The sequence below is a fragment of the Dromiciops gliroides genome, chromosome 6, assembly GCF_019393635.1.
Source record: "Dromiciops gliroides isolate mDroGli1 chromosome 6, mDroGli1.pri, whole genome shotgun sequence".
Lineage (NCBI taxonomy): Eukaryota > Metazoa > Chordata > Mammalia > Microbiotheria > Microbiotheriidae > Dromiciops > Dromiciops gliroides.
In genome coordinates, this window is record NC_057866.1 from 78681109 (window position 1) to 78825287 (window position 144179).

Genomic DNA, 144179 nt, shown 5'->3' on the forward strand with positions numbered 1-144179 from the left:
TAATCCCAGTGCCGTAAACATTAAGGGCCATTTCCAGTCTTCCTGATGTGTATTTTACCACAGGACCCAGATGGCTCTGGAGAAGAGAGTCACCTTGCACAGCCCTTCCTCACTTAAATCCAATTCAGTGCAAGTCATGACATCACCCTGATCCTCTTTAAGAATGAAGAACAAACAACAACCATTTTGGACAGAAATTACTCTAAACTATTGCACACCTGTTTTCCTACTAAAAGACTACAATAGGCATTATTTAATCTGTAATTGATTAACTTATCATTACAACTGTTTGTTTCTATATTGTGCTACATATGCAGTGAGGCCTAATAAGATATTGAGGGCTATTTGCCCCTGCTATAAATAGCCCCAGAATACTGTAATTTTTGTCTCCTTTCTAAACTATTTCTAACATTCTTCAATTTTACTTATGAGTTATAGAATCTAATTTTTACCATCCTTCATTTGTTTGTATCCTTGTTGTTCTTTATATGTTGGTTAAAATACAACTTATTATTGATGTATAGGCCTGCAGCCAGTACAGTACTTCCAAAGTCTTGTGCCTTAAGAAACTATACCACATTTCCAATCCCTATCCTATCCTGGTAAATGGTGATTCTAACAAGGTGACGTTGTGACTGTGCTCTGTCAACCTACTCAAAAAGTTAGACAGCATAGATAGGACAACCAAAATGGTTGTAGATGAGAAGACTTCCTGCCAGCTTGTGCACTTTACCATGACTTGCCCTTGGATGAGGGCACTGAACTACAGCAAATAATCCATCAACAAACCAATTGTGGCACAGAGTAAAGTACTTATGCCTTGAATTAGAAAACTCCAGACTAAGACCTTAGCATTGTCACTATAACCTTGAGCAAGTCCCTTCTTTTCTCTAGGCTTATGTTCTCATATAAAATGAAAAGGCTTGTAATTCCAGCTATAACATCGTGATCCAAAAGCCTAAGTCCATTCCTGACTTCAAGAAGCTGACTTTATATTATTATTGTATTATCTATTATCATATATAATATACTATATTAGAAACATAGCTGCATAACTAAATGCAAGGCAGGAACCCAGGGCAGATATTTTAAAGTGATCTGGGTAGGTTAAGATTCCAAACTTTTCTGTGGTATGGGATTGGGTCTTACCATGTGTTTTTAAAATGCAGTGTGCTATCCTTTAATAGCTAAATTCATATAGTGCTTTCTATGTGCCAAGCACTGTACTAAGCGTGACCCCGGGAGGTGGGTGCCATCACCACCCCGTTTTGCAGATGAGAACACTGAGGCAGAGGTTATATGACTTGCCCAGGGTCTGGTCCTGAGGTCACATCTGAAGTCGGGTCTTCCGAGGGTCAGGTCCTGTTCTCTGACCCGCCTAGCTGCCCAGGCATTAGAATGGGGCAGTAGAAAGACCACCGTGTAATATCCCGAGGAGGTTAGCTCCTCCCTGATAGCGTTCTAGCGTTTAAAATGCCCAGCCTTGAATCCAGCAAATGCTGCCTCCTGGTCGGCTGGCCTTTAGATAAAGTCGCTTCACCTCTTGGGAAATGTCTTATCTGTAAAACGGGCTCCCGGGGGGCAGGGACTGTTTTGTGTTTGTGCCCTGGAGTGCCCTGCCAGGCCTATTTCGTAAGTGTGTTTGTTGAGTGACTGACCGACGGGTGATCTCTAAGGCACCTTTCCAACTCTAAAGGGACGCACATCCACAGGGCCCCGGGGGCGGGGACCATGGGGGAGGGGGTCTGAGAGGGGCACGAGCCACGATCAAGAGGCTTCCCCCGAACGCCCGGCCCGGCGTGTGCTGGTTCGGATCTTTCGGCTCGCTTCGGCAGGAAGCGGCTCCTCTCCTGCCCCAGGGTGCCCCCTCAGGGGTCACCGACCCTGACGAGTCAGAAGAAAGCCCGAGCTCCTTCCTTGACCCCAACCCCACGAACCTCACATCTTCTTCCTAATCCTCCAAGGAGGCTTTCGGAAGAAGAGAAGAAGGCCGGCGGGGAGAGGACGCGACAGAAAGAGCGTCGCTCCCGGAACAAAATGGCGGCGGCGGCCGGGGCTTCTTACGCGCCGGCGTCGGGTCGCGCGGCAGTTGACGCCAAAGGCTCGCGCCCGCGGCGCCCGAAAGCGAAGGCTCCTCGGGTGAGGGCGGGGGGACTCGGGCTGGAGTGAAGGGCGGGGGGAGGAGGAGGAGGAGGAGGAGGGCAGGAGAGGGAGGGGGAGGAGGAGAAGGAGGAGGAGGTGTCGAGGACAGTTTGTTGTGTTCAGGCGGCGAACATGGCGGGTGTCGGAGACACGGCCGCCGGCGCCGCAGCCATCCCGGGCGGTGGCAGGGACAGCAAGGACCGGGACCATCGCGGCGAGGCGGAGCAGCCGCCGGCCGGAGGCGGCCCCGGCCCCGGCCCCGGCGGCGGCGGCGGCAGCAGCCACCGCTTTTCCTCGGGCCCCGGCGGCGGCGGCGGCGGCGGCAGCGGCGGCGTCAACGGGCCCCCGCCGCCCCAGCTCACGGAGACCCTGGGCTTCTACGAGAGTGACCGGCACCGGGAGAAGCGCAGGAGCCGCTCAGGTGAGGGGCGACAGCCGCGGGCCTCGCGAGGCAGGGCGGGCGGGCGGCTCGGGCCAGCGGCTCCTTCGGCTTGTCCTCCCTGCGCCGAGCCGCGGGCCGAGGGACACCGTCCACGAGCGGCCCCAGCCCGCCGGCAGCGGACCGACTCGTCCCTTCCCCGGCCGGAGCCGCCGCAGCTGCCGCCGCCCGGGGCCGGACCGGGGACTGGGGCAGAGGTCACGCACGGCCCGGGACCGGAGCGGGGCAGTGGGGACACAGCTTGGCCGGGCCGGGGGCTCCGGGCGCCCCCGAAGCCCCGCAGGGCATCGCTGCTGCTCCTGTTGTTATCCTGGCGACTCTAATTGTCACAGTTAAGTGACCTCCGAGCCCCTTTCCCTGGTCCTGCCCTCTGAGTGGCTACTGTGTTGCAGCTGCAGGTTCCTTTCCATGCCCTGCATTTGACGCTTGACAGCTACACTTTGTTAGAAGTAACTAAGCCCCAGGAGTTAGTTCACCTCTGCGATCAGGATGAGGGCTGAAAACGGAAGAATTTGGGTGCGTTTTGTAGACTCTTGTTTGCTGTTTTAAAGAAGTGTTTAAAATTCTAGGAAGTTGTCATCTAGGTTAACATTGGGCAAGTCGTGAGTGCCTCAACCAGATAGAGATTAGTCATTTCGAGGGTAAATGGGAGCATATTAGATCGTTAAACCTTGAAGTTCTCCAGAATTGAGAATTATCGTTGTTATCCAATAATTAGCCTAGCTAATTTTGGAGAGGGTCATCACCAGACGTTTAGTCATCAGGTAATGACTTTTTTTTTTTAACCCGACACTACTCAGGGAAACTATCCACTAAACCGTGGTTCCATTGGTAGGGGGTGGAGGGAGATTTGGAGCGAACTCCTATATTTTTGAATTACTGAGGTGATATGATTTTTGTTATATTGATGTTTGAGGGAGAATCGGAACGGGGGATAATGGAGCAGACAGGCAGGTATTGGCACAGACTTGGGGAAAAGCAATAGAGCCCAGTTTTTCTCCACATTCTCAGAAATGTTAATGTAGAATTTAGTCTTCCTCAGATTTTCACTAAACCATAACTTAAGCTTCGGCGTAGGAAAGCAGCGGAGAAGTATAATATAAGGAAATGTACATTTGGTTTGGCATTGCTATTTTCAAGTGGTCTTATAATAATAAACTCTAGTTATATGAATTTTGTTTATTTTTATAAAGGGTTTTACATATATTATTGCATTTCAACCTCATGATAACCCCATTAGAGAGACAGTGCAAATATTATATCCATTTTACAACTAGCTAGATGGAGTCTTACAGAAGTTGTCATTTGCCCAGATTGATCCAGCAGGGAGTAGCAGGGAAAATTCGAACCGAGATCTTTTGAATTCCAGTCCAGTGATTTTGTTTGTTTGTTTGAATTAAACTAAGTTGCTGCCCTTAAAACAGTTCTTTTCAGTTATGGAATTTCAGAATCATAAAACTTCAGATTTGGAAGGAGTGTTAACTATAATGGAGCTCCGCTTATTCCATGCTTTAAGAAACAAGCCGTTTTACATCTTCAGCAAGTTTAAGTGACTTATCCAAAGTTGTTTCATACAAAGTGACTGAACTAGAAACAGTATCCAGGTTTCTAGAATCTTTGACCAATGCTTTTAATACACTGGCTGCCATTTGTGTGTTCTGAATCTGATTGAATTGTTGCCTTCAGAAACTGGAACTGGACCTGGTCTTGTGATTTCATTAGTCTGAAGACCAAATTCCTGACACCAATACAAATCAACAGTTTCTACACATATGTAGTAAAGAAGGATTAAGTGACTTGTCCAGCACCCATAGGTGTCAGAGACTAGACTTGATCCCAAATTTTCTATCCACTAATCTCACTTCCCCCAAGAGTAAGAGGGATAAATGTTGTGCTAATAATACTGTTATTGTATATGACATCTGAGAGAACTGACATTTTTAGTCTGCTTGTTCACTGAATATGGACTGGTTGTACCTTTATTCTTTGCACATCAGTTCATACGTAGACACATGAGTTCTTTTTTCTCTTATTATTGAAAAGTTGCTTAACAGTCCTATCACCCTTAAATCTGCTGCAATTCATGCCCCTATGTTAATTCATAAAATTGGCCATAATTTAGCATTGAAATTGAACTAGTAGTAGTATTTGAATTACCATGACTTTAATGATTTGAGAGCCTGGTGAATAGAGGACGGTGTGTAGTATATAATAATTGATATGTTAAGTTCTAAAGAAATCTACAGCCTCAGCATTTTTGCTTTGAGTGTGCAGGAAGTTTGAGTACTTTAAATTGTTCATGTCCCCCCCCCCCCATCCCCCCCCAACTCTGTTATGTTCTTATTTTGTTGTCAGATTCCTGCTTGAAAGGAGTATTTACTCTCTGAATTGGCAGGAGCTAAGTAAGACAAAGGTATTAAATGTTCCTTTTGGCTGACTATTTTATTTGCCTGGACTTAAAGATTAAAAGCACTCAGATTGACACGCTGCCAATCTTTACTCTTTTAAAATTATATGTGAATTTTAGGAAAATCAACATTTCAAAAGTTGCTACTGTTCCTTTGCCACTTGTCAAGTCAAATAATGTAAGTCTTTAGAACCTTAAACATAGTAAACCACTGTTTTCACTTGGTGAGCTCTGTTCTTAGGTACCCCACATTTCTCCTTAGTTCGATCTTTGCCTCCCCGAATCAAGATGTTTTATTTACCACAGCCTTAAGCACATACACCATATTCAACTTCATCAGCATTATTCAACCATCAAACTATGAAATTGTAACATTTGGTCTTGTATTTAAGGTACGGTTTACAGAAAGAAATATTACAACAGGCACCCATTTGGCAGGAAAGGAGAATGTTTGCCTCTTAGATATCAGCTATGTGGGGAGAGGTGGCTAGTAGTGACAGTCAAAGAAATGGTGTTAAACCAAAGATTGTTATTTCAGCCAGTACAAATTTTTGGGGGGGTTTTGTATTTTTTAATTATACCTGTGTTCATCTGTATAGTTGCATTTCATCCCAGTAGATGGGTTTGTGGAGGAAGGCAGGAAGAAAGGAGAAGGATAATAGGGCACTGATTCCTAAACTCTTTTTTCCAATATGACTGAAGAGACAATCTTCCTTTTAAAGTTTTTCTTTATACAAAAACTATTCATTTTTTGATCTTCTGTGAATCTTTCCAGAGGTACTTGTGACTACTACCAAGTATCTTTGAAAATGGGTACCATACTGGTTCTGTTGTGGTATCTGTGCCTGTTGCTTTTATTATTTTGCAGATAGCACCCTTGATCATATCAGAAACCTTGTGGCTCTATTTCTCTCCTTAAGTGACAAGAAACTTAAGGACACAGTGCCAAAGGCAGACTGTTAATCAATAGGGGCTTGTAACTCAGGAGAGTTGATCAACAGGTTACTTGAACTTTATATCTCTAGGTATTGTCATTTTTCTTTCCTCCTTATACCAATAACTACCAATCTTTTCATTTCTCTTTACTAGGATGGAGGATTATAAGCATAAGAGGAGAGTGGATTATAAGAGGAGAGGATTATAAGAATACAAGGATGATAATACAGCCCCCAACCCAATGATTGTATCCCATTTGCTCTCATCTCCCTGCACATAGTAGGCATTTAATTAATATTTCATTGAATTAGGCAACTTAGGTTCTCATCTTTGTTCAGTTACTGACTTCACTTAAAAAATCTTTACATTGTTTGCTTAATATTTCCAACTTTTGAGGCTCAGCACATAAACTATGGTGGAAAACAAAAAAGAATTATCTATAAATAGAAAATGTGGAAAGGAGAAATTTTAAAGTTGAATAGATAATTAATTTATAAGGAGCTTTTATAGTAAGGTTTGATTGTTATATCTGCTAAGAGTGCTATGGACATTTGGACTCAATAAAATTTTAATGACTATTCATATTATAAAAATATTCTAGATAGCATTTATTGAATCAATTGTCAGTCTTGCTATTTTCCCCCACACTGACCATTTAATTTAATTATTATTGAGAGGGTGAGGAAGGAGATGAGCAATTATTTGTTTAAAATTCAGGCTAATTGCTACTTGTCAGCAATTCCTCCAAAAGATTTAGTTAGAAATAACTGAAACAGAGTTTGGAATATTTTGTGGATTTTGATTACTCATATATCCTGTTACATATTAAATTATATAAGCAAAAGATAAATGTAGTACTAGACTTGAATTTAGGCCATTCAAACCCTGGTTTGAATCTTGCCATGAGCATGAAATATAAACTTACTGACTCAGTTTTCTCAACTGTTAAATTGGGATCGTAATTGTAGTACCTATCACACTGTTGTTGAGGGACTTAAAGATCGTGTATGTAAAATGCTTTACAAGCTTAACAATGCTATCTAAATGCCAGTTGATTCTTTATCCAAGGATATTTTTCACACCTGTACATTCTTTCAATTTTTGCTTTGGCAGTAAAATTTAAGTAATTTTTTTTTCAAAAGAAACAGACATAAAGAAGAGACATTCAGAGGAGAGAAGGAGCATTCACTGTTGAGGAATGGATTCCACTACTATTAGATTCGGAGTCAGGAAGACCTGTCCTTTTTCAGATGCTTAGCGGTGTGTCATATGCTTTTGGAGTTTCAGATTTCTTATATATCAAATTAGCATAATATTTTCTAATAACATAATTGTTATTAGGCAGGATGGTATAGTGATTAGAGGGCCTACCCAATAGTAGGGAATTTCAGGATTCAATACTTGTCCCTTGACACACACTGGCCATGTGACCATGGGCATGTTATTTAATTTCTCAGTGTCCAAGTCACATCTCTAAGACTGATCTGCATTGGTAAGAGAAGTTTTCTCCATGAGAGTACCCTGAACCAATAAAATCAACAGGTCTGGTCATGCATACATACACATACATACACCATAGATTGTTAGATATAAGACTCTAAACTCCTGAACTCATGGATTGCTGAAGGCTAACCTTGATTCTGAAACAAAGATTTAATCTCTGATATTTACTACTTGTGTAATCTTGGACAAGTCACTTATCCTTTAGGTTCCCCCCCCCACACACACACACACTTCTTAATCTACAAAATGGTGGGATTTGATTAGATGGCTTGTGAGATTTATTCCACCTCTAGATCTGTGATCCTAGAACTTGTTAGTAGGGTTATATCCCTTGGACTACTTTGTAGATCAATTGCAAAGGAAGGTGAGCCCATTTATAACACTAGATAATAAATACAGTATCCTTTTACCTGATAACCTGGAATAACCACAATTCTAATCCAGACAAGTGAAATGGATTTACTACTACACTGACAAGCTAATCTGCATTTTAAATTCTCAAATTCTTTAGTCAACAAGTAAATTTAAACTGAATTTGCAAATGTAAAATATTATTCAGCTGTCTTTGACATGGTATAGCATTTAACGTCCCAAACAGTTGGAAATATTTGATTTTTAAGAATATTTTTATACAAGCTCCCTCTTTTCTTTGTGTCATATGTCTTTCTCCTTCCCACTTCCTCCTTCAGTACTGCCAGTGACATGCCTGCCCTGAGCTACATCGTAAAGCCTAAAATAGTCAAGAAAAGAGCCCAAAAGTTCATCTGACAGCAGTCAGACTCAAGATCAAGTGAAATTATTGAAAACCAAAAGACATTGTGCAAAGACTATCTGAGTGATATATCTCAATCCCCAATATTGTTTATAGAAGTGATAAGAAAACCAAATACATGCTACTTAGTAGATTCAAAAACTTTGTGGTACATAATGTCAGAGTTAGAAGCAGTCCTGATATGCAACAAATTTTATTACACAGATATCGCTAACAATGCTTTTTTCTAAAAATCAGAAAACGGAGATAGTAGCTCATCTGGCCATCACCATTTTACCTCCCAAGTACTTAATATCTATCTTTTCCCACTACCAGTACTCAATATAGGCTTAGCCACCCACTCAGACCATTATAGTAGCCTCCTAGCAGGTCTTTCCACCTCTGGATTCTACTAATTCATTTTCTAGCTCACTGTCAGACTCGTCTTTGTTATATGTAGATTTGGTCAGATCACACCTCTGCTAAAAAAAAATCTTGGATGACTTTTTTTTTTCCTTTTGTTTACCAAGGAAAACTCAAATTCCTGGAACTCAAGGACCGTTATGGTCTGATGCTCTTTTATTTTTCTATGCTTATCTTTTACTGCTCCTCTCCAAACTGTCCGTTATTATCCCCTGGATACACATTCTGCATTTTCCCATCTAAGTTGATAAGAGAGAAAACAGTTCAAGATGCAAAACAGCTATCTTAGCTTTTATAGTTAATGTGACTATATCTTGAGTAAAATTGTCACACTTGGGAAGGCATGGTGTTTACAAAATCTGGAAGCATTTGTTTTTCTAGTAATTACAAACGAAAAAGACAGCATAGTTGGTAGTATCTTTAGTTTTTGGTGAGAGATATATCAATGATCATACATTCTATTAACTTAAAGTGAAAATCGTAAAAGGTGACTCTAAATAATTTAGACACAGTCTAAATAATGAAAAAAAGAAGCAACTGACAAGAAAAATTATTGAAATAAATTACTCCCCCTTGTAAACAACATTGAGCTATAAAAATAACTAGCTGGATTACTCTATTAAAAATTATTGTACACGGGGGCAGCTAGGTGGCGCAGTGGATAAAGTAATAGCCCTGGATTCAGGAGGACCTGAGTTCAAATTTGGCCTCAGACACTGGATACTTACTAGCTGTGTGACCCTGGGCAAGTCACTTAACCCCCATTGCCCCACCCCCCAAAAAATTATAGTACAGAATCACTTCAGAGAGGTTAGATATCTGCATAAGAATGTTTACAGTAATAGTTTGTAAAAAAAAATTAAGCATATATTCTTAGGAGGGAATCAATTTAACATGTATTAAGCACTTGGCATGTGCCAGGCACTTGGAATACAAAGATAAAAATTAAACAACTTCAAGCCATAAATAGCTTCTAAGTTCTGTAGGAGACACCATGTACACATTTAAGTATATACAAAATATATACAAGAGAATTTTAAGTGGAGGTACTGGCCCTTGGGGGAGGGGGAGGGGGAAGAGTAAGTAGACTAGGTCTCCTCTGGAAATAATCTTTAAGTGTCAAAGAAAACTTTGGATTCTAAGAGGTAGGTATGAGGAGTAAGTGTATTTTAGATATGGGGGAAGATTGTGCAAAGGCATGAAGATGCATGAGGATAGTGTGTCATGACTGAAGCACAGTGTAACTGGATTTAAGAGTATCTGAAGGGGACTAAAGTATAATATGACTGGAAAGATATATTGCAACCAGGCTGTAAAAGACTTTAAAATACCTAATTAAATTGTATATTTGATCTTAGACATAATAGGGAACCACTGGATTTCACTGAGCAGGATAATGAAATGGTCAACCCTATGTATAATTTAGAAATAATACTTCAGCGATGAGGAGAGAAATATAAGGCAGGAAGAAGAATTAGAACCTGTGGTTGGAGGGCTTGATCTTGCAAAGGATCCAGCAAAGGAGACTGAGAAGGAAGGGTTGGATAGGGGGGAGGAAAACCAGGAGAAAATGGTGTCCTGACAACCTAAAGAAAAGAGGATATTTAAGGAGCATTCTCCAACAAGCCTTCCCTTAATGCCCACTCATCTCCTTGGTGAGTTTGATGTATTTCTACACCAAACTGGTTGTGTGTTCAACAGTCCTTTGCTTATTTCAGATAAGCTCATCTTATAGCACTCCCCCTACCCCTTCCCCTCTTCTTGTATATTCTACTTCCGATGCCAACAATTATAAGATAGTACAAGTTCAAGCCACTTATTTTTTTTTCTATACTAGTGTATCCTTCTCCCCTCCTTTCTCCTTCTTCTTTTTCTCTTTTCCCTCTTAAAACTCTCAAAACAGAATTAGTCTACCCCTAGGGCTTCTCTTTTTCTTACTAAACTCTTCCCACAGTATTCTTTGAGTACATTAAGGTTCAGAAGGGATACTTGTTTCTTCTCCTCATTAAAATTTTAGCACTACATCATCTTACAGTTGGTTCTAGCTAAATTTACCTTTCTAGGTTTCTTTGAACTCTTGTGTTTGTATTTAATAGCTCCTGGCTCAGCTCTGGTCTTTTCATCAGAAATGTTTGAAAGTCCTCTATACCATTAAAGGTTCATTTTTTTCTCTCCTGTAGGATGATATTCAGCTTTGCAAGTTATTGGTTGTAAAGTTATCTCTTTTGTCTTTCAGAGAGTAGTATTCCAGGATCTCCTTTCATTTTAGTAAGAGTTAACAGTTCTTGAATAATCCTGACTGTAGTTCCTTGATACTTAAACTGCTTTGTTCTGGATGCTTAAAGTATTTTATTTTATGTTTTGGTATAGGTGTTCTGGATTTTGGTTCTGACATTTGTGGAACTTTTCCTTTTAGGACTTCTTCCAGGTGGTGGTTAATGGAGGTTTTTTTAGGTTTACTTTGCCCTCTGGTTCTAATAGATCTGAACATTTTCCTTTTTAAAAAAGTTAAATCATGGTTTTCAGAGAGTCTAATGATTTTTAAATTATCTCTCCTTGACCTCTTTTCTTGGTCACTTGTTATAGTTACACTTTCTTCTATTTTCTTGAAACTTTTGGTTTTGTTCTGATATTTCTCTGGTTTCTGGTCTATTCTAGTTATTAGAGTTTCTATTTCTTGGGTAAAGTTTGTCATTTTCTCTTCTGAACTACCTATTCTCTACTTTCCTCAAGTTTTTATTTCATTTTTTATCTCTTTCCTTTTTTTCTAAATTCTGCTTGCAGACATTATGGAGTTACTTGTTTCTTCTTTTGGAAACCTCTAGATCTACAATAATTTTTATGCTGTTGGTGATTATTTAGTCACTTCTCCAGCATTAGTTCTTACATTGTGTCTTTGTTCCAGTGCCAGGCTCTGCCCCCAGTGCCATTTTGGGTGGGATATTTTTTCCTGCTCTGTCTCCTTGCATTGACCATCTCCCAAGTTTTAGGCTTAAAGCCTAAAATTGCTAGATCTTCAGGACCCTTCCTGGCTTGTTCAGAAAGAGTTTTCTAGCCCTGTCAGCCTCTAGTCTTGGGGTGTCTTTGAGCTCTGCAGCACCCTCTCCATTGAGCACTGTCCACTGATGTTCCCCATGGCTTCAGGCACACAGAGCCTTGTAGGCTGCACATTTCCATTGCTAGTTTCTGGTCTTCCCACAGGGCTACCCAGTATTAGAGCTGATAAACTCCCTTTCCTGTTGCCCTCAGGATTCTACCTGACTTTTTCTTCAGTTCTGGGTTGGAGCGAGGCACTTATTTTAGTTTCCCATTGGAAAGTTTAGAAGAACTGAGTTCAGAGTAAAAAATAATGAGTTCATGTTTTGAAATGTTCATTTTGAGGTATCCAGGGGACATCCAGTTGGAAATGCTTAGGAGGCAGTTGGTGATTAGGGCCTGGAGAAAATAGGAGAAAGATTAGGCCTAGGTATGTAGATGTGGAAGGCACCTGCATAGAGATGCTAGTTGAACCCATGGGAGTAGATGAGATCACCAATTAGGGGTGTGCTGGCAAATGTTTAATAACTGATTCTCCAGGAAATCAAACAAAACAAAACACAAGTGGGAGTTGTACTATGACCATTAAATTTAATCTGCATTATTAACATTTTCTCCAGTCAGTCAGTAAACATTTATTAAGTGCCTATTGTGTGCCAGACACCATGCTAAGCACCAGTAATACAGAGAAAGGCAAGAGATAGTTCCTATCCTTGAGGAGCTCACAATCTAAAAGGGGATGTGACATGCAGACAACCATATACAGGGTAAATAGGAAATAATCAATATGGGGAAGATACTAGGATTAAAAAGAATTTTGAAAAGCTTCATTCAGAAGGGATTTTCGCTGGCATTTGAAAGAAGTCAGGGAAGCCCAGAGATGCAGATGTGAAGGGAGAGCATTGCATGCATGAAGGACAGCCATTGAAAATGCCTAGAGTCCTGAGATTGAGATGGAGTATCTTATTCAAAGAATAGCAAGGAGGACCATATCACTGGATAGAAACTTAAGTGGGGGAGGGTAAGGTGTAAACAGACTGAAAAGGAAAAGGGGCATATGCAGCTAGGTTCTGAAGAGCTTTGAACACCAGAGCATTTTATATTTGATCCCGCAGGTGATGAGTCGCTAGAATTTATTGAATGGGGGGGGGGGGTGAGTGGGGTTAAAGGTTGGACCTTCATTTCTTTTTTTTTTTTTTAAGTGAGGCAATTGGGGTTAAGTGACTTGCCCAGGGTCACACAGCCAGTAAGTATTAAGTGTCCGAGGCCAGATTTGAACTCAGGTACTCCTGACTCCAGGGCCGGTGTTCTATCCACTGCGCCACCTAGCTGCCCCCGACCTTCATTTCTTAAGTCTAGACAATCAACCAAATAATAAGTCCTGATTTGTAAGTGTTTACCAATTTCTGAGGTATAAATGCTTACACTGAAAATTAACAGTCAACTCTCTCAAGCTTGTTCAAACTAGCTCCAGCACACCCTTGTGTCCAAGTGAGAAAATGTGTAGTGAAAAAGGAGATTCTTGATAAAGTCACAATTGAGGCATAACACAATCCAGCAATGAAGATTGAGAAAGAGCAGTTAGGTAGGAGAAAATGCAGAAGAGAACAGTGCCACAAAAATCTAGAGAGGAGAGAGCATACGGAGGAAGAAGGTAGTCAACTGTGTCAAATGCTGCAGAACAGTAAAGAAGGATGAATATTGACAAAAGGCCATTGGAGCTGATGAGATCATTGATAAATTGGCAAAGAGCAGTTTCAGTTGAATGATCAGGGGGGAAGCCTGATTACAGTAGGTTTAGAAGAGAGTGGAGGGAAGGTTGGAGGCAACCAGTGTAAACAGCTTTTTCAAGGAGTTTGGATGAGAAAGAGATATAAAATGGCAGCTAGTGGGGAATAGAAGGACTTAGTAAGATTTTGTTTTCTTTTTAGGATGAGAAAAATAGATTTGTAGGTGTCAGAGAAGCAACCAATGGATAAGAGACGGAAGAAATGATGGTGGAAACCAGACAGCCTTCTCTTCATCAGACAAAATAAAGGAGGGACTAGTGGGGCTTTCCCCACTATGAAGTGGTTAACAGTAAGGATAAGAGGAGGATCACAATTAATGGCCTCAATTTTCTTGGTCAAATATGCAGTATGATCCTCAGCTGGGAGGCTTTGGGGAAATGAGTGCTTTGAGAGTCTTGAGGAGATATGAGAAGTTTTGGAACTGCCACTATGGTGAATGAGACAATGAATCAATTATGGAGGAATAAAAGGATTGTGTCATTGTAGAAAGATGAAATGAAATAGCATGGATTTCTAGGATACCCAGCCTTCCTCGCTGAGTGGCTTTTTCTAGCTATTCCAGCAGCATCTAGGATTGGAGGAAGATGGGAATAATGGACTTTATAGAGACTATTACCCTGTCTTGATAGATACTGACAAGGAAAAGTCACAAGGAAATAAAATAGGATCCAGTAGGCAAAATGAGAAAGGAAACCCGATTTACTCTGATCCCTGTAGTAAAAGGAACATGAATTGGAATGTTTACCTCAGGGTACAGGGCAAATAAAGGGGAAAACTGCATTCCTCTCCTTTCTCAGGGAAAAGGGCAATGTCCACTGTGTGTCTGGCCTTGGATTATTGGATTGATTTTGAAATAGACACAGAGAATCAGGTTTGCCTAAAGCCAAATTCAGATACATTATTGATTTTGAAAACCTTTTGACTCCTAAACTGACCCAGGGGATAATCAGATGGCCAGGGTGTACTTGTAAATGTTTAACAAGGGGCTCTCTGAAAAGCATCTCAGTTCTTAGCAGTTTCTTCATCACCTGCTTGAGTCTAAATAGCAACAAAACAATCAATCAAGCCAAGATGAAAATGCTCATATTGAAAATTTAACAGTCTGATAGGTTATAAGCTAGCTCCACCATACTCCCAGTATTGGGTCACAGAATCTTTGTATTGGAAGGACCCTTAGAGGCCTTCTAGTGGGACTATACCTAAACAAAATTCCATGCTTTAGCATACTCAACAAATGATCATTCAGCCTTTGGTTCTAAATGATATGCATTATGTCGATTTGCGCCATTATTTTTCCTAATTTTCAGGATTTAGTCTGTTTTAGGTGTGGATCGTAGTGAGGTGAAGTATATTGTTTTATTTAGAATATATTTTAAGTCCTGAAGTTGGTAAATCATACTCAATTTTATTATTTTATTATACAAATTTAGTATTTCATTTTGACAGTGAATACAGATTGTTATGAATGAGTATACCCATATTTTTATCATTAGAAAACTAAAGTATCATAATAAAGCTGTAGACAGTCCTCAAATGAAATATTAGGCAGTACAGTAGAGCTCTGTTAAGATGTGCCTTGTTATTATAATAGTCATCAATTCAGAAACTTTGGGGTACAGTTTTTATGGTCAAGCTTTAAATGTTAATTGGGTATTATTTGTAGAGAACAGCTTCTACAATAAAATCACTTTCCTGACTTCTCAAAGTATTGAGGTCCAAGTGATTGTTTACCACCCACCCTCTCTGGTTTTTTTTGTTGCTCACCCTATTCTCTACTATCAGACTATTACCTACTGCTCTAATGTCACAATAATTTACTTCTATAGCATATGATATTCAACTAAGGATTTTATTTACACTTTCCTTCTTTGGGTTTTAGTTTCCTCATCTGCAAAATGAGGGTATAGACTGGAGGATGTCTAAAGGCCCTTCCAATTCTAAAATCCGATTGATAATATGAGTGAATTTTCTTAGAAGAAACAGAGGAGACAAGAAAGGAAGTAGAATAATGCAAAGGAAGGGAGATGTCATATAGAATGGGACACAAAAATTTGGTCCTGATCCTTAACAAAGGAAGAATCCTTAAAAGCGTACATTATGATAAGGCAAGCAGTATGTGAAGAATTTTGTCAGCAACTTTGTGAACCTTTTAGGAAGGAAGAATTTGTACATCAGGTGAGTATTGCTCAGGACCTAGATTTAAAGAGAGTTACATGGAATTATCTCTCCATAGACTTAGCATACTTCCTTGCTGTTTTAAATATTCATAATACACACTCTTTCCCTCTCCATGATTCTGTCATCAAAGTCCTGCACTACCTTCAAGGTTAAGCTAATTGCACATTTTTCACAAAGCCTTTTCTGACTTCCCCTAGCCCATGGTGATTAGCTACTAAATAATCTTCTAATATATAATAATGTCCTAACCCTGACCAAGGTAAACCCTCATGGTTCTGTCCCGTGTCCTCTTCATCAACTTTCATGGCTTCAGTTGCTATCTCTCTCTCTCCCCAGATAACTCCCAAATCTATATATCCAGCTGTTATCCCTTTTGTGAGCTTTAGACCTCCACTACTGACAGACATTGCCACCCAGACCTTTCATAGGCACCTCAGATTCTGCATGTCTAAAATACAATTTATTGTCTTGCTCCTGAAATATGCCCCTCCCCCAGACTTCACCGTTTCTGTTGTGGCCATAGTCACCCAGGTTCCCAGCCCTCAGTCATCCTTGATTCTTCCTTTTTTCCCCTATCTACTCAGTTACTTTATAGCATTTCTCACAATTGTCCCCTTGTCACTGCATTTGTTTCCAAGATCCTAATTCAGGCTCTCAACCCTTCTTGTTTGGCCTATTTTAGTAATTTACTAATTGGTCTGTTTACTTTTAGTCTCTCCCCTTTCCAATCTATCATTGACAGGACTGCCAAAGTCACCTTTCTAAAGCTTTAGTGTTACCATGTTATTCTTCTGCTTAGAATGTTTCTGGGGTTTCCTGTTGCCTCCAGATAAAATGCAAACGCTTCACCTTGGCATTTAAAACCCTTCACAGTATTACTCTAGTCTTCCTTTCCAGAATTATTCATATGATTCCATTCACACATTCTACATTCTACCCATTGCTACTCCCAGGGCTGGGCATAGTATTTTCCACTTAACTGCACGAGCAGGCTGTCCCTATCACTGAAATGCATTCATCTCACCTCTGCTTCTTACAAGCCTTAAATTCTTTGAAAGCACAGCTCAGATGCTAACTCCTGTGGAAATCTCTGATCTCCAAGTTTTTAGTGCTTTCTCCCTCCTCAGATTATCTTGTTTGTGCATTTCTGTTTACGTGTTATATTCACTCAGTGCCTTGCACATAGTAGGTGTTTTCATAAATACCTGCAGAATTGAGTCTAGCAATTCATCATGTATCCAGGAAAGTTCGATTTTGTGCCTAATAATACTGTGCTAGATGCTGAATGACATATTGCCTTATATTGTTCTCTAGTTGCTTCATCTGTGTACTACATTTCTTCCCTAATTAAATTGTAAGTTACTCTATAAGAGTTTGTTGACTGTTCTTTCTGTTTTGTCACTTTATTTTTCTATAGAGCTTTCATTGTTGAGGTTCCTCAGTGCTGAACTAACAAGAGGGTATTTCCTTGAACATAATGAGGCAAAATATACAGAAAGAAGAGAGAGAGTATACACATGTATGCGAATACCAAGAGAACTGGAAAAGGTATTGTATTTTTTTTTCATTAAAGATGACTTATTTTTGAAATGTTAGCCATATCAAAATGTTGGTCGTGTAAAAGTCCTTCAGAACAAACTTGACTTGTGTTGAAGATACTGGACATAATGATATCTCAAAAGTCAGAGGAACAGGAATCATGGAATAAAAAGAGGATATTAAAATTATATTTTAGTATAATCAGAGTTCTAGTGATATACTAATATATTTAATGAAAAATTGTCCTTAAATTTTTTAAAAAATGATCCCGTTTGACCTTACCTACCAATAAGTTTTCAAAGATATTCATGCCTTTTTATGTTTTCTTTTTAGCTCTCCATTTTGGTTTGCTAAAAGAGACATTTTGTTAAGTAGCTCCGTTTTTCACCTTCAGAATTTGTAGTTTTTAACCTAGAAGGCAGTAATTACAGAGCATAAATTCTATATTTTGAGATAATCAGTACAGATTTATTAAGAACCTACTCTGTCCTAGGTACTGTGCTAAGTGCTGAGGATACAAAGCAAAGCAAAAAACAGTCCCTGCCATCAAAGGAGCTTACAGTCTACTGGGGAGACAACACATAAAAAGAAGCTAAAATTGGTGGGATGGGGGGGGAGTATGGAAGAGAGGAAGAGTGACTGGCCCTTGGGCATGATGAAGTTTTGTAGCCAGGTGGAAAATTACAGGCTGTCTGCCCTGGGCCTTCTTAAGTAAACAATCTGGGTGAAGATCTCTGATATCTACCCTTTGAGACCTTCTCTAATCAGGTAAGGAAATATTTTATTTACAGCCCCAACTTTTAAAAAATCTATATATTGAGGCAGCTAGGTGGCGCTGTGGATAAAGTACCGGCCCTGGATTACGGAGGACCTGAATTCAAATCCAGCCTCAGACACTTGACGTTTACTAACTGTGTGACCCTGGGCAAGTCACACTTAACCCTCATTGCCCCCCCCCCCCACACACACACACAAATCTATATATTGAAAAAAAAAATTCTGTGTGTTCATCTGGAGCGATGGTGTCTACTAGAAAACACCAGCCTCAAATTTGGAGGGAAAGCTAATCCTCTATGCTCTGCTGCCTCTATCTCTAGCAGGCTCAGCATCCTTTAATACTTCACTCCTTTTCACTTATTTTATTCTTCTGATATTCTTTGGGTGTAGCCGAGTAGAACCTGATCAGATCTGATAGGAAAGGAGTTGTCATTTCTCTGTGGTACCAAGCTTTAGGTACTATAAGAATTCCTGCAGGGGGGCCTTATCTTCTTGGATCTTGTTGGAATGAAGAGATAAAGAAGTAACTTAAATTTAACTTTTGATTTGAAGTTAGTGGCCTGGAAAGTTTCAAATTAAAAGTTGCGAGATTGAAAAGTTACCCTTCAACATTTTTGTTTTGATGATGAACTTCAACATGTTTAAGCTTTCACTTTAGTTATTTAAAGTATAAAAATATTGTTTTAACAAGCTAGGAATCATAAAGTAATTTTATTTTACTCTCCAGAAGTTTTATATTGAAAAAGCCATGATTCAAAAGGCTGCATTACCTTATTTCTTATCCCTATTCTTCATCTGTGATAATGATCCTACATTTCTGACAGAAAGTAGTTTTGGGGAAATGGAGATCAAAACTTACTAGTGTTCTGTACTGTGTCATAATGACAGTCTTTTTGTAAGATCGTTCAGAAATATGCTTACAAATGGCCTGAGGAAGTGGCTATCAAAGAATAGAGCCTTTCAGATAGTACTGAGGGCTTGAAGAAATTTAATTTGGATGAGATTTTTTTTAGGAGCTAGCAAACAAGTGAGGCAGCCAAATGGTTCAGTGGATAAAGTGTTGTATCTGGAGTCAGAAAGACCTGAGTTCAAATCCAGCTACAGACACTTGATAGCTGTGTAACCCTGAGCAAGTCACTTAACCTGTTTGCCTTAATATACTGGAGAAGGAAATGGCAAACCACTCTAATCTTTGCCAAAAAAAACTCTATATGAGGTCACGAAGAGTGAGATACAGCTGAGACAAATGAATAACCAAAAGCAAATAAGCAAGTAGTTGTTGAGTGAAGAGTAACATGAAAGAGTATGTGATGTAACAAGATTTTTTATCAAGGTCACAGAGAGCTAATTCAATCTTTTTTTTTTTTTTTGGTAGCTAAAGAGCATTTATTGACAAAATTTGAAAGAGGACAACAAATAGGAATGAAATTGATCGACCTACCAAGATGTCTACATTGACTAAGGTCTTTCACAACCTGGCTGTGACTTATCTTCCCATCCTTATACTTACTTCCTCCACCCCCACCATGATCTGGCCAAACTGGCCTTCTTATTGTTTTGTTTAGGGTGGTGGGTTTTTTTTAAACATTTTTATTTAAAGTTTTGAATTCCAAATTCTATTCCTCCCTCTCACCTTCCCCTACTCCCTCCCTGAGACAGGAAGCAATCAGATATAGGTTATACATATTCAATTATGTAAAACATTTCCATGTTAGTCATGTTCTACAAGAAGACTCAAAAGAAAAAAATGAAAGAAAGTGAAAAAATAGCATGCTTCCTTCTATATTCAGTCAATATCAGTTTTTTCTCTGGAGGCAGATAGTTTGTTTCGTCATTAGTACTTTGGGATTGTCTTGATCATTATATTGCTGAGAATAGCTAAGTCATTCACAGTTCTTCATTGAACAATATTGTTGTTACTATGTACAACCTTCTCCTGGTTCTGTTCACTTCATAATGCATCAGTTCATTTAAGTCTTTCCAGGTTTTTCTGAAATTCTGCTTGTCATTTCTTATAGCACAATAATATTCAGCCTCATAGGCTATTGTGTCCACTGTTTAAAAGTCAGATACATACTACAAATCACATTTGTTTAAGATATATAAAAAGAATGACTTCTTTCATCCTGCAGTACAACATTTCCTTTTGGGGGTTCATTAAAAATTAAGAGTAGTTAATAAATTTAATCTTGTACTCCAAGAAAAGCAGAAGTTAAAGATCAAATGGCACAGCATTGTGAATTTATTTAAGGCTTTTGTTTGATAGTAGTATAGTTTTGGTTTCAGAAACTTTGATACAGTAAACTAGAAAACAGTATAACATATAGTTTTTTAGGATTTTTTTCCCACTATTGCACATTTAAATTTACAACTTATGGGGCAGCTAGATGGCGCAGTGGATAAAGCACCGGCCCTGGATTCAGGAGGACCTGAGTTCAAATCCAGCCTCAGACACTTGACACTTACTAGCTGCGTGACCCTGGGCAAGTCACTTAACCCTCATTGCCCCACAAAAAAACAAAAACAAACAAAAAAATTTACAACTTTAATATGATAATAGAATTTTTTGCATGTTACCAAATGCTAACCATGATCTTTTTAAAGAAAATATGGGGACTGCTAGGTGGTACAGTGGATAAAGCACCAGCCCTGGATTCAGGAGGACCTGGGTTCAAATCCGACCTGACACTTGATACTAGCTATGTGACCCTAGGCAAGTCACTTAACCCTCATTGCCCTGCGAAAAGAAAGAAAGAAAGAAAGAACAACTTTATATAAAAACTTAAAGCAAAGGGAAAAACTTTGCTGTTGTAGACCTTACACTTTACAGTGCTAGCATGTTTATAACCCTGTATAATAAACCCTAAAAAAAGAGTAGTTGATTGTTCTTACCAATCCAGATTATTAATGGTCATATTTTTTAAACTTTCTTCCAGTGAAATCATTGTATAATGCCTAATACCAACATAACATTTAGCAAAATTAACTGAAAATAGTATTTTTGAATATTGTACTTATTTTTATTTTAGTCTCCCTAGCACTTTACTCTCATATTTTAATTTTCCATACTAATTTGATGATAGTCTCCCCCACCCCTACTACCACCAGAATTAATGAGGTATGGAGGCAGCATGGGAAAAATGTATGGGATCAAGGTTCTGGAGATCTGATTCCTAGTTTTGGTCCTACCACTGAGTAGTTGTATGACGTAAGGATTTCATCATTTGTGAAAATGAGGGAATTGGATTTTATGACCTCCAAGATTCCTTTTAGCTGATTGGTCAGTTGTTTTTCAGTTGTGCCCAACTCTTGCTGACCCCGTTTGTGGTTTTCTAGGCAAAGACACTAGAGAGGTTTGCCATTTCCTCCTTCAGCTCATTTTACGGAGGAGGAAACAGACAAACAGGGTTAAGTGACTCATCCAGGTTCACCCAGCTTGTAAGTGTCTGAAGCCAGATTTGAACTCAGGAAGAGGAGTCTTCCTGACTCCACCATAATCCTCTAATGGCAGTTAGAGGAGAGAATAGTTGCTCTAAAGAGAGTATGGACATTTTTAAATGCTGGGATTTGAGACATGTTTCACAATTGCTCCGTGTTCTGCACCTGGGTGTTCTGGACAACATTCCTCACTACCCTCCACCCCCTGAAGCAAAGAAAAAAAAGGAATAGAATGTACAAAGAATTAATACCTTCTAACCTGGCATTACCAAAATGATTTTTTTGTTATTTCTTGAAGAACATTTTGTACAAAACTTGTACTTGATTTCTTTTTTCATTTGTAACCCTAAGGTCTGACTTGGGTCAGCTCTATGTATTGTTTTCTATATATATTTACCTCAGAAGCCATTCCTTTCTTTCTTTCAGTAAACTCGGCCCAGTCTTCTTTGACATCCCTTTCCCAAAAGTATCTTGTGGGGCAGCTAAGTGGCGCAGTGGATAAAGCACTGGCCCTGGATTCAGGAGGACCCGAGTTCAAAGCCTGCCTCAGACACTTGACACTTACTAGATATATCACTAGCTGTGACATATCACTAGCTGTGATCCTGGGCAAGTCACTTAACCTTCATTGCCCCGCAAGAAAAAAAAAAGTATCTTGTGCCCAAGTGACATGTTTGCCCTGACTTTTAATATGTGACTGTTATTCTACTTCCCATACCATTTCCTCTATACCAAATCCCTTATGCCTGATGTTTCAGGTTTCAATCTTTGCCCATTGATTCAATCTAAATCTTAGGACCAGTTTCCCCTTCCCATCTCATCTCACCAGTTTTCTCCATACCTCAAAGTGCCAACTGTTTCCTCCAGTTAGTCCTATTCCATGCAGCCTGGAGCTGCATTCTTAGGACCACTAGACTCTTCCATCTGCCCTGTATCTGAATGCTCCTAGACGTGGTATCTTTCTAAATTAGAATGTGAGCCCCTTTGAGTATGGGGAGCATCTCCCTCTTCAGTTTGTATCCATAGCACAGTACATGGCATATAGTAAGCACTAATAAATGCTTCTTTTGTTTGTTCATTCATTCATTCTCTCATTTATTCATTCATGGCCAAACTTTTCCCATATATCTGTTGAGTGGGTATCCTCCTTAAATGGAGGTTCTGAGAGGAGAGGTCTCTCCCCTCCAGAGAGGGGAAGGGAGGGGACCCAAGGGCAGAGAATACTGACAAGGTGTGAGTTAGAAGGCTAATGTGATCTTAAAGGATAAAGAGCATGATGCAGAAATCCAGAGGAGGACAGACATCTGGGAAATGACAATAAAGGGACACCCACCCTGTGCTTGAGTGCCTCTAGTGAAGAGAAACTCACTCTCTATGGAGAGTGTATTTTTGTTAGCCATAAATATTAGTGTAAGGGGCTAAAATTCTAGCTATACCATCTAAAATCTATTGAGTGGTCGCCAAAAAATTATAAGCTTTAGCAAGAGTATTTAAGTGTTTAAGTATTTATTAAAGAGCATTAGGATCAGAGAGAAAGGTGAAAATCTAACTATTTCTAAGAGACCCTATCATCCGACCCACCATGGCAAGGTCAGGAACCAAAATAGAGACATAACCCCTCCGCCAGCATAGGCTTCCTACTTTGTGTCATCCTCCCAGAAAAGGGAGGCTCCTCAAGTTGATTGGCTGGTAGCCTTGATAGACAGTACCCACGAGCAAACGTCACTTCCTCACGCTAAGGACCTTGACTGCATGGCTTGCCCTCAGAGGCCTTCTCCTCATGGCAGAGCTTTTCTACAGTAAGTCTCCAGCAGGTGGCGTCATTCTAGTCGTTACATTAGGAATGTTTTTTCTTATATTGAGCTGAAATCCTCTATACAATTTTCCCTGCTCTGGGGCCTGGCAGAAAAAGTCTAGTTTATCTTCCATGTGGCAATTCTTCAGAGAGATGACATATTCCCCACTAAGTTTTCTCTTCACCACTTCCTTCACTTGATTCTCATATGGCGTGTTCTCAGGGCCCATCACCATCTTGGTCACCTTCATGGTGTTTTTCAGCTTCTTTGTTTTATTGATAAAATGTAGTACCCAGAACTGAAAACAGCATTCCATATATTGTTTGTTAACAACAGCCCACAGCAGGACTCTCACCTCCCTCACTGTGGAAATTATGCCTCCTAATAAGTTTTAAGAGCACAGCCATTTTTTAGCTACCACATTACAGACCCCTACCAAAAAAATCAGGCCACCCCTGTCTTGTATCTATAAAGTTGACATTTTGAGTGGCCTTCACATTCATGCCTATTAAGTTTAATCTTAATACATTTGACCGAATGTTCATAACACAGTATTTTTTGTTGTAAGGGGCTGTTGAATAATCAACATTTAAATTGGCAACAATCCAGAAGAGTCAGAAGACATATGTATAGCTGCCTATGAATAAAAGCGGCTCTTTTGTGAAGTCCTTTGCAAGTTCAGCGTTTGATGTATTTTGAGGTTAATGTGGAAATGATAAGATAACACAGGATCAGATTGGTAGGATAGGATAGGAAAGGACTTAGTGCTCAGTACATTACAGGCACTGCTAAATGTTAGGCATACAAACACAAGCAACAAGACACGCTTGAGTTTATGTTCTAATGGAAGAAGACAACACATAGTAAGGGAGAGTGGAGGAGTTCATGGTGAGGATGGGTTCCAGGCAAGATGAGATGAGCATTGCCCTTTCAGAGCCCAAGGTTCTTGTGGGAGTTAGTTAGGAAGCTACTACTTGGCAGATTTGGGGAATACTATACTACATATGCTGGGTAAGTAAAATTGATATTAAGTGATTCCTACATTGTATTTTAACTGCAGTAACGTTCAGAATTTGCTGGTACTCATAGTGAACCTGAGGCTCACCATTTGAGAGCCACTGTTCTAGCCTATTAAGGTCCTTTTGGATCCTGACTAATTCAGTGTATTCATTATCCCTCCCAGCTGTGATATCTGCAGTTAATAATCCTCGTTGATGGAGATTCTCACCAGTGGGGATTCTTTCACCTTCATAAAGTAGTCCTTTAACTGGTAGCTTCCCCTTATTGATGATATCTGAAGGGTTTTTCTTCAGCCTGGATTTTCTTATGTGCATGGAAGTTTTGCTCTGCCTAATAGTTTTCTACATTCATTAAATTCATGTACTTCTCTAACACTAATTCTCATGTTCTTTAATGATTACATACTCTGTTTGAAAACTTGATCACCTGATAGTCAATAAACTATCTTTTTAGGCTGAAAGTTCTTCCCCTGCTCTTGGTGTTTCATTCCTTTCTAATTCATACCCCCCCCCCCAACTAGCAAAATCATTTTCCTAAAGCACATGTCTGATTGCATCACTCTCCTCCTCAAGAAGATTCTCTGACTCTGTAGGGTAAAGTACTAATTCCACACCTTGGCACTTAAAGCCCTTCACAGACTGACTCCAGCCTACCTTTCTAGACTGATTTCACATTTCTGCTGTGTATTTTATATTTCAGGCAAAACGGCCTACTTACTGTTGCCAGAATTATTATCCTATTCTCTGCCTTGGTTACTTTGCACAAGGTTGTTCCTTGAGCCTGGCAGGTACTCCCTTCTTGGATTTCTGTCCTTTAGAATCCTTAGCTTCCTCCTAGCCTTAGATCAGGTGGTATCTTCAAAAGGAAGCATTTTCCTTTATGTTGTCTCCCTCCTTGAATTTTCTTGAACTTGGTTTATTATCTTCCCACTGTCTCGACCCTTGAGGGCAGGGTCTTGGGGTATGGCTAGGGCTAGGAGAACTTAAGCATGAAACCATGAGGCCTGAGTTTTTCTCATGTTTTTTCACTTTTAAAGTTTCCCCTCTGGCTGAAAGCTTTGCCTTGTTTCTTATGCTAGAACAATACATACAGGAGTTTCTCTTTATCATATATTTTCTTATGTTTAGTAAGGTTTCTGCTGTCTCCAAAAGTCTCCCCACATTCAACTTGTTCGCAGAACTTCTTTCCACACTAAGAATTATAAATAAAGGATGGTTTGAAGTCTGTATGCATTTTGATAGTTGGTGACTTCAGTACAAAGGTAAGTAGGAAGGAGGATGATAAAAAAATTAAGTTAGAAAATATGGGTCAGGTTTGTGAAAGGAATGGCTCAAGGCTCATAACTATTCAGAAGCCTCACATCTGTATTTCTCTAATACTTTCCTTTTTTAAAAAATGGTTTATTGATCCTTTTTATCTTTACATCATAGTCGTACCACCCTACCTTTCCTTCCCCTTCTTCCTTGTGCAAAGAGAAAGTTAAACAAAAACATCTGATCAGTGTCCGACATTGTATGTATTACTTTGTCCAACAAATCCTCTGTAATCTCTTCCATGGAGGAAGCAGAATATCTTTCTTTATGTTGTCTCCAAGACCTTCACCATTTTTTTCATTATTCAGAATTAAACTTTCTTTTAGTGATCTATTCATTTACATTGTTGTCATCATATATCTTGTTCTCTTGCCCCCCCCCCCCCCCCGCCCCCCCTTGTTGAACTACTTCAATGCTTTCTTTTTTTTTTTGGTGAGGCAATTGGGGTTAAGTGACTTGCCCAGAATCACACACCTGGTAAGTGTCAATCATCTGAGGCCAGATTTGAACTGAGGTACTCCTGATGCCAGGACCGATGCTCTGTCCACTGCATGACTTAGCTGCCCCCGAATGCTTTCTTTGAAAAAGAGAATTGAAAATGCTAGACATCAGTTAACATCATTTTTTAAAAATGAAACTGACTATATCTTAACAGTCCTAGAATGACTACTTACTGATGTAAGAGTCACATCTGAATATGTAGAGTCAGATAAATATTTGATTAGAACAAAGGTCAAAATATTAAATTGGGATAAAGAATAAAGATGAAAAAATGACACTGCATATTATAGCCACTTTAAGCTGACCTATTCTGCAAAAATCTATTCAATAAGAAGTTGTTTCAACAATAGCCCATAAACTCCCCTGGCTAGGAAGAGAGACTTTGTGAACAAGGCAAAAATCAGTTTAGCATACAGACTCATTTGTAAAATACTACTGAGAATGATGGTGGAAAAATTTTTTAAATGAAAAACAGTGGAAGTAAAGTCTACAGAAAGCTTGGCATTGAGAGCCAGATGAGCCACATCATCCCAAGAGGACTCAGAAGAAACTATCAAGAAGACAAGTAAACAGAAAATAAGGATGGATTTGTTAATGTTTCTTTAACTATTATTTGTTTTCATCAGTGTCCTTGGCGTGAGCATATTTAGATACTTAGCATCTAACTACCCACTGTATTATGTGAGGAAATAGAAATGGGACATAAGATGAAATCTGATAGTGACTGAACATAAACTGATATATGGAAGAAAAAAATCTATGCTGGGGGCAACACAGTTCTAAAAGTCTTTAGGAATTTATTTTCAAGATATCTCAAAGAGAAGAATGAAAAAGAACAGCGGCCTTGTCAGGCCACTTCCTGACAAGAGGTGGCCAACTAGAATTGAGCCACATGGACTTCATTTTTTTCCTTTGGAGCAGGCTATTGGGGAAGACACTTGAAAGGATAATGCTTCATTCTCCCCTTCAGCCTTGAGAAGTTTCTGGTATTAGGGAGATGTACAAATGTGCCTACTGCACCCCCGTTATTTTGCTGAGTACTGGCTAGGGCTGCTGCATCAGTTTAAAGTTTCCATTCCTACCCTGACAGTAAGGCTACTGCTTGCACATGATAAATAGAGCACATGTACTGACCTAGAAGAGTCTCTGGCTTTGTTGCTTTTTTGTTGTTGCTTTTTCCACCCACTTTTTGTCTTTTCCTGAATATAACTGATTGATCCTGAGCTGGACATTCCTAGTCTTAGTGACAGTCTTAGGAGTCAAAATGTCAGTAGTTCCAGTTTCCTGAATTGGAAAGGATTGCCACTAACAGGAAAGAGAATCCAAGTCTTGCTATGATCAGCTAGAATCCTTTGGAGTTGCTTTAGCCATCCTATGTGATATTTCCTGACCTCATCAGCTGTGGTAGAACAGCCAGGTACAGTGACATTGAGACATGTAGCCCCTGGTTTGGGCATAGAAGGACAAAGTCAGGCCCCAGCAGTGGCACTGTAATAGCTACTGCTTCAGTACTGCAGGGAGGTAGCAGTTATCTCTGGTAGAGCACACGGTGAACAGAGCTGCCAGGCACCATCGGTTCAGGCAGATTTGTAGATTATGCTTTTCAAGACAACTATGATCTGTGCTGATCCTGACCCCACAACCTTCCCTTGTCTGAGGACTGTTTTTTTGAAGTCATGGAGAATAGATCAGTGCCATCCTCCACAGTTTACATAAATATTAAAGAAATTCACATGGCAGATGAGCACTAGTATTTTCTAAAATTCCATGAGAGACATAAAAGTCCAATTAACCATTTGGTAAGTAACTACTCCTTTGTAAAAGTAAGTCTGTGGTAAATCAAACATTTAGATAAGACAGTCCCTGCATACATAGAATTTATAGTCTAGTAAAGAATCAACAGAAGCTCCTATTTATATGCAACATGAAGGTCTGTAAAGTGCTTTCCTGCCAACAAGCCTGTGAAGTAGGTAGTATAATTATTATTATTATTATTTTAGAGAAAGTGAAATGGAGACCCAATGAAGGGAAGGAATTTGCCCAAGTGACATAACTGGTAAGTGTCAGATCGGAGGATGTGGTCCCGGTCTTCTGATGTCAAACCATGGCTATAGTCCTTTGTCCTTATTCAGTTGTTTTTCAGTCATGTCTGACTTTTTGTAACCCCATCTAGGGCTTTCTGGGCAGAGATACCCGAGTGGTTTGCCAGCTCATTTTAGAGCTAGGAACTGAGGCAAACAGGATTGAGTGACTTGCCCAGGCTCCACCCAGCTGCTCAGTCCTTTACTTTGACCAGATGATCTAACAGCCCTTTAAGTTTTGATAGCAAGCTTCCTTACAAAAATAAAAATTCACTTTCTATTTTAGACATACAACTGTAGGACTATTTTCAATAGCCTTTTATTTTTAATGTACACTTGGGTTATGACTAATGTGTAATTGCACAAAAGCAATTTCCTTATTGGTGGTGACATTTTACCATGTGGGGAGAAATGAACTATATTTGTGTGTTGTTCTTAGTGCTACCCAATAATTCTGTGACTTTTGCTGAAACTTTTCAACAATTTCAGTTCAACAAATATTTTGCTAAGTGTATATCTGCTATGTACAAGTACCAAGCTGGGGATAGAAAAATAAAACAATCCCTACCCTTGAAAAAAATTTTATTCTTTTGTTAAGATATTTAGTATAACAAGATAATTTGTGCAAAGAGAGAACAGAGCACATTAGTAAATAAGGAGATCAGGGAAGGCTTCATAGTGGTTAAATTTTAAAAGAAAGTAAGAATTCTGAAAGGCAGAGGTAACAAAGAAAGTATATCTATGCCTGGAATAATGCCAGGGCATGGGATTGTGGTATATCAAGGCAGGCAGCACCTAGTAGTCCCATTTGACTGCAATACAGAGTGCATGAAAAGGAGTAATAATATAATAAGACCGAAAAGGTAAATAGGAGCAAAATTATGGAGAGTCACTGGAGGTTTTGAATAAGAAAATTATAGGGTCATAATATTTGGCAGTATTTTGGAGGGGGGGGGGTGAGAAGAGACAAGATGAGACACAGGAAAACAAATTAGGGGCCTGAATGAAATGAGTGAGAGGCAATGAGACCTGAACAAGTATGGTGTTCATGTAATTGCAGAGATGAGATTTCTGAGAGAGACTGTGCAAGTAGAATCAATGTGACTTAGCAATGATAACTTGAAGGTTAGGAACATAGATGACTGAAAAGATGGCATGAGACCCAAATGAGCCACATCATCTCAAAAGCACTCAGAAGAAACATTAGTATTCCATCACAAACATATGCCACAACTTGTTCAGCCATTCCTCAAATGGGCATCTCCTCAATTTCCAATTCTTTGCTGTCACAAAAAAGTGCTATTTTTTTGTACACATAGATTCTTTTCCCTTTTCTTTGATTTTTTTGGGATATGGACCTAGTAGTGGTATTGTTGGGTCAAAGAACATACATAGTTTTATAACCCTTTGGACACAGTTTCAAATTGTTCTCCAGAAAGGTAGAACTAATTCACAATTATAGCAACAGTGCATTAGTGTCCCTATTTTCCCACATCCCCTCCAGTATTTATCATTTTCCTTTTCTGTCATACTAGCAAATTTGATAGGTGTAAGGTGGTACATCAAAGTTGATTTAATTTTATTTCCCTAACTAATAGTGACTTAGAACTTTTTCCCTTATGACTACATATAGTGTTGATTTCTTCTAAAAACTGCCTCTTCATATCTTTTGACCATTTATCAGTTAGTGAGTGGCTCAGCTCCATGTAAGTTTGAGAAATTAGGCTTTTATTGCTATTAATATTTTTTCTAATTTGGGCTGCATTGGTATTGTTTGCACAAAACCTTTTTAATTTCATATAATCAAAGTTATCCATTTTATCTACTGTGATGCTTTCTAGCTCTTGTTTAGTCATAAATTTTTCTTATATCCATAGATCTGATTGGTAAAAAATTTCCATGCTTTCTTAATCTGCTAATTGATATCACCATTTATGTCTAAATCATGTACCCATTTTTACTGTATCTTAGTATACAGTGTGAGATTTTGGCCCTTGCCTAGTTTTTCCAAACTGCTTTCCAGTCTTCTTAGCAATTTTTGTCAAGTGATATATTCTTGTCCTAAAAGCTTGGGTCTTTTGGTTTATCAAACACTAGATTGCTATGGTCAATTGCTACTATGTATCATGTACTTTATCTATTTCACTGATTCACCTCTCTATTTCTTAGCCTGTACCAGATTATTTTAATGATTACTACTTTGTAATATAGTTTAAGATCCGGTACTGCTAGGCGCCACCTTCCTTCTCATTTTTTTTATTCTCTTGATATTCTTGACCTTTTATTCTTCCAGATGAATTTTTTGGTCATTTTTTCTAACTCTTTCTAATTCTTTGGTAGTTTGGCATGGTACTGAAAAAGTAAATTAACTTAGGTAGAATTGTCATTTTTTATATTGATTCAGCCTGCCCATGAGCAATTAACATTTCTCTAATTGTTTAGGTGTCTTATTTCTATGAAAAGTGTTTTGTAATTGTGTTTATGTGGTCCCTAGGTTTGTCTTGGCAGGTAAACTGCCAAGTATTTTATAATGTTCACAGTTACTTTTAATGGAATTTTTCTTTCTCTTCCTTTTGGGTTCTGTTGGTAATATATAGAGAGTGTTCATGATTTATGTGGGTTTATTTTATATCCTGAAACTGCTAAAGTTGTTAATTGTTTCATCTAGTTTCTTAGTTAATTCTCTCAGGTTCTCTGAGTGTATGCCATATGCAAAGAGTGATAATTTTGTTTCCTCTTTTTATTCCTTTAATTTCTTTTTCTTGTCTTATTGTTATAGCTAATAATAGTGGTGATAATGGGCATCTTTGCTTTACCTTTGATTTTACTGGGAAGATTTCTTGCTTATCCAGATTACAGATAATACTTGCTCTTGGTTTTAGATAGCTACTACTTAGCATTTTAAGAAAATCTCCATTTATTCCTGTTACTCCTGAAACTGAAATAAAAGTTGTTCAAATCCATGTGTTCCTTGCCATATAATTTCTTTTTCATCTGACACTCCTTCCAATTTTATGAAAATTATTTATGAAAAAGCAGTCAGCCTCATGAGTTATACACCTATCATTGACATACAGGAAAGCTTTGTAGTGAAAGGGGATCAGAAAATTCTAGGCCTAAAAAGTAGCCACAGAATATCAGCAACTGGGGTAAAGACAGTTGTTTCCCATATCTGTCTATTAGTCTCTATATTCTCTTAACTCTGCCAGTCAACACAGTGGCTAGTGCTCAACCTAGAGTCAGGAAGACAGCCTCAGATACTTCCTAGCTATGTTACCATGGTGTGATAAAATAATGGGGTTTATTTGGCAGCTGCCCAGGCCCCCCCCCCAAGATTGATTTAGAATTATTTGAATTGGGTGAGACTGAGAAACTGACTGAGTACCTACTTAAGAATGATTAAATCAAGACCATGCCTGGCTGGCCCTGAGTCAGGTGTTGTTCTCAGAGGCTGTGGTCTACTGACATCAGCAGGAGACGACCCTCAACCAATCAGCTTGAAGGACCTCCCCTTTTGGGGAGGGAGACAGGAAGTAGGAAAGGGAGGCTGTCTTGCTGGATCTTCCTCTTTTCATTTGAGACATCGGCTTGGCGGCCGAACTTCACGTGGGCTGCTAGGAAAGGAGGGTCCCTCTTTTCGTTTGGGACTTTGGCTTGGTGGGAGACAGAAAAGGTGGACAGAAAAAGAGTAGATAGAAAGTAGATAGACTTTTCTAGCGTTATAGGATCCCATGTGTTGTCTTTACTCTTTAATAAATCCTTAAAAGCCTAAACTCTTGCTGAATTTATCAGTAAATCTTAGCCAGTTTCCCCCAAAAAACTGGGGGGGAGCAGGTTAGGACCCACATTTAGATTTTAAATATCACACTGGTCAAGTCCCTTAACCTCTGCTTGCCTCAGTTTTCTCATGTGTCAAATGGGGGTTATAATACAACTTAACTCATTGTTGTTGTGAGAATCAAATGAGATATTTATAAAGCAGTTAGCTTGATGCCTGATACATGACAGGTTCTTAAAGATGATTTGTTTCCATCCTTCTTCTGAGTGTGACAGTTTTAGCAGTTTGCTTGGCAGTTTATGATTCCCTTTTTCTTGGCTGGAGCCATTTTGAAAGTAGTAGCAACAGTACCCAAGGCCATGGGAGACAGATTTGGGGAGTGAAAAAACAAAATCTTTGAATCAGTCATTGTTTGGTCTTTTGCTACATTGTGTGACAATTGGAGTGACGCCACCTGTTGGAGAATTACTATAGGAAAGCTCCGCCATGAGGAGAAGGCGTCTGAAGGCAAGCCATGTGGCTTGGAAGGTCAGTTCCTTGGCGTCAGGAAGTGATGTTTGATGTTTCCGGTTCAGACAAGAGGCTTCTGGGAGGAAGAAGGAAGCATTGGGTCCTTTTTTGTTCCTGACCTCGCCATGGCAGGTTGGATGATGGGGTCTCTTAGAAATAGTTAGATTTGGGGCAGCTAGGTGGCGCAGTGGATAGAGCACCGGCCCTGGAGTCAGGAGTACCTGAGTTCAAATCCGGCCTCAGACACTTAACACTTACTAGCTGTGTGACCCTGGGCAAGTCACTTAACCCCAATTGCCTCACTTAAAAAAAAGGGGGGGGGAATAGATTTTTACCTTTCTGATCATTAAATTCTAATGCTCTTTAATAAATGCTTAAAAGTCTAAACTCTTGCTAAAGTTTCTAATTTATTGGTGACTACTCATTAGATTTTTAGACAGTATAGCTAGATAGCAACTTTACAGTTGAATTGAGAAAAGTCATACATTACAGAACCTGCAAGATACAGTACACTGCAGCAAGCAGAATGGGAGGACTTCTGGGGCCGCTATATCATTGTCTATCCCTCTCAGATATTTTAGTAATAGATAGTAAGTACTGTGAGGGGAAATCATTGGTCTAGGTCACTTTTTTTTTTTTTGAAATTCATATATTCAAAAGACTGCTGTGCATTAGCTATTATGAAAGGCACTGGATAGACATTTTCAAGAAAGATTTCAGCTTTACTTTCTGATTTGAACATTGATAGCAATATATCCTTTTCCAGAGCCTTCTTTGATGAACTATACATTTTCTTTTTTTTATGTTTTACTGTATTTTTATTTATTTTGTTAAACATTTCCCAATTACATTTTTATTAATAAGGTATTTTATTTTTTTCCCATTACATGTAAAGATAGTTCTCAACTTTTGTTTATACAAGCTTTCCAATTTTAGATTTTTCTCCCTCCCTCCCCCCTCCCCTAGACAGCAGGTAATCTGATATAGGTACACACACACAACATTAAACATATTTCTGCATTAGTCATGTTATAAGAGAAAAATCAGAGCAATGACGAAAAACTTCAAAATAGAAAAACAAGAGCACCAAAAGGAAAATAAATAATATGGTTCATTCAGCATCTATACTCCGCAGTTCTTTTTTTTTTTTTCCTGAATTTGGAGATCCTCTTCTATCATGAGTTCCCTGGAACTCTTCTGTACCATTGCATTGGTGAGAAGAATATAGTCCATTACAGTAGATCAACACTCAATATTGATGATACTATGTACAATGTTCTTCTGGTTCTGCTCATCTCACTCATCATCAGCCTTAGGTCACTTTTTTAACAAAAATTTTTTAAAAGGAATATAATAGTATAAAACAATATGGGGAAATAAGTACTGGAAGTTATTTTAAAGATATGTAATATTTTGTATATGTAGGTATTAAAATTCAGTGGGATCGGGCGGCTAGGTGACGCAGTGGATAAAGCACTGGCCTTGGATTCAGGAGGACCTGAGTTCAAATCCAGCCTCAGACACTTGACACTTACTAGCTGTGTGACCTTGGGCAAGTCACTTAACCCTCATTGCCCTACCAAAAAAAAAATTCAGTGGGATCATGTGTTGGGCTCTTTATATTATCCATTCATCAGTGCAGATCACCTTATCATATAATGTCTATTCATATCTTTCCATGTATCTGTGAGGCTGGATTTTAACTCAGGTCCTCTTGACTCCTGGGTCAGTGCTTTATCCACTGCTCCACATAACTGCCTCCCTCTAGTTCTTTTGATATTTTTGATATTTGATATCATCACAACACTCAGACTATTCATCTCTTATTCCTTATTCTCATTTCATAATTGGTTTACCTCATTTGCTGGTCACCTGTGTGCCCTTGATGATGTATTTTATACCACTTCTTCTTTTTTTGTTTTTTGCAGGGCAATGAGGGTTAAGTGACTTGCCCAGGGTCACACAGCTAGTTAAGTGTCAAGTGTCTGAGGCTGGATTTGAACTCAGGTCCTCCTGAATCCAAGGCCAGTGCTTTATCCACTGCACCATCTAGCTGCCCCATACCACTTCTATCATTCAAGTGTTACCTTGACCCAGGAGACACTCCCCAACCCCAATCTCCCTTCCCAAAAGGAGTTCTTTCTCTATACTTATATGTAAGGATGGAATTTATCCTGTAGGCAGCCTCAACAAGGAGAGTCAAGTTTTTCTCTATCTAATTCATTATATCCACATCCAGGAGTTGCATGGAAACTCTCTACAACAAAGCTTAGGTGTGGCTCATGTCAAGTGTTTTCCCAGAAGGGTCTTGCAGAGTCTCTTCTAAAAAAAGTTATATATTGTACAAATTAGATATCAAATATGCAGCAGCTATTTATTCCCTCTGCCTCAAAAGCAACGCTTGAAACACAAAAGATTCATAAGCATGCAGCATCCTCTTGGCAGTGGTCGTCTCTTTGGAAAAGCAGTGTTTTTGCCCTTTAGGAGTAATGGATCATCTCTACACTCTAGAACTTTCCTAATCAAGATATTGCTGAGGATTTGCTTTTTCATAAGTTTTCCTGCACTCATACCTGCTTCAATGTTGGGGCTCCATTTCCAGTACCTGTAGCTTCTGTCTGTGTTTTTGTTTTTGTTTTTGTTGTAGTTACAGCTTTATTCAGTCTGGTTCTATTTTTAGATCTTTGCTGGAGTAAAACTGGAAGAGTTGGGCTTCAACGTCTGTCTGACCCAAGACAGGGCCATTTAATCTGAATGTCTGCTTGGCTTCTGTGTCACACTGTTGATTCATTGACATCAACATCCCCTATTTTTTTTCACATTGTCTCCTTCCACCTAATGTTAGTAAAGTAAATGGGGGGTTTTTTGGCCCCAAATTATGACTTTACATTTATCTCTATTTAGTTTTACCTTATTACTTTTCACTTAATATGTTAACCAGGTGGGATCTTTTAATCTGTCACTTGTGTTAGTTATCCCATACATAATTGTGGCATTTCTTCCTTTAATAATAAAATGATCTCTTTCTTCATCCAAGTTGTTAATAAAAATGTTGGAAAGTGGAGGGTTAAGAATAGATTGCTAGGGTAGGTCAATAGAGCCCTACCTTTAAGTTGACAAGGGCCCAGCACTGCCCACTCTCTGTGTCCAATCTAGTGGTTCAAACAGTTTTAAAACCACCCAACTATACTGCCTTGTACTTGCTATTTTCCATGTTGCCCATAATGGAAGTATTGGAAATTTTGCCAGTTTCTTGGCTAAAATTTAGCTAAACTACATTTACTTCTTTCCCCATGTCAAAAAATCTAGGATTATGGATTCATAGATGTAGAGCTGGAATGGATGCCATCCCGGCCTGTGCCCTCATTTTGGAGTCAAGGAAACTGAGTCTCAGATGATTTAATTACCTTGCCCAATTCCCCACCAGTAGTGCATGTTATTGAAATTTCATCATAGATCCTGTAATTCTAGAACTAGTGCTTCCAGAACTATTGCTGAAGGAAATTAAATTAGTTTGGCATGACTTCTTATTGATGCAGGCATGCTGGTTCTTTTTGATTGCTGATTCCTTTTCTAGATGTTCACTTACCTTCCCTGAAGTAACACATTATAATTTTTTTTTATCAGAGTTGAGCTCACCAGTCTTATTTTTCAGTTTTCACACTCTTTCTTTTATAAAAATTCCAGACATTTTTACCTTCTCTATTCTGTCTACACTTGCTCCTATATAGGTTTTATCCAGTACCTTTCAGAGATCAATGACAGTGATTCTGCAATCATATCCATAAATTATTACATTTAGATGTAGTTCATATGGAGCTAATAAGTTGAGCTCAACAAAGAAAGCAAAATGGTCTCTTTTCTTCTTGCATGTCTTGGATTTCAACTCCTTATTCACCGTTTTCTTCTGCATTTTTTATTTTGCTCTACCTTTCTGTGTCCTAACTAGTTATCATCTTATGTATGTGAGGAAGAAATATAGTTAGCATAATTGGAGCTTGATTTTAAAAATTGCTGTATCCTATTTCCATCCTTACTGCTGGCTTTTTTTTGTCATTATGATTTATTCTAGAAAAAGAATTAGTAATTACCCAGAATTCAGTGGAGGTTATACTATGTATCCAGAAATCTGAATATGAGAGAGGTTATTATATATTTCATAAAAATTCCCCTTCCATTAGATTTTTTTTTTTGGCATGGGGCAATGAGGGTTAAGTGACTTGCCCAGGGTCACACAGCTAATAAGTGTCAAGTGTCTGAGGCTGAATTTGAACTCAGGTCCTCCTGAATCCAAGGCCAGTGCTTTATCTACTGCACCACCTATCTGCCCCTTCCATTAGATTTTGAGCCCTTCAAGAGAAGCCATTTTTTGTATCCCTAGTGCTTTACACATAATAGGTACTTAATGTTTATTGATTGACTGTTAAATTTCTCCTGTTTCTGTATCCTAAGCCCCAAACACCAAATCATCTGGTAAAAATAATGTAGTAAACACAGGTTATTTGTCTTAGCTTTCCTACGGAAAAGATACTTGCTCAGTTTTTTTTAAAAAAAACATTTCAAAGAGAAGCACTCTCAAGTATTTATCTTAACAGAATGGAGCAAGCACTTGCGTATTTTATCTTTAATTTTCCTTTATTGTTCCCTCTTGCAAAGTATTCAAAAATATTTTTGAAATTTATTGGATAGTACATATAAAACAGTAATACAGCTTTTGAATCATGTTTCAAGATTCATAAATCCTCAGTAAATAAACATTTATTAAGTGCCTAGCATGTTCTAGGCATTATGCTAAATGCTGGGGATACAAATACAAAAAAGCAGAAAGTGTCTGTTCTCAAAGAGTTTATAATCTAATGGAGGAAGACAACACTCAAGAGGAAGCTGAAAAGTTGAGGAGGAGAAGGAAGGAATGGAAGTTACTCAGAACAGAGGGTATGATGGACCCCGGGCCAAACAAATGCAGCTGGTGGAAAATAAATAGATGGTTGCCCTGGGAGACACCTTAAATGGAGGCTTTGGGAGAAGTTCTTTGCTCTACTCTTCAACTCTCCAATCAGAGGAGTAGCAGTTACTGAGGGTATCAGTGAGCCGTGAGTACAAAGGCTAATATGGTCTCACAGGATGATGAATTGTCCTGATGACGATGTTCCCTGGGATCAAGATGGAATGCAATCCAAAGGAGTATAGCTGTTAGGAAAAATGGTGGAAAAACTCTGATATATGGGAGTGAGGTGGGGGGTTTGCACAGTTTGTAGGTCTGCATATATGTTTCAGAAATGCTTAATTTCTCAATTGTGTTTATTAATTTAAATTTTTAGTCAGTTCTGCTCTAGGCTAAAGGATATTCCAGAAATATATTAATTTATAGTATTGGCAAGATTCTCAGGTCTTGATTTATGCGATTATATATATGTAGTTGAAAGCCTATTAGTTTTGTCAAGTCAGAAAGCATTTATTGATGCTTGCTTTGTATCAGGCACTGTGCTAAGCACTGGAAATACAACTATAAGCAAAAAGAAAGACAGTTGGGGGCAGAGCCAAGATAGTAGACTAGAAGGAAGCAATGAAGCTGAGCTCCCATCCACAACCTCTCCAAAGAGATCTATAAAATTCACCAAACCAGATAGAATCTTGATGGAGAAGTCCAAAAAAGATAGTGAGTTCTTTGTCTGGTCCATGTCACCACAGGAAGACAGAGAAGTCTCTAGTCACTGGGGAAGGGATTGGGGCTGACGCACACAGCTAGTAGAACATTCCATCACCCAAGGAGAGGCTACACATCACCAGAAACTGAAGTTCCAAACCTGGGACATCCCAACCCATACCAAGGCCGCTTTGAGGATAGGTCCCAGTTAACAGCTTTGTCAATCCTAGGTGGAGTGAGAGGGGATCTGTGCTACAGAGGTGGTATTGCCCTTCCCAGATAAGGAGTCTGAGAAAGGATAAAATTCAGAAGCCAGTAGCAGTAGTCGTTTGACTCAAACCCCACACTCAGAGCAGGATCTCACTTCCCAGCATCTAGCCCAGCCTGGAGGGGAATAACGAAGGCAGGAAATCCAGACCAAAGGTGAGATTACAATTCTTCCACTTTGAACCAACAGAGCCTTGCAGCTACAAGATAAGGGCTGGAGCTAGCAGCAGTCTACTCTTAGGTAGCACCAAATCCAGGTCAGGTAATCTGCAGAGCTCAGACCAGAGGTGCAGCAATCAGCCTTTGACTTGGATCAGACACCTTTGGAAGCACTGAGAGCTTGCAGGTACCCAACCTGTTGCTGAGATCCTAGAACAACACAACATTCAATATTCCCCAAGAAGCAACAAGAGGACCAGGCCAGACCTTCCTTCTAGAAGTGTGGCAAAACCCAGACCTAATATCAAGTCTGAAGTCTGGAAGTAGGTTGGAAGAGTGGGCAAATGAAAAAGAAAGAACTATAGTATCATGAGCTATTGCAGTAATAGGGATCCTCAAAGAATGCATCAAATCAAACTTGGTGCAAACTCAACCAGAATTCTTACAAGAGATAATAATACTTGAGGAAAAAATGAAAACAAATTATAACTATAGAAAAGAATTGGTATGGGGTAACTTCTTATTTATCCTGCATATTTTGCTTTGTATATATTTGTTTGCTCATTAGATCATAAACTCCTTGAGGGCTGGGGACTGTCTTTTGCTTCTTTTTATATCCATAACATTTAGCACAGTAGCTAGTGTAAATGTTGGTTTATTGCTCTACCATAGGTTGATAGATTTAAAGTGGGAAGGAACTTTAGAAAGAAAGTAAATTCCTTTTAATTCAATAAAAATGAGTATTTTATTTTCAGAAATAGTTTTTTTATAATGACTTACTACAGAGAGAGACTAGGATTTGCAGAACACTTTATAATCTTTTATTGGCCTCCCAGCTATGAATTTGTAAAATTAGGTTCAGAGAGGTTGTGATTTGCTCATAGTCACATAGCTACTAAGTGTCATAGGGAAAATTCAACTTGATGTCTCATCGTACTCAAGTTCATTGCTCTTTCTACTCCATCTCAGACCCAAAGAAAGACTTAACTCAAAGACTGAAAGTTGTCAAAAGCTATCCAGGAACAATATGATAAAAAAATTTAGTGATGAATTGTAGAGTGAGTAGTTCTGTCCAAGTTTGATGCAAGTTTAGAATGTGTCAGAAATGTAACTTGTCAGTGTATGAGAAGTCAGCACAAGGGGAAGTTCTTTAACTTCTCTGGGCTCCCAATTCCTACCACCTAAAAGAGTTTAGATTCAGTGATCCCTGAAATCTCTTGCAAGTCTAAAATTCTGATACTTAGATGTTCCTAGCTTCTAAAGAGCTTTGACATCGTGGAGAAAATGGTATCCATTTCACTGAATAGAATGGTCATGGAGTGACAGAATATAGTTAATAAACAACCATTTAGCGACTCAGTCAAGGAGAACAAAGCAGAAAAATATGTGAATATTATAACAGATAGGGAGCTCGCCTTACTCTAGATCCAGTTTTATATCCTCACTTAGACAATTGTGTGTATATTATGATGGCATATTAGAACGATGGAAAATACAAAGCAGAGATAAGTGGTGGCTCACTGCAGGGAGAGGAGACGAAATGATTGAAAAGTGCATAGAACGACAGACCATTTAGTGTAGGAGCAAAAGAACAACGTGGTTCAGTATAACCCTTGTATTAAAGCACAGTTTAATAATAACCATTACTCTAAATCATCAAAAAAAGTTAACCTTTCTCTATTCTATTTAAGTATCCATGATTACAGCATTGCCTATATTTAAGAATATGTAACTTAGCTTGTGACAAGGTCTAACCTCCAAAATGCTTCACCTGAGTTTATGAAATACGGTGCTACATTTGTTTGAGACAAATTTATGTTAAGGTAAAAACTATACAAAAAAGAGAAATGTAGTCGAATATTAAATCAAGAAAATTCTCTTCTGAATAGAGCAAATTCACTGGACTGTATTTTAGAGACATTTTTAAATTAGTGAACAGAAAAAGAAATTTGTGAATTTTCTTTGACATTAAGAATCATTTCATTAATTATGTTGTGTTTTATCCAAATAATAGAACCTTGTATTTTTGTCCCTGACCTGTGATTTCACTGATATGTAAACTCCTTTTACTGATACAGATACTGATTCTGGGTAATTTATGCCTAGAGAGTTATCTGGAGTTACTGAGAGATTAAATGATTTGCCCCATGGTTACACAACCAATAAAAGTCAGAGACAGGACTTGAAGGGAGTCTCCTGATTCCAGTGCTGATCCTTAATCCAGTTCACCTTTCTCTCTCTCTCATACTAAAAAGGAAACAGCAAACAGCCTAGAAAAACAAATCTAGGAATAAATCTTTATAATGTTTTTATGAAACCGTTTAAAGAATGAGGAAAGGCTTGGTAAACCATATTCAACATTTCATCCATCATTTGTTCAAAGGCTAATCTTCTGAGTTATTGGTTAAAGTGGATGACATACAGTGGGGGAAAATTGCAGATAGTCCTTTGCATCAAAATCTCCACAAAGTAATTTTTATCAGCAAAGCAAGTAGAATTTAATATTTAGTGATGAGAAGTAAAATGCCTGATGTTCTTAAAACTTATTGTTAAAAATTTGGCTTCTGAAATGACTTAAAAATAATGTACTCTTTTCTTTCTCTTAAAAAAATCTAGCTTATGATTTTTGGAATCTTTCTGTGCCTGGATGCATTTCTCTATGTGTTCACCCTACTTCCTTTGAGAGTTTTTCTGGCATTATTCCGATTCTTCACTTTGCCTTGTTATGGCTTAAGGTAGGTTTTTTAAAAATATATTATTACTTTAAAAATATGTATACTATTTCATTGTTTGTCAGAACTGATTGTTTTCACTATGCTAAATATACCGTGCAAATAAATATTAGGGGCAAGTTAACATAAGATAAAATTCACACTTATTTCCTTGTGATCTAACACAATGCAAGTAGTAATCATTAAATGTTTATCCTCCAGATTTTGGATTCCAAATGAATGATTTACTAGGCAAGAATCTGGCAAGAAAGTCACTAGGCTATGAGTTGGGAAGCCCATGTTCTAGTCTTGGTTCTCCTAGGAACTAGCTTTGTGACTTTTCACAAATCACTTAACATCAAGCTCAGTTTCCGCATCTGTAAAATGGGGATATTGATCTATAAAATCCCTTCCAGTTCTAAGAATGTGTGACCCTGTGTTCCCTAATAAATTTTTTCTTTTCTCGAAAAGATGAGACTGGCAACTATAGATTAACCCAATTTAAATCATTTCTACTAGCTCATAGGAAACTCTTAAAATATTTTTATAGCTACTAGCATGCCTTGCTCTTAAATGCTCATAAATAATTATTTGATTAAATGCAATTTCACTGGGACCTCAAATGTGTCCCACATGACTTACTACTATGTTCTGTGAGTAGTTCTTCACCATGATGCAGTCACTAGTTTCACCTCCCTACCCCCCATATTTAAATCTCCCTATAGGGCCTGACCCTTCAGTTTCATCAGCATGGCAAACTCCTGGGCAAGGCGACACCCTCAGCTGAGGGAAGGTTGATACCTGCGCTGGAACTCAAACTTGTAGAGTTGTGTAGACCACTGAGCATTGTTCACATATGCAACATACAAACACACATTTCTTTCTCTTAATGAAATTCTACTGCAGTAAATGACTTTATAGAACTCAAGTCAGACTTAAATTCATTTCCCCAAAATTATAAAAATGATACAGTCAGTAATTTCCAACATCATGTTCAATATTATATCATCTATCATAGTATCACACAGAAAGTGAGGGTGGGCAGATACTTTCCACTAAACGTATGTCAGTAAATAAATATTTATTAAAAATTAGTATGTGCACTTGGCTAAGCTCTGGGAATGCAAAGAAAGATAAAAGCCAGTCCCTGCTGTCAAAGAGCTTGCAAGGAGGGAAGGTACATCCTATGGGGAAATGACAGAGAAGTCTAGGGGAGTGGAGTCTAGAGGAAATGAAGAGCCAGGTGGTCTGGGCACCCTCCTTCAAGAGAGGTTCTGGAAGGAATTATGTCCTAGTAAAACTCAAAAAGAATCTGTTACCTGAACATTAGTCTTTTATTTCTTTTCAACATAGAATTTTAACCTTAATTATAATTTTCCCATTCTAAGTGTTTTCAGTGTCTTTCTTCTTAGTGTCTACTTCATACTTAGCAGGAAAGTTTGTCATAGATATGTCTGAATTCACAAAATTAGTTACTCTAAATGGAAAATAATTTGGACAGTTTCTGCTGTCCTTGAACTAGAAAATTGGCAAATATCCTATAATAACATAAAATAGATATGTTCATACATAATTAATGTAAATAACCAATACAAATGCCATGCCAGAAATGCCCCATTAGGAAATTACTATGCATTCAGTATGTAGAATATAATTCTATTTAATAAAAAGGCTAGTCATATATCATCTTTATATATATATTAAAATATAATAATATGCCAATTCAAAGACCTATATATTTTCCCATTTAAAATTACTTTTTTTTTTTTTTTTGGCAGAGCAATGAGGGTCAAGTGACTTGCCCAGGGTCACACAGCTAGTGTCAAGTGTCTGAGGTCAGATTTGAACTCAGGTCCTTCTGAATCTAGGGCCAGTGCTTTATCCACAGTGCCACCTAGCTACCCCTAAAATTACTATTTTTGATGAGGAAGAAACCTATTTTCTATTTCTGCTGTAAAATGTTAGAAATTATTAAATTTTGGTAAGAATAAGAATTCAGTCTTATAATACAATAACATACAATTCTATGAAGAAGCATCTCTTTATCATGATTTTTATTTCATACAGCCTTACACACCCACCAGAATGTGAGAAAATTAAGTCTATAGTAAAAATTAATTGGGAAATTCATTTTAGGATTCTTTAGGTTCATGATGAATAGTGTGAATCTTTCATACTCGAATAAAGAAAAATATCTTACTTTCCAATATTATTAGAATCTAGATTTCATTTTTTAAAAAAGGTTTTACATAAAGGAAGACAATGTAACTTAGTGTGGATAGAAAGCTAGCTTTGAAGTCAGGAAGACCTGGATTCACGTCCTGTTTCTGTTACAGATGAGCTGTGTGACAATGGGCTTTTAAAAAATTACTATAGAATAAATGTATCTTCTGTATAGGCAATATGTAGAGATATGGATTTATCGATATCTTTCTGGCTATTCATACACAGAGAGAATAAGATTCATTTATTTGTTACATTATGGCTGCCTTACAAGATTAGATCATTTCCAGTATCTTCACAGAGAATCAGGATAAAATACAAGTTCCAAAGTGGGAACTGTGTGGGAATCTGATAGAGCTCTGCACCACCCTCTCCCTACTTCCAGAGAAAAAAGCGAGAGAAAAGGATTATCATAGCCTTTGATTTGTACAAAGAAGGCAAATTGAAGCTTGGGAAGAACCTAAAACACACTTTATTGAAAGCAATGAGATTATTAAGATTTATATTCATTTATCAACTATGAAGTGAGGTACTGCTCAAGAGATTATTGAGTGACTATCTTTGGTAGTTTCCAGAGTAATGGGGTAAACAAATTAAAAGCTTAAATACCCTTTAATTTCTGGAGATGAATAATGAAAAATACTAAGGAGTATTTTTTTTTTCTTGGGTTTTTGCAGGCAATGGGGGTTAAGTGACTTGCTCAGGGTCACACAGCTAGTAAGTGTCAAGTGTCTGAGCCAGATTTGAACTCAGGTACTCCTGAATTCAGGGCCGGTGTTTTAACCACTGCGCCATCTAGCTGCCCCCCCCCCCCCCCGGAGTATTTTTTTTTTAAACCTAGGCATATACTATGGATAAGTAAGAGTGCTGTTGTACCTATGTCCCAAGATACTTTTTTTTTTTTAATCCTCTCATTTATTTGAGGTACCATCTCATCTCCATATAGACATCTAGTACAGCCTTAGGTACATTTTATGTAATCTCTACCTCTTCAGATTACATATAGTTTAAGTTCTGACTGAAAGCAGAGCGGTTGAGTAAAGGGTCAGAGAATCCCGGATTTCCCTGATATACCAGGGGAATGCCACTACTACCTGTTTCTTTCATTTCCCTTACTGGCCCAGAGCTACCGAAGTTTTGAATTTATTTGTAGCCCATTAGTAGTCTTCTTAATTTATCCTTCTTAAAATGCTTTGAAATGTAACTTAATTTTTAGGAAGTTTTTAAATGATTTACAGTCAAGTTTCTTTCCTTTTTTCACTTCCTTTTTTTTTAAGGGCTTGTAGTCAAAAGTTGACACTAGAGGGCACCTGTCCCCTTACCTTTCATAATACTTGTGAAAACTTCTCTTACTCTTCAACTTGCTTAAAGAAATCTTAATTATTAAATTCATGTAGTTGCTAATGTTCATATACAGTAAGAAACAAGGGTTGGTTTTTGTTTGTTTTTAATCTGTTGCTCTGTTAAGATGAATATCCACTTTAACTAGCATTTCAACAAATATTTATGGTGGGATGTCTGATATACACAATTTCGATGATGATGACCAAAGTGTTTTATTCACTAGAGTTTCTGAGTGTCTTAATTATGGTAAATACTGTGGTAAACAAATAATTCGTGTTGTGGTCTAGTCTGTATTGCTTTCATTGAGCCATTTTATAATTTTGATACTTTGTATACCATTGAAAACTATTATATTCTTGAAATGGTTTTTTATATAATCTTTACATTAATTTTTTTTCAAAAATAGATTCTTCAGAACTTTGGCATATGTTGCTAAAAGGCTACTAAATATACTTTAGGGTTAAGTAGTTTACTTTTGCAAATCCAATTTTTATTATTCAGGTGATAGCTAAACATTTCCTTCTTCCTTCAAGCAGCTTTACTCCCGTGTTTTCTCCACTTTCATCTGACTTGTCTTGCCTGAGCCATATCATAATATTTCATCTTTTGTACTACATCTCTTTCAGCAAATAAAAACTCCTCCTTCCATCTATCAGACTTCTTTTTGTATTTTTAAGAGGAGAAGCAGCAAGAAGAGCTTTTGAGATCAGTAAATAAGTTGAATAATGTTTGCTCTACATTGTTTTCCTTTGGTTCTATTTTCTATAACTTGGCCTTCTCTCTCCTCCCCCATAAGACAGAGTATTTTACCAGTTTTTTATTCCTTTGAAAAATTTTAAAATAAAAGATGATTTAGTCATGTGACACCTAGTTCATGGCACAGTGAGGAAAATATAAATGCTAAGAGTTCCTTCGTGTGATCTTTTTACATGGGGGAAGGGAGTGAGAAAGAGAAAGAATTTTAGAGAATTTAGAGATATAGACATTTTTGGTTCTTGGAATTAGCTGACTATTTTCATTTACTTGGATGCTTTCTGGTAACCCCTGGGTCAGCATCTGCTTTAGAATTTAATCTTTGAGTCATTTTCTCCATCTTCTATAAATTTACCTTGTATTTGCCCTGATATTGATCACCATACATACAAGCATTCTTTATTTCAATGGCGTGAAAATGCATGTTTTGATTATGTAGCATCCTACTTTAGGTCCCTTAAGTAAATACCACTTTCATCATGATTATTCAGAATCACTGTACATTTTGTCAGTGTTATCAGAATCTGGTAAAGATGAACCATTTTGTAAGCAAGCCATTAGTAGTGTCTGCTCTGTGCCAGGGACTATGCTAAGCACTGGGTATGCAAAAAAAGGGCAAAAAGAGCAGTCCTTGCTCTCGGGCAGTTCACAGGCACTGTAGAATCATCTGTGTGAGTGAGGGTCTATCACAATTGCTCTCTTTCAATCAACAAATTATGCTAATTGCTGAAATAAACTCTTGATTCAAAAATGTTTACAATAAAGTACCAAATCTGGGGGGAAATTGGTGTCTTTGACATTTCCTTATTGTGTGATACCAAGTTTTACTTCTCCTTAAACTTGGGTTCAAAAAATTAACTTCATTAGCATGAAATGGGTAACAAATTTTGGAGAACAGTTTGAAAAAAGACTTGGGTTTTCAAGTGGAAAATGAGCTCAATAAGAGCCCCCAGTGTAATATGAAGACTACGGAAGCCAGTGTGATCTTGGGCTAAATTAAGAAAAACTTAACTTTCAGGAATATAGAGGTGAGAGTTCCTTTGTACTGGGTGCTGGTTAGACCATTTTCATAGTATTGTATTCATTTCTGAGTGCCACAGTGTAAGCATTGGTGAATTGTAGAACATCAAGAGAAGAGCAACTAGAAAGGTGAAGGGCCCCATAACTATATCTGAATTTGTTGAAGGAGTTAGGAATATTTTGCTTGGAGAAGAGAATATGCTGGAGGAAGCTGTATTTGAAGGGCTTGTGGAAGCAGAATTAGACTCGTTCTTTGGGGCCCTAGAAGGCATAAGAAGGAGCAGTGAATGGAAGCTATAAAAAGACATATTTAGAATTGGTGTGAGGAAAATTTTTTTAATCATCAGAATTGTCATGCCTCAGGAGGTAGAGTAGATTTTCCCTTCACAGATCTTAAAGCATAGGCCAAATGATCACTTGCCTGGTATCTCATAGTAGCAGACTTTTCTTTGATATGGGTTGGATTAGCTGAGTACTCTTTCAGTTCTGAAATTCTATAATGTATTGTATTCCAGACTAAAAGAAAGTTTCCGTATTTGGAAAAATATAGTCATTGCACAGTTTTATCTACTTTTTCTTAGCGATAGCTTCTAGAAGCTTACTAAAATAAAATTTTACACATTCCAAAATCTTTATAAGTAGAATTGATCTATAAGTCTTTGTTTGGAAAACTTGTTTGTGCTCAGTTGTCAACTAAGGAAATCCTCATTTCTTTTTTGTTTTTTCCTTTTTTTTTTTTTTTTAAAGTGAGGCAGTTGGGGCTAAGTGACTTGCCCAGGGTCACACAGCTAGTAAGTGTTAAGTGTCTGAGGCCGGATTTAAACTCAGGTCCTCCTGACTCCAGGGCCGGTGCTCTATCCACTGCACCACCTAGCCGCCCCTAATCCTCATTTCTTGAAAAGGAAAGGTATGGTTTTCAAAGGATAAAATTTTCTAGTGTCAGCCGAAGAGGTTGCCAAGTCATTCTTTTCTTATAGATTCAATCACATATTATTCATTTCTATATGTTTTTTAATTGCACTGATATTGTAGTCAATCTACTTTACCCTTAAAGATTGTGCCTTTTGATTTGTTATTACAATTGAATGAAAGAATTATAGAGCAAAATGTCACCAATTGTTAAATATGAAATTTTTAAATGTCTCCCAAAAAATTTCTCTATGCAGGGTTGAAGTGATTTGATTTTGGCTTCTCCTTCATTTAATGTAAAGTATAAGTTTCTTTTGAAAATATTGAAGCTAGTAGGAATTTTTTTTTAATAATAGAAGAAAAGGCTGAAGTTTTTGTTTATTTTTTTCCCTGGTTATTCATCTTAATTCTTGTTAGCTCTTATTTTCTTGAGGCATTTTGGGGAACCAATAGGTTCTTATCAGACAAACTGCTTCCATTGAAGAATTCTAGTTCATCTTCATATTCTAAAACTATAAATTCCAAGTATTTAAGAATCTCTATACTTACTGGATTTCCTTTCATGTTCTATATTCTTAAAGATTTTGTTTTTCCCCATATAGCTTCCCTTTAAAAATTCTCTTTTTAAAATGCAATTTATTATGCAGGTTCAGTGGGGTGCACCTATGGTACACCTCTGCCCCTTTCTGCTATAGTATCTCAGGCTGCAGGTTTGCTTGAGTTTGGAAGTTCTGAGCCTTGGTAGAGCTGAAGCTGGGGTGTCTGTTCTAAGTCCAGTATTGGTATGATGAGCCCCTGGGAACAAAGCCCCACTAGGCTGCCCAGAAGGACAAACTGACCCAGTCTAGGTCAGAAAAATAGAACAAGTTAAAGCTTCTAGAGTGATTGGTATTGCTATCAACCTGTTAGTAGCCAATGTACTTCTAGCCTGAACAAGATAGGGAGACCCAGCTTCAAAATTTTTTAAAAATAATATTAATAAAATAAAATTCAATGTAGTTTTTTACACATAAGCCTTATTTTTGGTGTGTCTTGTTATTGCTACCACTATAATTCACCTAGAAAAAGCTCTTTGTAAAATTCAGTGAGGAAACCAAATGTTTCCTTTTAACATGACCTAAACATCTTTCTTTTTTTTTTTAAGATAGCCTATGTAGTCAGGTACATATTTACGATTTTAGCTTTCATAACATCAGAATTTGTTGTCCACCTTTTCCTCACGATGACCCTCTTGCGTAGGGTAGCAACATTACAACCTTCTCTCTCTCTTTCTCTCTTGTAAATCAGACCCAAGGGAGGAGCACTTTCACTTCCTTTATAGGATGGAATGTGGTGTCACAGGGACTCCTTGTGGTGAGTAAACCCTGATTTTTCCTTCTATGCTCTTGGCCAAATTGGCATAAGTTAAAATTAGTATCTATCACAATGCAAAAATAAACACCTTAGGCAGAATTAATAATTTTGGGGTGGAAATATGCTTTTCATACATAAGAATGCAATTTAGTTCCCTTCACTATTTTATCTCACAATAATAGCTTATATATACATATATATTTTTAAATGTATATTTGCTTTATATATATCACTTATCCTAACATTAAGAAGTTATCAGAATGTTCCACCCAGAGAAATTAATTTTTAAAAGTTCTCTTTCTAGAATAGCTTGAAACAAATTTAAGTTCTGAGAAAAACTTAAAATTTTCAATTTAATGATAAACTATTAATTTGAAGTTAATACTTTATACTAGAATTTAGCAAATAATTTCAGTCTTTGGATCCAAGAACATTTGCATATTTTCTTCAACCTATGTCTTATAAATAAATCTTCCTTATATATGTGCATATGTGTATGTATATGTGCATATATATTGTAAATCTTCATATGCAAATATGCACCTATATACATATATATATCTATACACATGTAAACAAAAATAAAACCAAGCCCAGTTTTTTAAAATATAATTCATAGACATTTAAGTTTTTAAGCCTTTGATTGAAATCCTTAAATATCTTTAAATTCCTTCAGTGGTCTCACAGGTAGCCAAAAATCAGTCTTTACCAAGAAAAAAATGGAATTCAGTAGAAGGGCCCCAGGTTTTATTACAAAATGACACTTGCAGTAGTGGCCCATTGACATTTGACTTCCACCTTTATTTTTATCTTGTGTTTTGATAGCTTTTGCCTCCATATTCCCGATTAAAATATGAGAATGATTCCATTTTCTCTCTTGTGTTGCTCTCTTCTCTCTCGCCTGCTGTCTTTATTCTCCTCATATTATTTCCCAATCTTAGTTCATATGTATTCTTTCCGTCTTAATTGTGGGTGTGGCATGAGAGGACCAAAGAGGAAAAATAGGCAAACAAGTAGAAAGAAGTAGTAAAAGGAGATGGGAGGCCAGTTTTGGAGAGTTCGCTCCAAAACTCTCCATTTCCTGTCTTAGTTGGTTGGTGCATCTATAGATGGTTTTACTCTTTGCATTTGTATCCCCAGCACCTACTAAAGTGGACAGTACATAGCAATAAATAATAGTTGGTTGATTTATTGATTATTGACAATAGAAGCCTTATATAACCAACTATGGAAGATGTTGTGGGAAAAGAATGGAGCACTTTGTATAAGCTACAGTTTTAGTTAATTTGGAAGATTGCATTTTTTTTTCAGATTGGATTCCTTGTACAAATTTACTGAATTTATGAGAAATTATTTGCAATGTTAACATTACTTAAAAATCTCTTTTTATATTGCTTTGTGACAAGAGGTAGCATAATGTAGTAGTTAGAAAGGTGGATGGGAAGGTAGACTTCAGATCCTACTCGAACATGTGTATCCATTGGTCAGTTGGCATCCCAGTGCCCCCAGGCAGCTCCCTAAACTAGAAGTTACTGAAGAGTCCCTAATCAGTGCATACCCTGCACTGATAAAATCAAGGGTCCAGACACCTCCCACTCTCAGGTTATCCCACCTTGTGCTACCCTTGTCAAAAAATATGAAATAAAATTGAGACAGTTTGTGTTCTGGGCTAAAAATCAGGTTGGTAAATTTCTGCTTTGTTTTGTAGCCTGATCTTTTTCCCCGTTTCTGTGCATATGTAATGTAATTTTTACGTTCTTAAGTGGTGGTTTATTTTATGTCATGTATAACTAACATTTGTGATGAAAAATTAATGTGTGGTAATTGGAAAAAATAAAATTCAGTTTAAAAATTAAAAATTAATACCTGAAGTGGGTTGTTGGCAAAGTATTTCAAAATTACTCATCTTTTTAAACACTAGAGAAGGAAACACTAGTTATTTTTACATAATTTCAAAAGCGCAGAGGAGAAATAATTATTACAATTACAAAGACGTAATATCATTGACCCAAGTTGCTTGGTATATACTGTATGGGTAACACGAGGTCTTTTTTAATTTTTAGAGGCTGTACCCAAACAAAATTTTGCAAAAGCCTAGCCTTTTTTTTTTTTTTTTTTAGTGAGGCAATTGGGGTTAAGTGACTTGCCCAGGGTCACACAGCTAGTAAGTGTTAAGTGTCTGAGGTTGGATTTGAACTCAGGTACTCCTGACTCCAGGGCCAGTGCTCTATCCACTGCACCACCTAGCTGCCCCCAAAGCCTAGCCTTTTAAAAACAATTCTGGTTACAAACCTAAACTCTTTTCTCTTTATTTATCAAGGATACTTATATGAAAACAAGATTTTTGTTTCTCAAGGATCCACCTGCTGCTTCTAACTTTTCAATTGAAGTCATGATCCTCAATCTTAATATTATAGTTATCTTTATGACAACCAATTCTGAGATATAACTTTGTGAGAGTGTGAGTTTCTGTAACCAAATAAGCAATCTACCTGTCTGGAGATTTGCAATAATTTTATTGGGTCCAGAAATTGAAGTGAGGTTGAAATTCTGGATCAGACATTAACTATATATGTATTCTTATTCCAGTTGTATGCTAAATAAGGAGCTAAAGGGGAAAACTTGATTACAATAGTTCTTTTTTTAAAGTGTTCTAAAAGAATTTTCTGATATTCTTATAGATTTAAGATTGGGAGGGACCTTAGAGACCATCTAATTCAATCCCCTAATTTTATAGATGAGGAAACTATAGTTAAGAAATATACCCCTACCTAATCAGAATCACATCCTGTCTAATGCTGATAATTGGTTCTGAAAAAAGATAATGGACAAAATAATGTTACAGAAATAGTTCCATAAAAACAGCACTATAATTGACATGTCGTGGATAGAAATGGAAAGATGTGAGCTCAATACTCATAGAATAGGAGCACAGATGTAGAGTTGTAAGTTCATCTCATCCAATTCTCCATCATTCTTCAGATAAGAAGAATGAGGTTCAGAGAGGTTAAATGGCCTACCCTTGAGCCGTAGGAAATTTCAGAGCCAGGATTTTGAACCTAGTTTCTATATCTCTAAATGCAGTGCTCATTTTAGGTAAGGTAGGTTTGGAACAATTGAATAACTGAACCCCAAGGGGAGCCACTACTGTCTCAGTAGCTCTAGTCGAGTACACCCAGAGACCTGTCCTTGATTCTGATAATTTTAACATTTTTATATGTGACTTGATAAATGCATAGATGGCATAGATTATCAGATTTGCAGATAAAGTTGCAAATTTGACACAAAATTGAAAGGGTCATGACACAAGATTCAAAAATCTCAATAGTTTAGAACATTGGGCTAAATAAAATATATAAAATATAAAGTCCAAATTGCATCAAACCCCAGAACTTAACAAGACCTCCTCAGTGAGAACCCTAATTACTTAAAAAGGATCAGTCTAACAGTTCCTATAGGAAAAAACTAAATGGGTGAAAAATACCTTGTGTCCAGAGTATGAAATGCAGTTGGATGCCCCATACATTGAGCTAAATTTGTGTACATCAGTATACTGTATATATCTCAGACATTGATCTGTACCCAGAATGGAATAGGAAAGGGGAAATGTGTCAAAATAATACTACCCATGAGAAACTTTACAGAGCTTTTAATGGTCCTAAGTTGCTCCTCCCTTAAAAGAAATTAATCCATTTTAAAGATAAATTTCTCTTGATGAAACACCCTGATCTCTAAAGAATCCAAGTTAAGGGTGACTCAGACATCACTGAAAAGACACTTGATGAATTTAAGTAAACTATATCTTATATCATTGATAACCTATTCACAAGAAGTGATGTATGACTGAGATGTCCAACTGGAGGCCTGCAAAACTGCCAAGTGCTAACTGAAACAGATTACATTATCGTTGGAAAATGTTTAACGAAATAAATAAAAATTTATAATTAATATTAATATGTGGTTTTCTAATTTCTATTTGACTTTGGTATAAGGAGTATCATATGGGGAATGTATGATTGCAAAAGGAAGTGAGTTGGTTAATAACATGACTTTGTGAGGGATAACAGAGTACTGATAAAATGTAAAAAGATTTAAGGAAGGTCCATACCATACTGATAGCTAGCTATCTGTGAAGTCTGAGACACATATATAAGAATCACACAGGGTGATGGCATTGAAGGGGTATAATCTGTACTAATGTAAGCAGTATTCATATTAATCAGTTTATGAATCTGTTGAGGTAAATGCAAAGTGTTATTTTGGGTTTTAAAATATCCATTTCATGAGTCTAAAATGGGAGATATATATATATATATATATATATGAGTTCAGGGTGTTTTGTGACAGGTTAAAAAACTAATGCTATCTTAAGCAGAACTGAGTGGTGTAGGGTCTAGAGCAGAGATGCCAAACTCAAATTGGGAAATGTTTAACAAAATAAATAAAAATACAACATGGGTAGTAGTTAATTTGTGATTTTCTAAGTCAATAGATGGCATTAAGGGATCTGTTTCTGTTTCCATTTGACACACCACTGATCTAGAACAGGGTATGTAATAATCTTATTCTCTGTCCTAGTCAGACTTCAGGTAAACTATTGTATTTAGTATTGGTTGTCCTATAGGTATTTATCTCAAAAGCCAACATACCTAAAACAAAATTCCTCTTTTCCCCAAAACCCACCCCTCCTTTGAACTTCCTGTTTCTGTTGAGGGTACCTTCATCTTCCAGGCACCCATATTGATAGTCTTGGAATCATTCTCAGCTCCTTCAGCCCATATAGCCAATCAGTTGCCAAGTATTAGCAATTGTATTTCTATAGTTACCTCTTACATCTGTCTTATTCTCTTTACTCATACAAACAAAACATTGATTCACATCCCCTTGACCTCTTGTCTGAACTATTATAATTGCCTCCTAATTGGTTTCCCTACTGCAGCCCTCTCCCTTCTTCAATACATCGTCTACACGATGGTAAAAGCGAGTTTCCTAAAGAACAGATGTGACAATGGAATCCCCCAGCTCAGTAAACTCTAATCGTTCCCTCTTACCCCAAGGATGAAATACAAACTCTTACATTTAACATTTAGATTCTTCACAACCTGGTTCTCACCCACGCTTTCAGCCTTATTACCTTCCACAAACTCTTTGGTCTACCCCCAAATGGCCTTCTTATTCTTCACACTTATGCTCACCACTCTCTCTGGTCTTGGTGTCTTTGCATAAGTTGTCCCCCATACCTAGAATCTATTCATTCCTTCAGTCTTTCTCTTAGTATCCCTGATTTACTTCAGTGCTTACCTTCCTTGCATCAAGGTTTTATAGTTAAGGTAGGTTTGAGTTATTATTGTGAAATGAAAGCTAATAGGAGTTTATCAAGCCCTTGCCAAGTACTAATGAACAAAAACTAAGGGATTGGATGCGAGGAACCTTCTTGTTTTGAACACTAGAACTTTGAATACTAGTACATGTCCTCCATCAGCTTGGAAAAAATGTCATCTGAAGAAAATTACTACTATTAGACATAAACTAAAATTTTCAAGGTAAATCACAAAGTTGATGAAAATTCAAAACCATTATTTGTGGGTTTTAACATTTTTCTGATGGGATTAGATTAGTTTTGTTTTTATGGCATTTTCCCCCATAATATTAGACAACTTTGCATCTGCTAACATATCTCAAAATAGAAATATGAAATAGTGGGAGTTTTTAAAGGTTTATATCAATGACTACATGTTATTAGTGAACCTCACTAAGACTGTCTAAATCTGGATAAATTTTTTCCAAGTTCCCATTATTATTTGTTTTGTTTTGTTTTTGTTTTTGGAGACTGAGTCTCTATCTCATCCAAACTGGAAATGCAGCCCTTTCATGGGACTGGTGCCTTCTTTCTACAGGGCAGGGTCATCATGTTGCTGCCAGACTTAGTTTGGATACCCAATAATCAGCTCAGTCCATAGGTGAGAACTGTAGCTAAGGACTCCTGAGTTCAAGTGATCAACCAGCAGCATCAGTAACAAATGTATCACCACATCTGGTTAGTTCATATATTTTGTGTACCAACAAATCAAACTCTTTTTTTTCTGACCTGTTATTTATATATCTTAAATGACTGATACATCTAGAAATATGCATAAATAAGATAAAAAAATGAATAAAATATCTGTACATATCATGTATATGTGTATATATATGTCAGTTTGGAGAAATCATTTTTTTCTATTTAGAAAAGTAATTTCATTTGGTTTAAAATTTCAGTGTGTTTTTTGATGGTTTTAAATTTTGTCATCTAATTTCTGTTATTTCACATAAATGTAAATATAATTTTATGAAATGGCTACGAGGGCTATACCATTTTGCCACAAAATGTAAATAATATGTTGTTTATTGTGACTTATTTTCCATTCTTTAAGATCTCATTCTGGGGGGCAGCTAGGTCGCTCAGTAGATAAAGCACTGGCCCTAGGAGGACCTGAGTTCAAATCTGGTCTCAAACATTGACACTTACTAGCTGTGTGACCCTGGGCAAGTCACTTAATCCTCATTGCCCCAGAAAAAAAAAAAAAAGATCTCATTCTATTTTCCTGTGTCGTGTCCCCCAGTATAATAACCATTTTCTATTTGTTTTGTTTAAAAACCAGCAGAGATTTTGTGTTTTAAAAGTATCAATTATGTTGCCCTTTTCCTATCAATTTCAAGGATGATGTTTCCTATTTTACTGATTACCAATTATGATAATTATAGGAATTCGTTCCCCAAAAAATTAAATATAAGATATTTTTACTTATAAATTAGAATACTACCTTTTCATTGGAAAACTCAACAGGACAGTTTCTTATCAAGCATCTCTGATATTTTCTTATTCAATATAGATGCATGTTATAGGAGGGAGGGAATATGATACAATTTTAAAATCATTAGATTGAAAATCAGATTTGTTTTCTAATGCCTTATATGTTATTAACTACCTGTTCAATCTTGAAAGTCATTTTTCTTATCTATTAAATGAGGATATTGGAGTGAATAATCTTTAAGTCTCTTTTTACTCTAAAATTGTGTGAATCTATAATGATTTGATAAAAAATAATTGGAAACTCTCAGGTGCCTTTATGGAATATGTTTAAGGAAAAAAGAATAACATCTAGATTGACTTAAGTCAAACTTTAATTTATTTTCCTTTTTGGTAATTAAATTGCTTTTAGTTCACTTCACAATTTCAATCTTTTTTCCAAAATTGAAACATAAAACTATGGGTTATAGAACCTTAGAGTATTTCATAATGCTTTAGCTTATGTCATGATTCATAGCATTTTTTTAAAAATTTAGTACAGAAAATTTGATACACAGACTTGCAGTACTGGAATTTGAGCTGGTATGGCCAGCTGGTCAAGCTCCCTGGATTTAAACAAAGTTGACTCAAATATCTCAGACATATGACAGCCATAGCCAGTTTTTAAAAGACTCGATAGGATTTTACAATTTCCTTTTTTAAATTTATTGCAGTCTATAATTCAGCAGACATTTATTAAGCACCCTACTACTTATAAGGCAGTGTACTAGGTACAGGGTTAAAGAGGGAGATAAATAGCACTTTTAGTTTATGGAATCAAAGAAAGCTTCTTGGGGAAGTGGTCTGGAATTTGGGTCTTGAAAGATAGAACAAATAACAAATAAAACAAACATTAATTGCCTCCTATGTATAGTGTATTCTGCTAGCAGTGGAGGAGACTCAAAGCTGAGGTCAGACGGAGTCCCTGTATTCCAAGAGCCTGGTGGGGCTTAACTCCCCATACACAAGTCATTTTAGTCTAATGCATGTGTATACACACACACACGTATATATGAAGTGTCTCCATAGTGGGTAGTTTAAATAGTGCTTTAAGGCTTTCAAAGTACAATTTAGCATCTTCTCAGATCCTGACCATGTTACTTTGATGTGTCACTATTCTAATTATATAAATCAAGAAACTGACACTCAGAGTTGTTAAATGATTTCTAAAAAATGTTTCATCGAGGCTCTGTTCTTTTTTTTAAAAAAAATTACTGTCATTTCCCTCTGACTCCACACCCACTTCTTTCAATAGAATCTTCCACTGTGAAATCAAGTTAAATAAATCACTGTGTTGACTGTGCCTAAAAACGTATGTTTCATCCCCCATCTTTGCTAATAGATTTGCTTCACTGTCAAGTCCTCCAACATCTCAGTTGGCCGCTGCATTGATTAAAGCCCTCAAGTCTTTCAGTATTAATTTCTTTACATTTTTGTGATTGCCATCTAAATTGTTGTGGTTTTACTTGACTGCATTCTATTAGTTCGAATGGATATTTTCCACATTTTTCCAAATGCTTCATGTTCATAATTTTTGGCTCAATGACATGCCTAGAACACTGCGGAATTAAGTAACTTGCCCAAGATCCCACAGCCAGCATGTATCAGAACTAGAACTTGAACCCAGATCTTCCTGACTTTGAGGCTGTCTCTTTGTGCACTAAACTGCACTGTTTCTCAGGTGCTAAGGCTATTATTAAGGGAAGGGAATCCATACCAAGACCTAAGAACTAACTAGGAATTTTCTCACCTTGGGAGAAGAGTCTGAGGCATGGGAGCGGGAAGGGGAGAGGACAGTCCAGCCATCGGTGTAATTATAGAGGCAAAGAGGGCAGCTCATCCCCAGGCAGTCAGTGGAAGGGAATTATCAGGGACAAGACATAAGGATGGCAACCACAAAGCTTCTGCCCTGTGCTCATCTCTGTACCATGGTGCAAATCTCTATTTACCCTGCACTAATTGTGTTCTGAGCAGCACAAATAGCTATAGTACACAATATTACATGGTAAATACAGTCGAGATAAAAAAAGAAAGTGAGGTCTGCAGGTGTAGAGAATGGACAGTAATTATAGAAGAAGTGTATTTTATATGGCATAAATAGAACTTGCTTTACCTCCTTTGAGACCTGGTTGTTCTTTTGGCTGCCTCAGAGTCAACTACAAATTTTGGTTTTGCTAATCAAGTGGTAGATACAGTAAATCTGGGAATTCATTGATGTAAATCCATTTTCCATCACATCAGCTTTGATAGTAACAGTGAGTTGTGTTTGTCGAGACTTATTGTCTAATATGTAATAATTGTTTTAGTGCTTACCATCTTTGTGCTGGAGAAGCAGCATAGTGTGATGGGAACAGTCAGGAGACCTGGGTCCTCATTTACTCTCTATGTGTCCCTGGGGAAACCACTTAACCTGTGTGACTATAACTTTTCTTTATCTGTCAGATGGGCTTAATAATACTCTACCTCCAGGACTGTTGTGAAGAAATTGATTTGTAAATATTTAAATGCCATCAAAATGTAAATTATTAATATCACAACGTGGTAGAAGAATAATACCTTCATAGTAGTACCAAGTGATTCAGTTTGACTTTTCTTGTATTTTAGATTTATATGCATTTTTTAAAAATGTAATTATTCCATGTGCTTCCACTCTTGGTCCAAGTGAGGCTTTATTTTGAAACTACATAAAATAGAACTAATATTTTCATTACATTTATATGTTTCAGGGACAGACGTTTGCTTCAGCCTGCTCAGATTTGTGATATTTTGAAGGGCGTCATCTTGGTAATTTGCTTCTTCATGATGCACTACGTTGATTATTCTATGATGTATCACCTCATAAGAGGGCAGTCTGTCATTAAACTTTATATCATCTACAACATGCTTGAGGTAAAGACATAACATCTTCCTGCCAAGACAACATTGAGTTTATCTGTTTGGATCAGTTATCGTATCTTGCATGTGAATAATTTTATGTTAAGTTTAATGTATGCAGGGGGCAGCTAGGTGGCACAGTGGATAAAGCACCGGGCCTGGATTCAGGAAGACCTGAGTTCAAATCTGGCCTCAGACACTTGACCCTTAGTAGCTGTGTGACCCTGGGCAAGTCACTTAACCCTCAGTGCCCACAAAAAAAAAAAGTTTAATGTATGCGGTATAGAAGAGCATGTACTAGGCACCATAGGGAGAATAAAGATTGCTTTTTTTTAGTCCTCAGATCAACTGGTAATAAAATTTCATCTTTAATCTCCATAATTTATAAACTGAGAATATCTGTTTCTTAGTCATATTAGTATATAAGTGCTTCTTGATAATGTAACTGTTAGTGAAAAACACTCTTTAAATATATGTTGGAAACTTATATTGCAACCTTTGCTAGAATTTCACAATTTAAAAATTACATCTAAAGAAAACATGAAATATGGATAACAAATGCTTTTGCTTTCACTGTAACAAGTTTTTAGATTTTTAAAAAAGTTTTCATAGCTTTTTCCTATTGTGATTAAATCTATATTTGATGCAGTCTTTCCGAACACTATGATTTAGCTACAGGACAACTACCTTTCCCATCCCCATGCCTTTGCATTAGCTCTCCTCCAAGATGGGACTGTTCTGTACTCATGGAACTTCTTAGTTTCCCTGATTTCCTTTAAGACACAGCTCAAACCCCACTCTGAGCAGGAAGCCTTTCTCAGGTCCCTCCTCTCCTATCTCAGGCCTACCCTTCCCTCCCCTGCCCCACCACCAATTCTCAGTTACTGATGCCTTCCCCTTTCAGATTGCTTTCATGTTCGCTCGCTTGCTCTCCCTCTCTCCCTCCCTCTCTCCCTCCCTCCCTCCCTCTCTCTCCCCCCCGCCCACGTGTGTGTGTGTGTGTGTGTGTGTGTGTGTGTGTGTGATAAGTACTTAGTCATGTGGCGACTTTTATTAGCATGTATGATCCTTGAAGGTAGGGGCTGTTTCTTGCTTTTATGTCTCCTCCCCAGCACTTACATAGTGCCAGACACATAAGTGCTTAACAAACACTTGTCCATCGACTATTTCTTCCAGTAGAATGGAAGCTTCTTGAAGGCAGATTGTTTTCATTTCTGTCTCTGTGTCCCCATGGCTAGCACAGTGTCTGGCTCACAGTAGGTGCTTAATAAATGCTTTTTCAATTGAAGAAGTGAGGAGAGAAGGGAACATGGGTGGTGCAGTGGATGGAGCGCTAGACCTAGAGTCAGAAAGATTTATCTTCCTGAGTTCAAATCCAGCCTCAGACACTTACTAGCTGTGCGATCCTGGGCAAGACACTTAACCTGGTTTGCCTCAGTTTCCTCATCTTTAAAGTGAGCTGGAGAAGGAAATGGCAAACCACTCCAGGATCTTTGAGAATAAAAACCCAAATGGGGTCAGGAAGAGTTGGACACCACTGAAAGATGACTGAGCAAACAAAAAGTAAGGAGAGACTTGTTTTAGAGTGGGGATTATTAAATTTTGAATTATGTGCCACTTTAGCAGTCTGGCAAAGCCTATGGTGAACCCTTCTCAATGTAATGTTTTTAAATATGTAAAATAAAATACATATTATTATAAAAGAAACCAATTATCTTGAAATACATTTGTCAAAATTTATTTTAAAATTTCATGGACCCGGGGGCAGCTAGGTGGTGCAGTGGATAAAGCACTGGCCTTGGATTCAGGAGGACCTGAGTTCAAATCCAGCCTCGGACACTTGACACTTAACTAGCTGTGTGACCCTGGGCAAGTCACTTAACCCTCATTGCCCTGCCCAAAATAAAAATTTTAATTTAAAAAAAAATTTCATGGACCCCAGGTTAAGAAGCCCAACTTTAGATGCCCAGGTGAATCCAGTAACTATGGTGAAGGATAGTTAAGAAGGATGGTGGTATGTTATCAGGTTAAAGTTCATCTAAAGAGGAAATCAGCTCTTTGAGAATGGTTTCAGTGACTCAGAGGCTGGGACAGTCATTCATCTGAACAATTCATTCAAGTCATGTTCTGATGTCAAGGAATGTTGTATTGAAGGCTAGTAAGTTGATCAATTTAGTGTTTATAGCTGCATTGCCCCTGTGCTTGCTGTGCTCAGATACATGCAGTAGAAAGGAATCTTGCTGTAGTTTAGTCATGAAAAGTCTATTTTGTATGAGGAACACCAAAAAGAATGCCCCATCTATCTAAAATGGGAACAACTTCATCCCTGTTTGCAACAAGTCACTTGTGTTTATTCAACTCCTTTAACTCTCCTCTTATTTTTTATAACCTGTTTGGGAGTGAATTCCTTTGGCCTGCATCTTTGACTCTTTTTGGGGGGAGGGGGGAATGAGGCTAGGATCTGTCTGCCTGCCTTTAAAACTGGTTTAAATAATCAAGCATTTGGTGATTTAGTGTTCTAGCTCTATTTAGCTGAGATATTTATTTACTAAATAGTTTATTGTGTCACTTAATATGAACAATCATGGTTAAGTCTAATTTGGAAAGACTGTAGAGTGGAAAAAGTAAAGTGCTGAATTTGGTCAGAGGGGACAGAAGTATCATTTAACTTCCTCCTCTCTATCATGGCCATGACAATATTTCTGCTGCTTACTTTAGAGAGCTGTTGTGCAGATAGCACCATGCAACCCTTCAAGTCCTGAATCAACATGACCTACACATGAAGGGAGAGACCTGAAAATATCTAACAATTATTTGACTGTATGAGATAGTCAGCCGTATTCAAATAATGACAGTTGGTCAGAGTGCAAATGGCCACTGCCTTAGCTTATTAGTACAAGTGATCTCCCATTCTTGGAATGCCCTCCATCTTCTTTTATATCGTTCAGTATCCTTAACTTCCTTCAAAATTTAGTTCAGGCAATAACATCCTATGGGAAGCCTTTCATTATTTTCCCACTTGTTTTAATGTTATCTCCTTCCTCAAATTATTTTACCTTTATTCATGTATTTATTTATATGTTGTGCATCTTGGTAGAATATACACTTCTCCTTCTTTTTTTTTTTTTTTTAGTGAGGCAATTGAGGTTAAGTGACTTGCCCAGGGTCACACAGCTAGGAAGTGTTAAGTGTCTGAGGCCGGATTTGAACTCAGGTACTCCTGACTCCAGGGCCGGTGTTCTATCCACTGCACCACCTAGCTGCCCCGAATATATGCTTCTTAATGGCAGAGATTGTTTTGTATCTCCAGAGTCTAACACAATGCTTTGCACATAATTGCTTAATAAATGAATTTTAATTGGATTAAATTGATGGTTTGCCCTTATCTGAAGGATTTATGTTTTAATCATTTAAATTGCTGAAACATGTTTTGGGTATTCCCTTGTACTTGGATATATTCTCACTAGTTAATAGATACAGGTGATGGGATATCTAAGATGAAAAATTGTTTCTGAAGTTTGACTCTGGCCATTTTTGCAGTATACTTTAGCAGTGTATTATACATAAATATCAATGATGACTACTAACTGAAGCACTTTTTTTTTTCAATGTCACTCCTCAGGTTGCCGATCGCCTGTTTTCATCATTTGGCCAAGATATTTTAGATGCTCTTTACTGGACAGCAACAGAACCTAAAGAAAGAAAAAGAGCCCATATTGGTTTGATTCCTCATTTTTTCATGGCTGTGCTTTATGTCTGTATCCTTTTAGAATTTCTGGAAACACCAACTGCTTGACAAATTCTTTCACTTAGCATGTGCAGTTGTAAATAATTACAAACATTAAGTTGTAGCTTTATTTATTTACAACTAAAAATTGCTATTTCCTTGTCAGAAGCTAGATGCTTTTGAATTTTAAAAGAATAATTTTTAATCAACATAAAGTACATTATAGTTACATTTCTTTGAAATGCTTTGTAAGAATAATAAAACAAGAGATTTTGTTAGGAAAATACTGTGAATGGAATCAGACTCCAGGACAGAAAACATCCACTGTAATTTTTTTTGCAATTATGGTGAAATAATTGAACTAAGCTATAAACATTAGCATGAGAAACAATATATTTATGAGATTGAAACACTAGTTAGGTTTTGGGGGTCTTTTGGTTTGTTTTTCAGAGAATATCTAAGAATATGAAAAGAAAACAGTGCCATTCCTAAATAAATTATTTTAAATATATTTGCCTGAGAGTAATAATTAACCCTATTTTTATTAAGTTTACCCTCTTTTTTTCCCTTTTGGATTAAATTGCCCAAGATAAGTCTGAGTTTGAAACTTGAAAGATATAGTGAGAAATTTTTGAGAATTTCTTAGTCTCAAACTTTATTATATGTCTTGTTGGATTTTTTTTTTTGGTCTGAACTTTTGATTCATCAGTATGAAGAAGCTCCCAACATAAAAAGTCTTTTCCCTGATCCAGATCTACAACTTTTCTACAACCTAGAGATAACCAGTGTTTCAGAGATGGGATTTGAATTCAAGTCTTTCTGACTCCATGACCAACCCTTTGTCTTCTATGTCATGTTGTATCTTATAATGGGGTAATAAAGTGATTTGTTTTTTCTTTCTGTTCCTGAACTGTTCTAGTTTTTGGTGAAACTTTATGTTGATGAAGGTCAATTTAGAACAAACTGTAAAAGTGGAAATGTAATGTTTTCATATCCAATCCCATCTGGGAAATAGAGTCATCAAAGTTCTTGGGAGACTACAGAAACAATACAAACAATAGCACACTTTTTACCTTTGATTTCTAGAAGGGTCATCTTTAAAAGTGAAATTTTGTTCTTTTACTCCAAGAGTGAATTCATAGGTTTGGGGACAGAAAAGTTAAATATTAAATATTTAATTGATGATAGAAAAAAATTATCCAAAGCTAGTTGCTATGCCAGGATTAACGTTCAGTTGCGAGTAGGGATTGTGTCAGTCTAGATGAAACAGGTATTTTGGAAGTATTTGTGCAGTCTTTGACATGTGTGCTTCTAAAATAGAACATGGGGAAGGATGCCAACTAATTTTGCAGACTTTTTTTTTTAAATCAATTATCCTGCTTTCACAAAAGACTAGGGAAAATTAAGTATTATTTAGGAGAAACACTGAATGATATCTGGGTTAACTTTTTCTCATTAATTCCTTTTAGTAAGAAAAAATATGAATTAGGAGTATTAGCATGTGATTTAATATTGAACTTCCGAGCTTCTATTAGCACAGTAATTAGAATTTTCATTCAAGCATAATTAAATGGACAAGCATTAAAGTTTGGGTTTGTTTTTGTTTTTTTTAATCAAAGTTCTGTAAATGTTACTGTTTATCAACCATCCAGTAGGGAAGTTATGAAGAAAAGTCAATTAAATGTGGCTAGGAGTTAGATAATAAATCTTCTCTTTTTTCCTCAATGAATGTCTTAAATATTTTGTACTATGACCATATTAAGATGATATGGAAAAAAATATTTTTTCCTTAACATTAGTATTGACAGTTCTGCATGCAATTCTTATTATGGTTCAAGCGACAACTCTCAATGTAGCTTTTAATTCACACAACAAATCATTGCTTACTATCATGATGTCTAATAATGTAAGTGGAAAGGGGATTTTTTCTACAACCTAAAGTAATATTAAGATATATGTTAAGTTAAAATTCTAAATTTGTGAAGCTATAATTCTAAGTGCAGTTAAATTAGATTTAATAAGAGATTCATTATTTTTTAAAATTCTCTGTTAAAATTATGGTTTAGTGACACCTATATTTAAAATTTCAGTTAAAATTGTTGATATGATTGTAAATACAGTTATTTTGTTTAAAATTACAGTTTGTTGAAATTAAAGGAAGTGTTTTCAAGAAGTTTGAGAAGAACAATCTCTTTCAAATGTCCAATAGTGGTATGTATAATGCCCGGGTCCTAAATAGCTATCTTAAGTCTCATTAATATTATTGTGCATGTTTTTTAATGAATTTGTTACTGTTCAGTTGTTTTCAGTCTTGTCCAACTCTTCATCACCCACTTGGGGTTTTGGCAGAGAGACTGGAGTGTTTTACCATTTCCTTCTCCAGCTCATTTTACATATGAGGAAATTGTGGGAAACAGGATGAAGTGACTTGCCCATGGTCATACAGCTTACTAAGTGCCTGAGGCCAGATTTGAACTCATGAAGATGAGTCTTCCTGACTCCAGACCCAGCACTGTTCCACCTAGCTGCCTTTTAAATGAATACTGAAAGTCTAATCAAACATGTTGGAGAGGAGATTTTTATTCAGGTATAGCTTAAGAGATGCGGGATGTAAAGTCCCTTCCAACTCTGTGAATCTTTGCCTTTTCTTTGAACTAATCATCTTTGTCCTTTTCCTTGGACTTCCCCATATCTAATCCAGGCCTCCTGGCTAAACATATTTCACAGAGTCAGAAGGGTACTCAGAGGCCAGATAGTATAGGTTGTATAGAAATACTAATCCTCTTTACAAACCCCACCTCTCCCTGTCCAAATCGCCATCCTCAATCTGCGGAAAGATCTCCAGTGATGGGTAGCCTACTACATCCTGAGGCAACGTATTCTGTCTCTGATTAGCCCATTACATTTTAAGAGATTTTTCATCATATTAAGGGAAATCTGCCTTTCCACCACTTTCACCCATTGTTCCTAGCATTGTGCTCCATTGCCAAACAAAACTCTAATCCTTCTTACATGAAATAACTTTCTTGAAGATACACACACACACACACACACACACACACACACACGCAGTTGTGCACCCACGTACATTTCATCTTCCCTCAAATTAGCATGCCAGCTTCTTCATCTAATTCTAAGATGGCAATTCCCCCACAATCCTTGGTTGCCTTCCTCTTAATGACTAATTTCTGGTTTTGCTGTTTGATACCTGTGTGATAGTGAGCAAATTACTGCATCTCTCTACATCTTAGTTTCTTTGTCAGTAAAACGGAGCTGTGACTAGATCCCTGAGACCCCTTTCAGCTCTGCACACTACATTTCTATAGCCTTCACATTTGTAAGCAATAAGGAATTACTTGTACTTGTACTTGTATTTGCGCTTCCCTTTTGTTCTCTACTTCTAGTGTCCTTTTCTTAGTTTCTTTTTTTTTTTTTAACTAGCTTTTTCTTAGCCAAATGAGAAGGAAAAAATATCATTTAAAAGCAATTATAAGTGAATGCCTATTGATTCATTTTATCCATTGATCCATGTAAGGGGGTAAAATTCTAGCTCGTCTGTCTAAAATATCTAATGAGTGGTCACCAATCAATTATAAGCTTTAGCAAGAGTTTAGACGTTTAAGCATTTATTAAGGAGAATACGAATTTGGTGAAGAGAGAGAGAAAGGCCTAGATTCATCTATCTTGGGAGCTACAGTTCTCCTGCCCCACTCTCCACGAGAGTCCTGGTGAAAGAGCAAGAGTGCCAGCCTCACCCCTCCTTCCTCCCACAAGCAAACGTCACTTCCTGACACCAAAGAAAAGCCACGTGGCTTGCCCTCAGACACCTTCTCCTGACGGCCGAGCTTTCCTACAGTAGCTCTCCAGCAGGTGGCATCATTCTAATCGTTACAGCCATGAGGCAAAAATACATCATTAAACTCTGCATGATCACAGATAAGTGTAGACATGGGTTATGTGCAAGACTGACCATACAAGATAATTTATTCCCTTTTCTGTTTCAGCAGTTAAGTATGATGTTTTTCAAGTATACAGATTTAAATAAAAATTGAACATATTAAGCACAGTCAGAACTTCAATACGTGGATATAATGGCATTTAGAAATACCTGCAAAATGTTATTGTTTCCTATGTAAAATAATTTCTATTGCTATATCACCTGTCATCATCTGTTCAGGGATGTTGATGAGAAAATTACTGCATTATGTGGAAGTTTGGTCTGGTTGACCCCTAAGGTCCCTTTTTTTAATTTTTTTTTAAGTGAGGCAATTGGGGTTAAGTGACTTGCCCAGGGTCACACAGCTAGTAAGTGTTAAGTGTCTGAGGCTGGATTTGAACCCAGGTACTCCTGACTCCAGGGCCAGTGCTCTATTCACTGCGCCACCTAGCTGCCCCCCTAAGGTCCCTTTTAATGCTAAAATTTGTGTGTATGGTTTTGTTTTTGGTTTTTTGTGGGGCAATGAAGGTTAAATGACTTGCCCTGGGTCACACAGCTAGTAAGTGTTAAGTGTCTGAGGCTGGACTTGAACTCAGGTCCTCTTGAATCCAGGGCCGGTGCTTTATCGCTACACCACCTAGCTGCCCCATTCATGCTAAAATTCTATGATTGTCTACATGAACCAAAGGTATGCCTGGTACATGAAGGCATTTTTTTAGAGTAACCATTTGGAGTCATTTGGGCCTTTACCACCAACCCCAAATGCTCTAAAAAGCCAATATTGTCCCCATCCTAGCCTTTCCCTTTACATAATACTTAGAATGCCTGTTTTCCTGGAGAAATTTTTCATTCAAAATTAATAATATTATGGATTAATAGTAATTTCCTTATTCTTTAAAAGGCAAAAAAAAAATTTAAACTGTAGCTATCCTTTACAAAAGCACTTGAGTATGTTGTCAAGAAGCCAAGCTTTAACATTTCAGTAAGGCCCCATCTGTTCTGAATGAAGGTTCATTCATTTATTCATTCATTCTATATGTATGTACATGTATATATGTATATATACATATATGTGTTTAGCTTGGTTCCTTCTACATTACTGATATAAAAATGCATGACAGGAATATAGATTTTTTTTTCTTTCCCCCCCTACCCCCATGGCAATGGGGGTTAAGTGACTTGTCCAGGGTCACACAGCTAGTAAGTGTCAAGTGTCTGGGGCTGGATTTGAACTCAGGTCCTCCTGAATCCAGGGCTGGTGCTTTATCTACTGCACCACCTAGCTGCCCCCAGGAATATAGATTGAACTGAACTAAAAACCTCATTTCATTCTGTTAGAAGTCTCCATCCAATTCTATATCCTTTAACCTATGAAAAAATTAAAAGAATGAAAATTTCCTTCCCAGAGTCTGAGTTGGAAGAGACCTAGCAGGTCATTTAGTCAAAAAAACACCCTTAAGAGCATATGTAGCAAGTGGTTCTCTGCTTTGCATAAAAGATCTCTAATGAGGTAAAACCATCTTCTGAGTCAGCCGTTCCCACTTTTGAATAGTTCTAATTATTAGAAAGTCTTGCAAATTCTATATATGAAGTGGGAACTTTCACATTTTTGTAGTAGATGGGGATTTGGAGAGGGGTTATATAGGCTGATGCTTATCTACATCACATGAAAGGGAGGGCATAAAGGTTCCTGTAGGGCCTCTGAGAAGTTACGGATGGGTTATAAGTTATAAGTGAAAGACTTTCCCTTCTCCTATGACTAAACCAATTCACATGCACTCATAAAAATTAGGAACATAGAATTATATCTCACTGTGTAATCCTATAGTCACTAATATGCTAGCATGTGTAGGGATTTAGGATTGGAAGATAAGAGTGTACACCATCTAGTCATTCCCTTCACATGAGTTCAGTGTGGGGTATGTGCAGTTTAAGATGTTTATGGTACATCCTTTTAACATGTCTAATAGTTGGAGGTGGAAGACTGAAGGTTACAGAGGTGGTTAGGGGTAGATGAATAGATCTGAGAATCGTTATCATAAAGATAGGGGAGCTAAGATCACCAGGCAAAATGTGCGTTGGAAACGAGTCTTTCATCTGTTTTCAATGCCATTTACCTTGGAATGTATCAGTTGAACTATAAGAATCTTGTTTTTATAGACCACAAAGTATGTTTGTATGTACAGATTTTTCCCCCCTTTTACAGTACACTTTTCATATTTTCATAGTACTTTTATGTTCTACAAGAGGCAGTGTCGTATAGTAGATTGAGAACCAACCTCAAAGCCCAGGAAAACCTGTGACAAATACTAGCTGGTGTGGTCGTAGGAAAGCCACTTAGCAAGTTTCTTAATGCTTTTTGGCAACTCTGGGATCATAAATTGTACAAAGGTTGCTGACTTTCATTGGTAGAGACATTTCCTCACCTGCAAGTTACCTGTGGTCAGTTGTTGAAGTGGAGGAGGAATAAGGTAAACTACAAAATGGACATCTCTGTAAAGTAATTTCTCTTTTATCGCAATAGCAACATCTGATGCCTGGCACAGTTGTTAAACCTGAAATATTTGTTAAATGAATGAATGAATTTCAGAAAAACGGTGGATAAAAGGTTGATTGGTTAGAAAAGGCAAATGGATGTGATAGTGTTAAAGAGAATGGGAATGAGAGAATAGGAGATGGGGATTAAGGATTGTTTTCCCCCACATGACTGGAAGTTGATAATATAGAGGTTGGAACAGAAGCACAACAGGTAGAGGGAAATTGTTAGCCATGAAGGTAACAGTTGGTGCCAGTTGAAAAATAAAGCTCCCATTCTCCAGTGAGTATTTTTGGGCAAGGGCCAAAGATGCAGTGCCATACTTACTCTTGCCTGATGGAGAAGTGGAGGTATCAGTGTGGTTTCTGCAGCTATTCAGGAAGATTCTGGGTATTGGTCTGCTCCAGCTGCTGCTGTTCCTACTGTTCTTCTAGCAATGGCAAACCACTCCAATATCTTTTCCAGGAAAGCCCCAAATGGGGTCATGAAGAGTTGTCGACGACTGAAATAACTGAACTTCAACAGCAACACGAGTGACAGGAGGGGAAGAGGTGGTGGATGTATCACTTAAATCAGGGGTAGTGCTAATACGGCTGAATCCCCACTTGGCAGAGGGCACAGGAATGGCTAGCTTAGAAGGGGATGGAAAGAAGGCACTCTTGAGTCCTGTAAAACAAACTACCAATAAAGTGCCAACCTGATTTTTAGATCCAACTAAAACTTTTATTTCCATATGTTGTTAATTGTCTAGACTTAATAAGATGATGAAGAAAATGTTAATAATGCAGATTAAACTTTGAAATATGGCTTGTGCACATTTTTTTCAGAACATCAGTTCTTAACTTTCTACCAGCACACTCCTGATTGTATCAGATATACCACTTGATTGTAAGTTGTAGAGGATAGTAACCATAACTCACTCAGTTTAAACTTAACATAATTTTAGAGTGAGAAGGTATCCTGGACATTACCTAGTAAACCTTTTACTTTTATAAGTGAGGAAACTTAGATCCAGTGGGGTTGTTTCATCCAAGGACATTTGTATTTTACACCATTTTCAATTAACTTTCTGGCCTACAGTGTCAGACTAATAACAGCTCGCATGTTATCTTGTGTGTTGTAAGTGCTTAATATTTATTGAAATAAATTTTAAATATGTTTTTTATATTTCTCATTTTTAGATATTAAGGAACGATTCACAAATTATGTGCTCTTGCTAATAGTATGTCTAAGAAATATGGAACAATTTTCTTGGAATCCAGGTAATTACCCATTTACCAACTGTGATGAAGCTTAATTTTACTTTTAAATTAAAACTCTTAAAATGTGTGGCAAATAAAATTATATGTGGTCACCTTATTTCTGTCCCAAGTTTAGAGAAAATTAGCTGGGGTTTATTATATATTTGTTACTTAGAAATTAGAGGCTACTGCACCAGTTTGGGGGCATTAAGCATTTATTAAAGTATATTAAATATCAATAAGAGAGCACACATGGCTCTGAAAGATAGGAAAGCCTAGCTAGGACAGAGAAGAAAGAGAAAACTGGGCCGCGTGGCTCCCCTTCCATGTTCCCAGGCCAAGAGAGAGAGCTCCTCAAGCTTAAGCTCCCTGAGGGAAGAGTGAGAGGCTGCCCTTACACATGGCTTAAAGCTCATTGGCTGGCATCGTTCAAATCTGCTGAGGTCAGAGCCCAGAGAACAGATCCTCTGGTGGGAACAAGGCTGTCAGGTGGGTGTGGTTTGGAGTGAGGTAACTTCCTGACTCTGGGCCAGCCTTAAGAAAGGTTAGGCCAGGCCAGACTCTCTCAGCGGGGCCTCTGGGAGTCCCCAAGCTCCTATTATTAATCATTTTCTCACAAATGGAATGAAATAATTGCTGAAATTGATAAGAAATACATTTTCAGCTTTATCTAATTTATGTGCATGTAAAATAAAATTCAAACTGAGCCCAATTCAAGGCTTGTAGGTGTTCTTTCCATCCATTTTAAGTGTGCCTTCATCTTTTCCCGATCCCTGAAATACTGGGTTTGGGATCATGAAGATGTAATAGGTGCTTGTCACAATACTCTTCCACCCCTCCCCTGGTTCTCGCTCCTGCCTTCACTCCTGGGACAGTCACTTCAGATCGCTTACTCCAGGGAAGCTCCGCCTGGAGTCACCAGGGGCTGCCCTTCCACTGCAGAATGTCTGCCAAGGGCAAGTAGCCCAGGAAATCTTGAGAGGCTTTGTTACCAAATGGAATAAACCTTCAAGATGCCAAAACGGGGACAACCATTTGTCAAGGGGCAGAAGTGAGACCTTAGAGGTCATCTAGTCCAAATGTCCCCCACACTCCCCCCGCTTTTTTTTACAGATGAGGGATCTGAGGCCCAGAGGGAAATTAACTACCCAAGCCCACACAAATAGTAAGTGATAGAGCCAAGATCAAAACCCAACTCTCCTGCCTCCATAACAGCTCTCTTTCCACTCCGCTACGCTGTAGCAGAAGCCCTGCCTGTACTTAGAACGTGGCATGAAGTTGTGTCGCCAAAAAACGTCCTCAAATGCTGAAGTGATGTCTAAAGAATTGAACTTCTCTTTAACAGAATGGGAAAATGCATTTGGAACAAAACGTTTACACTAAAAGGCAGTGCCTAGAAGAGGGGTTCTTCAAACTCAGTTGTTAAGCCTCATTCCACAAACACCTGGCAGTCTGTGGTAAGAGTCATGGCCAGAGTCCATGATGCCAGGAAACATCTTAATTGGAAATCTTATCTTAAAAGCCAGGTTACTGGGTGACTACCTCCTTATCCAAAGTGATATTTTTTTCTGTTTGAGAAAAAGATACACATTTGTTTCCAAGATTACTACTGTCTCTAAATCCTTTTATGGCAAAAACTCTCTCTGTGGCCATCAGGAGACCAGTTCTGTGCAAATAGACATATGATAGTTTCCTACCTGGCAAACAACTTTCATTGACCAGTACAAACTCCACAGTTCCAGAACAGTAAAGGGATGAAATTGAAACCCCCTTCCAGGTGTAAAATACAGGTGTACAAACACTAGCCAAGAACCATGGTGTAAATATTATCCTCCCTACTTCTCTCCCTTCTGTCCTTTTCTTTCAGGTCTTACATTCTCCCTTGGTTTTAGACGTTCCTGTTCAAATTCCATGTTTATTTTTCATCAGTTTTTGTTTCATAAGTCTTCATACATTTATAAATTAGTCTGACTTGACTAATGTAAGTAAAAACACTTCGTGAATTAAAATACTCCTAATCTGGGAGTACAGGGGAGAAACTAAAGGAACTGAAACCTCTATGAGTATTAAAGGACCACAAGCAAGGGTGGTTCCTAAGGCCCTGCCCTCAATACTCTTCTATTCCCCCCCCCCCATAATATCTACTGCTGTGGCTTCAATTGATGGCTCAATATAAATGTCTGCAAATTCTATAATATCAAGTCCCGATATATTATTACCTAAGCTCTAGTCCTCCCGTTTCAGTTGATTGCTAGAAATCATTTGACTGCCCTTCAGGCCCTTCACACTCAACATGGATCTCTCATAGAATCATAACCAAAAGTGAACAGAGATCATTTAGATCTGCCTCCTCAGAAGATGCAAAAACTGAGGGGGGGGGGCGGGGGGGCGGGATTAACTGAGTCTGCAAGGAAGCCAGAGAAACTGAAAAGAGGAAGTAAGAGGGCAGAGCATTCGAGGCATAGGGGGCAGTCACTGCACAGAACTGGACAGGAGAGATGGAGAGTCTTATGTGATGAACTAGAAGTAGACCAACATAGAGGGATCTAGGGGATTAAAGAGTAAGAATAGTGGAAAGGCAGAAATAGGAGAGGTTAGCAAGAGCTTTAAATGTCAAAAAGAAGTTTCTATTTGAGCTTAGAGGTAACAGGGAGTCACTGGAGCTCACTGAGCAGTGGGGCGACATAGTCAGGTTTGGGCTTTAGACAAATCACCTTGGCAGTGAGTGGATTGTAGCTACAAAGTTCCCTACAGGTTATAATTATTCCTTCAATTTGAGCACAGACATAACTATTTTGTCAATGGGAAGATGTTTACAGGGACAATTCCATAATGGTAAAACTTAATTTTATTAGTTCAAGACAGGAGAGGTTCACCCTTTGGAGATTTTAAACTGTTGTGAAAACACACAGTGATTATCTGATTTTTGTTCTCTTCTTACTTTTCTAGATCACCTTTGGGTGTTGTTTCCAGATGTCTGCATGGTGATCGCCTCAGAAATCGCTGTGGATATTGTAAAGCATGCCTTTATCACCAAATTCAATGATATCACCGCAGATGTATGTTTGCCATAATGATCTGAGAGTTTTAAATTAACTTAGGTTTTAATATTTTTTGTTTTTCTTTAATGTAGAGTTAAATTATAGTGTATATTAAGACTTATAGAAAAAGGTATTTTGTATCACTGAAAATTATTTTTATCTCAGAATTAGAAATTCCTTCTATTGTGTTCATAAATTTTAAGATTAGATTTCCTTTTTGCTTCAATGTAATATCACATAACATCTATTCATCTATTTTCTTTTTTCTTTTTCTTTCTTTTTTTGGGGGGGGTTGGGGCAGGGCAGTGAAGGTTAAGTGACTTGCCTGGGGTCACACAGCTAGTAAGTGTCAAGTGTCTGAGGACAGATTTGAACTCAGGTCCTCCTGAATCCAGGGCCGGTGCTTTATCCAGTACGCCACCTAGCTGCCCCTGTTCATCTATTTTCTAGATGTATGCAGAATTTGGTTTTCCTATCAAAGGATTTTATTACATTTAGAGTTTATTTTATGCTTATAACCTTTCTAGAAGTGAGCATATTGATGTGGCTATGTTAAATACATGGTAGAAAAGGAATTCTCTTTGTTCAGATTGGTTTCCCTTATCGTCCTCTTACAGTGGGGTCAAATATAGAAATGCTATCCATCTTAGTGACTTTATGAATATTACTGTGTAATGCATTTAATAAGCAGACTGCAGGAATTTGCATTTGTTCTGTTTCCATATAAAAATGGAGAAATAAAAACTAATGGGATAAGTTTCAGTTGTGAAATTCTACAGTTTGCTGTTTGAGTTATTGTATATTTAAATATTTTACTTTTTTGTTAGAATATTTTGTCACAAAAAGTTTTTATAGTAATTTCCAGATACTGATAAAAAGAATAGCCTTACCTTTTTATCCCTTTGTTGCCTTAAGGAGAACAGCAAAAAATTTCCATTAGTAAAATCATTTTCTCTATATCAAAGTAAAGTTCATAGATTAGATTTTTAAGGATTTAGTGTTTGCTGTTCAAATTGGCAAACATATATACATCTTCAGACTATACCGTATTAATCATATTTATTCTTATACCTTCAAGGCAGTAAAGCATTAGCATTTTTATATATGACATTAGAATTCTTAGTAGTTTATCCTTATCTAAATTAATATTGTTTAAAAAACCTTACAACAGAGTTCCTGAAACCCCCAGCTTCTTGACGTTTCATGATCATGAGTATATACTAACATTGTGTATATTTGCATACTGCTCTTATCTGTAGCAAATATCTTTTAATCTAGGAAATACATTTTAAAGTGATTTAATAACTTTATATAATAAAAAATAAGTATCATGTTTATATACAATTCAAAGGAAATAAGTTGGGAAAATATAGGTAGATGAAATTTAATAAGAAAGCCATGTTTAATATTCTTCCTGCCTTTTTTTGTCATACCTTCAACTCTAATAACTTAAATTATGTCTTCTGAAAAGAAAAATTCATTATATGGACATCTTAGCTCTTAATATTTTGTATTGGGATTCAGTGCCACCCTCTGGTAATGCTAAACACAAAAACACATTTTGACAATTAGCCCTTTTCTGGCGCATATCATTTTAGCCTCAGAATCAACAAAAATTAAGGATGATGTTTTGTTTTACATTTCAAGTGACAACCCAACTATTGTATTATCATTTGTGTTGTCAGCAAGATTATTGTACTTCAGCATTTCATGAAATATCAAGTCATAACCAAACATGAACATTGGCCAGATCAGTGAATTTAATATTATTCTAAGTGTTCTGTCTGTTACTATATCAGATATGATTTAAAGATATTAGGTATAAATTACGCTTCACAAATAAACACAGATTTTCCCACATGTGTCATAAAGAGTTACATTTCTTGCTTTCAATTTTTTTTTAGGTCTACAGTGAGTACAGAGCTAGCCTTGCTTTTGACCTTGTTAGCAGCCGCCAGAAAAATGTATGTATTAAATCAAAAGTATCTTCTGATATAAATTAATGGTCTATTAAATGCAATTTGGACATATTACTTAAAGGATCCATGATTTTAAGGACTTAGGGATTATCTTGTTCATATCAAAGCTATTCTCTGCCTTAGTATGCGATCTTTGTGAATTACCTGACCAAAAATTTTTCATCAATCAATGGCATAGCTTCTCATAATCAGTATCACTAAACTAGGCAGGTCCTCAGATGACAGATTTCATTTGCCAGGTGCATCCCCAAAGCCTGTCTCACTGCTTACACTGCACGAAGTGAGACCCCTGAGAATTCAGAGTCATCTCTATGCCATGACAAGGCATTGGCACAGCCAGCACCTTCAGAATTTTGAAATGTCAACCAAGAAAAATTGCAACATTTAAATTTCCTTATAACCCGTAAGCTAAATAGTAAAAGTAAACAATGTTATGATCAGTACTCAATTGTCTAATTTATCTTTAATAACATTATCTTATAAATACCTTTATATTTAAAATGTGTTTTAAGCTTTCTTGTTTCACCAGTTTTATTGAATGACATTAAAGTTTCTTATCCACATACTTTAATTTTTACCTGTCTGGTGTTTACTAACAAATAGCAGCAATTGCAAAATAAAATGTTTTAAACTAGTTTTTGAGAATTTGAAATCTGCTTATTCTTTCTCTTTCTAGGCATACACTGATTATAGTGATTCTGTTGCACGGAGAATGGGCTTCATTCCTCTCCCACTGGCTGTTTTAGTAAGTATCTTGTACATCTGTGCCTTAGTACTTCAAATGCTTCAATGATCAATAATTTCACCAGTGTAACTCTACATCTTAGTATACTTCACTTGCTCTGCATCTACTTCCTCATTTAAATAGTGACCATACTAATTATTTTTAAAGTTCTGAAGTATTAGCAAGTATGTTACACTAAGATTGTTTCCAAGGAGTCCGACATTACTTTTAGTGAGACAAGTTAGAGACCTTTAGTTTAAAGTTATAAATGCATTTGTTCATACAACTAGAAATGTTATAAGTGACAGTGGAGACTTGCAAATAGTTTTCAGGTGCCATTATGCCTGCCCAATCTAGATCAAGCCATGATATATTTGCTTTTGTTTGTATCCATATTTGTCGATGTCCTTTCTTTCTAGTTAATCTCATCTTTTTAAGAAAAGAGAATATAAGCATCTTCCTATAGCAAGTATTGCTAGTAAAAACAATTCTGGGGGGCAGCTAGGTGGCGCAATGGGTAAAGCACTGGCCCTGGATTCAGGAGGACCTGAGTTCAAATCCAGCCTCAGATACTTGACACTACCTGTGTGACCATAGGCAAGTCACTTAACCCCCATTGCCCTGCCCAAAAAAAAAAAAATTCTGTAAACACTGAATCTCAATAAAACCAAATGAAAAATGAAGTAGAATGGAGTGGTAGAGTGCATTAATTGTATTTTATACTTACTACCAGTTTGCCTTTTGGTTATGAACACTTGACTGACTTACTGATATTTTCATTTCCATGAAATCCAGATTGTAATACCTTGAGAGATTTTGTTTTTAAATTGTACTAATAGTTTATGTTGTATGATTCTCTTTGCTTTGAAAATGAAAAAAGGTCAGATGCTAGGTCTTATAATATGAGAAATTTAATATTGAAGGTCATCTTAACCCTTTAAAAAAGTTTATGAGCGGGGCAGCTAGGTGGCACAGTGGGCAAGTCACTTAACCCCAATTGCCTCACCAGGAAAAAAAGTTTATGAGCAAACAAGAAAAGAGAATTTATGAGCTAGTAGAATCATAAGGAGGTATAAATTCATATTTTGCAACTGGAAATATCAATTTTTCTTTTCTAGATACCCAAGCTGAAGTATAGAAATGAAATTAGAATACACATTAACTGAAAATTTTTCATATACTAAATCCGAGGATAAATATAAATTTCCTGAGGGATAAAGATTGCATGGAAGTGATTGCTTTGAGTAAAAGATGACCTTACTCTGCCAATTAAACCTTTACCCATTTTGGCCAGCATCACATATATTTAGTCAGGAGAACATACTACCAGTAACCTACTCATTTATTTTATGGCAATTATCATTCATATTTTAAAATTTAGTGTTTCTAAACTTTTCTCAAATTTGAACTATGTTTCTTTGCACTGTTTTCTAAAATTATTCAGCCAAAAGACTTAAATACGCTTAGTAATAATATTAGGAAACGAAACCATTTTATTTCAGAAAAGCTTGCTATATTATTAATAGGGACTCCTTATAAAGTAGTGGTGAGGTGATTCTCTTTTTTAGTGCATCTGTCTTTAGGTCAAAAAATGGCATCATAGCTTGGTAGAAATGATTATATCTTTTAGTCCTGATTTTCTAAAAAGAAAGAAGACATTTCCTAAGGTCCAGTTAGTAAGCAAGCTTAGCCACTAAAAGTTACTGAAGAGTTGTGAAAGCCATGATAGTAAGAAACATACAGAATTAGGCTTATAATTGATTAAAATTACCTCATATCATAGTGGAAGGAAGGGGCAGTACAAGGAAGAAAAACTAATCTAATTAATTCATTTTTTCTGACTTTTAAAAAATAGACTTTTGGATAAAGCACCAGCCCTGGATTCGGGAGGACCCGAGTTCAAATCTGGCCTCAGACACTTGACACTTACTAGCTGTATGACCCTGGGCAAGTCACTTAACCCCCATTGCCCCACAAAAAACAAACAAACAAACAAAAAAGTCTATTTTTTTTTTCAGGGCAATGAGGTTTAAGTGACTTGCCCAGGGTCACATAGCTAGTAAGTGTCAAGTGTCTGAGGCCGGATTTGAACTCAGGTCCTCCCGAATCCAGGGCTGGTGCTTTATCCACTGAGCCACCTAGCCACCCCAATAATAGACTTTTTAACCAATTTTTACTATTTAAGAATGGAAAAAAAATACCTCCTTTGTTTTCCAAATAAAGAGAAGAGTGCCAAAAAAAAATTTGTAATTCTATAGATTGTTTTGTGGATTTTCAATATTAAAAATTTCCCTTAGAGATGTGACTGCACATTAATCATTGACTCATTTATTTAAGAAAAAGTTGGTCTGGCTAGGGCTAGTATTAACTTAATTTTCCAATGAAATTTACTAAATATAAGTTTATTAGTTCTTTCCAAAGAAAGAAACTTTAAGAATTTTGAATCAAAAAACTTATTTTTATCCTACAGAATCTTTCTATTATTGTATATACTTAATGTATTTAAATGAATAATATAAAATAAATAAATATTATAAACTATTTTATTTTTATATTGAGTATCTACATATGTTAGGTTTCAGTGATCCTATTAAAAATGTATCCTTGATCATTAGCAATAACATCGGAAGAACTTAAAACAATTGTAGTAGAAACTGGACTTATTCTAAGATATAATATCTCAATTTACCTATAAATAGCCCTGCCCTCTCTTCAGCTCTGTCCTTTGTGCCAGTTACCACAGAGCATTAGGCTTGGAATCAGGGAGACCTAAGTTCAAATACAGCCTCAGACACTAGCTGTATGACTCTGGGCAAATCATTTAACCTCTGTTTGCTTTAGTTTCCTCAACAGTAAAATGGAAATAATAACATCACTTACCTTCCAGGTTTATTGTGAGGATCAAATGATGTCATATTTGTTAAGCACTTAGCATAGTTCCTGGAACAAAGTGATTTTTAATAAAGGCTTGTTTTTTTCCATCATATATGAGTATCAAGCCAACATAATTGTATCATCCATATTTTTAACATCTTTTTTTGACGAGTACCAAAAAATTCATACACTAGATTTAAAAACTCAATGCCTATTAATCTCTCTGCCTGTGGTAAAATAAACATTCAGCCATCTGTCTTAAAAACAAATACTCGGCCTGTTTATTGGCCCCAAATCAATAAGTTTCTGAGATTGATTAGTTTTTTAGTTAGCCAGGCCATATTCTGGAATCATCCTGTTCTTTTAAGGTCCTCCTTAGTCACATGGGAGAGAGTGGTAGTTAAAAAGAAAATGTATATTGTAGAAGACAAAAGCTGAGGTGAGGTATGGACAAACTTACTAAAGGAAAAAGTAGAATATGGGGATGGGTGGGTGGGAGTGTGTGTGTTTTCTCTGGCTTCCAGTAGGAAGAGATTTTAATGTGAAGAAATCGCCTTAAATTCTCTATGTCAAAATTATATTTTATTATTTATAATATTAGACAAAATTATAATATTAGACAAAATCTAAAGAATCTTATTGAGTTGCCATTGCATCAGCCCAAGTGGCTTCTGACTGAAGGGATTAACACCTTCTAATAAGAAATGGGGGGGTGGGGTTGAAAATAAGAGAGAAAAATATGGAGACACTGCTGTACTGCTGAAAGATCTGTATATCTTAGGCAAATTCAGAAGCTTATTATTCCTAGGTTTGCCTGAGCAAGCCAAAAACTGCTCTCAACAAGAATTTGTTATAAATTGGACAGCTTTAGATGTATAGGAGACCCATCTACTTAGGTAACTATTGGTCATCACCAAAAGAGTATTCCAGTCAATACAGGCAAATCCTAAAGAGTTAATAAGAGGCAGGTGGGTTGGTGTCTAAATAAAATATTAATAACTACTGATTTGTTTCTCTTTGCATTTTTGTTAGCTCATCAGAGTTGTAACAAGCTCAATTAAAGTGCAAGGAATCCTGTCTTATGCCTGTGTCATACTCTTCTATTTTGGGTAAGAGTAACCATTCTTGAGTTTATTTGTAGTTCAGTAAGCTAATGACATAAGATATAACTCAAATTGAGATAGTCCAAGTGATACCGCCATTCAGTATGTTATACAGCTAGAGAAGTGCCTGCTGTGGGGAGTTTTCTTTGTTAGAATGTATCTTCTTTAAAAGATGTCTTATATCTATTTGGAACTATTAATAGCAGTTGTGTCAGGAGTGAGAAGTGGTAGTCCTTAGATATTCCTCAATAAAGAATTACACTCTTGCACACAGTCAAATTAGAATTAAAATGGTCTTTTATTTGATGCTAGGAAAGTGACTGAGAGGAAGGTCAGAGACCTAGCCTCCTAAAGAAGAATTCAAAAGCACTTCCTTCAAGACAACAGGAAGTGCAAGGCTTTTATAAAGGATAGATTTGGGGGGTGGAGGGGTACTTGACCTCAGATACTGAAATAGTTGGTATCATGTTTCCTGTGCTCTAGGGTCGAAATTTGCAGGTTTGGGGGCAGTGATAATCCTGTCCTCTGGTATTATCTCTGTCTCCTGGATTCATCCAGGTATTAGCACATGTGGTTAACATTTGGCTTCTTGCTGTTCCGTTATCAGGCAGATCAATCATTTTTCACAGAAAGAGCTTCCCTAGGCCTGCTGCTTCTTTGAGTTTGTTTCTCATAGGAAAAACCCCTTCTGATTGATTTGAGGCCTATGTCATTTTAAGCCCTTTTTATATCTAAGGGGAAATGGGGTGGAAGTCCATCTTCTGTAACTGCTTCAGGCTGAGCAGGAAAATCACAGGGGGAGGGGAATAAGTCCTTGTGAGCCTTGTCCAGAGGGTGTGGGAGGTGTACAGGCAGGAGCTGTTGCTGTCATAAGGTTGAAAGCCTTGAATCTAGATGAAACAAACTTTAACAAGAGGTTAAAAAAAAGGCAAAGGCCAAAACTCAAAAGGACAAGAGCCAATATTACTATAGGGAGAAAATGGGTCCCCCAAGAGAAAAACTAGGGACCCCAGGATCCCATGTGTCCATCATCATAAAAAAACAAATCCCACTGTGCATTGCCCATAGTGTTTGCAGGGGCATCAGGGCACCTCTTCAGTGGATTTACTTTCCTGGTCAGATTGCTTGTAGAGACTTCTCAGATGTTCCTGTTAAAAATCCTTTGCATAACACATCTCAATACAATACAGTCTCTTAAGTTTTACTGAATTCTTTACTTTGCAATTTCTGTTTAGATTGCTTAAGCATTTTGGAAGTCCAAATCTAAATAGCCCTTGATGTAAAGTCATTACATACATTAATCAATTCTCTCCTCAGGAGGAATAGGGACAGTAAGGATCTAATCCTCACATAAAATTTAAGCTACAAAATACTATTGTAAGAAAATGATCACAAATGAACTTACATAAAAGTTATCAAGTTAATTTCAATTGTAATAAAGGACTTAAGGTGACACTTAAGTAATTAATTTCAAGAGTGCAAGTCAAAATAAATTGTCCGTAATAAACCATGTTTGTACTATAGGACATGCTTTACAGATAAGTGTTATTTTTCACATTACATAATAAACTTAAATAAAGTCAACCTTTCCATAGGTGTAACAAAACATTCTGTAAGTTACCCCCCCCCCAAGAAAACTGGTTGCATTAAAATTCTTTTCTTCAAAACAGACTTAAGGTGTTTCTGATTGTTTTAAAGTGCATAACTACTAGCAAACAGATGACAAAGCCAGATGCTTATACACTTTAGTTGTTTAGAATATAAAAATAATTAGAATTTCTAAGTTAAATAGTTTAAACCAGGGGGCAACTAGATGGCACAGTGGATAGAGCACCGGCCCTGGAGTCAGGAGTACCTGAGTTCAAATCTGGCCTCAGACACTTAACACTTACTTGCTGTGTGACCCTGGGCAAGTCACTTAACCCCAACTGCCTCACTTAAAAAACAAACAACAAAAAAAAAACAATAGTTTAAACCTTCTACTGCATCTCACGATAATAACCCAAATATTTCAATATCAACCTAAGGAATAAAGATCCAATATTGTATTCATGCTGATCACATGACATGATTATAGGAATTTGCCATAAAAGAAGAGGGACAACACTCTCAAGGAATAATACTTCCCTAAACTTCATGTCCACTCCAGGCAGAAGTTGTATAGATAGCCAGTTGTAGTGGGCCAGGCTTAAAATCAATCAGGTGGGATAGTTTACATTCCATGTGTCATATTGAGGAATCAAGTCAGAAGAACCTTACCTCAGCCTTTGCTGAAAGTCATTCTCCCAGCCTTTCCCATGACAATTCCACCACCTGCAATTCATGTATGTGAATCCCCTTAGGGTTGCTGTCACCATGGCTCATTGGCTCAGTAGTATTCCTCAATGATCATACCTGGAGTCAGACTCAGAATAATAACAGTTAACAGTCCCATAATGTCTTTAAATAGCAAGTTTCAGTAATCAGTACTGCAAGTGAATTCATTCCTCATGGATCACATATCCTAGATAACAGTCATTTACTACACTTGTGCTTTTGTTAAATAGATGTTTTTCACCCCTAAATTAGTATTACACATATGAATTTGGCTTTACGATGCTTAATAACAAACAACAAAAGAGTTGGGATAAGTGTAAATAATCCCAAATTGCATGCAGAGAACATATTAGAAAATGTTTCATATAATAGTATATAGTAAAACAGGTTCAGTTATTAACCATGTGGGCATAAATATAGGATACTGCCCATAGAATTCCTTAAACAATGGGAACATCTTTAAGATGACCCAACTAGTTTGTATGCAGTTCCACACATGTTCTTTTTTTTTTCTTTAGTGAGGCAATTGGGGTTAAGTGACTTGCCCAGGGTCACACAGCTAGTAAATGTTAAGTGTCTGAGGCCGGATTTGAACCCAGGTACTCCTGACTCCAGGGCCGGTGCTCTATCCACTGCGCCACCTAGCTGCCCCTCCACACATGTTCTAATTCCAGATGAAATAACAAACATAAATAAACTCAGATTTCTCTTTTAACAGAAATTAAAATTTGACATCCAGATTATAAGAGAAATTGCTTTTTTTTAACCATAGCTGATACAGTTGTTCACCAATTTATACCTTATAAGAAACATAATAGGGGCAGCTAGATGGCTCAGTGGATAGAGCACCAGCCCTGGAGTCAGGAGTACCTGAGTTCAAATCCAGCCTCAGACACTTAACACTTACTAGCTGTGTGACCCTGGGCAAGTCACTTGACCCCAGTTGCCTCACTAAAAAAAAAACAAAATAAGAAGAAACATAATACCTTAAAACAATATTAGGAATTTTTAAAACTTGAAACAAAACCAATTAATTGCCAATCAGGTGTTCTTAATTCAGTTGCATATGCTTTTGCTCTATATGTTACACAGAAAAACATTCCTATAACACTTGCCCTATACAAGGATCTTACAATCATATAGTCCCCAAAACTTTAGCGAGTAGATTCTATCATTATGCCTTAGGAGACAGTAAATGGAACATTTTAATTTCTAAGGCCTAATACTTTTAGCACTTTCAAAGAAAAAGTCACCCATAAATTCATATATTACATTTGATAATGTTGTGACAGTTTCCCAGCTATGTTTATCCTTGTTCCCTTCTCTTCTCTAAGAAGCTATGACCTCTGCCATTACCTAGGAAACATGTTTTAAAGATAAGCACTGAGAAGTTAAGTCAGTTGCCCAGGGTCCCATGACTAGTGAGTATCCTAGGTCGTCTGATTCCTGAACCATTTGGTTTTTTGCTTTTTTCTGCTATATCTTTTAATTAATGATCAAAATAAAAATGAGAAATCTTTGAAAAGGAGAGGGGGAATAGAGAATGGTGAGAAAAATAAAGGAAAGATAATCAACTCTAAATACTTAGTAACTCTAATCACCCCAATGATCCAAATCCATTGTTCCAAAGAAAAATGCTATCCATCTTCAGTCAGAGAACTGATAAGCCCAGAGTGTAAATTGAAGCATATTTTTTCTCTTTATTTTTATTTTTTTGGAACATAGCTAATGTGGAAATATGTTTTACATAACTTCATATATGTAGTGAGTATTGTATTTCTTGCCTTCTCAGTGCGTATGGGAGGGGTGTGGAAAGGGAGAGAATTTGGAAATGAAAATAAAATAAGATTTAAAATAATCAAATAAAAGGAAAATAAGTAAATTATGTGTTTAAAACTAAAAATGTAAAAGTTAGATTCACCCCACCCCACCTCTCCCTCCCCCCAAAAAAGGGAAAAGTGATAAACCATTTAAACCTAAATGTAAGATGTAAACAAATTAAATATAGGATTTCAAGCTAGAAAGGACCTTAGAAGTCATCTAACCCAACCCCCCCTCATTTTATATATGACAAAGCACATCGAAAGATGTAAGGAATTTACCCCAAGTCACACAAGAAGTAATTGAACAAGTGGAGATTCCAACCCAAGACCTTTGCCACTAGGAACAATGTACTTCCCCTACACAATGTGACTTCTCAGAAAATAAAAGGACTAAAATCTTGATTGGATATGGCCAAGAAGAAGTCAGTAGGGAACTTTACTGGGTTTTGATAACTAGGAAGGGCTTTTCCTTCCCTATTCCTTTTCCTCAGACCATATTTTTATTCTTATTGGAGTCATTAATTTTGATACCCATTTTTGCTCAGAATTTAAGGTACTGCTTTGGGGTATTGGTTATTTTACTGCTCTTAAATAGGTTAACAGTGATCTAGTTGCCAAATCTAATTACCTTTTAACAATTTCCTCATTCTCTTTGACCCTTCTGACTTTTGACACCATTAATCATACACTCCAGGGGCAGCTAGATGGTGCAGTGGATAGAGCACCGGCCCTGGAGTCAGGAGTACCTGAGTTCAAATACAGCCTCAGACACTTAACACTTACTAGCTGTGTGACCCTGGGCAAGTCACTTAACCCCAATTGCCTCACTAAAAAAAAAAAAAAAATCATACACTCCTACTGTAGACTCTTTCCTCTCTTAGCTTCAGAGTCACCAAAACCCGGTTGTTTTCACCCTACATCTGCCTCCTTCCCTGAATCCTTGTTCTCTCCCCAGTTCCTTAATCTGTATGTCCCAAGAGCGTCTATCCTTCAGCTTTTTTTAAAATTATATTATCTCCCTTGGCAATCTCATTCATAGGTCTGTGGCTTCAACTACTACCTCTATGTAGAAAACTCCCAAATATTCATCTCCAATCTTGATCTCTCTTTTAAGCACCAGACTTCTATGTCTACAAGACATTTCCATCCACCTAGATGTGCCATTAACACTTCAGACTCAGTATGTCTGAAACCAAGCTTTCCCCTCAATTTCACTTCTTTTTACTTCACTGCTGTCTGTCTCTGTCACCACCGTTAACTCTTCCTCCTATGTTTGTAGCAGTTGGGTTAGCTTTAGCTCTTTCCTCCCTGACCTCTCATGTTTAATCATTGACCAAGTCTTAAAATTCTACAAGTGCACACTGGTGGAGCCTTTCTGAAGAACAATTTGGAAGTATGCCCAAAGGGCTATAAAACCGTTCATACTCTTTGACCCAGCAAAATCTCTACTAGGTTATACTCCAAAGAGATAAAAGGAAAAGGAAAAGGTCCCAATCTACAAAAAATATTTATAGCAGCTCTTTTGTAGTGCAAAAGAACACCTTGTATGAGGAACAGCAAGGCGGCCAGAATCATTATATGTAAAGTGGGAATGAGGCATACAAAAACTAGAGAGGTAGAAAGAGATTCAGTTGTGAAGGGATTTAAAAGATAATCAGAAAATTTTTATATTTGAGTCCAGAGGTAATAGGGAGCCACTGAGGCTTATTAAGTAGGAGAGTGACATGATCAGAACCTGTACTTTAGGAAGATCAGGAAGAGGTTAGAATCAGAGAAACTTGAAGTGAGGCGACCACCCAGCAGGCTGTTGCAGTAGTGAGGTGATGAAGGCAGCCATGTCAAAAGAGGACGGGATGAATACAAGAGATATTATAAAGATAGAAACATTAGGCTCTGGTTTTCACCCCACCAATTTCCTTGGAATTCTCAAATGACATTGTGATTTTATCAGTGAAAACAACCTAAAGAAGAGATATTCCTATCTGCTTTGTTATAATAACCTGAGGACCATGAGACCATCAAGCAGACTTGCATTTCATACCTTCGGTCTGTTTGTCTCCCCCGTTAGAATGGGAGTTTCTTGAGAGCAGGGGCTGTCTATGCTTTTCTCTTTGTTTCCTCAGTGTTTTGCATGGCAATCTTCATAGTAAGCACTTAAAAATACTTTTCTGCTCATTCATTTCTTTTTTGAGATGAAATTAAATTGGTTTCATGCCATGCTCCAGATTGAAAGATAGCTCCCTGTAGCTAGCAGTTATATATCACTTTTAAAGCTTGGAAGGTGCTTTATAAATATTATTTCATTTTATCCTCATAACAGTCCTGGGAGTTAGGTGCAATTATCCTCATTTTAGAGGTGAGGAAACTGGGGCAGACAGAGTTTAAGTGACCTCCAACCAGTCACATAGCTAATAGGTATCATAGTTTGGGTTTGACCTCAGTTCTTCCTGACTCCAGGTACTACATTCTACCCACTGTGCCATCTAGCTGACTTTCATTGTCATAAAAGCACTATAGTGCAAGAAAGACACAAATAAGAAGAAAATGAAAACGTTACTATATTGATATGACCACAAAGTGATGGTAATTTACTAAAATGTTCAATTAACTGTGAAAAGGGATATTTATTTAGCAAGTGCGCCATATTTTACAGTGTTTACTTATTACACTTTTCCAGCAAGATGCATAGCATTGAACACTTTTAACATCCATACACTTGGGAAATCAAGGTCCACTAGGGGAATAGGGAATAATACATACATTAGTCCAGTGTTAGTGAAAATTATATACTTTGGAGGTTACAGGCCTGCTTTTTAGCTAGCAATCAGCTTGAAATGTTATTAAAAGGTTTTTTGTTTCATTTTAATCAAAGAAACAAAAAAAGAAGACTCAAGAAACCTTTCAGACATTGTTTAGAACTTACATGAATTACTTTCTTTGAAATGAAATAAATTTTGGAAGAAGAGGGGAAAAAGTTGTCTGGTTTATTTTTTGTTGTTTTTTAAAGTGAAGGAACAGAAAAGAAGGGATACAGTATTTTATAGTATAATCTCATACTGTTTGATTTACACTATGCATCACCCTTTTCCTGGGTAGTAAGATATTTTTAGCTATATTGTGTTTGTGGCCAATTACTGTCAACTCTACTGTCTAATTGGGTTAGTTTTTTATTATTATTCACAAGAAATTTTAAGTTACAGATCAGCTTTCCTATGTCATCTAGCAACCCCACTACCCTTAACTGAAGTTTTCTTTTGGAAGCTAAACTAATTTTAATATGAATTTAAACAAAACATATTTACACATAAGTTTACTGTCATAATATTATTTAATATTAGATTATATGTATCCTTTTGTATTATGGACTCATTTCTCTTTTTTTGTGAATTTTTTAATTGACTATATCTAGAGCACATCAACTTTTAGTTTTATAAAGTGGTAATTATCATAATAATCTCTTATTGGCTAAGAAAATAGGTATATCAGTGGGATAAAATAGGTACAAATTACACTATAGTAAATTATTATAGTGATCTAGTATATGATAAATTCAAAGATCCAAGCTTTTGAAACAAGAACTTATTATATGACAAAAACTGCTGGGAAAGTTGTAAAACAGTATGGCAGAAACTAGGTATAGACCAACATCTCACATCATGTACCAAAATAAGGTCAAAAAAAGGTTTTGTACAAACAAAAGTAATGTAACCAAGATTATAATGGAAGCAAAAAAACCTGGGAAATAATTCTTGAAACATGTATCTCTGATAAAGGCCCCATTTCTCAAATATATAGATAACTGTGTCAAATTTATGAAAGTACAAGTTATTTCCCAATTGATAAATGGTCAAAAGATCTGAACAATTTTCAGACAAAGAAATCAAAGCTATCTATAATCGTATGAAAAAATGCTCCAGATCACTATTGATCAGAGAAATGCAAATTAAAACAACTCTTAGGTACCACTTCACATCTTTCAGAGGTAAATATAACAAAAAAAGAAAATGGTGGATGTTGGAGTTGTGAAAAGATCCAGCCATTCTGGGGAGCAATTTGGAATTATGCCCAAAGGGCTATCGAACTGTGCATATACCCTTTGATTCATCAATACCATTGCTAGGTTTATATCCCAAAAAACATCGCAAAAAAGAGTAAAAGACCCATTTGTACAAAAATATTTATAGCAGCTCTTTTTGTAGTGGCTAAGAATTGGAAATCAAAGGAATGCCCATCAAATGGGGAATGGCTAAACAAGCTGTGGTATATATATGATGGTGATGGAATATTATTGTGTTATAAGAAATGACAAGCAGGGAGATTTCAGAAAGGCCTGGAAAGACTTGTATGAACTGATGTATAGTGAAGTGATCAGAACCAAGAGAACATTGTGTACAGTGACAGCAATATTGTTTGATGAAGAACTGTGAATGACTTAGCTATTCTCAGCAATGCAGTGATCCAAGATAATCCCAAAGGATTAATGATGAAGCATACTGTCCACCTCCAAAGAAAGAACTGATATTGATTGAACACAGACTGAAGCAAGCTATTTTTCACTTTCTTTCATTTCTTTTCTTTTATTCGTTTTCTTATACAAAATTATTAATATGGCAATGTTTTACATAATTGCACATGCATAATCTATATCTGATTGCTTACTGCCTCAGGCAGTGGGGAGGGGAGGGAGGGAAGGAGGGATAAAATTTGAAACTCAAAACTTTAAATAAATAAAGGAGTATTTATACACACACACAAACGATCTTCGGATAACCATATCAGTAGTGTGTTCCTCTAATCACCACTTTAATGGGAATTTTCAACATTTTTCTATTTATGCCTAGTGATTTGTGCACATTGTACAGTGAGTAATATCTCAAACTAGCTGTTTCATTGATGCCTAATTCCTTTAGGTATTTTCTCCCCTGCTTTTCTTAACCTCTTAAGAAAAATTATGTCATTGTACAAACATGACATGTTGAGATTATCTGTGGAGTTTCATGGATATCATGAATTGGCATATACTGTAGCTTTCTATTATAAGTACATTATGAATTTTTAAGAAATTAAAAGAATTTATTTCTGGTTTTAGGTTGATATCACTCAAAATCCTTAATAGTATCGTGCTATTGGGAAAGTCATGCCAGTATGTCAGAGAAGCCAAAATGGAAGAAAAGCTGTTTAATTCTCCTCCAACCAGCACCCCAGGCAAAACATCTAGTCAATCACAAAACAAATACAAATCCTCCCAAGGTATGTTTGATTTTTTTTTTTGCTATGTCTCCAATTTTCCTTTGTAATATAAATTAGGTTGCAATAGAATCATCAGGCCCTTTACAATTAGTAATTTTGCTTTAGTTATACATAAAATATTCAATTATAAACTCCAGTTCCATTTGTGATGGATTTGCTCTGCTCTTAGTTATATTTGCTTTTATTGGTTTAAATTATTATCACTACTCCACAGTAACCTATACCATGGGGCACATACACGAGGAATTCAAATAATTTGTAAAGGAGGTTTCAAATTTAAAAACATCATACCTTGCACAAAATATCAAGTAAATATTGATTGGTTTGATGTTAGTTGAGAATTTAATTGGAAATCACATTGCATGAAACATATCCATAATATCAATGAGAGGAATGGTGCATCTTCACTTTGCCTGCCTCATTTTATTACTTGAATTCGCTTATCTTCATAAAACTGCCTTTTTCTGTGTGCCTTAGAAAGCTTTGGTTTGTTTCCTATGATGTTATACAAATGGTAGCAAAATAAATCATATAATATGTCCATTTGTGTAAAATTAGAACATAAGAGAAATTTCTTTCTCTTGAAGATTGACCACTGGTGACAAATTTTTTGACCATCAGTGACCCATGAAGCTCATGAATATGCAAAACAATTTTAGAGTTAAGAAGTAAGTTATATCAGTTGTTAACTTTCGATTACCTCACATATCAAAGTAACCAACAAAGTAGAAGTTATAAAGAAGGGACAGCTGTATGGCAGAGTAGATGGAGTGCTGCACCTGAAGTCAGGAAAATGCATCTTCCTGAGTTCAAATTTGTCCTCAGACACTATCTGTGTGACCTTGGGAAAGTCACTTACCCCTGTTGGCCTCAGTTTCCTCATCTCTAAAATGATCTGGAGAAGGAAATGGCAAACCCCTCCAGTATCTCTGCCTAGAAAACCCCAAGTGGAGTCACAGAGAGTTGGACGTGACTCAAAACAACTGAACAGCACTAACAACAAAAAGGTGGGAAGAAGTGAGATTAATGAGGCTCCAAACCAACTATTAAACAATGTTAAAAATAGACAAAAGTAAAATATCAACTATCCCCACTTTTGAGAGTTTGCAAGATAGAAAAGTTATCATAAAGAGCTGACCAAAAGAGCTTAGCAATTGCCTGAGCTGACAAACATTACAATGTCCGCCAAGCACAGGATTGACTTAGAGGACAGGTTCATATGCACAATATTGACAAGGTAGCAGATGACTACTATCTGACCTTTGGTAAGTCATTTGTATAATTCTGTATGGTTTCAAATCACATTCATTCTCATTATTTTATTTAATCCTCACAACTAATTCTATGAGATAAACATTAGAGTAGAGATGAGAAAATTGAGGTTCAGATATACTTAGGAATTTTATCCAGGCCACGCTGGCTCTGGGCAAGTCATTTCACAGAATCTGAGATTTGGAAGTAACTTCAGCAGCCATCTAGTCCAATTCATATCCAAAAGGAATACACACAAAGACCTACCCAACCTATGGTTATCTAGCCTCTGTGTAAAGGGGGTTGCTTCATGGAGAGAGAACCCACAATCACTTGAAGCAGCCCACTTCTCATTTGACAGCTCTAATTGTCAGAAATTTCTCTTGACATCTAACCTAAATTGATCTCTTTGCCAATTATACCCATTCACTTTAGTTGTACCTATGGCCCAAACAGTACAAGTCTCTCTCTCCCCACATAACTATCTTTCGGGTATTTGAAAACATGTATCATGTCTCCCCACTGGATTTCCTCTTCTCCAGGCTAAATATACCTACTTCCTTCAACCAGTATCATGGGATACAAACTCCAGGGCCTTCCTTATTGCTCTTTCCTCTGAACAATTTCCAGTTTATAAATGCCCTCCTTCAATTCTGGAGCCCAGAACTGGAGACAGTTCTCCAGAAGAGTTGTGAAGAAGCTTGTCACTTCCCTGTTCCTGGAAACTAGGCCTCACTTACAGAAACCCAAGTTTGCAGTAGCATTTTTTGGCCTTTGTACTTCACTGTTGACTCACAGAGTTTGTCATATATTTAACCTCCCAGGTGTTTTTCCTTTAAAAATATTATTGACATCTTTTGTTTTTATATCACCTGCATTTCTCAAGTACCTCCCCTCCCAGAGAGCCATCACATATAACAAAGAATAAAAAAATGGGAAAAAACCAGTTCAGCAAAACTAACTAATGTATTAGGGAAAGTCTATATTGGTTGGATCTATTGATGTGATAGTCTTCTATGTGAAGATAATTGTTTAGTTATTTTGAAAAAAAATTTCATTAAAATAATTTGTTCTTATTTGCTTTTTTGTTTGGTTTTGGGGTTTTTTTTGGTTTTTTTGTTTTGTTTTGCGGGGCAATGGGGATTAAGTGACTTGCCCAGGGTCACACAGCTAGTGTCAAGTGTCTGAGACCGGATTTGAACTCAGGCACTCCTGAATCCAGGGCCAATGCTTTATCCATTGTGCCACCTAGCTGCCCCTCTTATTTGCTTTTTTTTTTTTTAAATATGGAATGCTTCACAAATTTGCGTCATTCTTGCGCAAGGGCCATGCTAATCTTCTCTGTATCGTTCCAATTTTAGTATATGTGCTGCCAAAGCGAGCACTCTTACTTGCTTTTAATGATGAGTATCACATACTCTTATTGTGATTTCCCATAATTTCCTGAGATATTTTTATATATCTTTAAATTATACAAGTTGTTTCTTTAAAATAACTCTTTTTTTTTTTTTTAGTGAGGCAATCGGGGTTAAGTGAATTGCCCAGGGTCACACAGCTAGTAAGTGTTAAGTGTCTGAGGTCAGATTTGAACTCAGGTACACTGCGCCACCTAGCTGCCCCTTAAAATAACTCTTAATAGAATTCTAAACTATTCTTGTTGAAATGTTGACACTTACTACCAAATTTAAATGAATGTATCATAAAAATCCTATATCAGAATGTTTGTTACACAGATATATACGTGAGACTTGGGATATTCATGTGTATATACATATACATTTTTGGCTCGTACACTGTAAAAGAAGCAAGCAAAAGTTTGATTCTGAAGTATAAGTATTACTTTTAGATTGCAATCAGGATATGGTGATATTTTATGACATTTTTAGGGAAATGAGATGTTGCAATTAATCAAGTATCTGTTAATGAGGAATATAGCCATGTAATACCAACTTTAAGGGAATTAAAGTATCATAAAATATATAAACTAAAACTGGATTTTATTTGATTCAGAAAAACTAAGGTATTGTAGTGCCTGAGGTTCACCATAAATGAACACTAGTTACAATTTCACTATAGATGTGAAAAAGTGATCATTTACAAAGCCTTCTAGATGATAGAATACTTTATAAGATATGTTGTTTTATTGTATAAATATTTGCCAAGATACCACCTTCTCATGCTTTATATATATATATATATATATTTTTAAGTGAGGCAATTGGGGTTAAGTGACTTGCCCAGGGTCACACAGCTAGTAAGTGTAAAGTGTCTGAGGCCGGATTTGAACTCAGGTACTCCTGACTCCAGGGCTGGTGCTCTATCCACTTCGCCACCTAGCTGCCCCCTTTTTATATTATTTTAACCAAATTCCATATTCTAATCTCTTTCTTCCTGGAGCAACCACAAAATGTTAATCAAAAAATAGATTTTAATTCATTCAGTTCCTTAACAGTTGCCTCAGCTCCATGCTTAAAAGTACAAAGCATTTTTTTAAAAATATGTCCATTTTCTTAAACCTATATAGGGTTAAAAAAAGAAATCACTCTGGCAGTATGATAGTATGCAGTCTAAAGACCTTGGCTTAATTAAGTCTTGGCTTCATCACTAACTAGCCATGAGACCATGGCCAAGTCATTTACTAGATCTCAGCCCCATTTTCTCTCATCTGTAAAATGTACTGAATGCTAATTATATTGCTTACCTCATTAGTAGAAAATATAAGAACATGATATGAACAGAATTTATTGTGGTAGCCTATTTAGCAGGAATTGTGTCTTTGTGCAAGGTACTGTGGTTTCAAAGTTGAAACATGACAGTGCTTTAATGCAGTAGAAGAGAAGTTAAATCGGTCCACAAATAACAATAATGCATGTTAGATGGGTGATCAACCCATTAAATGCCAAATTAAGGAGTTTGTGTTTTATTCAGTAAGCAATGATGAGCCACTAATGATTTTTGGACAGTGGAATGATATGACTACACTTGTCCATTAGGAAGACAACTTTGACAGCATTGTGATTTGTTGGAGAGAGAAAAGCATCAGAGATGTGGAGAAGAGGGAAAAGACTCTTGCAGTAACCCACTGCGAGAGGTAAATGAGGGCCTGATTAGGTTGGTGTCAGTGAGCAGAAAGAAGAGTACTGATACTAGATTTTTCAGATTTCTAATTGACAGAACTTTACAAAAGAATAGAAGTCAGGGATAAGGGACCAGGAAGAGAAAAAGATGGCACTAAAGTTGTGAGCCTAGTGAAGCATAATTATGATAGTAGTGACAGCAACAAAGTAGAGATGTCAAATGAAGGAACTGGATTTAAAGGGAAGACAGTGTTAGATAGACCTGGGGCATGTTGAGATGGACACATTCAATCGGCATTTGGAAGTATGATCAGTCTGGGGGTACCAGAGCTCCGGGGGCAGGTCAGTGCTACTAGAGAAACCTAGGAGACATCAATAGAAGAGGTGATAATCATGATAGGAACTTTCAAGGAAAAAGTATAAGAGGCTTTAAAACAACAAAGGGTTGAGGGATGGGAGATGCCTGCCCTTCTACTATGTTAGAGGAAATGTAAAAGGAAATCAGTAAAAGAGACTAAGCACCAGCCAATTGAGAGACTAGGTAAAGGGGGCAGCTAGGTGGCGCAGTGGATAGAGCACCGGCCCTGGAGTCAGGAGGACCTGAGTTCAAATCCGGCCTCAGACACTTAACACTTACTAGCTGTGTGACCCTGGGCAAGTCACTTAACCCCGATTGCCTCACCAAACAAACAAACAACAACAAAAAAAAAAAGGGACTAGGGAAAGAACAAGATCCCGGAAGCCAAGGAAGGAGAGAACCTGGAGGAGGGAGTGGTCCACACTCCCAGGTGCTACAGACAGGTCAATGGGAACCTTGGGTCTGACACTTAACTGGGTCATTGTTGACCTTGGAGAACAGGGTCCATCTGTTGGGTTTAATGAAAACTAGAATGCAGGAAGTAGGAGAGTAAGCGAGTGAGGAGGAAGGGAAGGCATTGAGTATAAACTGTTGTTACAGAAGCTTAGCAGTGAATGAGGAAGAGAAAATCAGCTGCTAGTTTAAGGTAGACAGTGGGGGCAAAAGAAGGGGTAGCAGGAGATCAAGAGGGAGGAGCCAGCAGTGAGGAGGCAATGTGAAGATATGAGGGACCTAGGACCCAGAGAAGACAATGGGTAATTCGATCAGGGGCATTTCACCATCCTTAGACACTATAGGAAAGGAGAGAAAAAAGGAGACAGATTTTAAAGAATGGGAATGAGTAGAACTCAAGGTGGCATCTCGAAAAGAGGATGTATGCTTTATGTAAGTAATGAGAAATTGCTAGTCATTTGAACACTTTAAGTTAGAAGTGAGGACCCCGTACTTGTCATTTCTTCTGGATATGAATAGCCAGTAAGGAAGTTCTCTCTACCAGGACAGTGTGACAACTGCCCTGTTAGAGTCCTAGTCTCTTGAAGGCACCAAGAGGTTAGATGGCTTGTCCATGATCAAACAGCTAATATATGTCTGAAGTGGGTCTTGACCCTAGTTCTTGACTTCTCTATCACACTATGTTATACTGTATGTCAATAAATCATCATTCATTCATAAATCATAAAAAAATCATTCAACCATAAATCATCAAATTTTAAAATCTCTAGTAATGGGATCTTATTCACAAAGTCTTAAATATTTCTAGGTATACCTGTTTGTGGAAAGTGTCTTCATATGCAAAATCTCTTTTAATCCTAATGCACTTTTACCTCACCTTCCTTCACATTTGTTTCTATTTCTTTCTGCCTGTTCTTACCTATAGCAAACACATTTCTCACAAATTTAGATACAAATGGAAAGGAAAGTTAAAGAGATTAGAAAGAAGAGCGAGCATGTTCTGTTTAATCCCATTCCCTGTTTCTTCAAAGCCCTGTATTTAGGAGGGAGTGTTTATTTTCACAACTAATGAAAGTGAATTCATTTTAGAACATTATTAGAGAAGTTATGGGGTTTTTCCCCAGTACTGAGATCAGGAGGTTAGAGGTTAGATTTTATATAATCGTGATGAGTGAACACAGAGTTCTTTGTGCACAATAAACACATTAAGTTTACTGGTGGATTTTTGTTGTTATTGTTGTTCCACACCTGTGATTTCATGGTCATTGGAAACTCTCAGTGTGGAAACTAATTCCACTTTTGTAACTCAGCAATATGTTTGTAACTTATACTCCAATAGAATTACGTGGAACATTGAGCTTAAGTGACTTACCCATGGTGTACATTGTAATAATATGTGTCAGAGGCAGAATTTGAGCCCAGGTCTTCCTCACTCCAAGGTTTACCTACTGTGACACTACTGGAATGAATGTGGAAATGATTTCATTTTGAAAACTTCTATTTAAATCACCTTAAGACATTGTATTATCATTTGCTTAGTCTAAATCAAGTTTCAATGATAGATTTCATCAGTACAGTATGCTAATTGAATAATAAACTGAACAAGTGTTTTCTTTTTAATTAAATTTGTTTCTGCTTTTTCAATAGGGCTTTCCACAGAAGAGACGTTATCAGCTTCCATCATTAGCCAACCTGTACATCAAAAGGAAAACACAGCACCATCACTTGTTACCAGCAGTTCGGATCAGTTTCTGACAACGCCAGATGGTGATGAGAAAGACATTACTCAAGAAAATTCTGAGTTAAAACACAGATCATCAAAGAAAGATTTGCTGGAAATTGACAGGTTTACAATTTGTGGAAACAGAATTGACTAAATTCTCTGACTTTGTGTGCTTAGGATACTGAGCTTTGGGGCAGCAAATGCTGTGCTACCAGAATGGACAAATGCCAGACATGGCACCTAAATATTTATTTAAAAACTTAAATTATTCATGGCAAACATGTTAGCATCTTTCTACAGACAGCTTGGTTTGGTTGCTGATCAGATCAAGTAACAACAGAGATCTCTAACTTGCTATGTGGAAAATGTGATGGATTATGAAAACCTCTCCCTGCTTGGCAGAGTGACAGTTTATTTTTTTTCAATAGACTGAAACAAAAGCAGAATCCCTTTGGCTTTGTCAGACTGTGCTTCCAGAACATAAAATGTTGCCTCACGGCTTCTTCATTAGAAAAATATACCTGGAAAGCTGTGAAATCCTTAACATGAAGCTACCTTCCCAATGTCCTGTTTCATAAGCAGTTTTGAAACTTTTACTTCATCTGCCAAAGCATTAAAGAGAAATGAACTTTGATAAAATAAAAAGCCACAATAAATGTTATCACCACTCAGAATAATCCTTGAAGATGTATCTGAACTAATCAGAATAAAAGACTATCTTAAATGAGATGTGATGCATAGTAGCATTTTATCTAAAACCTAAATTAGTGACAGTTTATAAAACAAACAAATTAGAGAAGGGTCTATATAACTGGGCAAATCAGTTTTTATCATTCAGTTTACTCTACTGTAAAGAAAACCATGAGAAGGTGTGAGTTGTTGCAGTGGGACAAATAGAAATTTTGTTACAAAATAAATGGCACTTTTTATACTACAAAAGCAGGGCAGTGTTAACTTTAAGGTACAATACCTGGTTTCACTTTATTATCTAAGTGCTACATGAATCATTATGGTGGGAAAGCATTTAATGTTGGGTTGGCTGGGGGAGGGGGGATAAATGTCTATAGAGTTGTATAAAATTCAGAAATGTCCTATTTATTGATAGGTTTTTTTAAATGACAGTTTTAAAACAAAAACGTCCCAAGATGGTTTGAACAACATTGTCATGAAGTGCTTGGGCTTTGAAAATATGATGCAGTCTTTACATGTTCATTTTTGTGGTATGAGAAGAAGAGCCAAAAAGGTCCTGCGAGTAGAGCTTGAGAGCAAGATTCCATTTTGGCATAATTATGCGATTACCGGCTGCATCATGAGACAAGTTAGTTCCCATCCTGTTTTATCCAGAGGATGCTTCATGCATTTTTATGAAAAGGGTACAACCTTTCAGGTTTTCAGAACTATCAAAAAGCTTTCATTAATGTTAACTAAATTATTTCATTTTAATTTTGTATTTCAGACACCATGTGGATAGTTCAGGTTTATTAAATGCATAACATATATTTTTGGTTAAAGACTAGTCTCTTACTGAATGGAAGAAAAGCCAGCGTTAAGCCTTACATTTGTGCATTTGAAATGTGAAAGTTAATTCTAAATAATGTGTACTTATTAAAGAAATTGAAAGACTTGTTCGTAGAAAAGAAAAGATTATGTGAACATACTTTTGTGAAACTGAAAGGAATTTGTAATTAAAATGAAAAGAGAATCTTGACTGATTTTTCTGAGAAGGTACCACTTCAGCATTATCCTTTCCTCCATCCTCTCCATTAACAGAAACAGCAAGAATCCTAGATAAGGTGAATGCAAATCATTTTGGGGACATAACTGGTGGGATTTGAAAACCATGACCCTAATCAAAAAACAGTATTTGTTTTGAATACATTTTGTGTTCACGCAGAGAATGATACTTTAAAATTCAGTTTGAATTATTGAATAAATGTGATGTCATATATTTTTTAATTTTTCAGTTACTTTGCAGTTTCTATAGGGATTTTGGGATAATATTCATTTCTTCTGTTAAAATGACATTCAGTACCAATTTTATAAGTGCATCTTGTGTGAAACTCAATAAATTCAATTTTGTAATCTTTTTAAACAAAGTGATTGAATTTATTTTTATAAGACTAAAAACATTTAGTTACCTAATATGTCTTTCACTTTTAGGTGGTTAAAATGCTGTCAATTTTTTAAAAATTAAAGCTAATAACTTAATTTTTTTCTTTAGTGTTCGTAGTAATCAGAAGATTGACTTTTATCTCCTAACAGAGAGTCTATACCTGTTTTATTTATGGCTACTCTCAGTATTACTAAAGTAAGTTATTAGTTACTATATTTTCTACTTAACTTACCTGTCATTCATCCCTATGCATGGAGTGGGGACAAAGACATGGCTAATGTGCCACAGCATATTATACATTCTATTGATTTTGAGAGACATTTCATTTTTACCTTTTGGTGTGAATGTTTCTATCATCCTGGAAAGTTGTATTTTACTGCTTCAATTTCATTCATGTGTAAATATTCTTGAAGTAGGTTTTTACTTGTTTTCATGTGTGGGTTATTCTAGAGTCTGAGATCCTATCCAACTCTGAAATTCTGTGAAATTTTCCATAGAAGATCATACTGGAAACCTTCCTATAGGTCTTTTAATATTTTGTTGGTATCAGTACATCAGTTGGCTGTCATTCTCAATTCACGGCTAGCCCAATTTCTTTTCTAATCATATTTTTCATGGTTGAATTCTGTGACACTGGGTAAGTCACTTTACTTTTGAGTCTGTTTCCTTATCTGCAAAATGGGGATAATAATGCAATACAAAGTTGTTTTGAAAATTAAATTTTATGATATATAGATATAGATATAAAGTGCTTTGCAAACTTTAAAGCACCACATAAATGTTAAGAAAGAAAAAAAGGAGATGTTGAAGTCTACTTAAGATTGCCTACATGTTGTTCCACTGCCTTTTGAGTTATCAGCGATTTGGATTCTTTGTGGTGTCCTATGATTGACAACCATATAGCATCACTAAGATAATACTGGTATTAAAAAGTTGAACTTTTATGTTTTAGGATTATTGAAAACATTGTATGATTTCTCAGATACAACCCAACTTGTTCACTTCTTGGTCAAGTCTGGGCCCAGTTCATTGTCTGTCTGAGGCACCTATGCAAGATATGCTGATGAAGTAACTCAATAATGGATTGCCCTTTAAGTTGCATGTCATAGTTTAGGCACTTCTCCACCATTTGGTTTGATCCTGTGGAAACTGATAGGTTAATATTCACTTCAGTAAATATTGTTCAGAGTATGCTGGTACAGCCAAAATCCTAACATACCTTGTCATGCATCTGGAAGACCTTGCTATCCAAGAAAGATTCGTCTTCCATTTGAACTTTCTTCTTGGCATACTCCATCTTTGTACAAGATGCACTTATCTTTCTGAGGGTATGTTTGCTTATGCTCTCAACATGAGTACAGCAAGTCCAGGAGAAGCAGGGTCCTAGGAAATGATTCTGATTGTCTTTGGTTATCACAGGAAACCCATCTGACCAACTTTTTTATGAGCTTGTCCAGGGAAGATTGGCAAACCCTTCTTCCATTTAGATGCATCTTCTGTCTTATGCTTTCAGTTCATTAAGAACGTCAGTATAGGGGCAGCTAGGTGGTACAGTGGATAAAACACTGGCCCTGAATTCAGAAGGACCTGAGTTCAAATCTGGCCTCAGACACTTGACACCTACTAGCTGTGTGACCCTGGACAAGTCACTTAACTCTCATTGCCCTGCCCAAAAGAAATAAATAAATAAAAGAACATCAGTATTGGTACAGTTCAGGTTCTCCAGTAAAATATTAACTCACTGGTCATTAGACAAAGATCTCATGTTTAAAATAGCAATTAAATATCTGTCTATAGCCAGTCTAAAAGCTATAATTAACTATGTGACCCTGGCAGGTCACTTAACCTTCATTGCCCCACAAAAATAAAATAAAATAAAAACAAAATGTGGGTATGTGCCAGTATACGGCAATTATTCACTTAAGAGTGTGCGTATGTACACACAGTGACATTTTTTGTATACTTTGATCCTCGAATAATCAGCAGTCATGTCAACCAAGAACTAGTCAACAGAGAGGTGATAGCATTCATAAGACTGAAACAAAATTTTCTATGAGATTTGCCTGGCAATGCACATTGCTATGTTTCAGTGATGTTGAATATTTTTATTTAGTATTTATTTGATGTAGGGAAAAGGGATGCTGTCTGCTGGGCCCTTTTTAGCCTGAGATCAAACTTATATCGGGCTCATGTATCTATAACATAAGCTGCAAACCCAGAAAAGGGCTTTTGCTAGCTGCAAGCTGTCATGACTGGAAAAGAGGTGAAAGTCTTAGCCAAAAAGTCCATCTATCGAAGCAGCTAGGTGGCACAGGGTATAGAGCACCAGCCTTGGAGTCAGGAGGACCTGAGTTCAAATCCAGCCTCAGACACTTGACAGTTACTAGCTGTGTGACCCTGGGCAAGTCACTTAACCCTAATTGCCTCGCTAAAAAAAAAAAAAAAAAAGTCCATCTATCACACTCTAACAAATGGTCATCCTTCCCTTGCAAAATTCCAGTGAGGGGGAAAGCCACTGCCTCCCAAAGCAGCCCATTCTACTTGTGGATCCCTATAAGAAGTGTTTCCCTTGTGTTTAGTATCTCTTCCTATGGGCAGCTTGCACCCTGTCCTGCTGGCTCTGCCTGGGGCTGAGCACAAGTTTCATCCCCCTTCCATGACAGCTTTCCAGACACTTGTCAATAGTAGTCGTGCTCCTCCACAATCTTCTTTGGACTGATTGTCTCTAGTTCCTTCAGCTCCTCTTTGTAGGGCACTATCTTGTAGCCCTTCGCCATCCCGTCCTACTAACCTCTTCTGGACACTTTTCAGCCCATCAGGGTCTTCTGTAAAATGTGACACCCAGGGGCAGCTAGGTGGTGCAGTGGATAAAGCACCAGCCCTGGATTCAGGAGGATCTGAGTTCAAATCTGGCCTCAGACACTTGACACTTACTAGCTGTGTGACCCTGGGCAAGTCACTTAATTCCAATTGCCTCACGAAAAACAAACAAAAAAACCAAAACCAAAATGTGACACCCAGACCTCAAAAGAGTAGATGAGGTTCGATCTAGGCAGAGTTCATTGCCACTATCAGTTTCCATGTTCTGGACTGTCTGGTTCTTGTAACGCAACCTAACACTGCATTCTTTAGCTTTTGTTTTGGATCATCTCACAGTGCCAAAATTATTCATAATAATAGCATTTACATATTGCTTTGAGGTTTGCAAAGTACTCCAAATACCTCATTTTATCCTTGCGACAGCCCCTGGAGAGATAGATGCCACTTCATAGATGAGGAAACTGAGTCAGGGTTAAATGACTTGCCCAGGGTCACACAGCTAGTAAGTGTCTGAGCCAGAATCGAATTTGAATCTTCCTGACTCTAGGCCTAGTAGTCTATCTGCTGCCTTCTACTTGCTATCTTCTAAAACCCATAGATCATCTTCATAAACCTACCATGTTGACACATCTCTCTCAACCTGGCAATGTGGTGTAATGGGAAGACTTGATTCAAATTCCAGCTCTGCTGCTTATTATCTGCACATCACTTTGAGAAAGTCACTAGCCCTCTCTTGGCTTCTGTTTCCTCATCGATAAAACAAAGAGAATGGACTCATCTAGAAAGAAAGGAAGGAAGGAAGGAAGGAAGGAAGGAAGGAAGGAAGGAAGGAAGGAAGGAAGGAAGGAAGGAAGGAAGGAAGGAAGGAAGGAAGGAAGAAAGAAAGAAAGAAAGAAAGAAAGAAAGAAAGAAAGAAAGAAAGAAAGAAAGAAAGAAAGAAAGAAAGAAAGAAAGAAAGAAAGAAAGAGAGAGAGAGAGAGAGAAAAGAAAAGACAAAAAAACAGCTGGAGAAGCAACATGCACAATTGCAGGTCCGAAGAACCCCTCCTTATGTTGTGCTGGCATCTTACTTGAGCAAGACTGAAACTAACTTATAACACCATAATGATAGTTATTCATCCAAATGAGAACCATTAGAGCTAGAAGTTTGTTTTGTTCCTAAACAAAAGAAGGTTTACATAGTCATAACAGCAAAAGGATATATTCAGCAAGCATCCAGCATTGATTCAGATGAGAAGCTTTCCAGCATTGGTCAAGCTACTGGTATGTTAGCCTGAAGCCTTGGGAAGGAACCCCCTGACTCTTTTTAGCTTCTTTTTTTTTTCTCAAGTGATTGTGAAACTATGGCAATAGTTTGTACCATTAATTAAAACATTTTTAAATTACAATTTTTTTCAATTAACAAGTATTTAATTTCTCCAATCTCCTGTTCCATCCCCTAGAAAAAAGTAAAATAAAGCAAAATTCTTGAAACAGATGGGCACAATCGTGTGAAACAAATTCCCACATTAGCCTTGTCCAAAAGTGTTTCATTCTGCATCCTGAGTCCATTAATTCTCTGTCAGAATGTGAGTAGTATGCACCATTATTGGTCATTGCATTAATCATTTAAGCGTTTCAAAGTTGTTTGTCTTTACAATGTTGTCAGAATTGTAAAACTTGTTTTCCTGGTTCTGTTCACCTTATATCAATTCATATAAATCCTCCCAGGGTTCTCTGAATCTATCCCTTTTGTCATTATTGACAGTGCCATAATAATACATCACATCCATTTACTTAGCCATTCCCAAGTAATGAGCATCACCTCCCCCCTTAGTCTCAACGTCTTTTGCCACTACAGAAGGAGGTACATATGAATCATTTTTTAATTTTACTTTGAGATTTTTGAAGCATGAACCTCATAGTGCTATTGCTAGACCAAAGGTTGTGCACAATTTGTTTACTTTTGGAATATGGCTTAAAATTACTTTCCAGCATGGCTAGACTAATTCATAAGCTCAATGAAAAGTGTATTAATGTGCCTGTTTTTCCTCAGCCCATTTAATATTTGTCATTTTTCTTTTTTAACTTTACCAATCCAATGAGACTGAGATGGAACCTCAGAGTTGCTCTAACTTGTATTCCTTTATTATTAGTGATTCAGGGCATTTTCCTTATGTTTATTCGTAGCTTATATTTCTTCCTTTGAGAACTTCTTGTTCATATCCTTTGACCATTTTATATATTGAGAAATAGCTTTTGGTCGTGTCGAATCAGTTCCTTATGTCTTAGATACATGAGACCCTTATCAGAGAAACTTGCTGCAAATATTTTTTTCTCCAGTTACTTATTCCCTTTCTAATTTTAACTGCATTAGTTTTGTTTGTGCAAAAAAAATTAAAATTTACATAATTGAAACAACACATTTTATCTTCTGTAACCCTCTCTAACCTTTATTTAGTCAGGAACTCCTCTCCTATCCATAGATCTGAAAGTTAATTTCTTTCTTGTTCTTCTAATCATGATATTGCTTTTTATTTCTTTCATTTATCTGTCTGAAATTTATCCTGGCATTATTATGAAGTCCATATGCTTTCTAGTGTTTCTAACAGAAACGGGTATTGGACTTTGTCAAAAAGTCTTTTCAACATCTATTGATATAGTCAGGTTTACTACATCTTTCAAAGCTATATACCAGTCCTGGGTCCCCTATCACACCAAGTCTCAATATCTAGGAGATATCAATATCATTTTCTCCCTCACATTAGAATCTAGTTCACCTCACTTGTTACTCATACTTTGTGTATTTTTATATAAATATTTGAGTCCATGGGTTTTCTTGTTGGCTATTATTTTAGACTCTTGTAAATTGTTGAGCATCTTATTGCTATTGTTTTTACTATATTATTATTTTTTGTTTGTTGGGGTTTTTTTTGGTGAGGCAGGTGGGGTTAAGTGACTTGCTCAGGGTCACACAGCTAGTAAGTGTCAAGTGTCCGAGGCCCAGTTTGAACTCAGGTCCTCCTGAATCCAGGGCCGGTGCTCTATCCACTGCGCCACCTAGCTGCCCCTATATTATTATTTTTTAAAGAATTTTATTTTTCCCAATAACATGTAAAAACTAATTTTAACATCAATTGTTAAACCTTTGGGTTCCAAATTCTCTTCCTCCCTCTGCACTCCCCCTTAAGAACTCAAGCAATTCAATATAAGTTATACATGTGTAGTCATGCAAAACATTTCCACATTAGATTGTGAAAGAAAACAGATGAAAGAAACTTTAGAAAAAGGAACTAAAAAAATTATGCTTCAATCTGTATTCAGACACCATCTGTTCTTTCTCATCATAAGTCCTTCAGAGTTGGTGTTGGATCATTGTATTGCTGAGAATAGCCAAGTCATTCATAGTTGATCATCTTACAATATTGCTGTTACTTTGTACATAGTACATTTCGGGGCAGCTCAGTGGTGCAGTGGATAGAGCACCAGCCCTGGAGTCAGGAGAACCTGAGTTCAAATCCAGCCTCAGACACTTAACACTTACTAGCTGTGTGACCCTGGGCAAGTCACTTACCCCCAATTGCCTCACTAAAAAAACAAAACAGAACAAAAAAATATAGTACATTTCACTTTGGATCAGCTAATGTAAGCCTTTCCAGGTTTTTCTGAGAGCATCCTGCTCATCATTTCTTATAGCACAATGGTGTTCCATCATAATCACATACCACAATTTGTCCAGCCATTCCCCAATCAATGGTCATCCCCTCAATTTCAAATTCTTTGCCACCAAAAAAGAGCTGCCATAAATATTTTTTGTACATATAAGTCCTTTAACTTTTTTGGTTTTTACCTCTTTTTGGATACTGACATAGTAGTGGTATAACAAGGTCAAAGAGTATGCATGGTGTTATAGCCCTTTGGCCCTAATTCCAAATTGCTCTATAGAATGTTTGAATCAGTTTAAAGCCCCACCAACAGTGCATTAATGTCTCATTTTCCCCATATCCCCTACAACATTTGTAATTTTCCTCTGGTGTCATATTGTCAAATCTAGTAGGTATGAGGTGGTAGAATTGTTTTGACTTGCATCTTTCTAATTAATAGTTAATTAGAGCATTTTTTCATATGATTATAGATAGCTTTATTTCATCTGAAAACTTCATATTTTTTGATCATTTATCAATTGGGGAATGGCTCTTATTTTAATAAATTTGACTCAGTTCTCTATATGTTTGAGAAATGAGGCCTAACTTGCTTCAAAAATTTTTTCACAGTTACTATTGCTAAGTGTATTTCCCTCTTATTCTCTCTCCATACCATTTACTTTATTCTCTATCTCCTTTCACCTGTCCCTCCTCAAAAGGGTTTTGCTTCTAACTGCCCCTCCCCCTCATCCCTTTCTCTTCCTATGTTCCTGCAAAGTTAGATAAATTAGGTCTGCGTTCGCATGGCCTGCATTAGTAGACTGTGCTCCACTCTCACCCAGGTGCAACAGATCTTTCCTGCCGACCTTCTAAGTTGTCTTTGGCTGGAAAATTATTTCACCCTGTCCTTTTGTGGTTTCTGCTGCTCCAAGAATTGTCTTATGGCATTATTTGAAGGTATTTGGAGGGGTTTTGGGGAGAACTCAGGCAAGTCACTGCCTTTCCTCTGCCATCTTGGCTCTGTCCCTCCTCCTATATTATTATTACTACCCATTGTGGTATCTAGCTTGGTAAATTATGTGTAGCCAGTTTGGGGATTTCTTTTTAAGTTTAGATATCTAGAGTTTTAGGTATCTAGAAGATCTAGAAACAATTTTATTTATGTAGAATACCTCAATTCCTTATAAATGCCAGTTAAATGAGGTGCTGTTATATTACATTTCAATTAGAAGAGATGAGAAAATATTGTCACCTTTAATGAATGGCATATTCTGTAGAATGCTTGTTAACATATTTTTTAGTTTTTCAATTATATTTAACCTTATGAAGAACCCCTCTGGCCTACAGCTTCTTCATCTCTAATATCATCTGATTTGCAAAATTCCTTCCTAATTTAAACATTCTGTGAATCCCAGAAGTAACCTGAGAGTATGTATTGGGCATTGCTTTATACATCTATTTTAGTTGGATTGTGTTTGGAAATTGCATTAGTTTCTGTTCTTTTTTAATTGTATTCATTCTGAGATTGCATAATGGATCAGATCTTGCCAGGTGAATAATTAAAACCCTGGAAAGTAGTTACTTTAGAAACATAAAGTTAATACCAAGGTGTATTTTAGTGCCTCATTGTGGCAGGGAGGTTTTCCTGAATTCTTGAAAACTATGCCAATGGAGTATAAGTTCTAGCAAGTTATTCCAGGCTGAAGAGATTTTGAGTACCTTTCCAGTTACAGACTTTCTACCGTCCAAAGTTCAATCTAACAAATTATAGAGGCTTATCTGTACTGTATGTTGGAATAGTGATTGGTGTATTCTTTCTCCATGCCAATCCACAAATTAAATAAATGTGGCCCCCAATCCTATGAGATCCTCTTCTAGTTCTGCACCCACAGATAGAATAAAGAAAAGGGTGGAGAAGACACTAAGAACTGCATAGTAGGGGTGGCTAGATGGCACAGTGGATAAAGCACCGGCCCTGGATTCAGGAGTACCTGAGTTCAAATCCAGCCTCAGACACTTGACGCTTACTAGTCATGTGACCCTGGGCAAGTCACTTAACCCCCATTGCCCTGCAAAAAACAAAAAACAAAAAAAAAGAACTGCATAGTTGTTATACTTGCTATGAACCTTAACTGGACACTCAGAATATGTGCTTTTCATCCAATGACCAATGAATTAATGTAATTATAAGAAGTGAACCCACATCAATATTGACATTCTTTTAATAAATCAAACCATAGGACATAAAGGAAGATATGGCTAAATTAAAAGATGACTCACAGGCTCTCCTTGGAGATGGAAAGGAATTCATGAGCTTGTTGATAATGAGTTAGAGGAGCCTTTAGAAAGTGAAAAGGCATGGAACCAGGAAATGGAGTTTCCTGTGTGAGGAACATGTTGGCAAGTGTAGCTGAAAGGAACCAGGTTGTGAAGGGCTTTAAATGCCAGAGGATTTTGTCTCTGATGCTGGAAGTAATAGGGAGCCACAGGATTTTGTTGAGAAAGAGCATGACATGGACAACTTAGTGGTCCAATGAAAAATCTGTTTGTTGCTGTTTCAATCTTTATTAGTAGAAAACCTTTCACAGAATCACAGGATTTTAGAGTCGAAAGGAGCCTCTGTAAATATCTAGTACAAACCATGGCTGAAAAATAATTCCCCATTATGACTCATTCAACCAAATGGCGAATGGATTGGAGTAGGGAGACCAGTATGAAAGCTCCAGCAATTGTCCCGATGAGATAATAAAGGCCTGAACTAGTGTGGTGGTTATGTAAATGGAGAGAAGGGGACATACACAAGAGATGTTGTAAAGGCAGAAATTACAAGATTTGGCAATGAATTAGATCTGTGGGATGAATGAGACTGAGGAGTTGAGGATAAAACTGAGGCTTGGGTGATTGGGAAGATGGCAGTGCCCTCAACAGTAATATGGAAGTTCAGAAAAACAGAGAGTTGAAGGGAAAAGAGAATGAGTTCCGTATTGTGTTTTTTGCATTTCTGTCTTATTTCCCCTGATAGAATGTAAACTCTTTAAGAGCAAGGATATTATTCATATTTAGACTTGCCCCTTCCAACTTCAAGTACAGGGTTTTATACCTTAGCACTCAGTGAATGATTTCATTTAGGTTCTATGATGCTCTGTTTATCTGATATTCTTACCTCGATTGTGAGAATCTTTACTTCATCCTAAAATGTCAGGACTTACAATTGCAAAGGAAGGAAGGAAGGAAAGGAAGGAAGGAAGGAAGGAAGGAAGGAAGGAAGGAAGGAAGGAAGGAAGGAAGGAAGGAAGGAAGGAAGGAAGGAAGGAAGGAAGGAAGGAAGGAAGGAAGGAAGGAAGGAAGGAAGGAAGGAAGGAAGGAAGGAAGGAAGGAAGGAAGGAAAGGAGAGAGGGAGGGAGGGAAGAAGGGAGGGAGGGAGGGAGGAAGGAAGGAAGGAAGAAAGAAACAAAGAAACAAAAAAGCATTTAAGTGCATGTTATGTGCCATACACATAATATGTGCTAAGCATTTTACATCTCGTTGATTAACACAGTCGGATTCATATCACACAACGCTAACTCGCATGAGTCATATCTACCTTCTTCCCCAGCCTCTTTCAGTAAGCATGTCTTCTGGTAACTGAAACCTAGAGATATAAATAGGAAGAGGCTGTCAGTACTGTGTAAAATTAAGCCCTTCAATTTCACATTTTCATCCTTTTTTTATTGGAAAAATCTAATGTAGGATAAGGTGTTCTGTCAGTACCATAAATATACATATCTGCTGCATTTCCCTTTAACTCTTTCAGAGAAAACAGGGTTGAAGAATTCTTACTAAAGCACTCAATCAAAAAGCATTTGTAGGGGCAGCTAGGTGGCGCAGTGGATAGAGCACCGGCCCTGCAGTCAGGAGGACCTGAGTTCAAATCCAAAAAAAAAAAGCATTTGTTAAGTGCTTACTATGTCTGAGACACAGTACTAGGTACTGGAGATACAAAAAAAGGCAAAACAAACAAACAAATACAAAAAGCAGTTCCTGATCCAAAGTAGCTTATATCCTAATGGGAGATAAATAGTAAATAACCACATACATTAGATCGTGAGCTCCCTGAGGGCAAGGACTGTTTGTTGCTGTCCAGGGCTTAGCCTGGCACGTGGTAGGCACTTAACAAATGCTGTTTGACTTGTCATAGACACAAAAGATAAACAGAGTTGAAGGGAAATCATCTCAGAGCGGGGAGGCACTAACCAGCAGCTGGAGAGACCAGGAGAGGTCTCCTGCAGACGGTGTGATTTGAGCTGAGTCTTAAAGAAGTTGAAACGAAGAGGTCAATGTGGAGGGAGAGCATTTCAGGCAGGAGGGGTGGCCAATACAAAGGTGTGGAGACAGGACACGTAGCATCCTGTGGGAGGAATAAATAGCAAGCAGGTCATTGTAGCTGAATCACAGACCATGTGAAGGGGAGCAATCCCCATTAAGCAGATTCCATTGAGATCTTGCTTCACTTTGTAGCTGGAATGCTCCCCTCTCTCTCTCTCTTTAGAGGGAATAGTAAGCCACAGTGGGAAAAGCCAAGCTCATGTCACAGATGAAGTCAAGGAACAAACTTTTAAAAACTCAGTGTTTTGGGAGCACCTTAAGTTAATAGAAATGTTAAGTTTATAGGAATGGAAGTTAAATTAATGGGATTCTATTCTAGTGGGCTCAATTTTCTGAGGATAGTCCAATGGGTGGGGGGGGGGGAACCCTTTGTTGTTTCAACCCTTGTTGGTGGGAAATCTCTCATAGAATCAAAAAATTTCAGGGTTGAGAAGGGGCCTCTGCACCCATCCAGTCCAACCTATGTCTGAAGTAATCCCCACTATCAAGCATTTATTCATTAAGTGTCTGCTGTATGAATGCATTAAAAATATAGGGGCAGGGGCAGCTAGATGGTGCAGTGGTTAAAGCACTGGCCCTGGATTCAGGAGGACCTGAGTTCAAATCCAGCCTCAGACACTTGACACTTACTAGCTATGTGACCCTAAGCAAGTTACTTAACCCTCATTGCCCTGAAAAAAGTGTGTGTGTGTGTGTATGTGTGTGTGTATGTGCACACACACACACACACACACACACACACACACACACATATATATAAAATCATATACCAGAAACTGTGTTAAACACTGGATCTACAAAGACAAAAGTGAAAAGGTCAATCAGTAAACATGTATTAAGTACCTACTATGCATCAGGCGCTATGCTAAGCTCTGGGTCCCTGCTCTCAATGAGCATATATTCTAATGGGGAAGACAACAGGCATATACATAGACATATACAATACCTATATAATATAGAAACAAGGTAACTACCAACAACTGGGGGGACCAGGAGAGTCTTGATATAGCAAGTGGAACTTCAGTTGACTCTTGAAGGAACCTGGCAGTTCCAAGAGGTGGAGGTTAGGAGGGAGATCATTCCAGGAATGGAGCGAAGCCCCAACTGGGAGGGGGCTGTGGTTAGAGGAAACGATAGTGAGTCCTCGTTTGGGCTGTAAGATGCCTACAGGTCATACTGTTGGAAATCTCTAAAAAGCCATTAATTCTCTCTTTTTTTTGGGGGGGGGGGGAAGAGGGTTAAGTGACTTGCCCAGGGTCACACAGCTAGTAAGTGTCAAGTGTCTGAGGCCTAATTTGAACTCAGGTCCTCCTGAATCCAGGACCAGTGCTTTATCCACTGTGCCACCTAGCTGCTCCCAAAAGCCATTAATTCTATGAAGACTAGATCTCAGGACAAAAACTTAGGCAGGGTGTATAGATCTGTTGAATCACCAGGTCATTTGTCAAGTTGTGGCAAGAATAATGGCATATCCTCCCATATGAGTTGGGCTGACTTTTATTGAAAGGCTACAAGGACTGCTTTGATTGGTCCCAGGGACTAAGGCTCAAACTATGCCTTGACACAGCTTCCCTGTAGCTGTATCATTTGTATCATTTGGCCTCCTGGTCACCCAAGGACATAAAAGGCTGCTGTTGGCAGTGAGTGCTAGAATATCTTCGTTGAAGAGCCCTTCTATGCCATGGCTAAATAAACCTTTTGTTAACTGTTAAATGACCAAGCAAGCACCTGACAAGCACCTGGTTTTGTTCAAACCTTCTGGAGTCAGGCCTGCTGCAGACACACCCATGTGATCTCAGGATGAACAGCTGAAAGTCAGTTTAAAAATCATCATTTAGGCCAGTGGTGTCAGAGTCAGCTGGAAACCAGGGCCACTACACTGTTCATAAGGATCCCTGCCAGTGCATATTGACTTGGTTTTAAGATATAATGTTATCTATGTTTTATTGTAATTTTATCTGTTTTGCTGAATATTTCCCAATTGCTTTTAATTCAGGTTCAGGCTACACATACTCCACAGGCTGCGTGTTTGACACCTCTGATCTAAGCCAACCTTCCTCATTTTATAGATAGGGAAACCAAGGCCCAGAGGGGTGTGACTTACCAAAATTCACATAGGCAGAAAAGCCAGAATTTTGTGCACATATATTCTGACTCCAAATCCAGGATTCCTTCCACCCTCCTACCTTAAGCTAGAAAGTGTGATGAGGCTTCTTTGATGACTAAATGACTTCATGAATGTAAATGGACCCTTTCCAGGACTGTAACAGAAATGGAGAAAATGAGATGGTGCTCAATGTCTACTGCCTATAGCCCATTATGCTGCCCTGCCTTTTGTTTTGTTTTGTTTTGTTTTTTATTGAATAGAATTTTATTTTCCAAAATATATATAAAACCAAATTTTAACATCAATTTTTAAAAAATTTGTATTCCAACTTCTCTTTCTCCTCCATTCCCACCCCCCACCCACTAGAACTCAAGCATTTCAAAATAAGTTATACATGAATAGTCATGGAAAACATTCCCACATTAGCTAGGTTGTGAGAGAAAACAGTAAAAAAAACAAAACAAAAAAACCAAAAAACTTCAGATTGAGGAATTGTCAAAGAGGAAAAAAAGATTTTAAAAAATGTGTTTCCATCTATTTTCAGATACTATCACTTCTTTCTCTGTAGATGGGTTGCCATTTTCATAAGTCCTTCAGAGTTATATTGCTGAAAATAACCACATGCTTCCCAGCAGATCATCTTACACTATTGCTGTTATTTTGTATATAGTACATTTCACTCTGCTTCAGTTCATGTAGGTCTTTCCAGGTTTTTCTGATAGAATCCTGTTCATCATAACCTGAATAAAGTACCTTAAACTTGACAAAGAATTTTCTTCATATTAGCCCAGCAAAGTAGGTACCATATGTTTTGCCATTATAACCAATCATCATAACTATTTCCCTCTATCCTATTCCCTTCCCATGATATTTACCCTATTTTGTATCTTCTTTTAACCTATTCCTCCTCGAAAGTGTTTTACTTCTGACTGTCCCCTCCCCTACTCTGCACTCCCTTTTTTTCACCCTTCCTTCCTTATCCTCTTCCCCTCATACTTTCCTGTAGGGTTGAATAGATTACTCCTCCCAACTGGGTGTGAATGTTATTCCCTCCATGAGCCAACTCTGATGAGTTAAAGGTTTTTGAGCTAATTCTGTGTTCCAAATTTTCTTCCTTCCTCCCTCCTCAACCCTCCCTATGAAATCAAGCAATTCAATACATCATAATTGTGCAGTTATGCAGAACATCTTTACCTTCCTCGAAAGTGTTTTGCTTTTTACTGTTCTCTCCCCCACTCTGCCCTTCCCTCCTTCCCCTCTCCCCCCCACCCCCGCTTTATCTCTCTCTCCTCCCTCAGGGCAAAAATATATTACTATACCTACTTGTGTATGTATGTTAGTCCTTCTTTGAGCCAATTCTGATGATATTAATGTTCACTCACTCCCCAATTCCTTCCCCCTCTTCCCCTCCCCTCCATAAGCTTTTTTCTTGTTTCCTTCATGTGAACAACCTCTCCCCAGACCATTTCTCCCCTTCCCCCTCCCCCAGTCTATTCCTCCTACCCCTCAACCCTATTTTAAAGATGTCATCATAGGTTAGTTAGGTGGCACAGTGGACAATGCACCAGCCCTGGACCCAGGAGGCCCCAAGCCTAAATCTGGCCCCAGACATAAGATACCCCACCCTGTCTGCCCCACAAAGAACAAAACATAAATGCTTTACAGATATTATCCCTTCATATTCAGTTCAGACCTGTGTCCTCTGTGAATTCCTTACTAAGATAGTTCTTATGAGTTTGAAGTATTATCTTCCCATATAGGAATATAAACAATTTGATCTTTTAATATCCCTCATGAAGTCTTTTACCTGTTTATATTTTTATGCTTCTCCAGGGTCTTGTATGTGAAAGTCAAATTTTCTATTCAGTTCAGGTCTTTTCATAGCAAATGCCTGAAAGTCTTCTTTCTCATTGAAATTCCATTTTTTCCTCTGAAAGATGATGCTTAGTTTTGCTGGATATGTGATTTTTGGCTGTAGTCCCAGTTCCTTTGCCCTCTGGAATATCATATTCCGTGCCCTCCGGTCCTTCAATGTAGAAGCTGCTAGATCTTGTTTTATCCTTATTGGAGCTCCACAGTATTTGAATTCCTTTTTTCTAGCTGCTTACAATATTTTCTCCTTGACCTGTGAGTTCTGGAATTTGACTATAATATTCCTGGAGGTTTTCCTTTTGGGATCTCTTTCAGGAGGTGATTGGTAGATTCTTTCAATTTCTATTTTATCTTCTGCTTTAGAATATCAGGGCAATTTTCCCTCACAATCTCTTGGAGGATGGTGTCTAAGCTCTTGTTTTGGTCATGGTTTTCAGGTAGTCCAATGGTTTTCAAATTATCTCTCCTAGATTTATTTTCCAGGTCAGCTGTTTTTCCAAGGATATATTTCACATTGCCCTCTATTTTTTCATTCAATTGGATTTGCTTTACTGTGTTTTGGTTTTTCATAAGGTCACTAGCTTCCATTTGTTCAATCCTAATTCTTAGGCAATTATTTTCATCAGACAGTTTTTTAATCTCCTTTTCCATTTGGCTTTTCAAACTGTTGACTTTTTCTCATGACTCTCCTGTATTGCTCTCATTTCTCTTTCCATTCCTTCCTCTCTTTCTCTACATCTTCGTTCTATCTCTCCTACTTTCTCTTCAGAGTCCCTTTTGAGAGCTTCCAGTTCATATTTTTCTTGGAAGCTTTGGATGTTGGAGCTTTGACCCTGTTATTATCTTCTTCTTCTGAGGTTGTATTGTGGTCTACCTTTCCCTGAAAGAAGTTTTCAATGGTCTTCTGCTTTCTCTGCCTACTCATCCTGGCTTACTATTTCTTGGCTTTTTACTCCTTCTTAAAGTGTAGCGCTGCTTCCAGTACACACTGTTCGTGCTACAGCATGGCCCAGGGGCTTCTTCTCAGCCTGCCTGGCTTGTGAGTAATCACGGCCGCTTTCTCTTTGACCGGGAAACAGGAGTCTGATTGAACTCTGATTCTCTATGGTCGGAAGCTTGGAGTGCTTTTGCCACTACCACACCCCGACCCCGGCCACTGCCACTCGATTGAGCCAACTAGTTCAGACAGACGGCGCTTTGCCCCAACTCCAGTAGATACTGCCTCCGCTTCACCCCGACCTATTGCTGAACCCCCTCACCAGTCCATGATTGGAGCCTCAGAAGCTACTGGTGCTGAAGACTGTGACATGCGCTGGAAGCAGTGTCCCTGGCTGGGTCCGGACCGCGCGCTGAGTTGTTCAGCCTGGTGATTGGAATTGCCCTCTTTTGTGGTGAAATAGTCTCACTCTGTTCTTATGTGCATTAGGCTGTTCTGGGTTTTGATTTTTTACCACATTATTTAGGCATGAGTGAACGGGTTTATCTGGAGCTTGTGGGAGTCATAGCCTCTCCTCCGCCATCTTGGCTCCGCCCTGCCCTGCCTTTCTTAAAAACCAATATGCAAGCAACAAAAAAAAAGTTACATGTTTAGTAGGTTAAATTACAAAAGGATTTGTGAGACATCTATAAAGATCAGGACACAGTGAGGGCAAAAGACTGTTTAGGATGGGGAGAGACTGGTCATTTATTCACTCAAAAACAAAAATATTTGTTATGTGCATGTCCCATAGAAACGAAATTGCCACTGTGTTCCAACAAGAGCACAAGCATGGTAGCCAAATAGATAAGTTCTAGTCTCAATTCTTCCATGAACTGGCTGTATGCCCTTGGGCAACACCCTGCTCCTGCCTGCGACCGGCACCTCAAATTTGGAATGATAGAGTTGGCCTAGGTAGCTGCTCCCAAACAGTCTGGAATGCTTGCTCCTGCCTGGATGACTTTGTATTCTCTTTCACACCCTTTATATCCCCTCTGTAGAATGTGAGCCCCTTGAGGCCAGGTTCTATTGATCTTTCATCTTTATGTCCCCAGCAGCTAGTACGACTCAAACACGAAGGGATGTGGAACTCATTTGAATTTGTGTGACCATGATGACTTGGGGGTTAATATATACTGACAGAACGCACAGCAGATGGGGCATGGGAAGAGCCTGTGGGTATTTAAGAAATAGGTAATGCGATGGGAAGAAGCCTGGATTTGAAGTTGGAAGATCTGGATCCTAATTTTGGTTCTGTCACTACCTTTGCCTATGTTCCCCTGGTCACTTTGCGGGTCTCAGTTTTCTCATAAGTGAAACGAGAAGAGTGGATTAAGGTCACCTTTCCCCCTTCCGATTTTCTAAATCTATCATCATGAGGGTATCTTGTAGGTAAAAAGGATGTTGAGGAAATTTTGTAATAAGATGGAAGACATCCTATTTTCATGCTGAAAAAAAGTCACGCGATGCAATCATTCTGTATGCATGCATAGCTTTTTGTTTAGTGTTTCAGAGGGGGATATGAAGCTGCCATCAACATGTTCTCACAGAATCCCTCTTCCCATTGCATGAAGCCCCAGAATTCAGTGGAATGAAACTTGGAGACCCCCTGAACTTAATCTCTAAGGTTTCTATAATTCTTTGAAGTATCTACCCAGGAACAGTGGAGGGTAAATGGTCCCCCCGCAAGGGTCACTAACTGAGTATAATCACACCTCTCATTTTGGACAACAAGCTAATAAACCCCAATGTCACTCACAAGTTCAACCCTGCCTTCCTTTTGCTAGGTGAACTGGGACTGCAGCTGACACTCTACTTCCCTTCTCCTCATGATGTGTAAATTGTGCTGACATAATTTCAAAGCTTGAATAACCACAGGGGTCACTCCAAGGTGCTGTCTCTATTGTCAAATGGACAGTTCCCCAAATTGTGCTTGGGGAAAAAAAAGTTATCTGCCTTGGTCAGAGCATGAGCGGGTTTGGTTGGGCCCATGAATACATGAGAGATGGCGTATGGAATGTCCATCGTTCAAGACTGGGAACCCATGACTTATGGTTCAACGTCCTTTAATTTACCTTCTCCCCTCAGATATGCCAAGAACAAATAAATTGTGAGTGAAATTATCTTAGCTGGGGATGAGCCAAAGACAATACTTCAGAAAAGAAGAGCATTACTCAAAGTCTTCATTGTGTAAGGAGAGGAAGGATCTTTGTATACACAAACAGCATATTTCTTTTCTCTCGGTCTCCACTGTAACAAGTCAGTGCTAGAGTTACATTCCCATATTGAATTTGGAAAAGTATTGTCCCTTATTACTGCCAGTCAGGAATGGCCCATGCTGCTAATGATCACTGATGAAGGACAGAAAAGGAATAGGTCCTGCCTCAACTATTCTGTTGGTTTCTTTATATTTGGATATGTTTCTAAACAAGGTGTGGGGGAATGGATAATAAAGTGTTTGACATGTGCCAAAAGAACATAAATTTGAGGTCATGGAAAATTGACACATTTAGTAAAATTGAATTGAAATCTAATTCAAACATACACAAACAGTACTTCCCACCCCCAACAACAAAAATGAGTAAAAAGATTACTTAGAAAAAATGTTCATTGCTGGGCAACTAGATACTCTCTGAATTGTGGGAATTAATAGACATCACAGAATCTCAGCATGAAAAGGCTGCTACCCAGAGGATGAATCTGCTGCATAGAATTCTCAGCTGTCTGTAAACAACTGGCATCCAATCTCTGCCAGGAGAACCCACATGACTGGGAACTCACTACCTTCTAAAGCTGCCCAACCCATTTCGAAAGACTTCTACTTGTTAGGAAGTAATTTCCTATATTTACTTAAAAATCTGTCTTGATGGGGTAGCTAAGTGGTGAAGTGGATAGAGCACTGGCCCTGGATTCAGGAGGACCTGAGTTCAAATCCAGCCTCAGACACAACACTTACTAGCTGTGTGACCCTAGGAAAGTCACTTAACCCCAATTGTCTCACCCAAAAGAAAATCTGTCTTGATACATCTTGAATTTGTGAAGCACTTCATCCTTTTTCAAAGTCTTTTTTTGTTATATTCTTTTGACTGTTAGAATTACCTTGTGAAGAAGAGACAGATTATAGGCTCATAGAGTTGGAGAAGCACCTAAGAGGTGATCCAGACCAACCCTTTCAATTTTTTCAATGAGGAAAGTAAGGCCCAAAGAAATGGGGTGACTTGCCCAAAGTCACATAGGAATAACAGGATTCAAAATCCTCTTCTCTGATTCCAAATCCAGTATTCTTTCCACTGTAGAAGGAGAAATAATAAGTTTTGAGGGGTTGGGTCTACTTTGTTTCTGCTAAGTATCTAAATATAAACTATTTCATCAATATATAAAACACATTAAAAGGCTTTTTAATCATAAATAAATTAAAAGTAAAAAAAAAGAATCAAAGATTCTTCAGCCTACTAGGAGATTTGTATAAGAGAGCCTTTCAAGATAGAAATCAAATCTAAGAAATTCAGGTGGCATCTTAGAGACCTCAGTATCATTTCCACTGTTCTACCTCTCAACTTGTAAAGATGCATTCATGGGGGGCAGCTGGGTGGCGCAGTGGATAAAGCACCAGCCCTGGATTCAGGAGTACCTGAGTTCAAATCTGGCCTCAGACACTTGACACTTACTAGCTGTGTGACCCTGGGCAAGTCACTTAACACCCATTGCCCAGCAAAAAAAAAAAAAAAAAAAGATGCATTCATGCACGATGTAGGCACTAAAATATGGACAGTCTCATTTGGAAATGATTAGGTGATGAAGATAATTATCTGACTTCCCCAGAAAGCTTTGACTGTAGTGCTTTATGCTATAGACTCCAAAGCACAAAAGTAATATCAACCCACAGTGTCAACACATAGACTTTCTCTTACCTTTCTTTGGATCCCCAGTCCTTAGCACAGTGTTTGGCACATAGTAGGCACTTAATAATGTTTGTTGGCTGATTGTCTGACTAACTGGTGACTGTCTTTTCCTGAAGCCTACTTCAGGAAAGCCACCTCTCCCAAACATGCTTCTCTTGACTCTCTACTCTCTGGCCATCTCCTTAATTGTCTTGCTGTCAAGACTGTATCTGTTCCTCTTCACTTTCCCCATCCCTACCCCCAATTCTGGAAACATGAACCATGATCAAACCAAATCTGTCATTGTTCTTATTTTGGGGCGGGGCAGGGCAATGAAGGTTAAGTGACTTGCCCAGGGTCACACAGCTAGTAAGTGTCAAGTGTCTGAGGCCAGATTTGAACTCAGGTCCTCCTGACTCCAGGGCCAGTGTTCTATCCACTTCGCCACCTAGCTGCCCCCTGTCATTGTTCTTAAATGAGGTGTTTGATCTATCCCTCCCCACCATGGCTCCATTCACTATCCCAATAACTTTCCATACCAACATGTCTCTTCCTTCGTGCATTGTTTTTATACTTGTATTCTATCCCCAGGGTTTAGCACAATGCTTGGCATTCAGTAAACACTTAATAAATTGTTTTTTCCTTTTTCTCTTTATTTCTTCTTTCTTTCCCTTCCCCTTTCCTTCCCTTCCTTCTTCTCTCCCTCCCTCTCTCCTTCCTTTCTTCTGTCCCTTCCTTTCTCTTTTCCTCCCTTTCCCTCTCTTTCTTCTTCACTCCCTCCTTCTCTCCTTTCTTTCTCTTCCTTCTTCACTCCATCCCTCCCTTCCTTTTCTCTCTCCTTTTTTCTTTCTTCCATTCACTTAAGTCTTCTCTTCCTATAAGATTGTAAGCTCCTTCAGAAGAGGAGCTATGTTGTTTTTCATTTCTATATACCCAGTTCCTACTACACTAATTCCCCCTCCTCTCCCTACTGCCCTGTAGACCCTTAGTACAAGTTTGTCAAATTTAACTGAAGTGGAAAAACCATAAAGGAAACTATTGGAATAACTTAAATGAGATATAGCCCTGAAGTACAGTAGTGGTTGTATGAATAGGAAGGTAAAGGAGACTACTGGGGAGCCCCATCACAGGAATAAGATCAAAGGGGTAGGCAATTATTGACTCTGTATAGTAGAGTGGTGAGAACATTGGACATGAAATCAGAGGGTGTGAGTGTGACTAGAATACCTGCTATTTACTATTGATGTGAATAGGAACTGGAGAAGCTCCTGGGTGCCCTGAAGCTTGGAATGTTATGATTCTATGTTCCAGGCCTGCCCAGACTGCAGCTATGGAAACAGAGCTCTATTTCTCAAAATGACACCTTTTTTCCCCTTCTAATCAGTTAAATCCAGCTAATTACATCCATGAAATACTCATTTAAAATGATGTTAATTAGGTCCAGTAGTCCTACTATAACCTGCTGGCACCAATATAAGTCTTCAGCAGAGAAGATTTGCAAAATCCCTTTTTATATCAAACTCCTTAACTAGGCCACAGGTAATTCCGCCCCCCCTTACAGATAGCTGGCCCCATTTCAAAAGTTGGTCCTGTCTCTCGGCTCAAAACCTCTGTCCCCACTAAGAATGAAAAAGCCAATCCTTCTACCTATCTAGCCATGACTCAGTTGTGTTCTAGAGCAAAGGTGTCAAATTGGCTGCCTGAAAAAACTCCTGAATATGACCCAAATCAGATTAATATGTAATTGGGAAATATTTAACAAAAAATACAATATAACATAGATAATATTAATGAGGGCAGCTAGGTAGTGCAGTGGATACAGCACTGGCCCTGAAGTTGGGAGGACCTGAGTTCAAATCTCACCTCAGACACTTACTAGTTATGTGATCCTGGACAAATCACTTAATGCCAATTGCCTTAAACATCTAGAGCCATCTCCAGTTGTCCTGATTTATATCTTGCCACTGGACCCAGATGGCTCTAGGGGAGAAAGTAAGGTTGGTGACTTTGCACAGCCCTCCCTCACTTAAATCCAATTCACTGCAAGTCACGACATCACCTTGAAATATGGTCCTCTTTGAGAACAAAGGACAAAAACCACCAACAAGAAGAAAATATTAATGGTTTTCTAAGTGAATATACAGCCTGCAAAGATCCTCCTATTTGAGTTTGATACCACTGTTCTAGGACTTCAGCTCAGGGATTCCATCCCTAAGATGGTCAATTAGATTTTTTGGGGGGGTGAGGCAATTGGAGTTAAGTGACTTTCCTAGGGTCACACAGCTAGTAAGTTTTAAGTGTCTGAGGCCGGCTTTGAACTCAGGTACTCCTGACTCCAGGGCTGATGCCCTACCCACTGAGCCACCTAGCTGCCCTGGTCAATTAGATTTTCTCTGTTCCAGGACCCCAGACTGTAGCCCTTTCCTTGACCACCTGTCCTATGACTGTGTACCCATACTTACAAAGTGGGGCATGTCAGGAATCATGGACAGCTGCACAAACCTACCACCACTGCTCGATTGCTTGGTGAAGGGATGGGTAGAGAGGAGTAGTGAAGAGACCATAGGATCTAAAGTCAATAAACATTTATTAAGCACCTACTATGTGTCAAGCACTGTGCTAAGCCCTAGGGATACAAAAGAGGCAAAAGATAGTCCCTTCTCTCAAAGAACATACAATGTAGGAAACAGATTTAAGTCTTTTCTCTGCCACTTGGCTGCGTGACATTGGAAAAGTCAAACAGAGACTTTAAACTCTCTGAGACTCAGTTTAGGTAAAATAACGATATTGGTGTCACTGCCTATCGCACAAGACTATTGGGAGGATTTCGAAACCATAAAATATCATATAAATGTACGAATTTGATAAATCAATAGTCATCTCCACGTCACAGAATATTAAGGTTGTAAGCGACCTTTGACATCATCCAATCAAAGCACCTTATTTTACAGAGGAGAGAACAGATCCAGAGAAAGAAAATGACACACCTAGTAAGTGGCAGAGCTTAGACTCCACATGGGACATTGGGCTCTACCTGAGAGAAGACCTACACCTTTCAGTAATAAATCCTTAGAGGCGGGAGTGAGGGGAGAGGAGGAGAGAGTAATTCTTTCCTGGGCCAGATTAAGTGAAGCTACGAGGGGAAGAGCAGATGACATACATAAACCTGGCTTGGGCTACTGCTAAAGGAAGTATAAACACCAATCAATATTCATTGGTTGAGAGAAGCTAGTGAATGAATATTGTTGTTGTTGTTGAGTCATTTCAGTCATGTTGAACTCATGACCCCATCTGAGGTTTCCTTTGCAGAGATACTGTAGTGATTTGCCATTTCCTGCTCTAGCTCATTTTATAGATAAGGAAACTGAGACCAACAGAGTTAAGTGACTTGCCCAGGGTCAAATAGCCAGCAAGTGTCTGAGGCTAGATTTGAAGTCAGGTCTCCCCAACTCCAGGGCTGGTATTCTATCCACTGCACCACCTAGCTGCCCAGTGAATGGATATCATCAGAGATTCCAAAGCACAGGAATTCTGAAATTTAGGGAGTCAAAATATAGGGAGTTGATACTTTATGCAAATGAAAACTGTTTCTTGATCATTTTTGGTTGTTGTTTGGTTTGGTTTTTTTTTTTTACTTGTGATTTCGACATTGTGGGGGAACTCCCATGGTAGGGATTTTCTCCCTCTGCAGATCAGCAACTTTTCAGTAACTTCATCTCAGCTGCCCAGAGCCACTGAGAGGCTGTTCCTTGTCCAGTCCCATGGCAAGTATGTATCAGAGACAGGACTTGAGTCCAATCCTTTCTGACTCCAAGGCTGACCCTCTACCCCCTATACTGGGCTGACTCTCTTTTGGGAGGGCTGGGTATTTTTTATTCTGGAATTTTATTCATGATCTGCCCATGCGTGTCCTGACTCTGACACTCCTTGTGGTCCCAGAAAAGAAATGCCCATCATGACCATCATCTTGTGTTAATTCAGTCATCCCCGATATGACTCATATCTCTATGTTGTTATCGTTTGGGATAACACCATACTGGCCTGGCTGTTAGTCTTGTTGCCCGAAGGTCAACAATTTGACATAATCGGAAAAGTACCAAAACCTTCCCTGCACCGAAAAACCCTTCCTTTCACCACTGGCCTGCCACAGCTCCTAAAATGCCCACTGTCGAAGGACGTTGCACAGTGCCTAGAACACAGTAATTGCTTAATAAATGCTTTGTCATTCATCATCGTTCATTAAGGTCTTAAGTTCAAAGAAGCAAGGATCCCGGGCTCTCAAGGCTTGTACCAACAGAATGTGAGCTGTGTCAGGAGCTATGTAACTGCAACAGCTTGGAGGGTCAGCCTCTTGGCCCACCATGAGTAACCATCACAGTCACTTTTAAATATCATGTAGTAAATTGCAGAGGGTTTGCAATCTGCTTTGGTGAAGAGAGTATTCATGCTATTGAAATCATGAATTCTTGAACTATTGAAGGAAGGCTTCTTAAGAACTTGATGAAAACATGTGCTTCTCAGGCATTACTACCTAAGAAGTGACTCATCACCATGAATTAGTTCATCTAATTTAAAGTTATCACTCTTCAAAGGACACACCCACTGGGTGTTAACAGGCTGCATGAAGGAACTTCCAAGAAGAGAAGTAATTTTAAAAAGCTATTTATGGAAACGTTTGCTAGGAAAATATGGTCTGGTTACTTGTCAAAAGTGAAAAATCTGAGTGTTCCATTAGTGCCCTCTCAATGTCAGAAGACAGCCAGAAAGGTCCCCAGCACATTGGTTAGGTCTCCTGTGATGAACTCATAGGAAGACAGGAATAAGAACTGAACGGGTTGGGCAGGAACAGATGACTTTCCATCTGCATTATTGGAGGCAACATCCAAGTTGATAAGCTAACTCACAGGGTCCTTTAAGTCTTGAGTATCACCATTAGCTGGCACCAAGATGAGGGTGATTCCTGGTCATACATCAGAGTCCAGTCACATCAAACCACTCTCAGTATCAGCAGACCAGCAAAAGCATCGTGGATCTTCAGGGAGCAGTTCTGAGAGGAAAGGAGCAATCACTCTCAATCATCATCTCCCCAGGGAGCCTGGGGATTTAAAGGATTAACAGGTGTAACAGGACTTCACCTTGAGAGGTTGTAGCAGCTTTATGCGGGACCCCACTGCGACTAAGTCCTTCTACCTGTGTGGTCCTGGGGAGGCAGTTGGTTGTTTACCAGACATGGATACTGGGCAGGCAATAAGCAGAACTAGGGAGTCAAGCTGTTCTTGGGAAAGATCCAACTTCAGGGAGGAACTTCAGATCTAAAGTCCACAAAGCTAAAGTCAGCTAGCTACAAGGAGATGGGTTTCATAGACCAAGCTCAACTGTCTTCTTGTTTTCACTCCATCTCATTGTGTTCAATCCTAAACAACTCTTCTGAATTCCTCAGCCTTCAAATAGCCCTCCCAGAGTTTGCCTGTGACATCCCATCCCTGGTCTTAGTGCTTTTGCACAGACTGTCCCCCCAACATGGACATCCCTGCTCACTTCCACCTTCTAAAACCTCTAGCTGCCCTCCAAGGACAGCTAAGGCACCATCTCCTAGGTCTTTTATGATCTCCTCTGTTAGGATTGCCTATCTCTTAAAACATTTTTCTAATACTTTGTGTATTCTTTGTACTTGCTTTGCTGTGTAGATGCATCATCACCAGTAGAATATAATCTCTTTGAGGGCAAAGATACTATTAATTTCACATCCTGAGAGCTTAGTGTGGTGTCTTGCTTATAGGAAACACCTAATAAGTGTTTGTTTAATGGAATATAACTTTCCGGGGAGCAATATCTTGATCACTCTCCTTTTTCTAGTCATCCTTTTCCAACTTTGTGCCCCCCTTGTGCTTAATTTAATTGGATCTACTTGTGGGAATGAAAGCTCAGTTGGGTGGGTTTACATGGTGAACCTAAGGGACTGACTCACATCATCTATTTCAGTGTATAGACCTACAAAGTAAGATCTAGGTACCTCCTTGCCTACAACCCCCAATACTCCTTGAAGAAGAGTACCTAGAGTTATTGTCTAGATGACAAAAGGGTTACTTTATTCCTTTATTCAAAAAGAATGAACAAAAACTTTGCATGCTGATTGTGAAAGGTTATTGAATCAACTGCTCTGAAACATCACATATAAAATACAAGATACATTCCAGAGGATACCCTTCTCTTACAAGGGGTTCTGACTCTGGACTCTTGCAAGCTGGTTTTAGTCCTAGGGGAGGGAACCTGACCCTAAAGAGAGGGGAATCAGATTTTTCCCATATTATCTTACTCATTATGCTCTCATCTATAATTATGCCAGAAAAACCTACTTAAACAAAGCTTAAATCTGGCTCATACCTAGGGTGCCCTTTAGCAAGATTCCTAATAGAAAAGTTACTCAAATGTACAAAATAGCATAAGGTACAGGACATTTATTTATTTACTTTGCCTCAGCATTCACTAACAAATGCTAAAATTGTGAAATGATGACCGATCATTCTTATTATACTCTCCTAGAAGGCAAAGACTCCCAGGATACTTGTGGGACTGTTGAATTCATTTCACTTTCATATCAATCTATACTATCCAAACAAGGTCAATATTTTCTGGACAGCCATTCATGTACAATTCATCCTCCTATCCACGGTTATTTTCTCTTCTGGGAAGGGTATAGTTGTAGAGAACAACTCCTTCTGGGCACCCAGCACCTGATTTAATTATTCCTGACTTCTCAAACTCATGAGGTTATTGCTAACCCTAGAAAGATCTATCTCAAAATTACTATTTGCTCATAAATCAGAAGGAAGAAGAGAATAAACATTTATATAGTGCCTACTATGTGCCAGGTCCTACACTAAGTGCTTTTTTTTTTAAGTGAGTCAATTGGGGTTAAGTGACTTGCCCAGGGTCACACAGCTAGTAAGTGTTAAGTGTCTGGGGCTAGATTTGAACCCAGGTACTCCTGACTCCAGGGCCGGTGCTCTATCCACTGCACCACCTAGCTGCCCCCACTAAGTGCTTTTACAAATGTTATCTCATGTGATCCTCCCAACAACCTTGTGAGGTAGGTACTGTTATTATCCCCATTTTTTCAGTTGAAGAAACTGAAGCAAACAGAGGTTAAGTGACTTGCCCAGGGTCATACAGCTTGTAAGTGTCTGGGACAGGATTTGAACTCGGGTCTTCCCAACACTAGTCCCAGTGTCCTAGCTACTGTATCCCTAGCTTGTTCATTCCTGTGAAGACACAGTACATGCCCCATAGGCTTGTCCCATTATGAAAAAACGGTAAATTTACCATTCAAGACAGGTAGAATTCCTATCAACTGATCAGTACTTCATCCTAAGTCATTAATAAAAAAGTGCATGGGCCCGATGCTGATCTGATGACATGGAGATATACATGATTATGCATAATTAGGCTACTCCAAATTGAAATTGGACTTCTTGTTGACTGATCAAGTACCTTCTAGATTAAAATACTAGACTTCTTAGATGTGGAATATCACGTACTGGTTTGTGATTTGGAAGAAGTATGAAAAGTCCAAAACCATTATGGACTATCCAGGCTGGTGAACACCACGGCATGTGACCCCCAAGAGGCCAAGGAGCAGGAGGAAGCATTATGAACCCAGAGACAGGAGCAACATGAAGAATAGAAGGACTTCTGTCAACTTCATCATTTTGCTCAAAGACAGCCTTGGTCATTGTCTATCTTTAAGTAACACATTTCCTCTCCTCATCCTTACATAGAGATCTTAAATGGGTGAGAAAAGTCAATCGACACACATTTACTAAGTGACTACTTACTGCTTCATGAATATAAGTGCTCTTACCGTTGGCATTTGTATATCTTAGTGTTGCCGGTGCTGAGAGTGTAGTAACTGATTTTTCTGATGAGCTGGACTGACTTGAAGATTATTTGGATCCGGGCCTGAATCTGACCTTGGCCCAGAGTATTGGCTACAGATTTATCCCTTGGCTACATCTACTAGAGTAGATCCTTAGAATGAGGAATCCAGATAAACCCCAAGGAGGTCAAAGAAAGAAAGTTCTTTATACACCAAAGTTTTGTGGTAGCAGAGAACAGAAAACAAAGTAGATGCCCATCTATTAGGGAATGGTGAACTGAGCTATACTAATGAGCATTTATATGTTGTTTTAAGGACATTCGATCTCACAACAACCTGTGAGGCAGGTTTCATAAATGAAGAACCTGGACCACAGAGAGCCTATGTGGCTTAGCTAGAGCTATTCACCTCCTGTCAGAGGAAGGATTTGAATTCAAGTCTCCTTGAACCCAATTCCGTGCTCTATCCGCTATGCCACACAATGGAATGTGATGCAATATTACGGCAATGCAAGAAATGATGAATGAGAAGGATTCAGAGAAACTCAGGATGACAAATGAATTGATAAAGATGGTGGAAATGAGCAAAAGCAGGGAAACAATATGCATGATGATGACGACGGTGTCAATGGCAAGAACAAAAAGGAAAAACTGAACCTTGTGTAATGATCATGACTGAGGCTGGTGCCCAAGAAGAGTTGACAAAATGTACTTCCCACTTCTCTTTGTAAAGGAGAGGGCCTGTGTGTATGGAACATTACATGCATGTTGATGTGTTGGTTTTGCTAAACTTTTTCCCCCTTTTGATTTTATGCTTTGTTTTTGTTTGGTTGGTTTTTTGGTGGGACAATTGGGGTTAAGTGACTTGCCCAGGGTCACACAGCTAGTAAGTGTTAAGTGTCGGAGGTCGGATTTGAACTCAGGTACTCCTGAATCCAGGGCCGGTGCCTTATCCACTGTACCATCTAGCTGCCCCGATTTTATGCTTTGTTACAAGGGATGGCTCACTGAATAGGGGAAGGGCAAGGGCAAGGATATATTTGGAAATGAAATTGATGTGAGAAATAAAATATCAGCTAAAATAATTTTTGGTTTATTTAAAATTTTATTTTCCTCAATTACATGCAAAAATAATTTTAACTTCCATTTAGAAATGAGCTAAAATATTTTTAAATAATGAGGAAAAAAATAAAAACAAAAATAAAATAATGAGGAAGCCGGAATTGACTGAATGGAGCAAGGGAACATTCACTGAGTATGCAGGACACCAGAAAGTGGGTCTGGGTAGCAAAGCCTCCCAACCTTTTTTCATATTAAGGAACCAACTTTTTCATGCTATGAGGCACAATATGAGGACTGAATGGTCAATCTTACTGCAGGAGCTTTCCACCAATTAGGGAAGTGCCCCATATTGAAGACCTTTCACTGCTTCCATACCTTCAACCTAGTTCTTCCTCCTTTCCATTCCCTTGAGGCCTGTTCCATCCCAGGTTTAAGAGAATTTAAATGTGTAAGAAAAAACAATCAGCATATTTATTAAGTGCCTACTATGGCATTGTGTTCAGAGAAAAATACAAAATTTAAGTGAAACACATTCCCTGGCCTAAGTAAACTTACATTCTAGTAGACAAATAAGACATTTTAAATTGAGCTCAAAATGAGATGAGATTCAACAGATGAAGAGAGGTAGAGAGGAGGTTTTAAGTGTAGGGAATAATTTAAGGAAAGACTTGGAAGTAGGAAGGCAGTGTATATTTAGAGGCCAAATAGTGACAGAAATGTAAAAGATTGCAAAACTTTTTTTATTTTTTTTTCTCAAATAGAGAGATCTACCCCTGGTCCATGATGTAACCACCAATTGGACTAGCTGTAAAGTCTTTAGAAATTCTTTGAGGTCTGGTTCTCTTCCTGACAGGTGTCTTATGTGTTGAGTTATGTTTCACTCTCCAGAGACAGGGATACAAACACCTGGGAATCCAACCTTACTATTAAGTCTCAGTGAGGAGATATTTGCTTTGAAGGAGACCCCAGGGGATGGCCCCCATACCCCTTGGAAGCTCAAGTGACAGATGATAAACCACTCACTCCCAGACCTGCAGAGGAAATTCAACTTCTCTCCATTAGATAAGCTCTTGGATCAGGTTCATCTGACATGGTGTTTTGTTATACATTTCCTGTACTTAGCATTCTTGGTTTTGTGTTGGGCTTTCCATGCCTGATTGAATTCCAGATAGAGATATTGTGGATGGTTCAGTCCAGGTGGACCCCATTTGGAGAAAGCCCAGTCTAGGCACATCCTGAATAACGATAGAGAAGTCATCAATACAACCCCTCCATAAAGATGGGAGCTCATGACCTTATTATTTGGCCAATGGCCTCTTTTTAGACATTAATCCCATGGAGCAAAGCTCTCCCAGTAATTTAACAATTCAGTTTAACACATATTTATTAAGAACCTACAGTACCATGTGCAATATTCTATGTTATATACTCAAAATGCAAAGACAAAAATGAAACATCTCTGTATTCAAGGGGCTTATATTCTATTGTAGCATTATTTTGCCAATGTTTAAGAATTTAATGAGAGTATACCTACATAATGTTTCTCAGTACTCAAATGGATCTTTAATCTCATCAATTTGGATGTTCCCACAAGTAATGAAAATTGCAAGCCATCCATGTCTGCCCATTCTGTAACTCTTGTTAAAGATGTGCCAGAGCTAACTCCAACAGTAGAGTGGACTGTTAAATTTTCAGTGTGAATATTTACACTTCAGAAATTGTCAATACCAGAAATCAGACCTTAATTTATCATTTTGTTAGTTGTCTAGACTTTAGAAAGTATTCATAATAATATAATGAAAGAATATTCTATCATATTGTAGGATAATAAAAATTAATAAAAGTGAGTGAACACAAACTTTTTTTTCCTGGAGAACACTTTTTTTGCTCTATATACATTGCTTGAGTCCAGCAAGAATAAAGTAGAAGACTCAGGGAATAATACCATCACCAAACTGGAGGCCTGATGAATTGGTGGTGGTGGTGATGAAGAAGAAGATGAAGATGAAGATAACTGGCATTTCCATGGTGCTTTACGGTTTACAAAGTGTTTTGCATCTATTATCTTATTTGGATCTCACAACACTACTGCCTCTCCTCCATGTTTTTCTATAAGTTTGTCACAGGGAGGTCCTCCCAACATGTCAAAAGTCTTCCTCCCTTTCCAGACATCTCAAGTATATCAATGTAGTATTCAGACTGACCAATTGTTATCCTTCATTTCTGCCTCAAGTCCAATACATTTTCACTAGTTCTTTGTAGAGGTTTCTTATTTGTTATATATCACAGCCAACTTATGCCCATCATGGGGTTCTCCATTATTTTTTGTGTGTGGTAGTTATTTTTAGTTTCTTGGATATTATAGTGTTCCATGAAGTGCAGTGGAATATTGGTATTGTTTTTGTTTTGTTTTGTTTTTTTTGCAGGGCAATGAGGGTTAAATGACTTGCCCAGGGTCACACAGCTAGTATCAAGTGTCTGAGGCTGGATTTGAACTCAGGTCCTCCTGAATCTAGGACCAGTGCTTTATCTACTGTGCCACCTAGCTGCCCCCTATTGTGTTTTTTTTTAAAGATAGGACTTTGGGGAAGAATCTTAGGTTATTAAAGGAATTTTGCAGCTTCCAAAAGGTAATCCATCTCCTTATCCCCCTACCACTTAACTCTGTACCTAATTTGTTGTCCAATCATGTGTATGTGCATGTATGCATAAATGCTTCTGTTTGTGTATGTGCACATATATAATACATGCCTATATGCATATATACACACATTCGTTTAGATGTGTAGAGAAACACAGAGAGGGAGAGCAAGTCACAAAAAATATAAGATACACTGTATATATGCATACACACACATAAATGTATATGTGTAAGTATATATTGTAAGGCACTAAAATTCTAGGTAGTCTGTCTAAAATCTCTAATGAGTGGGGGCAGCTAGGTGGTGCAGTGGATAAAGCACCGGCCCTGGAGTCAGGAGTACCTGAGTTCAAATCCGGCCTCAAACACTTGACATTTACTAGCTGTGTGACCCTGGGCAAGTCACTTAACCCCCGTTGCCCTTAAAAAAAAATAATAAAATATGTATGTATATATGCATATATGGAAGGCAGCTAGTTGATACGATGGATAGAGTGCCAGGCCTGGAATCAGGAAGACTCATCTTTCCGAGTTCAAATCTGGCCCCAGACACTTACAAGCTGTGTGACCATGGGCAAGTCATTTAACCCTGTTTGCCTGTTTTCTCATCTATAAAATGAGCTGCAGATGGAAATGGCAAGCCACTTCAGTATTTTCCCAAGAAAACCGTAAATGAAGTCACAAAGAGTCAGGTACAACTGAAAACAACTTAATAACAACTATATCTCTGTCTCTGTGTGTGTACATATAGTCCTCCTGACTGCCTATCATACTCTAAGCAATAGATACTCTTCATCCACTTAGTTTTTCTCTGTTGATGATCAGGCCAAACCCTTTAGAGTGATCATAGATTTTTCTCAGGAGGCTCTGCAGCATTCTAGTGCTTGCTGAAAATAACACAAACAGGAGAATATCGAGGACCTGCCTGTGGCAAACACCTTTGCAAACTTTTGTGTCCCTGTTTTATTCCTCACCCAATATTTGTGATCACCAAGCTGTCAAACAAAGCTGTGTCTGTGGCTATTGCTTTCCAAAGATCTCAATTTTCCAAAATCTTATGCACAGGAGACAGTTTGCTGGAAGAGATCCTTTAAAGCTCTTCTATACTTAAACAATTGCCTCATTTATAATTGGCAAACAATAAGGACAGTAGGGTCTTATATGGTAAAAGTTAGGCTAGTATGTATCGTCACTTCTGAAAGCCTGCTTGATGACTATGAATACCTTTATGAAAGAAGGGAGATGCCCTTAATGTGTATGGATATAATTCTAATAAAATTTCATATATATAAGAAAGTAGGCATATAGGTTAGTAGTTATTGATATTTTCTCACTTACCTTTTTCAGGGGAAATAGAGTCCAAGATTTTTTCTATGCCTTTGATATCTTCCTGTCCTTCAGATACCTTGCAAATCAATGCCTTCAATACCCTCACCTCTGGTACAAATCTCCTCTATTTCCATTTAATCTATTCTAGTTCCTTTTCCTGTATTTGTTCTCTTTGGTGATATTTCTGCTTCCTCTATAAGCACATCTGGAACTGTGATGAACAGAACAAATATGGTGGCTCCTGTGTCTTTGATGATGAAAAATGTCGTTATAAAAGCCTTTTCAGGCCTTTTCCATTTTTTTTCTGATTGTTTTTTTAATCCTTAAATATATTTTAAATGTCTTTGTTTAGTGGTATCTTGTTAAGGTTTCCTTAAACTGGTTTTACTGCTTCTCTATTTTATGTGGTGATAGAGACAGGGATACAGCCTAGATCTATGATCTAGGTGAGGAAACCCCTCTACCAATTCGGATTAGCATCTTCTTTGAAATTTATACTCTTAGTTGAACAGTGCACAGAGATATTAAGTGACCTGCCCAGGGTCACATAGCCAGTATATGCCAAAGACAAAACTTGAACCCAGATCTTCTTAGCTTCAAGACCAGCTCTCTATTCACTCTTCAACACTACCTCCAATTTTGTGATACTATTCAAAACCTTACAATTTTTTTCCATAAAATTTCAGAAAGAATTATATTCTAAACCAGTATTGCCCTTGGCTGCCATCTCATTCACTTGACAAGTCAGTCAAGTGTGTGTTGATTAACATTATTTTAAGGCTCTTTTGGTCTCCTCTTTCAAAAAGATAAATTAGAGGTTAACTATTCATGTATTTTAAAGAGACTCTGCGATGGTAGAATACTGTTTTATTCCAGCTCATCCTCATCAACTCCCCCCCCCACCCCCACCCCCCTCAGGACCTTGGACAAGACTCTAATAGAGCTAGAACCAAGCTTCCGAGGGACTTCGCAGATACTACTTCTACACTGCCTCATGTATTAACCGACCTTCCCTCCACCATTTCTAATTCTAATATATTGTATTCTCTTATTAAAATGTAAGCTCCATGAAAGCAAGAACTATCTTGCTTGTTTATATTTATATTCTCTCTGTTTAACACACAGTGCTTGTCACATAGTAAGTACTTTTTAAAAAATGCTCTGTCTAGGGGGCAGCTAGATGGCACAGTGGTTAAAGCGCTAGCCCTGGATTCAGGAGTACCTGAGTTCAAATCTGGCCTCAGACACTTGACACTTACTAGCTGTGTGACCCTGGGCAAGTCACTTAACCCCCATTGCCCCACCAAAAACAAAAACAAAAACAAAAACTGCTCTGTCTAAATGACCCAGTGAATGAATTGTTCTGTGCTTGCCTTAGGTTCTATTCAGGATATCTCCCTAGGAAGGACTCTTCTTTGGAAGCCTCAAATAGTCAGACATTGCTTCTATCTAAAGAAACACCATTTTCTGTGCTCAGCAGTCCAAAGCTTCTATTTATTTTTTCTGGTTGCTAACTTGAGGTGTTGATATTAATCTGCCCATTCCTCTGTGGTTTGTGGCCTGGTTACCTTAGAGATCACCTCTCCCCCTGGACTCCCCGGTGACAGACAGCTAGGATTATCAGGAGCCCTGGGGCTAACAGTCCCTTAACTAGGATTCCAGAGGGGTCTCCAGGGTTGGGGGAGAGCTGGGTATTACAAATTGCTTTGGTCTCCAGCTCTGAAAAGATGGCCAAGTTGTTGAGGAATTGACAGGAGCTGAAGCTTTTGTTGCAGAATATATGAGAAGGAGCCCCCTAGCACTGACCTGTCTCCTAGGAGCTATAGCTAGGTTCCCTGTGTTGGAGAGGTTATTTTTGGAAAGTTTAAAGGTATACTTTAAGGTCCTGTTCATTTCATTTCATTGCCAACAACTGCCTTTGTAATCTCTTGATAATGCTCTTAGACAGCCCTTGTTTTGCAAGCATGTGCATTTAAAAATAAATAAGTATAAAATCTCCAAATATTTGAGCCAGTTTAACTGAACTCAACAGATGTCTGACCCCAGCGTGTATAGTTAACTTTTCCTACATATCTTCCTTGCTTGCTCATCATGCCTGCTACTTATAGACAATTAGGTGGATAATGGAAAAGGCACTGAACCAGAAAGCTGGAGACCAGGGTTCTAATTCCAGCAAAGTGGTACAGTGGATAGAGGGTAAGGCCTGAAGTCAGGAAACACTGAGTTCAAATGTGACCTCAGTTACTTATTAGCTGTATGACCTTAGGCAAGTCATTTAATTTCTTTCTTCAACTCAGTATTCATTAAGTGTCTACTGTGTGCCAGGCACTGTGCTAAGCCCTGGAATACAAAAAGAGGCAAAAAACAGTCCTTGCTCTCAAGGAGCTTACAATCTAGTGGGGAAGACAACATGCAAACAAATATTTACAAAGCAAGCTCTATGCAGGATAAATAAGAAATAATTAAAAGAGGGAAATCACTGGAACTAAGAGAAGTTGGAGAATACTTCCTGTGGAAGGTGGGATCTTAGTTGGGACTTAAAGGAAGTCAGGGAGGTCAGTAATTGGGGTGGAGAAGAGAGAATGTTTCAGACATTAGGGACAGTCAGAGAAAATGCCCAGAGATAAATTTCCTCATCAATACAATAGGAATAATAATGGCACATACCTCCCAGGGTTGTGGTGAGGATTAAATGAGATAATAATTGTAAAGCGCTTGAGCATGATACCTGGCACACAGTATGCATCATATAAATGTTCATCTTATTATTATCATTACAAAATACATCATTATTATCTATGTGACTTTGGGGTAGTCACGGATACCTCCTATCTCAGATTTGTCATGTATGATACAAGGATGCTACCAACGGCTGAACCTCCAACTGTTATAAAAAGCCAACGATTGTGAACATGCTTTGAAAAACAGTACCATGCAAATGCAAGGATTTTAATTTTTAATAAATTACTCACATAAAAGTGATTTCCTCTCCTCCTCATTTCTGCAATTTATTATGGTTTAGTCTTAATGAACTTGCAATCTGGCTTACACCCTTACTGCTCTATTGAAACCATCCTGCCCAAGGTTATGAATAACATTTGTCTTTTATTCTCTAAGAGGACCACGACACTGGGGTCATCTCATAACCTGCACTGAGTTGGATTTAAGTGAGGGAGGGCTATGCAAGGTCACCAACCTTGCTTTATCCCCCAGAACCATCTATGTCCAGTGGCAAGATATGCCATCAGGATGACCGGAGATGGCCCCAGATGTTTAAGACAATTGGGGTTGACTTGCCCAGGGCCATACAGCTAGTAAGCATCTGAGGTGAGATGTGGACTCAGGTTCTCCTGACTGCAGGGCCACTGCCCTATCCACTGTGTCCCCTTTCTCTTTATACTCTCAGCAATTTCATCCATTCTCGAGAGGAACCAGCTTAATCTCCTATTTATCTTCTACGTAACTTGTTTGTGCATATTAGTTTGCTTATTGCCTCCCCATTAAATTGGGAGCTCCTCAAGGGCAGGGACTATTTTTTGCCTATCTTTGTATCTCCAGTGCTTAGCACAATGCCTGGTCCATAGTAGGCACTTAATAAATGCTTATTAACTGACTAGTGGAAAGAGAACTGGATTTAAAGTCACAGGACCAACATTCGAATCCTAGCTTGGCTATTTACTACTTTAAGATCTTGGAAGTCACTTGGCCACTCTAGACTTCGTTTCCTCATTTGTCAAATGAGAGAACTATACTAAATGATCTCTAAGGACCTGTGCAGCTCTAAATGCTGAGTGCACATGACTTGTTTTAGCTATTATTTCTGCATGTATGGCACCCAAAGATACATTTCCAGCCCTACTCTCTTTGAGAACTCTCTTGAGGTAGCTAGGTAGTTTAATGGATAGAGCACTGGACCTGGAGTCAGGAAGACCTGAGTTCAAATCCAGCTTCAGATACTTACTAGCTTGTGAGCCTAGGCAAGTCATTTAAGCCTCTGTCTGCCTCACTTTATTCATCTGTAAAAGGGGGATAATAGTAGCACCCACCTCCTAGGGTTTTTGTGAAGTTCCAATGAGATAATAATTATAAAGTACTTAGCACAGTATCTGTCACATAGTAAAAGCTATATAAATGCTATTTTTTTAGTCCTAACTCTCTAGCTACCTTCTACCTATTTCCACCTTGATATCCTACTATTAGATCAAACTCAACATGTCTCAAAACAAAATTTTCATATTCCTCCCTCTACCACCCCTATACCCCAACCAGGGGTGAGACTGGGGATAGAGCAAAGTAATGGGAAAGCAGGAACCCCTTTGGTGAAAGAAAGCATGAATCAAAATTGTACATCAAGAGTATAAACAGCAAGTCTCTGCTGAGATTTTTTTTTAAAGCATTCATGGAGTGACTCAGTAGGTACTGGGAAATGTAGTTCACAGCAGCCATCCAAAGCTGGGAAGTCAAAATGGAACTAGGGAGAGGAAACAAGCTAAAGACTCAAATCTGAGGAACGAAAAAGGAAATCCCAGAGAAAAGGTAAAAGGACTAGAACATTTATCAATCTCTCAAGGGCAAAATTGTAATTTAAAAATTACAAAAATTTCCTTAGGGCGCAGTGGATAAAACACTGGCCCTGGATTCAGGAGGACCTGAGTTCAAATCTGACCTCAGACACTTGACACTATCTGTGTGACCCTGGTCAAGTCACTTAACCCTCATTGCCCCACAAAAAACAAACAAAACAAAACGACCCCCGCACACACACACACACACACACACACACACACAAAACCCACTTCCATACAGTGACTTGAAATCTGCTAAGTCCAGTATTATTTCTTTTCTGGACATCTGAAGCATATAAAGGTTAAGTGATTTGCTCAAGGTCACACAGGTAAGGAGGTAGAGCAAAAACTATAACCAAGGTCGACTGAGTACCAGCTCAGCACTGTTTCTTCTGAACCACACTAGCTTTCAAACTTCTTTTTGCTCAGCCATAGATCCTTCTCATTCTGCTGTATCAGCTTTCTATAGTCTTGTACAAAATTAATCATTTTTTCTCTCTTTAGTCTTCATTCAATATACACTCAGCAAACATTTGTTAAATGTGTTCTTTGTACAAAGTCCACCTGAGGGAGATACAAAAATGAATAACACTCAATCCTTGCCCTGAAATAATTTCCCTCATTGTTTCAGTGGTACCATATTCTCTGTCACTCAGGCTCAAATCTTTGCAGATCTAGCTCCTCTTTGCTTCCCCTTCTCCTCTGTCTCAGTCCCAATCCTGCCAGTCCCCAAGTTCCCCTGAGTCATTTAACCTATGCCTTCAGATATTTGAAAGACTATTAATGGCCCATGGGATTAGATTTGTCCTGGTTGACCCCAGTAGGCAGAAGTGAAATGAGTTCCTTCCGAAGCTGCAGAATTGATTTTATGTTACATGTGTATGTATGCATGTGTGTATATGCATATTTATGTGTGTGTGTGTGTGTGTGTGTTTAATTTGGATAAAAGTATTATGCATAGTGCTTCAGAGCCTCAGCTAAATGCTGGCTGACCCTTTGTGGGATATGTTGAAGAGGGGATTCCATTTGTTTATGCATCAAACTAGGTGTCTTCCTTAGGTCCCATCCATCTCTTAAATTCTGTTCTACTACATCTCTCATATCGAATCCTTTCTTTCTACTCTGATTTGTGTGACACTAAGTCAAGCCCTCATTTTGACTATTACAATAGCTTCCTAATTAAGAGCTATTTGTGAAACCCAAAAAAAATCCTTTTTTACTATGATGAACACATATACACATTTGTATATGAATTCTGCTCTTCTTGTATCAGGTTTTCACAGGACACCAAAGGGGCAGAGCCTCTCCTGATTGGAGTCTTTCTGAAGAGAGACGTAACCCAAATAATGTTATTTCTTAATTTCAGATTAAAATTTCTGACCATCCATTATAATCCCCTTTTTAAAAAATATTTACATACTGAGCAATTTTACCAACCCCTCATGCATTCTGAACAAAAGTCTATATATGAATTAAAATATCGTATTTACATTTTTAAATGAGCATTTCCCTGAAATTGACGCAGTGTTTGTCCCAGACATATAACAGCATCAAGTCTTGACAATTTGTACTGTAGTCTTTGAAATTCCTTAGAAATAATTAGTAAGGAAGGGGCAGCTAGGTGGCACAGTGGATAGAGCACCGGCCCTGGAGTCAGGAGGACCTGAGTTCAAACTCGCCCTCAGACACTTGACACTTACTAGCTGTGTTACCCTGGGCAAGTCACTTAACCCCAATTGCCTCACACACACACACACAAAGAAAGAAATAATTAGTAAGCATTTTCATTATTTTCTGTCAAATTTACTTAGGGACAGACCTGGGTTCCAGGACAAACTACCAGATAATCAGCACCTTCTCTAAAGATACAGTGAAATGGCCTTGGAGTCAGGAGAGATGTAAATTTGAATACCAGCTAGCTGTGTAATCCTGGGCAAGACACATCCTTTCTGAGTCTCAGTTTACTCATCTGTGTAATGGGAATACTCAAGTTATCTGCCTCACTTATAAAAGTGAAGAAAGCACTTTTGTATATCTCAAAGCACTTTTAAAATATAGGTGCTTGTTGTTCATAGAGCCTCTACAGTGTGCCCTGGGAATGAAACCCTTCACAAGGTGCCTATTGGGCTGATGCCCAAGTACACAATGAGAAGGGAATTCTAATGATTGGTCCTTCAGAAAGACTTTGGTGGTTTCCTGGGATGAGAAATGTTCATAACAACCACTTTGTACAGTGCTTGAAGAACATTTTTTGTTCCAGGATGCTGAGCAACATCCTCAATAATCAATTGTTTTTGGTCTCTGCTTTCCTACTATTTTTGCAGCACTGCCCCATCAGGCCCCCAGAGCTCAACAAAGGGAAACGTTTGGTTGCACAGTGTTTTCCCCAGAGCATCATTTGTTAAGATCTTAAAATCTAGGGGGCGGCTAGGTGGCATAGTGGATAAAGCACCGGCCCTGGATTCAGGAGTTCCTGAGTTCAAATCCGGCCTCAGACACTTAACACTTACTAGCTGTGTGACCCTGGGCAAGTCACTTAATCCCATTGCCCCGTTAAAAAAAAAAAAAGATCTTAAAATCTAATTTGGGGCTAGTATGTGAATATTATTACTGAAGGGAGAGAGATGTAGAATGAGGAAACTGGACCAAATGATTCAGGGCATGAGTACATAACCTAGAAGTCATGAACTTTTTTAAAAATAACTGGATTTCAGTGTAATTGGTTCTGTTGTAATTCTACGAATCTTATTTTATGCATTTAAAAAGATTATTCTGAGAAGTGGGGATCATTGGTTTCATCAGACTGCCTAAGGGTTCCATAATACAAAAGAGATTAAGAACCATTGATCTAGATAGGGTTCCTTTTCCACATGATGAGCTGAGATAGTACAGTTGGAACCAGATCTACAGCTGAAAAGCAACATACTGTAGTAGAAAGAATACAGGACTTCATAGGTGGCTTGATGGAAAGAGTGTTAGACTTGGAATCAGGAAGACCTGAGTTCAAATCCTGCCTCATAGACTTACTAGCTTTGTGCCATGGGTAAGACACTGAACCTCTCCCAGTTTCCTCATCTTTAAAAAATGGATAAATAATAACATCTACTTTTCAGGGGGTTTGTGAGGGTCAAGTGAGAAAACAGCTAAAGTGCTTTATGAACACCAGCTAGCTATCATCATTCTTGTTCAGATCCCAGTTCTGACACTTAAAAGGTGTGTTCGGATGAACCAGTCCCATCAATCAACAAGCATACCAATTCAAACGCAATGTGTTTGTTAAGCACCTGCTATATATGTCAGGCACTGTGCCAGGTGCTGGTGATATGAAGACAAAAAACGTCTGGTTTCTCTTCTAGTCTCAAAGATTTCTATTCTATGTGGGTATTCAACATGTACACCTGGAAATGACAAATGACATGACAAAGACAAGAGAAACACAAAACAGTCAAAGAAATGAGGTGATTGAGGAACGAAAGGCTTAGTAGATGGGAGCAGGAATCAGGAAAGACTTCATGTGGAAGGTGGTGCTTAGATGAATCTTGAAGGAGGAGAATGACTATAAAGTGGAAGTAATGAGGGAGAAAATTCTAGGCATGAAGGATGACCAGTACAAAGATACTGAGAGAGGAGCTGGAATGTTGTATTGGAGAAACAGAAACAAGGCCAGTTTGGCTGCATTATAGGATGCAGGAAGGGAGTTAGGTAAATATTGAGGCTAGAAATATAGGTAGGGGCCAGGTTATAAAGGACTTTCACCTCTCCATGCCTCTGTTTCCTCTGTAAAATGGTTATGATGGGAGGGGGGAGTAGCCAGGTGGCGCAGTGGATAAAGCACTGGTCCTGGATTCAGGAGGACCTGAGATCAAACCTGGCCTTAGATAACTTGACACTTACTAGCTGGGCAAGTCACTTAACCATCTTTGCCCCGCCAAAAAAAAAAAAAGTGGATATGATGGCACTTGTACTGCCTGCCTTAGAGTTATTGACAGTAGGAAAGCAGTTTTGTAATCTCTAAAGAGCTCTACGTATATGATTGTTCTTTTCTTTTCTTTTTCTTTTTTTTGCAGGGCAATGGGGGTTAAGTGACTTGCCCAGGGTCACACAGCTAGTAAGTGTCAAGTGTCTGAGACTGGATTTGAACTCAGGTACTCCTGAATCCAGGGCCGGTGCTTTATCCACTGCGCCACCTAGCTGCCCCTACATATATGATTGTTAATAAATTTAGGTGATAGAAATAATAATGCTGATAAAGATCATGGATCATAGATTTAAATGTGGAAAGTACCCTCAAAATGATTTAATCCAAACCCTTCATTTTCATTATGAGGAAACAGAGGTCCAAGAAAGTTACATGACTTGGTCAAAGTCACACAGCAGTAGAACTAGGATTGGAACTTAGATTCTCTAATTCTAATGCTCTTTCTTTTGAAGTCACCAAACTCAGTTGAGGGGGTGGAGGAGGGCAAGGAAAGAAAAGGGGGACTTTTTACAACTGCATTGTAGAGGATTCCAGTCCGCCCATATATTCCCTAGCAGCGATTTTTTAAAGGTATCATATAAAATAATAATCAAAAATTCCAAAGAGAAATATCAGTAAGTTTTTCATCCATCCCAGGACTCTTCTAAATGACAGCCAGATGCTCTAAGTACTGAAAGACACATATCACCCACCTGAGTACTGACTCAGGTGAAGGGATAGAAGCTTTCAGCAGCAACCAGGTCAGGGAAGCCCTGAGGATGAGGGAAACCTATTGTACCACCCAAGAAGTAGATTCTAGTGGGAATTACAACCCATAGCACTGCTCTAACTGATGATAGCTAACCACAAAGCTCTAAATGGGGAGGCTCAACTACTACTTTGAGGACAGATGCATCAAGGGAAGGAGAAGCCAATGTCAAGGACCCAGAAAATTGAGTTTGGGACCAAATAAGACCTCATTTTGTAATACAAAGGGGAAAAGAGCCTGGTCCTGGCATGAAAACCCAAATCAGGAGCTGGGTTTGGAATTATTAATTAATAAAAGAAGATAACAGGGGGCGGCTAGGTGGCGCAAAGGATAAAGCACCGGCCCTGGATTCAGGAGTTCCTGAGTTCAAATCCGGCCTCAAACACTTGACACTTACTAGCTGTGTGACCTTGGGCAAGTCACTTAACCCCCACTGCCCTGCAAAAAAATAAAATAAAATAAAATAAATAAAAAAATAAAAGAAGATAACAAACACAATGAAGAAATTATGGGTCAAGAGATGCCTGATATGCTAAAACTGGAAGAAGAAAATAACTCCATGATAACTTCAAGAAGAATTTCAGAGGAGAAAGATGGTGTGGGGGGGCGGATAGGTGGCACAGTGGATAAAGCACCAGCCCTGGATTCAGGAGTACCTGAGTTCAAATCCAGCCTCAGACACTTGACACTTACTAGCTGTGTGACCCTGGGCAAGTCACTTAATCCCCATTGCCCTGCAAAAAAAAAAAAAAAAAAGATGGTGTGGCTACAAAGATTACAAGAGCACTTTGAATAAAATGTTATAAAAAAAGAAGAAAAGGGCAGCTAGGTGGCTCAGTGGATAGAGCACCGGCCCTGGAGTCAGGAGTTCCTGAGTTCAAATCCGGCCTCAGACACTTAATACTTACTAGCAAGTCACTTAACCCCAATTGCCTCACCAAAAAAAAAAAAAAAAATTATAAAAATGAAGAAAAGCAGACATATTTGACATGTCCTATACTTGACCATGATGAAATAAAAATCACAATAAATAAAAATGTTGAAAAAAGGATCGAAACTTAAATGGAAATTAAATAACATAATCTTAAAGAATCAAGTTATGGAACAAATCATTGAAACATATAAATTCATCAAAGAAAATGACAAAAATGAAACAACATGTCAAAAGTTTGGGGAGGCCCAAAGCTCATATCATTAAATTCTTTCATCAACAAAAAAAAGAAAGAACAGATTAGTGAGCCAATTTGGCATGCAATTAAAATTAAAGCTAGAAAAACAACAAATAGACACAAAACAGAGAGGTAGAGAATAATATGGATAATTTTGCCCAAACAAAATCAATGGGGTTAAAATTGGAAGGCAAAAAAATATTGCAGCAATTTTCTCTGATAAAGATCAGTTATCAAGATTTAAAGGGGGAAAGAAAGATTTAAAGGGAATAGATTCAAATATAGATCTACATGAGCCATTACCCAATAGATAAAGGGTCAAAGGGTATGAATGGGCAGTTATCAAAAGAAGAAAAGTAAGTAAACAAAGTCATATAAAAAATATTACCAATCATTAGTAGAGAAATATAAATTAAAAGAATTCTGAGGATCCACCATGTACCCAGCAAAGTGTCAAAGATGACAAAATATTATTGGGGGAGAAAAGAGAGGACAGGTATGCACATGAACTTAGTGGAGATGCATTGATCCAACCATTATGAAAAGACATTTGAAATTCTACCCAATAAGTCATTAAACTATGACCCAGTAATACCATTACAACACATAAACTCCAAAGAAATAAAAAGAAAAAAGGAAAGGACTCACATCTAGAGAAACATTCCTAGCAGCACCTTTTGCTATAGAAATGGAAAGAAGTGGAAATTGGGGGGCTATGCATCAGTTGGGGAAATAGTTGAAAAAATTAAGGCATATGAATGTAATGGAATATGACCACAGGAGGTCACTCAGAGCAATTAGGAAAATTTGTATGAAACTAATTGCAGAGTAGGTGAACATGAACAAAACATTGTAAAGAAAAAACAATTTTGAAAAGACTTAAGAACTCTGATTAATGAATTTGTCATCAAAGCCCCAGAAGACTGATTGTGATACATTATCCTACATTGTGACAAGAGGTGATAGATTAAAGGTGATGAAAAGTAGTTTCAGAGGCAACACAGACAATCAAGACAGCTTTGGCCTGTTGTGCTGAATTGAGTGTCTGTGTAAAAAAAAAAATTCTACAAATTGAAATTAGTCTAGTCTTGTTTTCCTTGACTTCTTTACATGTGAAAATATTCATACTTGGTGATTTGTCAGTTATGGACATTTAATTTTTTTTTAATCAGGCGAGCTCTAATAACATCCTTACCATTCATTTCCTGTGTCGTCTGTTTGGAATCTTCCTAAACAATCACCTGGAGTCTTTGGGGGCACAATCTCTATTCAATGTTTCCCAGTTTTCCATGGTTGACTATTTTCTTCTCCAGGCCTTAATGCTCTGATAGCTCACTTCATGGATGCCATAGAGCTGTAATCAGAGACCATCAGTCAGCACTGCTGAAGGGAGAATTGTAGTAGTCCCAGTGGTCCTCTAGGGCTTTTAGGTTACTGGGTTTCTGTGGGTAAAATCTCTTTGAATGTGCATCTGTGCCTGGATTCAATTCCCACATGCACCAGACCTGCCTCTTGGCTTTAAAAACCTGGAAAGACATAGAACCCTGTTCCAAAGGAAGGGCACTAATTCTCTGTCCTGGTTTATTTTCAAAAGGTGCTAACCAGTTGAGCAGTGGTGGTCGATGTCGGATGCTCTCACAAAACAACTTGAAGGCTCTTCAGAGCTTTGCTATAGATTCCACAGGAGGGATATGAGGCTACAGTCTTTTCCCAGGGTGCTAATTAAAAACAAAACAGACCAACGTGGATGCTGTAAATAATTCAACTTGCAGAACCTTGGGGTTCACTCGCTGCTCAAATCCCTGCAGAGTGCCTCGCTTATTGTGGTTTTCAGAGCTTTGGAGCATCCTCCCCAGGAGAGGCTGAAACTTCCTGCCCCACAGTGGATTGCTCTATACTGAATAACCTGTGAGATGAAGCACAGTTCATTAGTCTCAGAGCTGGAAGACCAGTGAGCCCCAAGATGATCAAGGAGACTTCAGAACTCAAGAACTGTCCCATTGTGTCCCCAAAGTTCAATATTCTTTTGTAGGAAGGCACAGCAATTGTCTTGGAGGTCAACCTGAATTGTGAGGGACATGCCCCTGAACATCCTGTGGTTTTTATCACAGATCATATATCTGTCTTTATGAACTGACTTCAAAAGATGTGTGATTTCCTTGGCATGAGTGGTCCTTCTATTCAAATAGATCACCATCCCCTGATGACTCACTGCTGCAATTGGCATCAGGAAGATCGAAGTCAAATCTCACCTTGGACTTTTACTATGTGACCTTGGGCAAATCACTTATCTTTCCTCAGTCTCAGTTTCTTTATCTGAAAAATTGGGATAATAAAAATACCTTACTGGAGCAGCTAGGTGGCACAGTGGATAGAGCACCAGCCCTGGAGTCAGGTGGACCTGAGTTAAAATCCGGACTCAGACACTTAACACTTACTAGCTGTGTGACCCTAGGCAAGTCACTTAACCCCAATTGCCTCACCAAAATAAATAAATAAATAGATAGATAGATAGATAGATAGATAGATAGATAAATGAGTGAATGAGTAAATGAGTGAATGAATGAATGAATAAATAAATAAATAAACAAACAAACAAACAAATAAATAAATAAATAAATAAATAAATAAATAATACTGATGCCTTCCTGTTGCTGTGAGGACCAAATGACATAAGAAATTGTAAAACCATTCATGAGGTACTCAGCCAAAGCTCATTTCACTGGCATCTCAGTCTCTGTCTGAACTGTGCTCCATTCCACCTACTCCCCACTTCTTGCCAGCTCCCCTTTTCCCTCACCTCTTGTCTTCCCCAAACTTCTTAAAAGTGAAGATCATCTTGTTTATATTGTTTTTCCATCTCCAGGATTTAGCACAGTACTTGGTACATAGTAAGCACTTAATAAATGTCTGTATCTCTATCTATCTCTAGCTATCTTTAGTTCTCTATCTCTATCTATCTCTAGCTATCTTATATATCCTATCTAAAGGGCTTTGTCAACTTTAAAGTTCTAACAACGCTAGTTATAATCAGCCATGATGAACTTTGCCAACTAAAATATATTCATCCCAGGGGACCATCTTTTGGATGATTGACCTCTTTGTTCTTACCTAAAAGAGTCATGAGATGGTGGACACTTAGTTGCTGGGCTTGTAACTCAAAGCTCTTCCAGCTTGGTAGGACCATAAGAGCT

At 38.0% G+C, this 144179-nt stretch overlaps 1 protein-coding gene and 1 non-coding gene across 2 annotated transcripts; one reads left to right on the forward strand and one right to left on the reverse strand.

Moving 5' to 3' along the window:
* The first annotated feature begins 2022 nt into the window (after window positions 1-2022).
* TAPT1 (transmembrane anterior posterior transformation 1) lies at window positions 2023-97919 on the forward strand. Its single transcript, XM_043971592.1, has 15 exons — window positions 2023-2139; window positions 2266-2563; window positions 17023-17153; window positions 41048-41166; window positions 58300-58462; window positions 62070-62205; window positions 63983-64080; window positions 64316-64385; window positions 69829-69909; window positions 72838-72947; window positions 74834-74893; window positions 75585-75653; window positions 79539-79615; window positions 88838-88998; window positions 95785-97919. Exons 1-15 carry the CDS (start codon window positions 2038-2040, stop codon window positions 96012-96014), a joined length of 1905 nt encoding a protein of 634 aa, XP_043827527.1. The 5' UTR covers window positions 2023-2037; the 3' UTR covers window positions 96015-97919.
* LOC122733064 lies at window positions 91530-91634 on the reverse strand. The gene has a single exon (XR_006353672.1). It is a non-coding gene; the product is annotated as a U6 spliceosomal RNA (small nuclear RNA).
* Window positions 97920-144179: the final 46260 nt, after the last annotated feature.

Excerpts from the sequence above, each read along its gene's own strand:
- TAPT1 (XM_043971592.1), top strand. The coding sequence starts at position 2,038 with ATGGCGGCGGCGGCCGGGGCTTCTTACGCGCCGGCGTCGGGTCGCGCG. Across the intron at positions 58,463-62,069 it reads TCATCTACAACATGCTTGAG|GTTGCCGATCGCCTGTTTTC; the intron begins GTAAAGACATAA and ends GTCACTCCTCAG. Across the intron at positions 72,948-74,833 it reads TCAATGATATCACCGCAGAT|GTCTACAGTGAGTACAGAGC; the intron begins GTATGTTTGCCA and ends ATTTTTTTTTAG.